Genomic DNA, 117,074 nt, shown 5'->3' with positions numbered 1-117,074 from the left:
GAAGCATTACTGTAACGCTGCTGTCAGAAGCAGTACAGAGTTCACAGCCCAAACCCTCTGACTGCCTGGAGCTTTTAAAAATTAACAGTACAGTTTTGCTAGCCTTCTCCCCAGACTTGGCTGCTCTGCAGTTCCCCCTCTCCGAACCACTCAGTCTTCACACTCCCTCCCATCACCCCCAACTGAGTCAGCAAATTCCCCAGTGCTGTCCCAGGAGGACAAATACCCCCAGCAGGAAGGGAGCTGTGGGCACTCAGCCTCCAGCACATGCTGTCCCACAGCCTTTAGTATGAGCTCCACAGTCTGGAGATGCAAACTGGGATGTCTGGTCAACTGATGTTGCATATCTATGTTAGTTGTTTAGCCAAGGGTCACTTGGAGCACCTACCTGGGGAAACAGCCCCACATTTTGGGCTCTTGATCTGACCTCAAGCACCAAAAGCATCTTTGTTCTCAGGAGACAAAGGAGCAGGGCGGGCAGGGTGTGCTGTGACCATTGCACAGCCTCTTCTGTAATGCTGTGCACTTCGATAGAGTCTGTGCAAGTTACACTCTGCTAAACAACAGCAAGGGCTGCCTTTTCCTCCACAGCCAGCAAGGAAACCCAACTGCCCACGTCAGCAAAGTCTGCTCGGAGTCACTAGGTAAGAACCAGCCAGATGGAGGGCCAGTGCGAGGTCTGGAGGGAGCAACCCTTCTGGAGTCTGAAACACATCCTGCTCTTTAATCAACAACAGCTACCAATACCTCATCCCAGTCTATTTGGGACCAATATTGTCATTATTTGCAAGGTCATACAGTGAACCAAAAACAGAATCGGGATCCTCCTCTGATGCTAGATCCTCTCTCCCAACAGAGCTGGCAATAGACTTTGGCGTGGTTGCAAGTATTTGTTCATAAAAGCAAAATATTAGCGTCACTCTAGGACTCATAACTGCCTGCTTTCAGACTTTCTGGGCTGGACAAACATGAGGAATGAGAGGAGATGCGTTTCAGTTAACCTGCTGGCAGTAAAGAGTCTCACCGGCACCGTCTGTGAGCTGTGATGGAGGAAACCACCCCAACAGCTGGGTACTAGCCCATGGCAAACTCCACGCACAGCGAGCTCCGGACAGGCAACCTCGAAGCTTCAGGCTTTGCTGGGACAGTCAGGTCAAATCCAGCTGCCTCCTGGCTCTGAAAGAGGAACCTAGAGAAGAGCTGGGGTCAGATGGGAACCATGGAGGCTGCCACCCACAGTCTACAGCTTCCAAGCACCCCCTGTTCATCCACAGCCGTGCATGGAGAGAGCTCAAAGAAACACTTCATCCCACCATCAAAGCAAATCAGTTCCCAGGTCTCTACACAGTCGTGGCTGAGTGCAGCCTGACCACAAGGGTTGTGCCGAATGGCATTAAAGAAGCTTGTTTAGACCAACAGATCCCTTTTTCCTGCTGACACTCGAGGGGAGTGTGGGAGCACACAGGCTGTTTGCTTGGCTCAGTGGGCCATTTCAGCCAGGGTTTAGCACAGCTATGGAGCCACTGGGTTCCTCAGCACCCTTTTTATGGAGCCCAAGTCCAAAACTTCCTCCTGGCAGGAACCAGCCACAGCAGCAGTAAGGGAGGAGGTATGCACTGTGCCCCCCCCAGACCCTGAGATGTCCTTGGGGGAGAACTGCTAGAACTGCTAGATTTTGGTCTTAGTTGTTTGTCTCTCTGCTCTGCATTTATAAAAAGCCCAGTTTGCCCAGCATTTAACATTCCTTAATGAGGGCTTCGACCTGGGGCTGCAGTGACCACTACTCATTTGCATTAAGGAAGTTTGGGAACAGCTTTCTATAGCGAGCACTTTTCAGTGGTGCCTCCTGCCAGTGCGCTGTGGTGGTTTTGGAGTGTTTTAGGGCAATGTTCTTGGAGCACCAAACCCAAAGCTCAGTCTGTGCCTCTGCACATTGTACCTGTCAGGGCGATGTAGCCCCCATCCACTGAGCAGCATGCCTTGTACCTCATCTTTTCCAGCACACAGCGAGCACCCAATTAATTCATCTTTCTGCCCTTGTAAAAGTTATTGGTGGGGGGATGTTGCCAGGTGATGCAAGGTGGGCTGTTCATAGCCCTCAGCCCACGAGTACAGGTGTTCCCCCTGTCTCTGGTCAACCTACTCAGTGGTATAGTGATGGGCCATGTTCTGCGGACAGGCTTTCCTCAGGGAGGTCCCATCCTCCCTTGGTAACAGCACCAGGCTGAACACAGCTAGGGTTAGTATGTGGGGGAAGGTGCCCTCCCAGTGCATGCTCATGGGGTTTTTTTTCTTACACAAAACCACTTCTTGGCATTCCCAAATCCTTGGGTTGCTCTGGCCATAATGCTCAGCCCCTGTTGGATTTAAGGGGCTCAGGATGCAACTGCTCTTCAGTTTCCATCTCCTTTTCTGTTTGGGAGGTGATGGCCCACTGCTCCCTCCTTGCATGTGCACACACTGAGCCTGGCTCAAACCCTTCTACACTCAGAGCTTTGCTTTATTGTTGGCAACGGTGCAAAACACAGAGCACCTCATATGCTTGGGTTGGAGCGTCTGTCCCCTAAGGTGGAATGGCAGTGTAGCCTTCATTATTCTGAGAGTTTTATCATCCTTATTTGCATTACAGACATTAAAGATCTAGGTGAGAATGGGACTTCACTTACTAGCAGCTGCACACTCTGTGGCTTGACAAATACGTGGTTTAAATAGACAATACAAAAAAGTACAAGCAGTAAAGCAGACTCAGAGAAGCTTTCAACATCCTTTCTTCCCCAGCCCTTACCCCAGATACAACAGGTACAGCTCTGGTACCAGGAGAGTCAGCAGGAGAGCACTGCACCTCCGGGAAGAGGGTTACTGGTGACACCCAGGTAGATGCCAGCTCTTGGGATACTGACACACCTCTTGGGATACCGACACACCAGTCCTCTGGACTGGTACCCAAACACTTGCTCTCAGTAATATTTGTAGTGCCTTTTTACCGGCGATGTACCAGACACTTGTTTCACAGTTAGGGACCGACCAAGTGGAAATTACTAGTTGCAAGAAACAGTTTTACACTCCAATCTTCAATAGAATGTCTTTGTTTTAAAGGGCAAAACAGATGGACAAAAATGCCAAATGAGACCGGTGTCCGAGCAGGGAGCAGTGTCCTGCTATTGCCACCTCGTGGGCCCTTGCAGCAATAACCAGGTAACCAATACGCGCGTTTTTAATGCCATAGGTACTCGAGCTTTCTCATCGCTGCATGCAGCACGTACAGACCAGCACTGCTGCTCTGGGCTTTCCGAAGGGAGCTGTCAGCCAGAACCGGGGAGAAGGCCCAAGACACATTTACTTCCCGTATGTGAGACATTGCTCCTTGCCCAATGCCGGCTGCCTTGGCCTGGAGACCAAAAGCACTATTTGCTGTGTGTTTTATGCTGGAACCTATGGTTCTGTCATACAGTAGGACAGAGGAGCATCCATTCCCTCAGCAGGCAGTAAAATCCTCTCTGATGTGTAAAATGGAGAAACTTGGAGGTTTCTCTGTTCTCAACAGTGTGTTACAGAGCAGGAATTTGTCTTCCTCTCACTAACATTCAGTGACAGGAGCGTGGCCCTTCCATGGCCCAGAATGAGGATGATCAGCTGCGGGCTGGCAGCTCCACTGCCTTGTGGAGCTGCTGGGACCCTGCCTCTGTCAGGATGCTGGACTAACCTCAAGCTGTGGCTAAGCTCTGATGTTTGCTTTGGATAAGTCCCTAAACGTTAAAAAAAAAAAATCATTGCCCACAAGAGATCATTGCCCATATTTGCAATCCACAGCGTAAAGACATGGCAGGGCTCGTTTATGATTTCCTTCATGTCAGCCATGTGTGCCAGGGCAGGGGAAGGGGTAAGCATGCCAGCTTCCTTCTTGCTTGGATTTAATGTAAGAACAGAATCACAACTGGGTGCAGGAAGGGAAACTACAGCATAAAAGTGGATATGGGGGGCAATTTCCAAGTTCAATAGATGCTGTGCATGCCCTGCAGTATAGTATGAGTTATAGGACAGTCCTCACTTCTGGCAAAAGGGGCTATTGCTACAGCATCCTGTTCTCTGCTCAAGTGCTATCCTTGCAGGATCCAGAGGATTTGAAGGGGAAAAAAAAGCTCCAAACATAGAAGCGCTATCGGACCTCACTGCCCCTTGCAATAGGGAAATGTATGAAACATTCTTTGGTTGCTGAATAATTCCTCCTTTAAAATAGCAAAGGAACTAGGTAGGATTTGCATAGCCTGATAAAATTTAGCACAACCTGATAAGATTTAGCACCTGCTTCCTACAGATTCTTCTCCTGAAATACTAGGACTTCTCCTGCATTGTATGCAGCCCATGACATAACCAAGAAACTTACCCATACGTGCTAATACTAGAAAGGCCTTTTAGCAGCTTTCATCTGCTCTTTGTTGTAGGAAGCAAACATGCACATCTTCTAGGAGCTCTTCTAGGATTCTTGGGGAGTCTCAGTCAGCCAGGAAAAGCACAAAACCAACATTGAGATTCAAGGGGGAGTCAGGCTTGCCCAGGAACTGGAGGTGAACCATTGCTACAGCTGCAGGTCTGCTAGCCTCCACTTGTGGCTACCCTGGCCCAGCCCCAGCTGAGTTCCTCCCTGTCCCTTCAATCGCATTCTGGGAACTTTCTAAAGGAGTGTTTCCCAGATCCTGCTGCCTTTGCTCCTGCCTTGGGAACTCATTGGCTGGGCTCAATCTAAAACCGCTGGTGCTCAGGGAAAAGGAGTTGTCCTGGCTACAGAGTTCATCTCAGAGTCCAGGCAAAGCTGGCTTCTGCTGCTTGGAAAGGGCTGATCTGCAGTATTACTGAACTACTGTCTTTTTCCTCCTCCTTCTTCTCTTGGGGCTTTTTTTCTTCCTAGCCTTGTTACTGCTTTGCTTTGTGATTCTTGGTGATGTCAGTTCTGTGTTTAAACTGTTGCTGTGTTGCCCCAACCATTTTGCTCCAGTTTCTCTGCTCCCTTTTCTCCTCTGGCTCAGCAGCACTGTCACACACTCACATGCTAAGGTGGCTGTGATAACCACAGCTCGTTGTTTGCCTCTTCCTGGAAAATTTGGCCTTGGAATGCAGGCTTTAGCATCAGCAACCCAGTCTTTGCTGGGATTTTGAACAGCACAGGAGACAGGAGGCAGACTGCTTGCTGAAAGTGAAGTTTCTGGCTTGAAAGGGGAGGGACTGCTTTCCCAGGGATGTCTTCCAAGAGATACATGCCCAGTTTGGGCAGATGCAAAGGCAGAGCTGTGTTCAGGTGAGTGTCCTGCAGACAGAAGATCTCATTTTCTGGGGAGAATTTTGCCCTGGGCTACAGGAGGAGGAAACACGGGCTATGCCCTGCTCCTGATGGCTGGACAATGCAGTGCTATGATGCCCTTATCATTTTATCTGGTCACTTGAGGTCTGGATCCAGTTCTCATCAGCATCATGGGAAAAACTACTGTGAATTTCACTGGGAATCTAATAATCTATTTCACTGCTCAACTCTAGCTTTTTTTAGACGAGCTTCTTTTGTGGTAGGAAAAATATGGACTTTTTACCACCTGAAACAACTGCCTGGGAGCTGTTTCTTCCCACCCCGGCTCAAAGCAGAGTAATATTCTATGGCTACAAGGACATGCTTCTTGCACTTCAAAGTCACTGTGGATAGGGTTTATACTTGTTATTCCACTTAATGTTTCTGACTTTGAAACGATTATGGGGTCTCCTCTGAATGCTTTATGGGGTAACAAAACTCCAGAAGAACAGGGCTCTTTCCAGCTGAATAAATAGAAGATATTTTCATAAATCTTCACACTATTGGAACATCAACAACATTATCCTACATGGATTGTTATGACTTTGTATTTGCAGAGTTGTATGTTGAAGCTTAGACCTGTGCTTTCAGCCTTGTCTTCTACTAAGCTAGAAACTTCAAGTAATCCCACAGAGGGTACTTCAGTTAAATAAACTCTCAGAGCCCTACTTGAAGTTCTCTGTAGTCAGGTAGGGTGAAGATTACATTGCTTTGATCACCTCCATTTCCTTGATTGGGAATCCCATTCTTTGACAAGGGATCAATGTCAGGGCTTTACCTCCTTTCTGCTGTTTAAGATCTTAACACACACGGATGACAGGACAGAAAGTGAAACTTTTTTGTCCTGCAGGAGTCCTAGTTTTCTGGCCAATGATTTCCCCTCTCCCCCAGTATGCCCCAGTACTTTATGAAGTTTCCCCTCTCATGTGTGACATACCAAGTAGCTTACACTTCAGTAGGCAAGCATGCTACCTTAGCAGAACATGCAAACACCTTGTTGTACACGAGTAGCAAGAAAATCTAGAGCTGCAACTGTTCACAGTAACACCCTTCCTCCCCCAAAACATGTTTCAGAGCACAAACCTACCTCTGCCTCATACCAGAGTGGGAGAGGGATTACCCTGGGCTGCTGGGTTGGTATCCACCTCTCAAGCTTTTGGTGCTGGCTGCTCTCAGGAGTGAGCGAGAACTGCTCTGACCTTGTTTGGCAGCTTCTATAAACCAAGTAGCATCATGCTGAAATATGGGGACAGAGTAAGAGAAAACACTCCCCACTAAAGAGCTGAGAAAATAGCCTTTAAATGAGTCTTTCACACCTACATCTAAGAAAAAACCTGTGTGATCAGTTGGCCAAGCCCTCTGCTGACTTTTCTTCTGATTCATGAAGCTCTGCTCAGGAAGGGTCAGCTCCCTCTCTATGACGCTGGTCACTCAGAGTGCCACCTTGCTGTCTGACACACATTGGTTACTCTCTGTCTTTAAAGCATGGGCATCAGGTAGATTTCATAAATGTCATAAGCAGAAATCCCATTCTCAGTGGGAATACAGATGTCCTGTGTGACCTTCCACAAGTCAGAGATGTTTATCCTCTTCAAGGTCCACACCTTGGGCATATAGGCAAGAAACAAAACCCTGGCTCCATATGGCACAGGCAGAGCCCAAGGGAGCCCATAAAACTGGCTGGTAAATGGGGACAGACATTTTCAGTGATTTTGAACATGACAATGAAATCAGCTCAGACATATATTCCTGGCTCATTTGCTGCTCCTTACAGAAAGGCTCCCCAGCTCTGGGGCAGCTAAGAGCCATCAAACCAGCTCTCTTAGGCGTTTTCACAACTAGGCTATGTTCTTGTTCTCAGCATGGACTTTCATTTCTGCCCACTGTTGTTCTTCAAACCCACAGCTGGGGGAAGTGCCTGTGGAGATGATGTTTTTCTTTCTAAATCAGCAAGATTTTTTTTTTTTTTATTCTTCACAGTTTGCAAGTTGTTTGTAGCCAAAACTCACATATCCCTGTTCGATTTCTTTTCCGTCTACTTTATTCTTACTCATAAGCTTAAAAAAATGAATTCAGATAATAAAACCAAAGTATTCTGCTTCAGTTCATTATTTGGGCTGAAACACCTTCCCTTATGTTTGTTTGCCCATGGGAAGAGCTGGTAAGTCAGAACCTCTGTGATCTTCCCGACTAGGGAGGCAGAAATGGAAAGAATAAGAAACATGGAATAGCCTTTCAGCTGATACAAATCAGCACAGCTCCCTTGTTTTCAGCAGAGCTTTCCTGCTTTTGCCAGCTTAAGATCCATGTCTGAGTTGTCTCAAGGGTGCTTATGCTGAGCCATTTAGGTAGTAATCCCATGGTAATCTAACTGGACAGTAGCACCTCAGTGTGTATAAACATAAGCACTCCTGGGAAAAAAAAGAATTATCTCTGTATTTGCATATTATTCTAACATTCATCAAACACATGTAACTTCATAAGCAGCCCTAATATACACAACAAAAAACAACTGAGTAAAGATACAAAAATGTGTTGGCATTCTAGAGTGAGTAGTTCCTAGTGTACATAGGACCATTTTCAAGTACTTTAGTCAAAGCATAAATCTTGAATAACTGTCCTGGTTTCAGCTGGGATAGAGTTAACTGTCTTCCTAGTAGCTGGTACAGTGCTATGTTTTGAGTTCAGAGCGAAGAATGTTGATAACACTGATGTTTTCAGTTGTTGCTCAGTAGTGTTTAGACTAATGTCAAGGATTTTTCAGCTTCTCATGCCCAGCCAGTGAGAAAGCTGGAGGGGCACAAGGAGTTGGCACAGGACACAGCCAGGGCACCTGACCCAAACTGGCCAACGGTGTATTCCATACCATGTGACGTCCCATCCAGTACAGAAACGGGGAAGTGGGGGGCAGGGATTCGCCGCTCGGGGGACTGGCTGGGTGTCGGTCGGCGGGTGGTGAGCAATTGCACTGCGTATCATTTGTACATTCCAATCCTTTCATTATTGCTGTTGTCATTTTATTAGTGTTATCATTATCATTATTAGTTTCTTCTTTTCTGTTCTATTAAACCGTTCTTATCTCAACCCACGGGTTTTGCTTCTTTTCCCAATTTTCTCCCCCATCCCACTGGGTGGGGGGGGAGTGAGTGAGCGGCTGCGTGGTGTTTAGTTGCTGGCTGGGGTTAAACCACGACAATAACACAGACGATGGATGATGCATCCATTAATTTTGCTTCCTCTCCATTCATGAACTGTCCAGGAAAAAACAAGTTCATTTACAGCAATCACTGTTACCTCTTAAGAAGGGTGTGGGTCATCCAGCCTTTTCCAGGCAAGGGAAAAACTTGGAAGAGTAAGGAATTAGCTCCTGAAGGGGCCCTCATTGGAAAGCTGAGAGGGAGTGGAAAGCAGAGAGGAGGACACTGCAAGGCGGGGAAAACAAGGGAATCCTTACATAAATACCTGTTTTTAAAAAATATTTATTTATAGTGTGTAGCATAACCGACCAGACAAATTCAGTGGCATTAAGAACAAAAAAAGATAATTATACTGAATAATACAAATTGACAAAATTAGTTCTGTGGAGTAAAGGAAATCTGTAAATCAAATCCAGAGTAGACTGGTAAGTCTATGTAGTAAACAAGAACAGAGGCAGCATATACACGGACAGGGATACCTGAAAAAAATTCAGAGAAATTAAATGGAACAGAAGAGTTTCCCCTGAGTCTAATGCACTAAGATTTCATTTTCAGTCTATAATTCCATCATAAATATTTTGGCATGTTCAAAGTGACATAGCAAAGCCAGACACAGAGTGTCAAATCACTAAACCAGGACCCATTTTGTGAAATGATAAAAGCAATGTATTAGGGTCTATCATCTGTGCTCATATACATTACCTACAATTGTTCTGCACTTGCATTTTGAGACTCTTTTCACAATAAGGTTAAAAAACATTAAGGGCATTGAATAGACTGAAAATCTTGAAGCACCATGACATTAATTTCTTTAGCACGAATTGTGTTCCCCATGGCCTCAGCTTCTTGTTTCTGAGTTTCTATCAGTAAAAAGTGGAAAATCAAACACATGTAACTTCAGGAATGACAAATCCAATGTTAACACAGAACATGAGTCCAGTCCCACTGTGACAGTCTGTTCCCACTTCTTTCTGTGCTGTGGATATTTATCCCCAGTACCTAGTAGTTTATGTTCAGAATTTTTAGGTCTCATCACTTTGGTTGGCCATGACAGTAACCCCCTGGAAGGGCCTTCCATGGCCTGCCTTCCTTCCATACCCCTAACTGCAATGTGATGTAGTTATTTGGTTGTTTACTGTGCTTAGACTTAATCTTCACCTTCAGGATGTTATTCTCTTCCATATTCTTCTCTACTTGCCCAAAATTTGCCTCAATGTTTTATGTTTGAATGTATTTATCTACCTTTTACTCTTCCTTTAAGACCCTAGTTTCACATCTGTTTGAAACAACAGGTCTTGTAATCAGATTAGAAAACTGCAATCCAAAATTTTTCCCACGCAAAACTCCAGTATGATTTAATTGGCTTCAGTGGGAGACTTGTCCGAGTAGGAAGGGCAAGATTTGGCCTCAACAAGACTATAAATTCCAGTTTAAAACTCAGTAGCTGTTCAGAGGCTCACTCCTGTGACAACATCATTCTTCATGTTTCCTTTCCTGAATTCCTTTCCTAGTCATAGCAGGAAAGATTTCTGGCACCAAAATTAAATGATAATACCCTGGCCATCTCCCAAACCCCTGTTATGTCTTGAAGAAAGCATCGTTATCTCCATTGCTCTCAAAGGGAGCGTAAAGCCTCCAAGATGTTGGGTTTCTACAATTTGGTAGGAAAGGCCAGTTCTTTTCATGTAGGCAATAAACAGGCCCTGATAGGCAATGGTGACTCTGCCAAACTCACCAGTTGCTTTAGATGATGTAATAAGTACTTACACTTCCAATAAATCCACACTGCAGTATTTAAGGTATTCTCCACAGCTACATAAGGAAGCACGCTGCTATACAACAACTACCGAGGGAATTCTGCCTGCTCAGCCTGAGCAGCACTACTGAACTACAACCACAGGTTCAGGAGTCCTGTCCTGCCACTGTACGTTTCCCATCCTTCTCAGAAGCTGTAGGCCATACTCCTTTCTTAGCATAATTCTCTTTGTGGTAAAACGTGAACATTTGGGGTATTACATGGTCCAAAATATAAGTAAAAAATTAAATTCAGCCTAGTTCAACAGACCATATATAGAAATTTTCATACTACCAGCCTCTGTAACAAAGTACTCCTACAGTTTCTTGTAACTGCACAGAAAACACTTCTTTCTTCATATCTGACATCCCAAACATTTCCCATTCTTTCAAATGCTTCAGTCACTGAATTACATCCCCCTTTGCCACGGAAACCTTGAGAAAACAAGCCAGTCACATAGTGCTTCCCGTAGGTCACCAAGTTCCTGTCTGAGCAGCCTTAAGGGGAAAAGAGCTCTTCCGAACCAAAAGCTCTGCACTGAGGCTGTTTTAGCAGCGGTCCCCCTGGTCTCTATCAAGCTACTGGATTTAGTTCACCAGATGATCTCAGCTACTGTAGAACCACATGGAGAGCCTCTCACCTCTGAAACTTATGACACAAATCATTTACGACCTTGTGAGCTAATGCATCTGGAAATGAGACTGGTACCACCCTGTTTAAAAGGCCCAAGCTCTCCTTGGAAAGCCTCGGGACTAAAAGTGCTGCTGCACTCTGCACTAGTGTTAGAACAAAAGTGCAAACTTAGGATAGAGGCACTTTTGGTAAGAGGAGCTGATAAAACATCCACTGTTCCTCCACTTCTTACAGCATAAACAACGGTATGTGGCCTAAGTCACATACATACACCCAAGTTTGGCTCTAGCCGATGTGATTCCCAATTTTCAAAAAGAGCAGAGATGGAAATACAGGTCCTGATATCCAGTGAATACACCACGCTGACGATGTGACGTTCCTTGCTAGCCCCGTGCTCCGCCAGTGCCCAGATACATGCAGTGAACACACAGGAACCACAAACCAGAATTTAGCAGACTCACTCCTGAGAAGACAGTCATCCAATGCTGCTATGTGAGACAAGCTCACAAGAAGGGAATGGATGACATTTATTTTTAATCTTCTGGGCTGTAGATGTATCAGGAGCAGGGACTGTTCAGCCAAATAAGAACTGCAACAGAACCTGTGAGAAGACCCAATTTTCATTCACTATCTTCCCTACCCACTGCACCTTCTGTTTTAACACTGGGCCAAAATGACTGAGATGAAAGACATCTGTGACACCTGGAGCTCAATGGAGAATCGGGGCTGAGTTTTTACAGTGACTTCCTTGACAGGTGAACCTTAGAACACAATATTTGAGCTATCTATCATACAGCATATTTTGGAGAAAGACTGTATTTCTGCAGCAAAGCCAGCTCTTCACAGGCAAGTAATTTGAATTCTTCCATGTTAGCTTCCACTGGCCTCCAGGAAATGAAATCTAACTCACAAAAAATAGCCATTTCAATGAGGTTTTAAACTGAAAAGTAAAGACTAAAATGCTAGTCACTCTACACCACTGTCAAATTTTTCCCACACTGCGTAATTTTGGTTCCTGATGGAGTTCACATTCTACCTACCACAAAACATCTGTGAATTAAACTGCTTGGTGAAATATATCTTATATCAGATTGAAAAACAATGTTAGAATCAATGGGACACTAAATGATCTGATGCTCTTGAGCTTTGACCTTGTTAAACACAGTCAGTCAGTGCATCCAAACATCTTTCCAAACACTTAGCAACGATTCAGAAAGTGGGTCATTAACACATTTTGTCATGTTATGCAATTTTTCCCTCTCCCCTTTAAACTGGGCTTTTTTCCAGGTCCAGTAGCCAACAATAAATCAATCACAGTCTCTCATAAGCCTTTTGACTTAAATTCTATCCTGTAGGTTGGGTTAAAAACAGAGCGGAAATCCCTGCAGGAGGTGAGGCAGGAGGGGGCTAGTGGTGACTGCTGTTTAGGAGATGTTTGCTTGACCCACAGCCATTCTTGTTGCCATTCTTTGCAGGCTCCTCTTCATTATCTGTAACAGAATCTTCCTCCTCTTCATCGCTCCTGTCATCTTTCAAGTCCTAGGGAGAAGAAAGCACTGTGAGCATACTCTATACTTGCAGTATTTACTGTCAGATAAGTTACTGGATTGCTATTAACAGTGCAGACCTTTCTAAAAGGCCTATGGATGCCAGACAAGCAAGTCTTTTGTTTTAAAGTGAACTGGGTATCTGGATCTTTGCAATGACTTTGAAAAAATAACCAATTAATTTCATTAGTCAGGTGCCCCCATTTGTAATTGCAAAACGAAAAGACGGTGTATAAAAGTTCGAGAACATGAGACATTGTCCCTTCTTGGAAGTTCCCTGTCATGCTCTGAAGACAAAAACTCCTCTCTCTTCCATTTGCCTCAGCAAAAAAAAAAAAGTGCTAAAGGGACCAAATGAAAGGGGAGCTTTAAATACACTAGACAGTATCAAAACTGCCCCCCAGAAACACCCCCTCCCTCCCAAAACAGAGGCTGACATCCAAGGACAGACCAGTTAACAACACTTTACTCTTGCAGAACCTAATGTCCTTTAGACAAAATTTCTTCCATGACCTTGGCCCAGTCATTTGACCTCTTCTTGCTTGTTTCTGCTTTCCCTTGTAAAGTGTTACTAGTAATCCCTGGGTACTGTGGGATTAATTAACAATTGTGAAGTGCAGAGAAGATGAAAAGAATATTGTATAAAAGCTAAAAACGATGAATACACTTGCCCAAACATAGGAGTTGAGAGGCTGCCTGCTTCTGACAGGTGTAAACTTAACAGTGACTAGTTGTGCCAGCATCTCCTGGTATTAACTTTCCTTAAAGAGACTTACTGACACTAAAACATTCTTCCCTGCTTGATAGTATATACATCACCTCAACATTTGCAAAGGGGAGACTGTGTCTATACGGCTATCATATACATCCTGGGTATATCATCCTGCTAAGGGAATTGCCAGGGAGGAGGGGATGGCTGCTCCATTAGCAAGGATGAAAGGGGGTCAGCGAGACAGTCTGCTCTTATGAAAATCCCTTCCCAGCTCTATAGGAACAGCTTCTAACATTTGGCAATCATGCTTCATCCCCAGACAGTCAAACATGGCACTTACTAATGAATGTTTCCACTGCACAGACAAAAGACCTTGTGTCTACCCAGTATTCCACAGCAAAGGTTAGGGAGAGGTAAGACGATTCTGTCCTATTTGTCATGGCACATAAAATATACCATTAGTCTCTTATTTCTCAACTCCTACCATAACTCAAGACCCTACAATGTGTTCAGAAGTTTGGTTCAAACAATCAAGGCTTTGGCATTAAAACCAAACACCTCTATTTCCCTTTCAGGGCAACAAGCTTAAAAGAGCAGCACCTGCCTCCCCAGAAGGATTTTCCATACCAACTGATGACCTGCTCTGCAGACTCGGGGTAGGATGCTCCAGTTAAACATGTTGTAAATCAAGTAAACACTTCCTTCTGCCTAAGCGGTGACTGAGTATGGAAATGAGATCAAAGCAGGCACCTAAGAAACTTTTTCCACCTCCAGCAGGTTGCTGTGTGATTAGCAGCCACCGCCGGTTTTCTCTTCCAGTTACTTGGAAGGTGCCTGGTAGACTTGATAACACCTGATACCCTCTAGTTCTTGTGTTGGAAGAGATGGGCAATAGTCGTTCCCTCTCTAGCATCTCATGATTTCATAGACCACCTCTCACTTAAAACCAGGAGTTTCCCCGTAGCTGAGGATCAAAACCTGGGTCCTCACACTGTGGCTGACAATTTACCCATTAGCACGAGGGTATCCAGTTTGTTAATGAGAATTCCCAAAATTTAACAGCCAGATCATCGGTGATGTCAATGTTCAAGTATTGAGGGCTGCAGGTGTCATGGTGTCTTTTTGTAATGCAGGGGTGTTTGGCCTGCAGGACTGTCTGCAGAGGGAGACCTGAGGCTTCTCAGAGTATGTGTTGTCTCCAGAGCTGTGTGCTGGAGGTGGCAGGCATCTTAGCCCTTGCTCAAACAATCTGCTCCCTATACAGTCACACCAGGGACTGCTCCATCATGGATAGATTTATTCTCCTTGTCATCTGTCTGGACCTCAACTAAACGGGCAGAGACTGCACTTTCTTCCTGCTCCTGCAGTGATGTGCCAAGGTCAGAGATGAGACGCAGAAAGGAGAAAGCAGTGTTGTTCCTGTCCATCCTGTATCTGCTCTCAGAATGAACTAACAATTTCACTTTCTTAGCCTGCTGGTCTGAGGTCTTGCTTATGCACCAAATTCATACAGAGAAAATAAATGACAGCTCAGTAATAACTCATCCAATTGCAATCTCATATCCCTTTATATATTACGCTTCTAGTAAAATGTATAGGACTAGAAAGAAAATTAAAGCCTAAACTTTGTCTCATCAGAAACTATAAACTTCCTGGAGATTTTCTTTTGCCTTTTCCCTAACACCATACAAAGGGTATCAAAACAAACAAATCTTACTGTAAATACTGTAAAACAAACTTGGCATGCCATCAGTTAGAGAAAAGGAAAGACAGCCTTTCCCACACAAACAATTTATGAGGTTCAGCTTCTTTCAGATCACCTCTCTCGCTCCTGGTAGTTTTGCGATTTGTATTTGCAGTAAAATATTGGGGGGGGGGGGGGCTTGTTACTTTTTTGCTACCAGAAATGTTTCAGAAAAAAAAATGCAAACTAAGCCTAAGTACTGTGTCTGATGCAGAATCTGCCAGACTCACTGGAAGTACTCTCATCTTCCTGAGCAGTCTCTGGCTGAGGTTGCAAATATGGGGAGTGACGGCGGGGGAGTGCTTTTGTGCTTATTGTGAATAGACTTCAGTCAGTAAAATTCATGGGTGCGTATTTCGAGTAGCTCATTACAGTCCACAGAAGTTGCTGGTCCTCAAGCATATGCTTAAGAATAGCTGGCAATCTGCTTTGCTTTGAATGATAGCTGATACGTGACTGATTCCTGTTTCCTATAGGAATGAGCTGGCATTCCCAGCATGGAACTGGAAACTCGGATAGGATTTGCTTCCCAGTTTTAATGCTGTCAAGCTGGATGCTCTGATTAAAGGCACTCTATGTAGTAATTAAAAAACATGGAAATGTTTTTTCCAGCACACTGGAAATCCCTGCATTTATGTCTTACATATTTCAAAGCAGCAGGAATTAAATTTCTTTGTATTCTGAAGCAACCACTGCAAATTTACTTAATTCTGGGAAAGAATACTACTTCTGAAGTCCTAACATTAATCAAGAAAAATGCTGCTAAATCAAACCTAAATTTTTATTGTATTTTTAATCATGAACCTGCTTCCTGTCCAAGTGCCTCTACAAATTCTTGTGTCAGAAGAGTCTGGCCATTTTTTGTCTAGCTTAAGTGACAGAACAGAACTTTAAATAGCAATAGCTTCATCTGTAACTAGAAAACCAAACAAACCTGTCTTTGCAAACTATTTAACAGACCATTATAAGATATCGTAAGTGAAGTTTGTATCTCTTAACTTTGACATTCTAAGAATAACAAAAAATGGAACATTTCTAGGATTTTCCTTGCTTTAATACCAAGATGTTTTCTCTGATTGCCTCACATCATATATTATAGTTGTGTTTTCCAACTCAAAGACTCTGCTCTTACTGTCCCTGAGCAACAACAGATGAATATACTACCAGAAACACAAGAGCTGGCAAACTGTAAATACCGCAACTGAGGCCATCATTAATACTCAATGCTTTGGTTTAATGACATCAACTGCATTTATTATACTTCAGATGGTTTAGGGTAACAGACAAAATGGATGTGTATATTTTATGTTCTGGATGACTAACCAATTTAATCTTTCTAAATGGATGAATGGTTTCAAGGTTTATGAGAAGCAACACTAATGCTATAAAGTCTGCAAGAGAGCCATTTGTAGTGAAGCCAAAGCCGCAAACTTTTATAATCTTTTTTCCTTTTGTTTAACCCTTCCACCTGCTGCTCAGTCTGCCTCTTTTAGTTAAATGAACCGTATTTGTTAAGGTAGTTTTGGCTTCTTGCATTTCACTGCTGTTAGAATGTGTATCGTTCAAGTCATTAGCACCACATCTTATTATATGAACAGTAAAGGACCTTCCCAGAGACTTCACTGAGGAAAAAAGACTCCTTGAAATTAAGAGATGAGCAAACTTCATAGGCCACTTCCCAGCATCTTGTAAGCAGAAAAACACTGGTCAAATCTCCATCTAAACTAACAGAGAATTTACTCCTAATTGTGCAAGTCTGTCTCTCAGTAAAGCACTCAGAAATCACTTCCCTCTTGACAAGCTCTTGGCTCTGCACTCTTTCTGCTACAGCTGATGAGAGCATCAGGAGAAGGACACGGCTGTGCTGGAAGACAGATGGAAGTGTGGGTTTCCTGTTCCTATGTGCTGGTGATACCATCTGAAGCTCACTGGTGGAGAAGTGGGACTGGGCAGACACCACCCTTCTCTCCTGCTGCCCTCCACTGGGCATGTGGCATCTTTGTCCATGCACATGTTGAGGTTGCAAAGCAGCCATGGCTTCATATCTGCTACACAGTAGTTAAAGCGGAAAGCGTAAAAGCAGAGGGAAAGACAGTGCCAAGCAGTATTAAAAAAAAAAAAAAAAAAAAAAGAGGCAAAAATATGTTGTAGCAATGTGGACTGATCCTATGAACAGTGAGGATGCCTTCTGCTTTCTCAGAAAGGGAAGGGCACTTGCTAAGCAAATCCATCATCACGTCAGTGTGACTTACTGCAGATTGTTGAGATATCAGCATGTAAGCTATTACTATAATGACATGCTCCGAAACAGAAATAGCCACTGAGGCATCACGGAGAAAAAGAAAAAGAATCTGGCTGAGAGATATCTGAGCAGAAGATGTTTCTGCAGTGAAGTTCAGTTGCTACAACATTTTTATCATGAATCAGCTTCCAATCCAGCTTCTCCCTGACAAAGGCACATACTTTTTAAGAGGCATGCAATAACTTCACTTGGCATTACGAGGGCAATAGTGCAGTGCCTACTTCACAACTTCATGGTGTGAGTTTGGGAGTACAGTGGTGGTGGGATGTTTGTTGGTTTGCTTTTTCAGCTAACCAGCTGAATGAAAAAGAGGAGGATACAGGCTTGCTGTGCCTTACCACAGGCAAAAGTAGCAAGATCAATCCGTATCAGTTCAAGCTCTTTCTCACCGGTATAACTGTGTCCGTGTCGGGGATGGGAGGCATACCAACCCTAACTCATCTGGTGGGATCAACACTGACTCAAGGTTTCTCAGCAGCGTAAGGCGATTTCAATTTTGCCCCTGCCTGGACAAGACTAAAACCAATTAATCTTTTAGGTTAAGCATAATTTACATCTGCACAGTTAACTGGATTTCTTCTACCAGGTACGGATATATTAAAAGCAATTCACAGCTGATTCTGGAATTCTAATTATGTGTTTTCCAATTTGGTGAAATTTAGATTTTTGGATTTTCAAACATTTACTCTTAACCTTCAGTTGGAATTTCCTGACTCTTAAATGTATCTTACATTAAAATCAGAATGTCCTAAATCTTATACCTTAATTCTACCTTAAGAATATTTTCATTTAAATATCTACAAACATATTGACTAGATCTTGATTTTTCAATGTAAAGACAATAAATTCCACAGCACCTGCACATATGGAAACAGCTTGCAGTACAAAGATGAAAGCTATTAGTCAGGTCAGCAACCACTGACTCAAATAAAAGAGATAATAAACAAGAGAGATAATAAAAAGTCAGTCCAAATAGATAGAAGGGGGTACTTTTCTAACAAATAATACTATAAAGTTGATGAATCTCTGAGTTCAACATGTTTAATTCAACATCAATAATTCAACTCAGCTGACATATGACTTAATACGTCTTTACTTTCCTGTGGAGACTAAGCAATATACATTTGGTTTCAAGCAAACTGTTCTATATTTCCAGCCTGGAAGATTTTATTGGAAAATATATTCCCTTTTTCAGCCTATACACACTAGGCAACATAAAAACCGCTGATCTTCCATGGAAGATGCGCTGTTGGACTCTGCTTTCTGCAGTTTTTAAATGAAGATGCAGACTTTCTAGATTAATTGTATTGGACATCTTGTGGCCAAAACTCCTCTTATTTAATCTCTCTCTTCTATGTAATTCCCATTCCTCAAGCTTTCCACTGGGAGTTTTCAGAGGGAACTCAAAGATGTGTGAAAAACAAATTAAAAGAAAAGTTACACTAATTCCACAAATATTGAAAAGAATAGTCTCATAAAACTGCATGTTACTGTTAGAACATGTCCCTGATTTTCATCGAAGGAATAAATTTAACCTCAAAAAAAATCACTTGTGTTGTCACTCAGCATAACACACCTGTAACTGGAGCTATAATACCCTGACTGTTCAGAAGAAATAAATCATTGTTTACAGTTAATCAGGTACTCTGTGGTTTCAATAAAGTCTGCTAGCTGTGTTATTGAAATCCACTAACTAAACCTTGCACTCAAGTGTATGTGGCTTTACGATAATGTCAAAAGCCCAGGAGGTACGGAGTGAGTCATAATGTCCCACTGCTTTTTGAATTATTCCAGTTTTAAATCCACAGTTGGCAAAGAAACAAAGAACAATATAATAGGCATTTGATGCTGTTCTCTATAGTGAACTTTTTTTTACCCTAGGACAGAACTTGCATTAAGCCAAGGAGTTCAGTGGTATGAACTTTTATCAGAACATGCACTTTTATTCCTTATAAATGCTTTTTTAGCTACAAAACAGCTGATCAGACACTTGCACTTTTCTCAGTGAGGTATGATACCGCACTTAAGATGAATGTTTTGAAACAACACAGCTGCTAAAGAATATTCTTACTGAAGCCTTATAGCACTATTAAACTAACCTGAAACCACAAAGTATACAACCATGTAAGTGATAGGCACTTCTAATGTGTCCATTAAGGTGCTCATTTCTCTATTTTCATTGTTAGGAGGCATTTCATTCCTTTTGTGATGTATCTAAAGGCTATCTCCATACTTAAACATTATCAATTCAATTTTCAAGTCACATACCTAACAAGTAATGTCTTTTCATTTGATGGTCACATCACAATACCTAAAATAATTTCAATACAGTATTTCTAAATACCCTGATATTGAGGCTGGGTATAGAATACTTTAAGCAGTACCTAAAGAACAAAGTTTCTTAAACAGCATTAGAAGTCCCTGAGACTTGTGTGCTTAAGTCACTTGGGGGGGATTTACTTCACTGAAGTTCAGCATTCTAAAAGTCAGGTATCTACTCAGAGATTTATCTGGGATGGCTCTATAACCAACAGAATGAGACACGGGTCTCCCCAGAGGGTGACCTGCCCCACCACTGCTGGGGTGACAACACTGGACACAGTGAATTGCTCACTGGAGACACCACGCTTCCTCTACTGGTTACAGAGGGATCCTTGAACTTGAGCTAGGCACAGCTTAAGTTACACAAGACAAATCCTACCCTCTCATGCTTTACACCCATCACTGTCTGATTAGACTGATAGGCTGATCAGGTTGGTTTGTTTGCTTTCTGATGATATGAACTCTGCAGTGTGCTGTGCCTGGTCAAAAGTTATTAGAATTGTGTTACGGAGGAGACTGCTCCTTTTAAGATTTCCTCCCTTCTTCGCAAGTAATAAGGATTATGGAGCACTCCTAGGTCTTCCAAGGGAAACATATTTTCTTTAAATACAAGATAGGACAATTTCCTTTCTCAATTGATACTAATCTATCATTAACTAGCTTTATTTCAAGCTTTTTTTTTTTAATCGATTCAGCAGATTGCAGTACTGTGAACCCCTCTCAAGCATGAGAATTACTCACCTCATAACAAAGTCACAATTCAAACCTCAGCAGCATGTATTAAAAATAGTAAATGAAGGCATCAAAAGTTCTGTAGAAGGCCTAGAGTTTGCTCTGTGAATTGATTTTTGGCAATTGAAAAAATAAATACATATGCACACTATTATATATATATATAGTTTTTATATAGGTGCATTTATATAAAACTAGCAACAAATGGAACATTTCATAAATAACCTGCTAGAAGATTAAAAGATATGAGCAGTTAACAAGGGAAGCTAGAAAATCTGTCAGCAAATGCCCTTTTGTGAACAGCAAGGTAAATTAATTAATTTTAAAGCAAAAACTTTACCAACATTTGTCTTTTATCTGAATTAGGAACTTTCACATAAAAAGAGTCATTTAGATCAGGGATGTACTAAAAGCAGAGTTGCCTTGTGCCAGACATACAGGCAGAAGGAGGGGCGGGGGTGCTTGCTTGGCCAGATCCATTGCTGGTAAAAACTAACACAGTCCCATTGACTTCAAGTCAAGCCATGCTCATTTATACCAGCTGAGAACCTGGCCCTGTATCAACACTGCAGACTTGTGCTGAACCGGCCAGGGCAGGAAGCTTTGCTTTCAGAATTACATATAGTTTTGATTTTCTATTCTTAGAGACAGCAGTCATCTGCAGCTCCTACTGAAGTCAAACTCAGCAACTTTGGAAACAGTAGACTTTTACTGCGGCACATAAGAGACCTGCACAGCCCTGTTTATGGCACAGCCAACGTAAGAGAGGCAAAGGGAGCATCCACACACCCAATTTGTTGGACTATGGCCGGAGGACTGAGTCTGCTCTTGCATAGTCTTCTGTGTGCATAACAGGGCTGTGGAAGTGTACTTTGTCCTCATGCTCCCACCCCAGCGTACCTTCACAAGCCCATCTATTCCAATCAAATGCTCAGAAATTATTTTCTTCAGTTTCTCATTAGTTCATTCCTCCGCAATGGTCATAACAGTCCTTAACTTAAGTTTTCTAAGCTTTACCTGATTTTTATATAATATTCAAGTGAAAGGTGTTGTGGAATTATGGGTATTCTAAACAGAGTTTATTTTAAAAAAAATTTTTTTGAAAAGTATCAAAATTCCAGCAAAGAACATTGTTGCTGTTTTGAAATCTGAGAAGTATATTTGAGCATATAGTATAGCATACCTGTCTGCAAGTCATTGCTCAGCTGCTGACCCCTTTCATAATCTGAAGTAAAAAGTAAAGATTTAAATAGCAATCTGCCTTTTAACTCACAGTGCCAGGAAAATGAACTGGTTGAGGCAAAAGAGACCAGACAGTGCTCTTGGATTGGCACATAACGTTTGTGCAGTAGAGAAGAACTGGTGGCTTTTCCTCTTTCACAGACTCTGCTGGGCTACACACTTTGACAATAATACATTACCAAGGTCAGCCTTGACTTCAGATCCCCAGTAAGGGTAGGACTCCAGAGCTCCCCAACGTGCACACACATAGCAGCTTTTCTCCTTTTTGCCTCTCATTGTAAATACCAGCCAGCAAACCTCTTACTCTCTTATGCTTTCTTCTGCCTGCCTCCCACCCCTCCTCCCTCAGAAGAATTTGGCAGCATAAAGTGAGACATGTAGCCAGGCTTTGGGCTTAACTAGATTGCCATAGCAGAATGGGAAATATGCAGATGAAAGGAAGTCATAACAGGAAGTAATTTCCCTTTACTAGGGCATGAGCCTTCATGCTGCTGACCTGGCTGGCTAGCTCCCATCATCAGGCTATTAAAAAGCTCATGTCCCAAAGGCAATAATTTGAATCAACTGGGAAGGTTCCCAGATAGACTGGGTTTCATCTCTAAGAGGGAAAACTTTCATTTGTCCTATTTTGCTCCCCTAATAAGCTATCCTCATGAGAAAATACGCTATAAATATTTATCTGTTGAGAACCAACAAATTCAACTTCTCCATAACCCATTTTCCTTTAAAAAGGGGAAAAGGCAACCCTTGCTAATGTAGTTCAATCTGTCCTGTGTTCATGCTAAACCTTCACTCAGAGAACTCAAACTCCAAAGCAGGACGTCAGCATGTGCTGGCCCTTCCCAGCCTAGAAAGCAACCACAAAATCTCCAGCGAAAGTTTTTCCACAATTTCCCTGTCCCACAGAGTCATGAAATTGTAACTAATGAGATTATCATTATCCTCTAAAATATATAACTGCTTTTAAAATGACTACTTGCAATTAAGGCAAGCACACCTCTCGGTCCAATTTATCAGCATCCTGATAGCCAGTGCAGTACAGGCTTAACAAAACACATAAGTAAAAGAAAACAAAACTTAACGTGCCGCTAGTTTAGGAAACTAAGCCCTGTCCTCTGTTTAACTCCTGTAGGATGACATTTTTCTGAAATGAATGACTTCTCACTGAATGTGTTAATTCTCATTAAATTTCATTTTCTGATTATAAATGTCCTGAAAATAGATTTTTTTACTGCTTCAGAAAGAAGAAAAAAAAATCAGCTAAAAGTCTGACTTTTTAGGAGTCCAATAAAACTGCTGTGCATGCCAAAACTGAATATACATTTCATTTCATGCTTCATTTTCACATCCCAGTAATTGCACAGTGTATGGAAGCGCAGCACTGTTGTGCATGATCAGAGTCATGTGATGACCCTTTGCAGCTCAAGTTAAAAGTCAGAGTTTATTAGCTGGGAGCAATCAGACTCAGCTCACCTATGGTGTGTCTAGTGCACACTGAACAGCACACAGCTCAAGCACGTGAACACTGGATGCAATTCCACTTGCCACAAAAGACATTTAAAATGTAATCTCTTTAAAGGCCATTCTACTTTCATGTTACATAGAGCTTTTTTCCTCTCTGTAGTTTTAAAAATAACATTTCTGTTTAGGATTAAATATCTCAAGTTATTGCACAGTTCACTGAGAAAGTCAGTGCTGCCTCAGCTGTCAGAACAGCTAAGTGTTCGCAGCCACAGCACTCCTGGGTGAAGAGAGGCTGAAGAGTGACTCTCGTTTAATAAAGGTAAAACAGTAGATTTTAACCACTGTGGATCCATGGTCTAATTCTGAAGGATATAGATCTGATTGTAACTAAGGAAAGCAAAGTGAGTGCTAGGAGCTTAAATTTGTCATACAGAAGTATTTACTTCCATGGAGAAGTGTTTAAGGACCTGCAAACCAAAAAAACCCATTGCTTTAAACAATGTGCTGTGGGCCTGTGTTTCATGAACAGAAAAATTCTCACCCAAGTTCAGCACCGAAATTCCATACTCCCAGGACCCATGTGGTTATAAAATAAATATAAGATTCAAAAGAATTACTAAAAATAAAAGTTCTGTTTGACACAACTGGATCAAGCACAAAAAAGTGAGAGGAAAACTGATAAAAGGATCCCAGGGAAGGAAAGGTCTGCAGAAGCTGAGGCAAGTCTGAATAGCCGCAGACTAAACTCAGCTAAAGGCATCTGTCAGGAGCAGGTAGTATGGCCTCTGGGAACTGTGTAACTTAATTTAAAAACTTACACAAAGGGTTATAGCAAGTCTCTAAAGAGATAAATTCACAACAAGAAAGATAGAAAGTAACATAGGCCAGCACCTCTGCAGGTGTAAAGAATCATTATTCCTCAATATAAGTAGTGAGGGCATATTTTAAAAGAGCATATTATGTCTGTGTTCCAAAGGACTTTCAGGCCTTGCCTACACATTAATACTAAAACGCATCAAGTATTCTAGTCCATGGGCACACTTTCAGGGATACAGTTTTAGTAGTATATCTTCTTTTGATACAGAAAAGGGAGCAACTGATTTAAGGAGTCTTTATATGGCTAACCACTTTTCATGGCAAGGACTCTAATGGCATCCCACTATCAGTATATGAGAAAGAATGAAGGAAAGAAAGTTAACTCAAACTGGCAGAGATTTCTCAGTACAAGAGCAATCCTCTGACAGAACAAAACGCTAAAGTAGGAGAACGATTGCTGAAGACAGCAGAAGTATCATAACAAGTATTTCACAGCTCTCATTTCAACCCCAAAATAGTATTTTCTTACTGTTTTCAGCTACCCCTACTCTGTCATTAGTCATTCTTTGAACAGTAACTCTCACTGTTCCCTTGAGAATTTGGACCAAATAAGGAATGAACAAACTATGGATGAGGATACGCCCAACCAAATTCTTTAAAAAGCCTGCTTACTGAGTACAAAATACCAAAGGAACATTGAAGATACATGGGTGGCACCGGGTAATTTTTTTAAGGAGTGACAAGTCCAAAAGCCTGCTCTATAGCGTTGCAGGGTCTTTTTTGCTTCAGAAAGAGGAAAGAACCACAGTGAATCAAATAAAACCGCAGCTGATGACTCTTAAATAATAGTGACCACTAGTAAGAAGCTCTTTGCCTTAGTTGAAGGCAGTCTGACTATGACAAAACAATTAAAAGAGAAAGAAAACATACTCCTAGTCACATTACAGTCCGTTAAAAACCTGCCATTACCCTCTGCCATTGATGGACTTTGCATCAGCCCTGAAGTATCTGAGTCATGTGGACATCATGCCCATTTCCTACAACTTACACATATTTTTCAAGGTTTAAAGCAATGTAGTCTCAAAACCTTAACTCAGTGTGTAATGGTTTTAACATATATTTTACATCTTAATTTGCCATAATAATGTGGCTATAAGCTGCTGTCATTCGCTCCCTTTTTCTGACCTTGGAAATAAAATGTTTAATCTCCATGGGATTTTCCTGGCGAGATATTTTAAATCAGTGCATATGTATATACTTCTCCATATGTTTTTTCAGTTTTCCTAAAATATTCTCATATGTGCAGACATGATGACTAGACATGTTTCAGTGGTGCTTGAAACTTGATACAAGTGGGTAATTTAACCATGTAATTGAACAATATTACAGAAACACACGGAGTTTCCTAGCAACAAAAGGCCTTGGACATCAAGATGGCAGCCAGCAGCTAACGTTGCAATTGCCTGACCTAACTTGAAAAGAAATTACACTGAAGAATGTCCTTCTTCCTCTCACAGCTGATCTAAGATACATGGCTAGAGGTCTGACCTTGAAGGGCTTTTCTTACATGCATATGCCTTACTCATATACAGGGTCACAAAATGTCTCATGAGAAAGGACATTTGGGTTCCTTTTGGGGCATTTTTGTATTTTCCAGAAGTAAGAGCAATCTTTGATTTGAAAAATGTAATACTCCTGTCCCCTCAAGTTTACACCCATAGAAAAAAAAAAAAAGCTTCTTAATGCAAAGTAGCTGAGTACAGCTTAGCTTGTCGATGCAGAACTCCCCTTGATAGGGCATTTCTGGAGGTCTGGGCCAGGGGAAAGGTGGCACAAGTCCTGTAAGCCTGGAGACCAGTGCTGCTCCGTGCTACCAGCTCCAGTGCCAGAGACTCCCATGCCTGAGAAAATAGGACACAGAGGGACAGAGCAAAATCATCTCCTTTCTTTCCTTTTTCCTCACTTTTATTCACCTCTGGCTGCAGTATTTGGAAGGAGGGAAATTGCAAGATTTTTAGTCCAAGTTCTTTTTTGCTGAAGCAAGTCAGTCGGCTGAGCAGTTATCCCAGGGGACTGAGGATAACTGTCCCCTTTATTAGTGCAGAGGTGAGGTGACATCTGAGATGAAGAGCTTCTGACCAGCCAGTCTCAGACAAAAGCCATCTCTTCCTGAGGGGCAAGAGTAAAGCACAGAAGAAGCTACCAACAAACGAGGCTGCAGTACTCAATGTAATTTCTGTATTAATTCCTGCCTTGAACAAAGCCTTCTGCCACAGTCTGAAGATAAGAGTATTGAATCGAGATCCACAGCTCTAAACGAGATGTGACACAGCTCTGTGTGACCCTTTGAATAAGAGCAAAGGGGACTCAGTGGGTATGTGACATCCTGGAGACTTGGGCCCTCCTGTTTACATTCCCCACTGAGTCCCACCTTTCACGTCTGACCCAGACAAGTCCTTTAACCTGTCCTTTGACAAGGGACAACAGCACTTCCCACTGAGAATAAATACATTCAAGCCCATTGACTTTTAGACAGTGCGATGACATGGTCCAGAAGGATACAATCAGGGGAGACACCTGCACCTGGACAGGTGCTAGGAGCTGTTAACTGCTGCATTATAGTGGTTTTCACTGGTGACCCAACAACCCAGGGTGGCTCAAGGCACAGAAGGCACTGAAAAAATTCCTTACACCCTTGCTATGCTCAGAGCTTCCTACAGTTAAACAACAACATCAGTCCCTATTCCCAGTTATATCATGACTTCATTTTTCCATCTGAAGTAGCTAACTGTTGCTTCAAGAAAAATGTCAAAAATTGCCTGTTTTCTGAATGAAAACTTAAAAGTCTTGGGCAAAGAAACAAAACCCTTCTAATACAAGGATGATGGTTTACTGGTATTTCACTAAAATAGCAACAGCTCTTTGTGTGGAGTATGCCTATAACAAATATGTTGGTATAAAAATGCTGCCTTGCAAACACCATTCTTTTCAACATTGCCTTTACAGCTTTGGAGGCACTGGCTGCTTTCACAGCCAAGTTTGCCACTGCTATGGAAAACAGGCTGCACATGCAAGCCAGCTGAAGTCATACAGACTGAAAAGGGCTAGGGCTGCTGCTGCTGCTACCACTGTAAAAATGTTATTTGGAAACCGTCTTCTCAGAGAGCTGTATAAGGAATCAAAAAATCCATAGTAGGGATGCAGGCTTGATGCTTTCCCATTTTTTAGCAATGACTAATACAAAAAAAGCTCTTATCTCAGAATAAAACATTTCTGCCACTTACAAAGGCATATAAGCAGGCAAGGCAGAATGGCCTTATATAGCTGGCCTAGCAATGTCCTCTTCACCACTGTATCTGAAGACCTGCTTGCATTGTACCCTCATAACCTCAACCAATGCGGATGGAGAACTATGCCAAAGCCTTTCTCTTCCTCAGCTGCAAGGCAGAGGGATGTCCCTCCTGATTTCACCAGAAGAGTTGTGTCAGAACAGCAGAGACCAGCCAAACCCAAAAAAGAAAACAAGAAGTAAAACACTTCAACACTCAGTAAGCCAGGCCAGAAAAAATTTTGTAATTAATCTAACAGAGGTAAGTGGCATGCAAGAAATACAAGCTTTTCAGTGTTTAAGGGAACATAGAAGCATGTTTTCAAAGCAGAACAACGCAAGCCATTTCTTCCACAGATTCGTCCCTTATGTACAGCTGTTTGCCATCTAACAAGGGTTGAGTTTGTAACTGCAGTTTTCTTCTAGGGAAGACATTGGGTCTTCCTATGATATACAGCTGTCTGTTTGCATAAGATTTGAAGGAATCCAATAATCCAATAATTATAGGATGGTTTCTGTTATCAGTCAAACAACAATTAAATACAGGTAGAAAGGATCACAGCATTAACTGCCTCAGATAAAAGGACAGAGTCAGCTCAATTAAGTATTTGCACCTTGACCCTTAAAAGAAATACCCTTTTTCAACAGCACTTTAACTTCACCTTAACCAGCAAAATATACCTGTCAATGCTTATGCCAAATCTTAAGAGACATTCTCCAAAGTCCTCTTCTAAATGCTTTTTGCTGAATGTTTTACCTACATGGCATCATGCAGCATACTTCGTGACAAGAGACTTTGTGAAAATGTTACTACGTCAGGCAATCAAACAAGACCTAAATGGCAGCAAAGTTTTCTTTATAGCTTTTTCCCACATGAGTTTTCTCTACAAGGTAAAAGCAGATTATGGCAGCACCAGACTTGCACTCTTTCTCTACTCCAGTCGAATATGACAGTATTTCACCATGTCATAATATAATACCAGATCAGCTTCACATGGTTTTCTTAATCCAAAACCAGTGTTCAGGTTAGGCTGACCTCAGATTTACACAAACCTGAAGAACTTTGACTACAAGTTTTCTGCTGTATTGAAAGATCTCATCACTCACCTCTCCTCTCCTTTTTTGCAATGTTCCTACAAAGTCCAATGAGAAAAGATTGCTTTCACTTGGAACACAGGAATTTCTAAAGAACTTAGGGCTTCAGTTTTTGGGAGAGATCATTTCTCATTTACTATCAGAGCAAAACATCAGGCACAGACAAAAAAGGGTTCTAGCTGAAGTTCTGATATTCTGATCTATGACCTTAGGTGTGACAACAAGAGGTAGAAAGCACATTTGAACATTTCTATACTTTGTAGATCCCTATCAAAAATGCTGACATGAAAGTTCAGGAAAACAGTAAGAAATTCTGAGTAAATATATTGGAGGTATTAGCATCTGTCTGATACTTCACATATCTTTCTGCAGAAGCAAAATTGCTTACCTTTAAGAAAATGAACCTTCTCAAAATCTTGAAAATTAAGTAACCCCAATATAAATGCAAGCCTTGAAGGATCAACAGCTGTCCATTGAATAAAAAATATGCTATGACAGGAGTGGTGGAGTAGTACGTAGGCTGATACAATGTGGCACGAAGTATCCTAAAAAATAAAGGACACTGTTATGGTACAAGATTTCTTCTTTATGCTATTTACAACTATTTCTGATTTCACATTCCAAACTAATTAATTATTTCCACAAAATATTAAAAAGCTCTGCAAAGATGACATTAATTAGCAAGCCCTGTCTTAACTAGATTATGCATCTCTATTGAAATATAGACTTCAGAAGATGAGAAATTTGAGTCTTGCATGAAAGTATTCTAAATAAGGTTAGAAAAAAATCCCATTTTCTAAAATCTTGAGCTCTGTGTGATCTAGATACTATGCAACTCAGAGCTTGTCTATGCCATTTTTTTAAATGCAAATTATTTCTAATCTGAAATCCACACTCCACGGAAAATCCTACAGGCTTTGCAAAAGGGCTTTTTGTTAACTAACACGTTTCATCCATCTTTAGAATTCACAACTTCTATATTATTTGAGGCTTTTTGAGTCTCTTTAATCCCATCATGTTTTTCTTCCAAACTCAAGAACTTGAAACTCAGTGAAGTAAAATGATTGGAGATCACTTGTATATTTAATAAAAAAATAACAATAAAGTAAAAGACATCAGCATTTCTGAAAAAAAATACTACAGGAAATTAAAACCTTGTGTTGATCAATGTTCAGAACTATTAATTTAACCAGGTTGAGTCTCTCAGGGGTTGTCCACATGTCCACAGGGAGGGATATGAAGGCAAACTAGAGCAAGTCAACGAAACGTGAATGTGAAACACATTAAACACTTTTTAAAAGCTAAACGTGTTAAGCATTAAGCACACTAGGCACCCGTGTGGATACTCCAAAGTAGATTAAATCATAGCACTCCAAAGTCATGCGAGTATTTAGCAAGTTATGATTTATTTGCATTGACTTCATAAATTAATTGGTTCACCTTAACTTTTCTGAATGGTCCTCACATGAGTGAGGTGAGGCATTACCAAAGAACTAGGTAGCAGAGAGGTGACTCTACAAAAAATTAACTATGATCATATAGGAATTACACTGTACTCTGACTTTGCAGCTACAGCAGGAGGGATGGAATGAAAGGGGAAATGATTTCTCCTAGTTAAGTAGTTCAATCCCCTTGAAAATGCAGGAGCTCATAGCATTTAACTACAATTTATGAAAATAAGTTAAATAATACATAAAAGCCTTTATTTAGGTTAGCATATTTTCAAGAGGCTCATTTTAAAACTATTTTTACTTAAATTAAATCTTTAAAGAAAATGACAGTTTTTGTCAACTCTTCTCACTGGCCTTCAGTAGCCAACTATAATGAAAGTTCTGCTTCTGCTCTTTAAAGTACAATCCATTTCTTTCCTTTTCCCACCACAACCAATACTAACCTCTCAGTGGAAATGGGAGTGAAATAAATGCCTGTGACTACACTAAATATTGCTTACCAGAAGGGGAACAGGATGATTCTTGTGATGAAGAATGCGATAGAAAAGATGATAAAGAGCATATTGCAGGTTTTCTCCCAGCGAGCGTAATTAAACATTTTGGCTGCCTGCATGGAATAAAACCCATCAAATATATTACCAATATTCTCTGAAATAAGTTCCTTTCTGCTTTTCCATAAACAAGGACTCATCTTCCACCTAAGCAGGAAGAAAATTTCCTCCGTTTGACATGTAAAGCAATCGTTTTACTGATACCTAATAAAGCAGCATCAAAACAGATTCTTTGTTTATATTTCTCCTTTCATCTTAAAGGAAAGGACTCTGTATCAAAGGCCTACAGAACAGCTCTCCAATCAGAATATAAAAGTATCATGAAAACACAAAGTGCTTTTGAAAACAGAGGTAATCCCTCATTCCTGTACCAGATTCAAACCGGGTTGAAATCAAAGAGAAGCTGCTGGTCACATCTGCATGCTCAGGAACAGCAGTGACCCCTTATACACAGGCATTCTGATGCATGCATGTTACTGACCCTTCTCTGTGCCTAATTCAGCTTCTGTTTTCTCCTTTTTGAGAGCTGGAGTTGGTCTTGATCCCACTAATAAAGATTATAATTACTTCTCCTCCCCTAGCTGAACTGTACAACTCTCCACGCTTCGTTTAGGAATCACCCTGGGCACTGTTGAATGAAACAGCTGTTCTCAAGTGTGAACAAAGCTTCAGGTGCCAAGCCTAAGTTTTAAACAGCAGTTTGATGAACTTCTGAGTGGCAAGGCTGAATTAAGTTATTCTGGTACCCAACTTCAGTTTCCATCCAAGTGCTGTCCCACCAGTTGTCAGTTCAACTGTTTATAAGGCCACACAGTTAATTGGACCGCAAAGCAGTTCAGGATTAGAAGTAACCCAGCAAAAACCTGTATGTATGCATTTAATTTGGACCAATCCCAACTGCATGACCCCACAATTAGTTGTTCCAATACAACGGTTAAAGTGTCAGGAGCAGAAATGAACAGTGACAGACAACAGCCTACAAGGGCTACTTACACTGGCACTGCCACCAAAAGAGGTGATGAAACTATGCTCTCAGTCTTGGTGTTATAAAACCAGGATAACTCCACTGAAGGACACACAGTGTACATTTGTCTTCCAAGAAACCCAGCAGCAAGTCTCTATGACCACAGTGCTGCGTGCAGAATAGGACACTTCTTAATCTTAAACATTTCTAAACATTGATATTTAGTTCAGGGAAGGGACTTCCTCTTCAGTCCAGGGGAAGAAACTTTTCTTCTGCTGGTAGATACCTGTGATATCTTGTTAGGGACAGCTTGAATGTCTCCAGCCAGAAGTGTATAATGTGGGTGTACTCCTTAGGTCAACACAGGGGTGTGAATGCTGACAAAATTAAGCCAGTCTGGAGAAGTAGCCAAAATTTTGGCTGCTAAATTTGCTTGAGAATTGGTATCATGACAAGCTGTTCACAGGCTAGCCAACTTGGTCTAATTTTAACAGTGAAACAAGAATAATCCAGGGAGGCAGCTGTATTTCCAGTCCCTGTTCTGTACTGAAGAACTTCTCTTCTGCTCTTTTCTCATGATTGATTCTGTAACAGAGTATCAGCTTAAGTTATCTAGAAGCTCTTTTTAATCTTACAATTTATGACTCTGTGAAGCCGTGTCTCTGTGGGGATAGGAAGGGATTGTATGGAACTTGTGGCAAAAAGATTAAAATGTCACTGAACATAACCTGGGCAACAACCAAAAAAACCCCCGCCAACCAACACCCCGTCCCGTGTCCCGCCCCCCCCCCCAAAAAAAGATGGAGGGCAAGGTTACCTCGAGCCAGAAATCTGCAGTATCGTGCACAAACATCACCAGTGTTCCAAGACGCACGTAATTGCCACACCAAGAGCCACTCATCAACCCAATGGCTGCCAAGTGATGAACGACATGAGCCAGAAAATCCTGTGAAGGAGAGAAGAAAAAAGGTAGAACCAAGCAAATACAGGAGAGCATGGATGCGTGCAGGTGTGCCAGGGATAGACTGATGCTGCCCTCATGTGGCTGCACCAAATCCAGTATCAGGACAGTGCTTTTCCTTAGAAACACTTTTCCCCCTCCCTCCCAGAAACGGAGGTTCTAACTACAAACAAACATGACGACCACTTGCCTTCCTTTTGTTGTCAATCCCAAGTGTAAATAAGAGAGACCAGTAAAAACTAATCTCAGCCATGTAGTACCAATATTGGGATGGCAGCAGAGTCTGTAACGAAGAAAACCACAGTTAACTCAGAGAACAGCAAAAAGTGAATGCCAAGTGAAATTACTTCTTTTTTCCTTTCCTCACTTTTGCTCCTCTGCTGAGTCTTGCTTAAAAAATTAAACTAAACTAAATCCCTGTTCTGGGCTTCATTAAGAAGGATGTTCTGGAAGCCAAATATTTTAACCTTTACTCAGACCAAACTCTCAGTTTCTGCAGTTCCTCCCCCACCTCTGAATTTTAGCATGCTTTTTTCTATGTTTTTGTCAGAGTGCTACACACAGAGTGCTTCTGCATTTAATTACAAACAACTGCAAATAAACGAAGCCCTCCATTTTGGTGAACAATTAACATTTTAAACATTCACACATCCCATGACTAAAGCATCAGCTATTTATGCTAAAATGCTATGCATCTGCTTAGGGCTAGATGCTGAGCTTGGCTGCTCCCTTGGTTCAATACGCTTCCCAGGTGGCAGGAAGTAGGCTTGGTTATCAGGTCCCACGAGTAAGAGAAGCTGGGAAAACTCAGCTGGGAGGCAGGATTCTTTTTATTCTTGGCCCCTGACTAGGACAGGAATAAAAGCAGTGTGATGGGCCACAGATTTATAAAAATAGGAGGGGGGGCACATAAGAACCTCTGGCAGGTGGGCAAGAAGGCAGTTTGCTTGGAGTCATCTCTTATGGCACTGTTAGTAAAATATTTTAAGAAGAAACAAGAGCCTTGGGACCCTTGGGAACAACCAGAGTATTGAGCAGAGATCCAGAGAGCAGGGACTCACATTATGCCAAACCAAATCACTGCAGCACTCCCTCCACCTGCCCTACTGAGCAATAGGGCCTAGCAGGCACACAGCACCGGCGCTGCTCAGCATAACCCTCTGCATAATGCTATTCTGCAGTGCCTTGAAGCATCGTGAGGCCTGGTGCAAGCTTAGGGGTTCTGCACTGAACCCTGTAACACAGACGGCATCTACTGTGCACAACTGGGAACCTGGGGTGAGTGGAAATAACAGTGATCTGGCTGGAGGGCTGAGTTGCAGCACAAGCAGATCACAGATAAGTCCTGCAACAGTCAGCAGGAGGTACCGAAGAAGGGCAAATGGCTTTGGTGCCGCACCTCTCTAGGTGGTGCCCACTGGGAAGTGCTTCTGTGGATTACCCCTTTCAACAGGGAAATACCTGGAATGCCTCGAGGCCAATGGCCCAATGCCAAAAAGCTCACCTGAAATGGATAGCCAACCCACGTCTGCCATATGTCATAAAACCAAGGTTTCTGGGGAAGACAGATGATTCAGAGACTGATCAGCTGAGCAACAAGTCATCTTAACTCAAAATCTTCAATACTTAAAATTTCTCTAGTGCAGCTGGCTAAGAACCTATAGTCTTGATAACTGTTCTCCACCAATTTCTAAAGGGATCTTACATCTCAGATTTATTATATTGGTCCCAGCTTTTTGGCTTCTTTTTCAGGACACCTGAAACATTCCAGGTCATCATTTCATCATCCAAAGCAGTGGGTGTGTGTTTTATTACTGCAATTACTCAAGATATGTTGCCACAGTGATTAGATTTTGCTGTGTTTACCAGCCACACACACCAGTGGTTCATAATGATAAACAGTGTTTGGGGAGAAGAGCCAGAACATACACACACTGAGAACTGTTCTGCTGCTCAGGAGAAGCATTAACGATATCCCAGGCAGTGCTCACATAGTAACAAGCAGCACTCTTTCTGTTATTCCCAACTTCTGACTCAGGAGCGACACCTCAATTAAATAGCCCTGAAATACACCATTGTTGTGACCCCCACAAGCGCTGCCAGAAAAGGTTTATGGCCTCCTTTGAGAAAAGCATAGCCATGTGATGCATTTGTAGGTGTTAACAAGGCATGTTGTAAAACCATTTGTGTGACTTCTTAAAACTTGCCTTAAAAATACTGATTACTCATAAATTACTTTATCATAGAAGTTCGAAAGATAATTTAAAAATTAAGTAAAACCTCAGTGCATATTGCAGCCTATCATCTAGATTACACACAAAGATCTGAACCCAAAGAGCCACTGAAACTAGTGAGGCTTTCAATGGGATTCAAGAAGATCTAGAAACCAGTCCTTACTTTGTTAAAAATATAATATCAATCCCTTGAAAAATTAACTTACATCATACAGAAATATAAATCCAGCAATGGAGGATGTAAGATAGAATGAAAATCGCCAGCTGTAAAATTAAAATGAAAAAATAAGAACAAAGCATTATATTTTTTATAGATATTGTCCAGAGCCAGAATTACTGCAAATCATCGTTAATCACAATCTTCATGTAAACGTGTGCTCATACTCTACATTAAGGGTTGTCACATATTAACTATATCTAAATTATTAATATTTAAATACTTAAGCTTGGACTAATTGCTAAAGTAGTAAATTATTGTACATTATCACAAACACAGATATCCTGATCGTGATTATAGCAGTAATTTTCCGGCCAGGTACGAGCTGATCAAGAGAATGGTCACAGCAAATGTAATAAATTCCCTAAAAATTAATGTTTGATAACACCAACCTTTCCCGCTACATCAATCCCTCTAGAATATTCACACTGGACTAAGAACATCTCACAGTTTCCTGACTCCAGAAGGTCTTTCAGCCATGTGGCACATACCTTCCAATCTGATCAAACACTGTCAATGCTGTGAGCACCAACAGTGACTTGTTTCAATTGCTGGGTTAATTTCTTTTCATCTCTCAACACCGATTATTGAAAACAGGGGAGCCCTATGGAACTTTAGAACAACTACTGGATTAGTTTATGTCTTCCTACAGAGGTCTGAATTAACTATAAACCTCAATCTTTGACTAGGTTTGCCAGCATTTAGCCTGATGTAAGCTTTTTGTGGCTTAAATGGATATCCATCAAGGCAGGTAAAATTTTCAGGTTTTCACTACCGATCTGCTAAGTCAGCAGAAGGAAGAAAGTTCTTGTGTATCTTAGCAAACTACGTTGTTGGTCATATATGTAAAAGCAGGATGCTGTGATGTGGAGCCCGCAATCAGCGTTGTAATGACTGGAACCTGCGTGGGAGGTATCGTTCCTGGGACTGGGTGCGGCTGGAGACTCAGAGCCAGAGCATTCCCACTCCCACCTCTACAGGTGATGGAAAACTTCCTTTCTGCTCTTCCCCTTGGCAGCAACAAGCCTGACCTTTCCCAGAGCAGCTCTTCAAGATCAGTAGGAAAACACTGCGGGACTTCACATGCTAAAAAAGGTCACAATCACAGGGACAGGCACATGGCCCCAAACCTGGTGAGAACATTTTACAGAACAAGAGGTATCCCAGAGGAGAGTAGCAAACAGCCTCCCAGAAAACCTGAATTTGCTAAAAAGGAGAGAGAGCCTCAAGAAGAACACTGTACTAATGGATTGAGAGATGTATAAAAATGAAATTGTGGTCTTTGGCAAACATTAATGAAGTGCCATACGAGAGAAGATGATGAGAACCTGTCTGGTAAAAGCAGCCCCTCCTTTCTGAGTCCTACATTACCCGGAGGCTGATATCCCAGGTGAAAGAATGAGATGTTCAAAGACTGAGCCAGCATTTTACAAGAAAAACAAACAAACAAAAGATGAAGACATGGAATGGTGGAGGCTAGACAAGATAATGTGTCTCACGCCTGTGGAAGAAGTCAAGAAAACAATTATAAAATTGCCACTTGATACACTGGTAATAAACAATCATTTTACTTTTCAACTTTAAAGCATCTTTCTTCAGGTGATATAAAAATAACACTTCAGAACACCCACTGCGCAGACAGAAAAATTCAAAGGTACATGGTGGAAATTAGGAGAGCAAATGGAAGGGGAGAGTGGAACCCACAAGTAATACCTGGCTCAGAGTTAACCAAAAGATGGTAGGAAAAACACTGTGACATGGGACAGACTTTACACAGGGGTTGATTCTACCCTCATGCCTCCTATTTCAAGCAAGGGAGGTGTGAGTAGTCCAGTGGATATAGTGGGACTGATTCTGTGTTGATTATAAAGTGTAAGCGGTTTTCTGAATCAGATCCAAAGCACAGAGCCCCTAACAAGACTGTGCCATTAGCCCAGCCCTACAAATATATATTGAATGCACTTGGCAATAAACAGTCAGTGCTTCAGATGAACTCATTATACGTGCAAGACTGCCAGCAAACTACCTCATTTTGCATTTAGCCAAGCTTCTTTATGAATTTGGTGAACAAAACCTGAAGTAAAACCCATCCAAATTCACCGAATTTTACCCAAGTGCCTTTTAAGCTCTGAACCTCGCCACCAGGGAGAGCACTGAACAACAGCTATGCAAAAGGATTTTCTGATTTAACTTCAGGAATCTTTTCTCTTGAACTGACTCTAACAAAAAAGAATTTAGTAGATGAAGTTAAAGGCTGGTAAGTCTTGTAAGGCAGGGAAAGTTTCATGCAAAGGGCTTTCCAATCCCCAGTGTTGCTTAACTGGGAGCACTAATAGGTTAAGTATGGTTTAGATCCGGCTCATCAGATTTTCCTTGTGATTCAGAAGAATGATCCTGGAGATTGCAGGCTTTCAAAAATTTCATTATACTCATAACACCGACTACTAGCGTGGAATAAGTCTGTTCCTCATTTGTTGCCTTGAGAATTATATCCAATTAAATTCACTGACAAAGAGCAGAGCAAGGCTCACAAAATTACACAAGAGAAACCTGTTTGCTTCATTTTCACTCAAGCTGCCAAGCAAGTTTTAATTTCAGTCTTTGGCTGTGTATTACTAGAGACATGCATCCATGGCATGCAGGTCTTTTATCAACAGCAGGAAATCTTACTGTCACTTGTAAAACAAAGTTAACTGATCCACAAAACAGTGGCAGAAATAAACCATGGATGTCAGTTTGCCAGGAGAGTTTACTCAACTCAGGCTTCAGAGAGACACATCTATGTCTATCAAGTGGATTTATGCCCAACAGAGAACATCATCAAATCATTATCATACTGATTCACACTGAAAATAACCTTGCTAAAGTACTCAACTTTGAGCTTCGTAGCTGTACTTTTAACCCTCATTCCTTAAGCTAAACTACACTAAGAGGTTAAATACTATAAACGTGAATTTTTGCCAATGGAATTATGCTAGTCAAAATCCAAATATGCAGGACATTAGGAAAGTGTTTTACACTGGTACAGTTAATTTCAGTATCCAAAAGGGATGAGCTATGTAAGTAAAGCCATGCCCATTTGGGAATTTGCAATTTGTATAAGATTTTGGGTAACACTAGAATAGTTAAATAGTAAAACGTTGAGGTATGGGGAAGTTCTCACGCATTTGTGAAAAATCAGACTCTTGAACACTTTCCCAGTTTTCAATCATATGCAGGAGGTTTTGAAACTTTTTACATATTCATTATTAACACTCAAAATTGCTCAATGGCCCACTCTCATCAGCATATTTGAGCTCATGTTTTGCACAGTACTCCATGTTCAAAGCTGTGACACCTATCATTTAGTTAGGGTGCCATGACTCCTGCTCTTGAACTGATTTCTGTACACATAATAGCATCCCAAAATGACAGCATGGGTACATACATAAACAAGAGTGAGTAAGCATTTTTGTTCACCTATGATTACTGGCAGACTGAAAAATATTGTCCTATTCTCTGCATGTTTTCATTAAGCACTATGTAGCAGGAGCCTACAAATAAGTCCATTATTACACAATGAAGAAAACTGTAGAATATTTTTACAGTTTTTTTTTTTCCAGAGAAACTGTTAACCTAATCTTTTAAAGTCACACCATTTGGAGAAATGCTACTAGATCCTTTCAATTTGTTTGTGTATGCACAAACCAAAACCCTCACCAGACAGACTCAGCTTTCTGGAAATGAGTCCCCCTTAAAAGGCACTTGAGGGGCCCCATCATTTTTTTCAAAAGAGTAAACCCCAATAATAATCATCAAAAGCACTGTCTTTTCTTACAAAGCTTCCTGGAATTTCCGAAGCACTGTTGGGATCTCAAGGTTTCGCCGTCTCCTAAACCACTTTTCCACCAAACGGACAGTACAGTTGCACTTTTTGGCAAGGCCTTGAATCTCTGACTGCAAAAAATGGAATAGTGTTAGCAACAAGATGCACTCCAATGTAATTTTAATTTATTTTGTAGTTCACAGATCAGCTTCCCGCTGCTGCAAGGTCTTCATTTAAAAACATTACTAATATTAACTATCTATAGGGGTTTACCTTGCAGGCTTCCTGGTTTGATTTTTGAGTGACACTCACAGAAGCCCTAGATTTTCCATACACTAATTTATATAAATAAAGCAGGTATGAAACGTACAGATCCCCAAACTGTGCTATTGTCTTTCTGGTGGCTTCTGATAGTTTCAAAGATACAACTTCTACTGCTAAGCAAGAGGTTGGGCTGGAGGGGGAAGTGCCATGTATCAACACACATGGACATTGTATCCAATATTTTACCTAATTATAATTAATTATTAGATTATATTTAAATGAGTCTCACAGGTGAGATGCAGGCCTGGAATTAAGGTGACATGAGCTCTCTTCTGAAATCCAATGTACTTCTGTGGTACAGGGCAAGTCAGTTAATCTTACTGAGCAAAATCCAGACTGCCTTTTGACACCTAGAAATAAATTACGACTAGAGCATTGCCTGAAAATGCATCTAGCCATTCAAGTACAACAGCCAGGTGTCTCTGCTTTATGTGTGCTCTGAAGGTGAAGCGGCTCTGCCATGCAGCCATGCTAGCGTGTGCTAACCACAGGGCAGCACAACACTTGCATTTCTGGGTGCCCAGTGCCCCTTGTGCAGCAGCCTGTAGAATTCCTCCCTCTCCTCCATCCCAAGGTGCAAAGGTGTGGGCTGACCTCCCCTGGGGCTGCTGCAGGAGCAGAGGTAGTGTTTGACTCATCCCTGGGGAAGCTCTTTCCCTGCAAGGCTAGTATGCAAATAGTGGGTGGCAGCAGCGCTGTCTCTACCAAGCTAAGTCCAGTTCACCTCGTCTCCCACCCTCAGAGAAAGCTCTGGTATGTGAGCAAAGGCACCTCAGCTGCCAGGGAGGGCATTAGTGCAAACGGCCTGTGTTCAGCCCATCCTCCTGGCTGGAGAGCTCTTTAATTGCCATGCAGGAATAATGACTTTGTTTTGATAGACAATGGAGCCTAGATGCCCTCAATCGCCAGCCAGACCTCTGCATGTTTTCTCAGGCACACCGGTCCCCAAACTGGACACCTAAAGGAGGCAGCCTGAATCTTTCCCACGTACTGACAAGTATAAAAATGCTGTGCTTCCTTTCAGAGATTAATTGTCAAACTGTACTTGTGCAGAAGGAAGGTATGAAACGGAGAGATCGGGATACTTGCCCAGATAGAGAAGAGCTCATATGTGAACATGAATACATCTATTCCTGATGATATCAGGCAAAAGACACAGTAAGAGAATAGCAGAGTTAGGGGTAGAAAGCAAAGTTCCACATATTAATAATTATCAATACCCCTCATTACTAGAAAGAACATATTTCTTTTCAAAAACAGTGTAGGAACACTGCAATTGTTCGGTAACTACTTAGGCAAGTGAACTTTCTGAGGCTGCATTCACAGCACAGTACCTGTTTCCCATCAACAATCAAGTTGCCTCATTTTTTGAGATGATAAACATTGGCTATTGTTTTTTTCTTGTTCAATTTTAAAAACAAACAGCAAGGTAATAGAAAGATTGCTTTTCTTTCTCACATAAGCCAGGATTAAGCATGCAGCAATATAACAGATCAAAAGGCTTCCATGCCAGCGTTCCAATACTATTGCTTACAATAAATATGATACCACTTTCCAACAACAGATGTCAGCTGATGTTTTCTCCAGGCAGAATGAGTTAAAGATGGAACACTGATGTTCACTGGAAATATTATTAACAGTCTAACCTAGAACAGCATGCCAGAAAATTAAACATCTTAAACATATTTTCTGTTTTGGATGCCATATACCCTTGTCAGCAGAACAGCAACAAAAACCCAAATAAAGTCATCCGTCAATCAGCTGGAACTCATCCCATGATGTCATTGCTGATAGCTGATTGAAATAGTAAGACTTGGGATATTCCAAAACCAAAACTAGCTTAAAAGAATGAGAATCCTTACTTGAGATGGATGTTTTGAGCACTCCCGGAAATAACTCTCTAAAACAGGATTAGGCTGTGGCTTCACACGTCTTACATTCTTTATACCTAAGGCTTTTGCTAGAGGTATAGCAACATATCTGAAAAGACATACCGTGAAAAACTTTAGAAATACAACATGGTTACAAGACCTTAGCTATTCTCACGCCAGGATATGAAGAAAATTAATCTGAAGCAACTTAATCAGCCATAGGATATGACAGTGCACTGAGAAAGAAAGGAATCTCCTTCTAGCTAATCCCAAGGAGAGAACCATAGCATATTAGCAGTTACGCAAAAAAGCAGACCCAAGGACTCAAGTTTGTGGTTGTGAAATGCTATAAAACTAAAGGGAAGATCCTGATTTTTGTGTCCTTGTGTTTTTCAGAGGCATATTGGAATTAAGCAACAGTTAAGGGAGAGTGAAACAAGAACAGATGCTCACTCCATGTGAGCTGGAAGATTGCTGCTAGGATACTTTCTCCTATCAGCAGATAGTCACTTAGTACATTGCTTCACTGGGCCACCACTGCCTAAGACACTAGATTCAGCTTGCAGCCTCTAGCTTGTGGCACACAGCAACTCCCCCAGAGACTGAAGGCTTCTCTTTCTCCTACATTTTCCGATACAAATTGCTGCAGAGCACGCCAAATGCTTTGCTCTTTACTTGGGCAGGCTTTTCTGAAAAAGCCTTCCTCACTCCTGCTGATATCAGCAACTGATTCCTGGTTACTCATAGCAGTGGTCAGTTTTCCTCATTCATGGGCAGATTCACTGCAGGCCAGATGTGTGGGCTAATTATTCACATGAGTGATTTCCAATAGCAGTGCAGTGAGACACAGTTGGGCAAGCATTTACTCAGGAGACACTGTGAATGGTTATAAACATATGATCCAAATTACTTTTGATCTCTAACATGAATGATCTTATCTCGTTCTAAGTCTGTCCAACTTACGACATTCCAAATTTCCTCATTCTATCCTGAAATAATTATAAAAACCTACTAATCACATTCTTTAGAGCAAAAAAAGGAAAGTCAAGCAAAAAAGGCACAAATAAGTAAGTCAAAGCACTGCAAATCTTAATATATTTGTAGCTTGCTTCTGTGGAGCCAACCTCTTGCCTGTCCCATAAGATTCCAGCTGCAGAAGCAATCCATCTTTCAGTGCCAAAGTGAGAAAAAAAAAAAGGTATCAGCATTACTAGATCTGCATAAAATGTTCACATGAAACTTCGAGATCCCTCCAGTCTGCCTATTTTTGCTATAGCTAGACACCTGGTATCTATCAGCCTCACACAAATGTTCTGGTGCAGGACCAAGAAAGGAGAGGTTTGGGTTGGAGGAGAAATACCTCTACCCTTCCACCAAAGGAGAAAAAGCAAAAAGGAAACACAAGTGGTTTTGCATTAATTGTATCTCTAGTGAAAGGAGATAATTAGAATTATCCAAATGTTATTCTAAAAAAGCTAGATAGAAATATTTTCCTTCTAGATTGGACCACAGCCACATGTTCCTAATAATGAAAATATTTCCCAAATTTTCACCTGCCTTATTATCGGTACTAGGATCTTACTAGCAAACCACCAACTAATCCTCCTTTATAAAAACATAAGAACATTGATCTAAAGATACCTTATTTTTCAAAATTTTTAGCATTAATGATGATTAACATTAGCATAAAATTACGTTTATGTTTCTCACCTTTCACTGAAGAATCGGACAATCAGCAATATAAAAGCATATGGTATTGTGGCATATAATTGATGTGGTTTTGGAAAGACAAGTCCATCACGGTCTACAAAATGTGCCCATGTGACATTGACAGGCATCCAGATATTCTCCCACCAGAACCAGCTGTTGAGCGTCTTTAATATGTGCGCCATGCTAAGCAAATAGAGATAATTAAAAATTATTCCTGACTTATTAAAAAGAAACAGCATGAAATAAAACATATTGAACCTTCTCGTGTAGAACGGTGGTTCCCAGCTGGCAGGACATTTCCTACAGATAAGGCACAAGCAGCAGATGAGCCTTGGGTCCCACAAGAACAAGCTGTCCTGGCCTGCATGGGTTGCACTGGTATTGCAGGTCCAACAGAGGCACTCTACAGAGAGCCTGCAGGCACTGTAGAGATGCTCAGGTGTCTCCAGACTAAATCAACAGCAGACCTAGCCAGGAGTCAGTTTTCTCAGGAAAAAAAAAAAGGGGGGGGGGGAATCAGTTAAAGGGATTTGAAACCCCCTTGATTTAAAGCATGCAGGTTGGATTATAATCCAGCAGAAGATAAAGTAACTAAAGAGCTAAATTTTGAGCTGGTTTAAAGCAATGCAGGGTCTTTGAACTCTGCAGGGGGAAATAATTTGCTGTCTCATTTCAGTCATTCACACTAGACTGCTTAGTACCTGGCCAAATCTTTTACAATAATGATTTATAATATATCATACCCATACACATACCTTCCCTAGGCTGCCTTCATAAATTAAATATAAGTGGGTGGAAGAGTGGAAAAGAAATTAGAAAGTCCAGGGGGTGACTCAGTTCCGTAATACTGAAGACATTTTGCTACTGAATTACTGCCGCTTAATATGCTAATAGCAATATACACCCTGATCCTGATTTTGCAAATACCTGTGCACAGGACCAAGCATAAAAATTACAGTGCACAGCAAGCTTTTTGGGGGGGTTGCAGGAAATTGTATGATTTAACTGCGAGTAAATCCTAGATCAGAACAAAATGTCTAAAATCAGTTCTTGAAGGAAAAAAATTTGCACTTAAAAAACCCATTTCATTCTTGTAAGTCTCATTTTTAACCTTTACATTCTACATCATATATTTAGAAATTTCTGTTATCCCTCATTTAGTTGTAAGGACTTTACAGTACAAACATGTTATATATCCTATAAAAATATTTTAAAATTGTATAAAAATAGAAGTTACTATAATGTTTTCCATAAGGCTGAAATAAGTAATTTTTCTATAATTTCTAGGAGTAATAAATTTAAATAACTTTTTCCATACTAAAGTTTCCTGCAAACCAAAAAAAACCACCCCCCCAAAACCCAACCCCCCTGATTTCACTGAACCATAGTTTTGCTGAGGAAACAGTTGAGCTGGGAGAATTTCAACCAAGTCTCCTCATAGCGCTAGATGTCCCATCAGAAGATCTCATGATATATTTCTATAGGATCAAGTGATAAGATCAAATCACGCTGAGGACAGACAGTAGTTCAGGCCCTTTCACGTTCTTCCATATCTGAGCAGGGGCCACACTACTTTAGTTTTGCCTGCAGCCACACATAGCTTCCACCCATGCTGGATCAGGACACCATGCTTAATGCACTCACACAGGCTTTCCAGATTCGGACACGGCTGGCTCTGAAGCCCACTTTGATCAACAGCTGAACGAACCATCGCTGCGATCTAGGCTGGGCTGTTTCCATAAGCTGAAGCCTTGCAGCAGGTTTGTGAAACAGTGACTTGTATCCATCAAACAGAACTGGGTTAACAGACACTGTGAATCAATTTACTGGCCAAGCACAGTAGTCAGTATTGAAATATTAATAACCCAGCCATTAAATCTTTTTAAATGCCAAAAGGGGACAGTAAAAACCTACTGAATGAATTGTGTGTGTATAACCAAATGCAAAAATAAGGGAGGGAGAAGTAACAATTGTTCCTGCACTGAGACTTTATATACCAAGTTTCAGCCTAGAGCAATTTTTTACTGCTGAATTATAAAATCCTGGAAGTAGCGATTTATAACAGGGCTGCTAACAGACCCTTAACTACAGCTAGCAGGCGCCATGATAATGAAGCGGGGCTTTGAAACATGACATTTTAGGTCAGACAGAAAGGCTTGCAGACAAACTGCCCTAGAAGACCGGGGGAAAGAGTCATTACACAGTTCTGCTTCCTAATATATCTATATTTTTAAACTAGACTGGCATTGCAAACTATCACAAATTGTAACTGTAATAAAAATAGGCCAGTCTATTATAACACAGTGGCAAGAGCACTAACAGTTGGATCATGGTGAGATGGGTTATGACTGAATATGCACCCAAAACACTTAAACCCTAGAAAAACCCAGTAGTGCATATTTTCGTATTGGATTCTTGGGATCTCACTAATTCATGCTTTCCTTCCACTCATGGGTGCTTTACCATAAGACCTTTTCAGGTCTTAAACTAGTTGATACACCTCTACTAAACTAAGCTCATAAACACATGCTTAATCTTAAAATTTAAGGGAATTCTGGGATTTGGGGTCTGATCCAGAGTCCACAGATTTCAGTAGAAATCCTTCCTCACAAACACCAGACTCATAGAAAGGTGGGTTCTCTGAAACTTTCTTCTGTAATCCCCTATATTTGTACCAGGTCTTGCCTGGCACATGGCATTAGACCATCCCTGATGAACATTGTTCAAGTAATTCTTAGAAAACTGTTGATGAGATTCCACATCTGTCTGCAGCTTATTTTTATGTTTCAGTACCCTTAAGTTGGATGTTCACCCTACATCCAACTTATGTTTTCACTGCAGCAAATCAGGCCATTCCCTGGGCAATCTTGGAGATTTCCATCTTCAGAATAGAAGCTGTTTAAGTAGTTGGGCTGTTTCCCTGTCTCCCTTCAGCATCAGTTCTCATCATGAGGTTCCTGGAGCACCTAGAAGGTGAGGAAGTCTTTCCAAACACACCTGGGCTGCAGTGACCCACTTGTCATTTAGAGTTTCTCCTTCTGCCCTCTTGCTCTTAAATAGGTGACAGCTGTGGCTGTGTGATTAAGTAGTTTTATCTCTCTTTAAATCATGGAGATCCTGAAACATACAGGAACTCCATAAATACTATTTTGTCACATACATCATATACAAGCAGGGTTCTCTTCTCCTGTACTACAAGCAAGCTGTGGTCCTTTCAGCTTGCTGAGAAACTTTCCATGAAACCCACACATGATTTGTATGTTTTTCTGTATGAAAAGGAAGCTGATACCCAACAGAAGTCTCAATCTCGGGAAACACCACTCAAGGCAAATTAACTGGGAATAGCTCAGTGCTAGCTTTATTTATCATCTCCTTCTCCACAAATACATACTTGTTACTTCCTAGAAACCTTGACTAAAATTAGTATTGGAACTCAATTACACTTTTAAAGATGAACCCATCTATTATCCCATCCCCTCTGCCAAAAAGGTTTTTTCAATGCTCCCACAGCACCACCGATACAACTGATCCAGCTCCATGGTTTACTCACCACATCTACAGCAACCACTGTCCCAAATGCTAATCCTCATTATCAGCTTTCTCCACATTATGACTTGACCTCTTCATTCTACATTATTTACTTTGAAATCCTTTTGACCCTAAACAATGGCTGTGTAAATTGTGAAAGAAGAGGCCAGAGGATGGAGAAAAGGAGACAGATAGCAAGCACACAGGCCATTTGTCTCTAGCAAGCTTTGCCTGTTAGAAAAACCATAGCTGCCATTTGCTAACCTCTCCTCCTTCCGATTACCAGCTGCCTGGGACAACTGTGGCAGAGCGACTTCTCAGAACCCTTAATCCTACATCTATGTCAATTCACCAGGCAGAGATTGAATGGCCAGAGAGCACAAACTGTGCTTTCAGACCGCATCAGGTTAAAGGCACATTGCCAGTGCCATATGAGTGAAAATTTCCCCATTATTGTTTGCATGCTACTTTTTCTGGAAAAACAATTTTGCCCCCACAACGGGTATTGTTCTGGCATATTACATGTAGACCAACCTCAAGCACTTGCATGTACTTTAAATGAACTTGTCTATACTGTTTAATTTTGGTCTTAACCCAAAGATTTTTGGCAGCTTGTTAAATCCTAACAGGTTAGGAAGGCCAGTAACTCTTTGCCCATACAATCTTACACTGAGAACGCCTCTTCCAAGTACCCATAGTGTGAGCGGGAAAGGGAAGGCATCCACCACAGGTCCTCGTGGGGAAGGGACTAATAAACAGGTAGAAGTCTTTCAGCTGTCCCTTCTGCCACCCAGGGGCTATGAACAGCGGTGGTGAGGTAGACAGGCATTTCTCACATAGTGCTGGAAATCTGGATGGGAGATGGGAGAACCCATTTCTCGTCATTTCGGTGAGTGGAGTGTTTTGCAACAGGCTCATTTTATGCCGTTGACAAATTCTTGCCTCTGAGAAGCACTATGACTGCAGTCCTTGGGACTCAGGTTTGTTTCCCTAGTACATCAGCGTAAGACTAGAGGACACTTACTTTTGTGAGGAGCTCGTTACCACACAAAAGCATGTGTTCCAGTGTAACCACAAGTGGTGGCAACCAGTTCCAGTGCCGGGATCAGGCTGTAGATACTGGATTTCAAAGGCAGCTGATCTTTATAGTTTGCATAAACTGTCACAAGTTGTTATTCTCCCCTCACACACACTGCTTCCAAACAATGGGCAGCAGATGCAAAGGCCCAGCTTGTCCCGCTTTGGGACCAGCTCTAACAAGAAACTTGAAAGCCTACCCAGCCTGAACTTCCTACTGCTAAGAGTGCTGAGCTCAGAGACTTTTTTTTTCCCTTACAGCTCATAACGGCACCAAGCAAGCAGCAAGATGTGTCAAGTGAGAAATGACAACAGCTGATTGACCCATATTCTGCCCAACCAAGGGTGAAAGAAAAAAAAAAAGAAAAACCAAACCAAAACCCCTACTTCTTCCTAGATTCCTATCCATACACCAGCACTGCCAATATTATATTCATTGACAAAACTGCAATTGTTGCCCTTGCTCTAGAAGGACCTAAAAGTCAGTCTAACAATAAAATAAAGATATTTTAGAAAACTTGAAATTTCCCCTGCATCTTGGAAATTAAATACTCCAAATAAAGAAATCTAATCACTTCCTTGCTAAGGAAGGATCTCCTCTGTAGCCTAATCTAGTTTTAAATGGGCTAGTGCAAAACAGGAAAATCAGGAATGATTACTTCAGGAATTGCATCCTTTATAATTAAAGGAAAGCCTACACAGTTGGGAAGTACCAATGTGAAGTTTCTTTCAAAGCTCTGTTCCTTGGATACTTGATATTAAAAATATTATTATCCATGAAATTAAAAACAAATCTCATATTTTTTAATGTCATTAAGCAAAAAAGGACAAATTTTGGTTTGACAAAAGCTATGTGGCTACATTTTGAAAAAGCAAATTCAGGAGCTGCTTTGAAGTGGAATTTCTGGCTGCTGCAGTCTGGGGAATGAATAAAAAGAAACAGAGCCAAAGCTTTGATTGTGCTCTCCGCACAAAGGCTCTTGCTTTAAAAACTGCATTTCCAAACAAGAACTAAGAGAAGACAATATCCAGGTCTGAAGGATGTGTTAGGAGGATTTCCTATCCTTATTTACTGAAAAAATTATAAAACCCAATGGATCACTAACACAAACACGCAAGTGAAAGAAGCCTTACTTTCCTCTAAGCATCTTATTGGACTGTCTACTCAGTGTGACTCCAGAAGCGTAGCAGGGAAAGAATGAAATCAGCAAAAAGCAAGAATAACATAATTCTCCTATTTCTCTCATCGTTTGGTAGAACCGGTAAAGCTGCTGCAGTGACTCTTGGGAAAAATCAAGTCTCCCAGATATCAAAAGAGATAGCAAAGCTGTTCCAGGCTGTTAATCATCAACATTAAACCAAAGTGGTTTAAAAGAGTAAAAAAAGATCAGATCCACCATATCAGAGGTTGTGGTTTTGCTTAAGACTAAGCAATATATGCAACAGTTAACACACAAGTTTCAGCAGCAGTTTCATGTTCTGCTAAAAATAGATAGCACATTGTTTAAAGAAACCCAACTGTGATCACCACCATGAAACAGGTGAAAAAATATGGGACCTACACTTTGTTGCTAACAGTTATGCAACCTTTCTCCTACTGAGGATAGCAGAACTACTTAAGAGATACCTTTCAAAAAAAAAAAAAACCAAAAAGGCAATACGACAGAAAAGTGAGTTTTAATAAAATAAAAAAAATCCCACATGTACAAACCCTAACTTATTAATGGTTTAGTATTCATGCAAGTGTTGACAGTTGATATTGTGCCATACAGCCTTTCAAATGTGTAACAGCTGCTTTATACATCTTCTGGACATACTTGCAGCTTGCAAGTTTAAGAAATCACAGGATGTGACACCAGATTAGCTTCTCCAATGATAATTTTTTATGCTAAAAAAATTATTAGTCCCTAAAGCAGTAAGAGCAACCCTGACCTCCACTGTTTTCTTCCACACAAACCCATTCATTCAGGCATCAGTTGTTTGTTGTAGGTATCTGCCAGTTGGAGACATTGCTTGTTCCTGTACTTCTTGGCACTGCTTTTTGCATTTGATTGAGCAGTATTTTGTGCCTAATTGATGTAAAGCATTTGAACTATCGTTTGTGGAGGAAAGAACTGAATGAAGAATATTGGATTGATGCTACCACCTCTTTACATCTTGCCTTTTTTTACCTTGTTTGTCCAAACGTGAAAACACAATTCCAGTTAAATTCTGCACAACCTGAGCCACAACGTGAATGACATCTTACCAAGCCTGCACATAGAACCAGTGGCAGCACAGAATAAAAGAGCTGTTGGACTTAGAGGTTCTTATGGTGAAACACTGAAATACTCCATACACATAAAACAGCTGAATTAAGATTGCTATGAGACCTTTAACTTCAAATTTACTCCCTAGCTTGTACAAATCTCAACTGTAAACAGTTTAAGTGCCTAGTTATAGGGCAATTAGAGTATTCTACTTATTTTACTATACTATCACATTACCTTGTAACTTGGTTACTATATTGTAGCAGGCTAAAATAGCACTTTGAATAAATCTCAATTAAGGTGACAAGTGGGTTTTATATTTTTCCCTGTTGGGGGGCAGGGGGGGGAGCAGAGAACCAGACCTGTTTGAAATAATTCATTTTCTGGGTGGAAGTTACCATGCTCTCTCTACTTAAAGGAAAGTAATTTTTGAGCAGCTAAAATGGCTTTAGCTGATCGCAGGCAGCTGAGGAAAGTGGAATACAGTTCTCGCACTGTACAGTTACAGGGCAAACTATGTCTGCTTTTAAGCTTTAAAAATCTGTACACATTGACAGAGTTGGATAAAGAGCTATGAAATAACTCAAATATCTGCAATATTTTTGAGGTACAAAAATAGTTCTTAAAAGAAAAAAAAAAAAGCAGCCCTATCCAAACTACAGGTTCTTAATAGATGCTTAGTTATAAAAAGTTTGAACAGACCTAGAGGGACATCACCAGTTGCTTCAAGAACTTATTAGTAACACTTGTCAGAAGGTAAGGAAAAATCATTTTAAAGTATGACACTTTTCTTCAAATTATTACTATTTGGGAAAGATGCAAAAATGATTATTTTTTGTAGCTTACCAAACTTTTATTTGAAATAAAAGCCTGAAGTCTAACTTAAAATGCTAAGTTATATAATGAAGATTTTACCAGAGTTATGAGCCTTCTTCGTCACTTATTTAAGATGAGGGTTAAGGGCAGAGAAGAATAGAGCAACATACAGGTACACAGTGGCCAGGATAAGCACATTATTAGAACTACAGCAGTACCACAAAACATCTGAAGACAGCCGAATAGTAAGGAACTAGAGAGAGGACCTAAGGGTGCACAGGCAATGGTTGTTGGCTTCTCCATCTGCACAATGGATGACTCAAGGTTTTAAATTAGCCCTTGGGAGGTAGGGAAAGGGACAGGGCTGGTACTTTTGCACTCTGGAAAACCGTCCTATTTGCAGCTTCCTGAAACAAGGTCTTCAGCTATCATGTACATGTAGTGGCTCAAGCTTGTACACTGCCTTTAATGATCTCTACACCACCCTGAACCAGCAATTAAACCAAGTCTGTTGTGCTCCACTGTTCTCAGTTCTCCTCCTGTTGGTTACCCCCTCCTTTGCAGTTTAACCTGCGCAGACATTCTCCACCCACAAAGCCAACTAGAGGAGGAGCCAGAACGTAACCAGTATTTCATTATTTCAGCTACTGTTTGGCATCCTTTTCATGTCCTAGCAAATGCAAGGGAGATCTTCAGCTATATGTACACCAGCATAGCCTCTTCATCAACAGTGGCACCACCCCAGGTGAAGATTTGACCCAAGCTAGGAAGCTAGCTAAAAACAGGTATACATTACAAGAAGTAGGAACAAAAAGTGAATGGAGATCCTCCATCTGAACGTTATAGCATTACTATGAAAGAACCCTTTCTGGCAGCTTCTTTAAATGTGCTACTTATTGCACTAGCTTCTTCAGGTCTTCAACAGGTAAGTCTTATAAAAAAAAACCTCTGTTAAACTGAATTTCTTACAGAACATTTTTTTCTTAGCATTTTACAGAACAAAATTAGAACTAGCTTTTTCAAGCAACTTAAATTCGAGGGGTTTTTATGCAATCACTTTTATATCATTAGCTAACATTATTTTTCCTGTTAATAAATTTTCCTCCCTTCCAGTTCAGAAAGAAACAGTCTTACAAGCACTTAATAGAATAATGATACAAGAAGTAGAAAAGCAAAAAAAAAAAGTAGAAAACCTGCACTACTTTTCTATAAAATAAAAAGCAGTTCTCACAGGCTGGAATACTTAGTGGCAACAAATAAAATCTCATTAGCACCTATTCTACTCTTTATCCGAAGACTATCATAAGAGTCACTCTACTTACAACACAGACAATGTTAGAGACCAGCACCTGCTAACGATTCAGACCATAATCTGATGGAGGAAAAAAAAAAACCAAACCCCCAAAAAACCCAAAACACCCACACACCACACCAGAACAGGAAAAAAAGGAAGAAAAAAGAAATTCCTACCTTTATGATGTTGCAGTCAAGGAGAACACAAGCACATTAGCTGGGAAGAGGCATTACACTCACTACTTTGACAAAGGTAAACACGCCCTATCTACAGAACTCTTTCAAATTCTTCAGAGACCCACCCAGCAAAGCTGCACTTCAAGATTTCTGACTGAAGGCAATCCTGATGTCATGTCTATCTACCTGGTGAAACTCAGGAGTCCTAACACCAAGTGCCTTCCCTTGTGCTTGTTTCAACATAGTAGATGAAGAAATGTATGAAGTCACATGGTATTTTGTTGCACGATGAGAATTTGTCTCAACTTATATTGCTCTATACATGCACAGGAGGATGCTGCGCCTGCTGATTGTGCCGAAAAGGAAGCCCCAAATGCATCACTTCACACTGACATTTTTAGATGCATTGTTAGATGAAGTATGGGTTTTCAAATAAAGTTGGAGAAAGGTTTCTGCTCCTATTGACCAGCCTCAGGAATACTTCCAGCCTCAATCAACTATATGTTTTACAGAAAGTGTTCCAGTTACTCAGAAGATAAAAAGTGGGATTTTTGAAATTCCTAAAGCAGAGGGAAACATACACTGACTGTATGTTTGGTTAGATATACTATACAAACATGTAAATTTTACTTAACCCTATGTGATTTTTTAATTTTTTTTTTTTTTTAATTCCATGACTAAGGAATAAGGCTGAAAGTCATTCCTCACCAGCTCTCCCCAGTTTCAAATAAGTGACAGCATTCAGAAGCGTTGGAATTACTTAGCATTCTGATGGGCAGGACACTTTAGTGTTGTTAGAGAGGTAAGAAAAAACCTCACTGACAAGCCAGGAGTGGAGAACCTCTTATTAGCCCATTCTTCCTGCTTGCAGTCAGCAAAGAGCAGCCCACAAAATAGGAACAGACATGTCAAAGTTGAACCAAAGTTTCACCTCGCCCAGCATACTGTCTCTGAAGGAAGCTAAGAGCAGATGGCTACAGAAGAGTGCAAGAACAGAATAAACACAAAATAGTAACTGATGACACCCCCAACCTTCAGTAATTTGAGGCTCTGACTTCCTAAACCACAGATGGTGTCTACATAAATAACACTGGAGAGGTTTCCCCCCGCAGCCTTAATTTCCACAACTCCTTTTGAGTATATTGAAACTTTCATCATAATCCATAAGACTGCAATAAAAGAAGATGTGACCCAGGCAATATTTGGATCCTGCTCATTTATTTCCCTCCAGAGAAAAGTTTGGTTTTGTTCATATAGCTTTTTTTTTTTTTTTTTTTCTTTTTGAGGTATTATATTTTGCAGCTATTGCAAGTCTTCAGTCCTTCCATAAAACTGGGAGCAGTACTCAGTAAACTAATGCACCAGAGAAATATTAAACATGAAGGATTATTTCAGAAAGGTAGTATTATGGCTTTGCTGTTGCTTAAATTATCTCCATGCTTTCCCACATCTGAACCACTAGCATGAACCAAGCAGAACATTTAGGAACACTTTGCCAATTAGGAAAGCCTAGAGCAAGCTGATTCACTTGGCTAATACTGTGCCAGTAATGTAATAGGTAATTGGCAGAAACATCTTTCTTATGCCTCAATCCACGATTTCTTCACTATTACACTAAATTGCAAAAAACACATTTGTTTGACTGGAGCAAATGTGGAGCTGCTACAAATAATAAAATGGAAAAAAAAATGTTTTTACATACTTTTTGAGGAGCATTTGTTAGGTAGCACTCACCACCTACATAGGACTATTACAAGATTAAAGATATCACATGGTAAATAACAAGCTAACCATACTCTCTTGATCAAAGCTGCCCACTGACCTTTCAATTATTGCTGTACTTTCACAGTACTTATCCTTCAGGTATCTTAAATTTGAATGCTGCAAAACAGAAAACCTAACAAAAAAAAAAAGCCACCACCACCTTAGTCTGTAGGACTCACTGAGGAAAAAAAAAAAACCCACCACCCTAGGTGTTACTACTCCTTACTTGCAGCATAACACCTACTCCATCATACAACAATTAAATATAACCAGATAACGGAGGTACATATTTGACCCAAATAATTATTTCACATATCACTGGAAATTATGTATAAGTTTTCAGTGAAAACAATATTAGAACAAAACAAGAAAAAAAAAATCACAAAATTAACTTCTGTTTTCCAGCCAGTTAAACGCATATATTAAATTACAGTGAATCCACACAGTGGATGTGAGCTTTCACTTGAGCTTCTAAGCAGTTACATAAGAAAGATTATAGTATTAGTTAACTTTCTCAGTAGGGAAAACCCTCTTGGCAAATCTTTGAGACTGTATCAAATCTTAAAACCTCTAGAATCAGAGCTGTTGTGTATGATGGCACCTGCAGGGGGAAGAAGAGAAAAAACCACCAACAAATCCCAAAACAAAAGGGTTTCTTTTATTTTCCTTTATACAAAAAAAATTAAAATTTGTCTGGGGAACCAACAGATAAATATTCTAAACATATTGCCTATTAGTACCTAGTAATTTTTGCTAACTGATTATCTTCTCAGTGGCAGACAGGTAATCAGATCTCAGTCACATCCATACACAGAGAAAAAGTAGGAATAAATTTGATCAATTTGATCAAATAATAATTTGGACTCAATTCTCTTTTCACCACCAGTGAAACCCATCTGCTTGCTATCTGGCATTCCTTCAAGATCAAGATTAAAAAAACCCTTGATATTCCTATACTTTCTGTTCCTCAAGAATCAATAAATATCTGAAAATGAATCATTCCATGTCACATGTTCAAGGACATCAATATCATAACTCATAATCTTGCAATCTGTAGTTTGAAAGCTAAGCTCCTCTTCTTCACATGAATTCATATCTTCTCCTAATATACCAACCTTCCCCTACATAAAAGGGATGAAGAAGTCCACTTAAAATCTCTCAAAAGCTTTCTTCTCAGGACCTTTCCTGGTCTTTGAAGTATGACCTGATTGATAATCCATACAGGGTTTTTAAGTAAGGAGAGATTCATTTCTAATTAATAATGCCATCTGTCATAACTGAAGACTAGATACCTGATTTTGAACAGAGCAAGCATTAAGGTAATAAATAGTTATCATACATGAATACCTCTGCAGGACTAAATCAGGAATACACACAAATTTGAACACATAGGCTGAAATCTTCAAAATGCTTAAATCTTTTTAAATTATTGTTTCAGAACTTGGTTCCTGTGAATTTTAATAAGAATTGGAAAACTCAATACTTTGAGAATCTGGCCCTTAATAACAAGAAGGAAGATGGCAATTGGATAAAAAGAGGATGCCAGTGGTGATACTGGAAAGATAAAGACAGTGGAGGGAAGTGAAGGAACACTAACACACTCTACTGCTGACCCAAGCCACCATCACTTCACTAAAATGCAGAGAACAGGATTATTGATAGGCTTCAAATATGCCTTAGGAAAAAGGCTCCAGGAAAAGACATTGACATTCCCTGGGGACTGCTTTCTAACCAATTTCTCTCGCACACTTAACAATTGAGGGATATAAATACCACAGTTATGATCTCTCTTTCAAGCTGTTACAAACTCTTGGCTGTATTTCATTTAAATACTGAATATACAGTGTATCAATAAGCTTCCAGGACAGCAGTTAAGAACACACTCATATCCAGAGGCACAGCACAGAGGTGTATGTGTGATTTAACGAAGAATTCATCTGGTTACAGTTTGGTCAGCATTCTTTATGCAAAATCCTAGTCTGTTTTGTCTTTAAATTATCCTTGGTGAGATTTTTTTTTTCCCCTTGATTTAGCATCAACCTGTCCATAATTGTCAAATTCACCTTTCTAATAACCAGAAACACTAGAGCAATTCAAGTATAACTGCATATCTATATAAGGTACTTTCACTACATATGTTCTAATATGTTTGAAAAGGTAAATTTAGCAAGAAGAGTAACTGGTTGCTCACATTTATAGCGAGCAGTGTGTTAAAACGTGCGTGCTACTCACAAAATCTTAGCAAGAACAACTGCATCTAAGGATTGACTTCTATAGTTCACCCTTTCCACTCCAAACACAGCACTGCTAATTCACTCAAATAATACTCCCGGTGTGCTATTACCATCTTAAATGCAGGAGACTAATACACAAAATCTTCTGGCTGCAACACTAGAGATTTAACAATTAGTCCAACCAATTCTTTCAGAGAGTTTTTTAATTAATTTCCAACAGTCCAAATAACATAGGATTAAAAAGATGCCCTGTTGATCCTTGGAGCTGGAAGCACTGGTTTAACAACTGTATGAAAATAAACCTCAACAATTTGTAACACTTGCACATAAGACAACGCTGCAAATGTTGTTTGATTACATTACTAGAAGACTATTAGAGCATCAATCTTTACCCATCCACAGAGAACACAAGTGCAAAATATGAGCATTTGCTTGGTGAAACTGAAAGGCAATCCCTTTGATGCTTCACACCCAGCAATTCCCCCCTCTGCATCAGCTCATAATTGAAAGTTACAGAAAACACTGGCATCATACTGGTCAGTATTTTTAGCTTAGGTGAAGCAGCACTCCTTTAGAGGGATCAATATTCTGTTGAAGATGATCAAGTACTAGATAATCCCTTGAAGAGATAAATAATTAAAAAAAAAAAACCACCAAAACCCATGGCTGAGTTTTACATTTGCTGCATAATGGATCTTTGCCTAATTCTCCCAGCAGCTGTAGTGGTGTCAGCAAAAAGAGAACACCATTTCATACCTGATTTTCTTGAAGAATGTAAACACTATCAAGGAACCCAAGTACTGAAGGTAAGTTTTCAGAAAGCATTAACTTTGTTTCAGTTAAATCCCTACATGAAATAGCTATAAAAGTCTGTAGTAACAAAATTATTTTAAGAGCTGACAAACTCCAAAAGATTACATTTGAAGATAAAGCTAGCAAGCAAAGGATGAACATTGTGAATGTAGAAATAAGCACACCGGATTTTGTAATTTGACAAATCTTTGTTACTTAATCAGTGCATGCTGTTTTGCCAAATAGGCTTCAAAATCTTATCCATTGTTTCCTATGCAGCTATTACTTCCTTCAAAGTAGCTATGGACATTTGGAAGCTCTTTGACACTCCACAGAAAATCTTCAAGGTTTCAACTCTCTAGCACCAGGATGAAATGAGGCAGATTCTTGGACAACTATGATTAGCAGCTAGAACTCCTAACATAGTTTCAGGATATGTACATACAAAACTCCCCTACAACCTTTTAAGGAAGCCAATATTCAGCAGTGTATTTACGTTTGAGGTTGAGTGTGCTACTTTTTCGAGCATTTCACATATTTTTCAAATCTTCCCCCTGAAAAGACACTGCTGACTGACAAAACTCATGTTTTGCAGCAGAGGTAAGTAGGAACCAGAAATAACTTAAGGATATTGCAATTCTCCATGCAAGCTTTTTACCACAAAATATATTGTTGTATTCCTTCCTTCCTTGCTGTATGAAAACCAAGCCAGCTTGTCTATTAAAGAGTGTCTCTGACAGTTATCAGCAGTAAACTCATTTAAAAAGACAATGACTTGGAAAAGCTTAAATACCTGAGATGTTTCTCAACCAAGTCCATGTCCATGCCTGCTGTTGGCCTAACAACCAAAAGACTGCCTATCATCCATTCTGACACATACAATTGGCTTCTAACAGGATTTCAGAGTGAACCAGGTAGCCTATAAGAGTTGTACAAAATACAACAAGATTTTACAAATTCATTTGGACAACCCTTTAAGGGAAAATACACAGAAGTAAAACTGTAATGACCACAGTATTTTCACTCCTACTGACACTGAAACACTGTGATAAATACTTGATACTGACATCAGACACCATCTCAGACTGACTTTGGAAAAAGTACAAACGATGCTTATCCTGCAGTGATAAACCAGGGAACAACCAAGGCTCCTTATTCCCAGCTTTAGAAGAGTATCATAAGTATAGAAATTCTCAGGGTTGACTTTTATTCTTGTATTACAGGATTAAAACTCGTATTACAAGTCTTAAAACTAGAATGGAAAGCAGTCATAAAAATATTGGAGGAAATCCAGTTTGAAGAACCACAAGCATGGAACCACCTGGATTCAGCTGTAATTGCAATCAAGCTCTACAAATATTAAAGTTCAAAACTATTCTTTTTAAAAAGCACATCCTGTAAGCAACTTCTAGTGCTAACTGCTTACCTCATTAAAGCATAATTTATTCTATTGATGTTGAAGGTAAAACTTCTCAAAACAACTGCACAGACATAAATGGAGACTGTGGACATTTCAGGATAAGTCCTCTGACAGAAAACTATTCTCCAGACAGGTCACCTGGTTTGTTCTGTGTCTTGCTTTGAAATAATACAAGAAAAGTTGTTAGATATCAATATCCAAAGGTGAGGTACATCAACCTCTTAGTAATAACTGATCTACTTCCTAAGTTCTAATTTAACATTGGTAATAGGGTCTGCAGCTGAGTTAATTCGCTCTAGCAAATAACAGCTCTGCCTAAAAATTTTAGATAGTAAAAACCGAAGCAAAAAAAAAACAAACCCCAAAACAAGCCAACCCCAACAACCCCAACTTATATACTCAGCAATGGATTAAAATACAAGTTCGTTTGCAAGGTGTTTTCTTTGTGCTAGACTTTTTGAATATAGCCATAGAACCACTAGCTACCTTCACTCCTCATACTCATTTTGTGTGCAATAAAAAAAAAAGTTGACTTACATCAGTTTTACTGTCTCAGGTCCTACAGTTCATAAACGGTAAAATATCAACACATTAAGGTATCTAGTTGCCAGATACAAACCACATTTACCCATTTTTACCACTAAAACGTTCTGAGAATTAAAACAATGGCTTTCTGAGAAGTGAAACATGTGGGAATGATCACTACTAATAACCAACTGGGCACACAATCAACTTCATGCCTGTAAGAATTAAATACAGTTGGATTGCAATTGGATTTGCTGTATTAAAAAAATCAAAAGTTATGGCTCCTACACTTCTTGCTAAATGCTACACACTGTTCTGAGATGTCTAAACTTTTACTTCAAAAAAGTTTTCACAGTTGTTGTAATCACTGTCAAACAAGAAGACTAGCACTTAACAAAACTGAAATTATCTCTCCATTCTACCTTTCCCACCCTGCCTAAAGTGTCTGAGAAGTACTGTTGTAATTTAGATACTTCCAACTAGCAAAGTATAGACCAAGAAATGCTGAACAATACTATGTTCAGTGAAAACAATGAAGTTACTCAGTTAAAATAAACTAGTCAGCAAAGGGTAGATTAAGAGTGAGGATAGTGGAAAGGATTTCACTGAAATGTAAGTACCTACCTAACTTTAAAATTGCAATATTGAGAAACTCTTGCTCAACTGCCTTGCCGAAGGCACCTCCTTTGTTTGAACCGAAAAGTTCCCAAGTTGTCTAGAGTTGCATCTTTGAACATGCCCAGAGACATTTCAGTCCTGACAGAAATGAGCAACTCAGCATCTAGAGCATAACCAAATTCAAACAGTAAAGAGGAACCAGCATTATTCTGCCCTGGACAACTCAGAGGTTAGTTTTTAACTAAAATAACTATAAGCATGAATGGAAAAGTTTCCATTCATTGACATTCTCACCCACTCCTACACACAAAAGTTCTCAGGAAGAAACCAAAGCACAACAAACACACAGACTATTCAGATCTCCTACGTGCCAGTGAAGGGGATCACTCTTTCCTATATAACTGCCAAGTGATTACAGCTGTCATCCTGAAAGAATAAGACTGAGGTTCAAACCTTCCTGTCTGAGAATTCATACCATGCAAGTGTCTCTGGAGAGCACTGTAATTTCCAGCTAAATTATCCCATAAGCTTCACCTAGGTTTCTTCCCCTCCCAATAGTGTCGACTGACCAGTTCAGAGCTCAAGACAGATCTAGAAGACAGTCACAGAGATTGGGGGTCAGTCACCTGCTCCAGAGACTGTTTGTCTTAACTCAGGATGTATTTTAACACTAAGTAGCTATTTAAAAGGAAGACAGAACTTACTTGGCTCTCAATCAGAATAGAGCACTTACCTTCAAGAGATGGATGATCCTAACAGGAAAACTGCTTCTTACAGTTCTGATGAGGTCTGAGATTTCTACAGTAGTCCCTGTCACCAGTACTCTCCCATTGCCTAACACTTGTAAGATCACTACAAGCTGCACGTTAAGTGTACCAACATTAGGTGCCTTCCTGCTAAATGCACACACTGGTTTGGATCCTGTTCTGAACTAACTTTCTCTAATAAGAATTTAAATTCACTATCCATCTCACTGCACTGCAGACACTTATTTCTACTTATCTGTTTCTGATTTAACAAATTTATTAAGTATTTATTCTATACTTACATAAAATACATAATGGATGCAAGGAATTCTGTTGGAATTTCACTTCTGCATTACCTAAGCTTGATTTTAGATATAATGCTCCACTAAAATGTTCTATAAATAAGCAATATACGCATCAGTCTCATATATACCTTTCCTTTTAATTAAAGGAATATACCATAAAATATTAAGAAAAACTAAATTCAATTTTCAGTGAAATGTTAACACTGCTGATTAAATCAGGCAAACAGTAAAAGCTAAAAAAAAGTACATCCTAGATGTCAGTTAAGCACTTCAGCAAAGAAAAGCGTGGCACGGATTATTGTGATTGTGGCAGCACATCTGAATATCCACTCAGAGCGAAGCACCGATGCAGAACACAGAGTATAAACGCCAAAACTGTCCCCGACTAAAATATTTTATTTAGCTCAACCTCTGAGCAGTCAAGCATTGCATTAACGCTGCACTGCTGTCCATAAATCACTACCAATCTGGCAATGACTTCATATATAGAATGACATTAAGTATAATTGACAATACTTTAAGTATTATATATTGTTGATATGCTTTCACATTAGTCATTTATTATCAAATTTTGAATACCTAACAATTAATCCTTATATACCATACACTGACATACATACCATGAATAAGCTTAGGACCCTAAGGTAATGGTTCATATCACTGAATTCAATTGCAGATTTTTAAGGTGTCAACCAAAAACACGTTTATCCTGTTGCAAGTTAAATACGCTGACAGGTGCAAGAGGCATGAGCTTTAGAAGTCATTAATCTTATGGAAACATTCCCTAGTGGACTAGTTAACAAAAAAATCACCGGAACACTTCTTTGGATTATTGTGGATTCATGTTCTTACTGATCTTCTCAACATGGCTCAGTAGCTTCAACAACGCAGATGGATTATATGGGAAAAGATTTCTTCTCTGCAACCTAGAAATAGCTTTTTGCAGTTCTTCCAAACATTTTGTTGATTTGTAAAGCATTGTCCTTAGGGGAATGACGTTATCCAAAGATGCTGTACAAGTCAAACAGGATAAGGTATTAGATCCCTTTTGTTTCAGAGGCAACACTTCACACTTGAGTGTATTCTGTTTATCATCTGTGTAGCTGCAAACAGTTTCCCTTATCCTCACCTCACCCTCATTATTTAAAGGCACCTGCTTTGTGTTTACCAAGCACTCTTCTCCATCTGATTCTAATTCAGAGTCTTCTGAGCTGTCATAATTAACAAGGCTTTGAAGAGAACCCAGCAGAGATGTACTATCAGTGCATATCAATGAGTTAGACTGGTTAGACTCAACAACTTCATTATCACCTTGCTCTGTTGTAAACACTGAGTAGCTGTGAGAAGCAGCCAAAGCTACCAGAGTCTGTGGTTCTGGTTCACAACAAGCATTTTGCAAACTTTCATCAGTCATACAGCTTTGTTTTTCTTGATGGGGTGGCTTGACAGAAGAAATTGATTGAAAAGTGCCATCCTTGGTATCAAAACCGTTACAGACATCTACAAACTGATGCCAGTCTTTGCTAAGAAGCTTTAAGTACCTTACCAAGTACTCTAGAAAGCAAGTTTCTGACGAAATCAGAAAATCTAGAAGTACTGTGGAATCAAATGCGATTTCTTCTAGAAAAAATAAAAAGATACAGTGAGGATTATATGCACTTGCATGTGTAAGGAAGTTCCAGGTTTTCTCCTCTTTTTGGCTTAAGTTATCAGCAGCATCATGCCGTAACCTGAAAAGTCATAAAATGGATTAAATTCAAAGGAAGTTTACAGGGTTTTTTTTAAAACAGGTATGTCCAGAAAATGGTATTCCTGCTCTGTTTTGATTTTGTCAAAAAAATAAAAACCAAAAAAGAAGTTTTTACATTAGAATGAGAAAGAACAAAGGCAGGTGGGGCTAGGAGATTGGACAGTGTAGGAAGCCAAAGCACTTAAAGCAGGCCTTCTTAAACAGCACTCCTCCTTAGGAAACATTCTGGAATAAACAATGTTACTTACAATACAGGAATTGTTATTTTAATGTTTTTGTAAACCTGAACATAGATTAACTTTCAGGATGCTAAGCACATTGGAAAAGAGCGGCCTACTTGTATTTAGGTGTCTAAGAAGAATTGTGTATATCTAAGATACTACTTGCAATATCTTCACATTGAAAGCTTGAGGGAGCTTTTATAAATTAGGATATCTTGTATGGTAATTTAAACAACAATGAAGCAGTGGATGTCCAGGACAAATTCATGAAGAACACATTTCAGTTGTTAGCAATCACAGTTTTTATCAACTAGCTAGAATTAACATGGTCCAATACTTAGGAGGGCTACTTTGCTGCAAGTTCCTGAATTCATGAATTTTAATTATAATATCTCATTCTTGCCAAACTCTCGGTGTTGAAAGAAAACAGTCTTGCTTTTTATCTGTGTCTAACCACTATTTTAAATTGTGAAGTCAATTATTCTGAATTACAGGATATGATAAAATATTTAATAGGAAACTGTTGCACAATTCCCTCATTTCAGTCCAAAAAACACTTAATCAAATTATCAGCAAAGTCAACTGCTCTTACACCACACATTACTACATTGTCCTGAGGTCTGTTTCTTGTTTTGGTTATAAAAATATTTTTTCTTTATGCAAAAGTAATCAATGGAAATGTTATGTATATCACAATAACCTCACTAAATTACAATTCTTCATAGCTCTGTCAAATAAAACGTACACTAACCTATCAAATTTTAAATAGATGAGTAATAAAGCTTTAGCAGCTTCCCACATATCATCATCTTGCTCTATGAAAATCAAGGAGACCCATTCACAGTGATGTACAACTGGGTGAAACTGTAGGGAAGCCTTCAGATGACTCCTCCAGAATTTCAACAGCTGGGACATGGAACTCTGAAAGTCTCCTGAAAAAAAGAAGTAACCATGAATTTTGTTATACATTTTTTGTTACTAAACAACATACACTTTTTATTTTTTAAATTAACAGTGTGTAACAGTTCATGAATGCATTTATCATTCTTTAGCTCAACTGCTGCAACACAGCATCAAATTTTATAGATTAGTTCTTGCTTCTTGGTACCAAAGAAATCAAGAAATATTTTGCAAAAAACCATAAGCAGTTATCTTAAATTCAACGTAAATGGCTACTCTATTATAAACTCTAAACATACTAAAGTTTAGATGCCAATGTTAACAATTATAAGTAACCTGCAGAAAATTAATTTACTCATTAGGTACCGCACCCCCACCCCCCCGACAGATAAAACTTAAAGACAAAATTTATTCATCTAAACAGCATTCTTCATTTCCTTGGAGTTCAAGGAAGAATAATCAGAGGTGACCTAGAAAGGTTTGGGTACAACAGGGTGACTCCTTTCACACCTAAGCTTGCAGACTAATGAACAAGATTACACCTCCAAATATTTGCATGTATCAGGAAACCTACAAAAATGTGACTATACTCACACAGCTGGGGTTTATACTTTCCTTTAGTTCCCCAATTAGGTAGCATCATCAGTACATCACAAACTAAAGAAAGGTGAATTATAATGAAGTCAATGCCACAGATGTAACGATCCAATATGAGCACTTTGCTGAGATTTCATGCCATACGAAATAATAATACAACTGTAATGTTTTGATAAGACTGAAGCAAACCCTCCCCAGTGTGATTCACTGTAGAAATTAACTGCAGTGATCTAAAGATGATGGGAATAAATTGTCATTTCTACAGTAAAACAAAGTATGAAGTATACTAGTAGTATACTTGTAGTATAGCCATATTCTTTATAAAATAAATTCTGCATGGATGATGTAGGTTTTCAAGTACATACAGGATAAAGGTACATTCATGACACGGTCTAAAAATCCTTGCTGGAAGGATTAATGTAAGCAGTATTTTTCCTGCAAATCTTCGTTTTTCCCCTCCCTCTAAACACTGCACTGCCATTTTAGTGCAGTAGCTTATTCGTAAAAATAACTTCGTATTCATATGACAAACTCTTCCCCTTAAGTCAAGAAACTTACCTCTTCAATACTAATTACATACTATAGTATGTACCATGTACATGTACTATGTAGTATGTATTACATAGTATGGTACTAGGTACCAGTTTTTTATGTAACAAGGCATACATTCAATGTTCAGAAAACAGAGAAAAATATAGTTACATATATCTTTACCCCAAAGGTACTCCTTAAGTAAGAACTCTAATGCTGCTGGAAGTACACTATGGCTTGAAAAGCAGAGTTGCATCATTTATATAAACAATGACTACTGCTTTTGAAAAATCTCCTGCAACATGGGAATCAATTTTACTTACCACATCATTATGTGGTTTTCCTTAACATTTGACTTTAAGATTTGCTTTTCCTCTTAGCAAATAATAGGAACAGCAAATTGTCTTTGTTATTAATAGTTACTATTCGGACTGAAATTCTTCCCTATAAATCAAAACTATCTGGAAATTACTCTCAAAATTGAAATGAATTAAAGTTAAGCCACTGTAATTCATGTTAATAAAAAAAGATAAGATCAACCAGTTTCCCGGAAGGGAAGTTAGCATATTAAAGCATTTTGGTGCTTGTTTTAACCACTTAATTTAATGTCACTAAAATAGAAGCACCATTCCTTTCACCTTGCAATTCCTCTTGACAGTTGGATCTGTATTTGAATCTAATTAAAGAACTCGTTTTTGTGTCATGAATCTGGGAAAGAAAGGAGAATTTTTTCTTTGAGAAAGAATTTTCATAGAGACAACCAAAACAGATTTAACCTACATTTCTTCTGTTCACTTGTTCTTAGACAATCTCAGTCTCTGTACATTTTTCAGATGGTGGATCATAAGTAAAATATTCTCTACAATACTTAAAAAACTCTAAGAATGCAACTGGCATCACAAATATAACATCTTCCAAAACCTGGAAAAAGTGTCAGAAGCTGTTTTACATAAGTCTGTAGCTCTTTTGCACAGTCAGATGAATTAAAAGTTGATTTTATACTTGCTACGTAAGGTAGAAATATAAAAAGTAAAATAGTATTTACATCTAGAACTTGTATTAAAATCCCTCAATAAATTTAAAATGCTATAAAATTTCATCCTTGTTTAAAGTAAAAATTTTTTACTTTTTTGCCACATCACCAATTGGCTGACAATAAGGAACACCCATTCTCACTTGTATTTGAATAGAAACACTGCTCATAACTGCCTTTCCATTTTTGCTGTAAAGCCTGTAATCCAGGGACAGCAAGCTGCTTTGATCTTAGGATTTGCACATCCACATTCACACAGCATAGCATCAGAAGATGTGCATCATGTACCTCTCAGAGGTAAAAAGGCAAGTGGGAAGATGGGATTCCAGGAGTGTGTCTCAAGCAAAAAGCCTCACCCCACCACTTCATTATAGCATAGGAGAAGACTACTAACTGGCTACCAGCGTGACACAGCAATGCATCCTCTCCCATCAGGAACACAAGTTTTACAGCATTCCCTTGCCATCCCACTGCCTGCCTTGTGGCATAGCCCTAGCACAACAACCAGATCTGCTCTTCTGCTAATCTAATTAATCTGTTCAGTGAAACAAACATAGTCAAGTAAGCAGGTATTACATGTATGCCTCACACCTACTAATTCAAAGGACTAGACCTATAAGTCAGGGTGAAAAACACAACCACTATACTCTGCCAAGTCCCATAATTTTCCTGTCGCTTACTTTATAGCTTCATTATTTTTACCTTTTCTACCACTGCTGGTTTTGCCCTATTACATTATTTGTCTGACAGTAATGCCTAGTACCTTCAACCAAAAGATCTACCTCCACATTAGAAAACAGGAAAGCGTTACCTGAGTTCCTTTCAGTTCCCCACCCTCAACAGAGTAGATGCTTGTGCTATGGGCTCTCTTCTTTTCCAACTGGAGAAGAGCCTGGTGTTCCCCAGCCAGCTCAACTATTTCAAATATTAACACATGTTCTTAACAGGAAGAGTTCTCAATCCCAAATGCAGCTGTTTCAAGCCCCCCATATTGCAGGGCTAAGGATAGGATAAAATACAACGAGACAACTAATTAGGCAGGAAACAGTGATAGCAAGTTTCCTGGGAGGGTCTTCTCTTTCTTCCCTCCCACCACCACTAATTCAGCTGAATTCTATTTACAGTCTTAATGAGCTGTGACTACAAAACCTGAAAGCTCTAGAACTCTTGCTGCTTAGCGAACAAAACTAAAAAAGACTATTACCTTTGATTTCAGCTTCTGTAGCAGAGTTCTGAAACTTGAATTCCAGTGCTTTAAGCACAACCAGACTTAAGGCTCTGAGAACAGTTTGGTCAGTACCACCTTGAGTACCATCTCCAGGAACAGCCTCACTGCCTCCAAAGTAGCTGGCCTTTTCACTGAGTGGGATCTGATTAAGCCAAGTCAAATTCACAGCCTGCAGAACAGCATTACTCAGGGCAAGCATATCCTCATATAAAGATGGGTTTTGTAAGAACAGTGATCCACTTTTAGCATGTTCTCTGGACTTGTAAAGGACACATTTTTTAAGGAGCATAATTAACTTCTTCTTGATTAAATAGTGAATTGATGAGCTAATGAGTTTCAGGATGTAAGAAACTTTCAAAAAACATACTCTCTGGCATCTGAGCGGTAGTTCTAATTCAATTCTGGAAGCCAGAAGTGCTTCAAGCAGATCTATAAAACTGATCAAATTGTTTGCAGCTTCAGAATAAGGTGAAGTATAGTGCTGACTGTCAAAATGATGGAACAGAATGGAATTATAAAATCCTTCAAGCACAGCATCAAGAGGAGCCAACAACTTCTTCAAAATACCTACAGCAACAAGAAAAACATTACGCAGTTGGAGTGTAACACAGCTAAATCGTCAAAGAAGCAGAAAACAGGTGATTGTGACTATTCTCAGTTTTTAAGCATGTTTAAACCACTACATTTTTAAGAGTACTTTGTCACCCGCTTTATAACGAAGAAAATAGGTGTTCTTTAGACAAGCTGCTCCAGATGAGATTAAAAGGAACATTCCTCCCCCTAGTGGGCACTCGTGTATCGAGAACTTCATAAAATTGCTACAGTACCTGCTTTGGGTAAAACTTCATCTTTCAGCATGTCCTTGATAATAGTTGTAAGAGTCCACAGACATTCTGCTACCTGGGTATTCACAGGGAATCCTGAAAGAGTCTTCAAACTAAAGGTGAGCCAGGTGACATTTAATGCGTTCTAAGAAAATTTGTTCAAAAAACAATCATGTATGCTTTACAATTGCTATGCACATTAAATTAAATCATAATACAATGATTGAAAATTGTACATTAAAAAGATTCAAATGTAGGCATAGACAAAACAGAGGTAGAAACGATGTATCTGTCCAGTGCCTTTTAAGTATATAGTATTTACAAACATGAAGTCACATATGCATGCAATAGAAATGACCTGTATTTTCCAGAAATGGAAAACCAAACCTCCTAATGTTATGTGACCTACCCAAAATCAGATAATACTGTAGACAGACCATATCTGAATTCATAATTCCCAGGCAACTTTGCAAGAAATATTACAAATATATTTCTGAGAAAAATCTATGTTCAGAGATGCTACTATGGAAGCTACAATATATATTCACCAAATATATAGCAAGTAAAAAAAAAACCTCAAATAACTAGAATATTCAAACACGAAAATACAGAAAAGCATTTAATTAACTTTCAAGAGGTTATTACCTATTTTTATCTACTGCATCACCTAACAGATATCAAGTAACTGTAAAAATATTGATAGTCTAGATTATTGGTTTTTTGAAATACATGTATTGCAACCTTAAAGACAATATTTCTTGCCATCTAGACACATTTTGCCCTAAAATAGTTTCATAGAATTCCAGATTTTTACATATAAAGACATTCCACCTTGCATTACAAACTTCTGCTACACATCTGATCTCCTTTCTTTCTACACTCCATGCCCCTCCTAACACACTTGAAATACTCCTGTGGAATATTTATTACATATCCACCACTTACAATCCAAAGCCCCTTAAGACACACTTTATGGGAGAACTATCACACAGTATTATCTTGTATAACCTTCATGTTGTTCCTGATACTGGAGCCAAGCATACTTCAGCAAAACCGTGTGGTGTTTTGTGGGGACTAACAAGAGTCTGTATGCTGAACATCAGCAGACTGCAGATGTGCCTTGCAGAAAGCTAGAGTAGAGTAGACACACAGGCAACAGATAGAGGAAAGGAGCAGTTCTGATGTTGCTCTGTGGGTCTACTTACGAAAGGAGCCTCTTTATGAGTACTGTAAAATCTAAAAGTACTTCTACAGTGACTGCTTTTGTGCCACAGAAACACTATAAAATCTTTGCTCTAGAGTTAAGTGGAACAACTTGAAGGCACATATTCACTAAGTCATTTTTTTAAGTTGTGAAAAGTTATGCCATACTCACCTCTTCCTTCAGCTGGAAATACACAAGAGATGCTAAACTTTTTGAAGCCATGTGAGATAACAGCTGATCATAACTACCAAGCAGACAAATCTGCAGACATGTAGAAAGAAAATGTATCTAAGGTATGTTCCTTCCCCCCCCCCTTCACAAAAATCTTTCAGACGTTTATAAAAGCTTACCAATTTTGAGTCAATTTTTGCCTCCTTCAGAAGAAGGACAAAGATCTCACAGTACTTCTGTCTCGTATTGAATTCAATTTCCTGGGACTCTGCTTTAGCAACCATCATCTTGATCAAGGTTAACTGCAGAAGCATCACTTCTCGTGGACAGAATGAGGAGTTCACATTTGCAAAGCTATTTGATGTATCGTCTGTTGTAGGGACAACTGCATTCGACATATCAGCGTCCTGATGGCTCCTAATACCACCATTAGTAGATGGCAGATGCATCCGATTACATGATTCATCTCTTCCTGGTGACTGCTCAACACACAGATTAAGTAAAGAGGTATAATGATGGCTTTCCTTTGCTAGCGGAATGCCTACCAGTACGTCCTTATACATCTGCTGCAGAAGAGAGATCTTCATTATGAGAACATTCAATATTCCAGAAAATGCCGTATGTCTTCACTGATGATTCATGGTCACCGCAAATCAGCTTTGAAGTTATTTTTATTCAGTAAGAGAAAGAGAAGCACTATTAGGCATTTCTCTTCTACATTACCTAGAAATAAATATTTTGCTATTACTGAACTTAACAAATAACTAGAAAGATACAAAAGAACACACGTTTTTAGAGTTAATACTACCATTATTAAACTTATTTTGTAAATACAAATTCACTGTTTAAAAACAGTAAGAGTGATAGTTGCACAAAACCATCCCAGTGAGACATTAAAATGATACAAGATTTACCATGCCATGAAGAAGTTTACAGTTCCAGTATTATACTACTGACAACAACACTAATTTGCTGGAACTAACAAAACCAAAGATGACTATTACTAGGGACTATTTCTGAAAGCTATGGGAACTTAGATCAAATCTTTCTCTACATTGCTAAAACTACTAAAATCTCATTTCTTTTGTGACAGATTCCTCCAAAAACAGGCACAAAGTTTCAACTGCAAATTTTCATCTGAACTGGCAATGTTCATTGCTCCACTAAGGCTGGATATGGCAACACTTCTCAAAAAAAACGGAAAGCAAAGGACAAGTCTTATCTTCCGCTGCATATAGGCTCAAGGTGAGTAGCGTGAATATACAGGAGGAGAGAACTGGGCTCTTAGTTTTGTAAGGAGGACCAAAGAATTCCCTTACATCTACATGTGCAGAACTCATTCTGATGACCTACATCTTGAAACCCAAAACAGGTTTTCAGATAATGCAAAGGACCAACAATGCCACAGGGCTGGTCAAAGGCCCAGTGACCGAGAAGTTTAAAATTACAAAATACTTAAAAAACAAAGTGTAAAACTTATTAAAAGCCAATAAAAATACCTAACCATTTTTAGGAAAGGAATAAAAAAAATATCTTTATCACCATGTCAATGGAACATATCTTTCCATTACAACACTGGAACATTCATTATAGCTTAAAAAGAAGAACTATTAAGAATTCAAATATCTCTTTAAAGTGTGAGCACCTAAGCACCCACAGTTTTCTAACCATTATGTAAAAGGCTAGACAGATATGGTATCTCCCCAGAAAACAAAAAGGATATACTTAAGAACATTACAGTTTCTTTTTCACCTATATTAAGAGAGATGCTAGTCTGTAATATTTATCTTTTTAGGACAGTTTTAACATGGTCTCTAACCAGAACTCTTTTTAATAAAAAAACCCAAACTCATTACCTTTATGTACTGTGAACTTAAGAGTGGGACTTATGTTGTTTACAGGAATTTTCTTTTTGCATGCTTTTTGGATCCCCATCTTTAAGTCTGGCGTAATCAACCAGGTAGACTTCCAGGTAGATTCCTGAAGCCATCTGTCTGTAGCTGGCTTTTATTTAAATGTTACATTTCCCCTTTCTTACCAAGGGAAGAAAAGAGCTCAGTCTTCCAACTGGTAAGAAATTCTAAGGATCTTCCCATCTATGTATCAATTATACCTGCACTTATCATGACACCAAATATTTGAAATTATTATTGCTTTTTAGCAGAATATTAGAAAACAATGGAACTATAAAATTCAGTATGTGAGGCATTTTTGGTTTAGTTTATAATCTTCACAAGTTTTTAAAACACTGTCAAACATTGAGAATTACACCTTCATTTTTAACTGCAACTGAAGTATGCATTGACAAAATGGCTTCCCAAAGGTACAAAGGATTAGAGGTAGACCAAGATATGCTACCCAGAATCCTCACTTCTTCCACCATCCGGCAGTATTTCCTTCAGAAGCGAATCTAAAGTTAGAGAATAAGAAGTTGCCTGCAGGGAGTGATCTACAATTCACTCTGGTGTGGTATTTTTAAAGACACATTCAGCAATGGCTGACCTGACAACTCCAAAATGTTATAGTATGTTCCTCACCTAACCCTCACCTGACAGAGCTAAGAACCCATCCCCCTTCCTTTCCCATATTCCACATTTTAGATGTTAAGAATAAATCTGATACTTCAGACAATAAATTCTTTCTTCATTTACAGACTCTATTTGGAATTCTACTTGAGGTGGAAATTTATGACCTGAAACCTTGTAAAATTTCTTCAGAAATCACTCTGAATGTTTTATATAGCTATTGTTCCTATCTTTGAGTTTTATTTCTTCCTAAATGAATACCTAATAAAGTAAAATTATCTCAACACATTTACTTCTGTGTTCAAGATCAACCTGAATTTTGTCCTACATGGTAAATGAACAGATCCCTCCTGCACAAATTCGTAAGTTACAACAAGGTTGTTAAGACAGAAGAGATTTAGAACTCCTCTAGGACATGCACTGTGAGATTTTACCTTCACCACATGATACTGGTTGTGCTTTCCCTGATTCTACCATAATACATTTATATTACACCATTAATTTGCAGAACACTTTCCAAAAACATCTATAAGATACGTCTCACTCACACATGACAACAGTTCATGAATAGAAGACATTAAAGGAAATGAAATGCGAGGGGGCTTATTTTGAAGAAATTTACTTCAAAGAGGGGGAGAATGTCAGACAACGACTAAATTTACTTCAGTCATGGTAAGAGAGCAGTGAAAAGCTTAAAGCTGAAAAGTAAAGAAAAGCAATCATATTCATACACAAGAAATGACAAACTCCAACCCTTACTTGTATTATTTATTTGAGTTATTCATGACAGCATCTAAAAACCAATTAAGGTAACCCCTCACAGTGCCAGACTCCTGCATAAACAATAGGAAACAGTTCTAAAAGCCTTATATATAGACTGATCAGGCAAAAGACAGAAAGGAAAACTATACAGAAAAAAAAAATAAATATTTTGTTACATATTATCTTCATGACTACTTTAGTTAGGCTTTAAAATCAGAACCAAAGTCATGCAGCGCTGCAAACGAAATGAGAGAAGAACCTTGATGGAAAAGGAAACAAAGAACTGGAGATGAAAACTCAGAAGGCAGCTGAAGCCTGTAAGGTTTAAGGACCATCATAAACCAAGCAAGTGAAGCTTAAGTGGTTGCAAATGCCTTCAGAATATCCTAAATCAGAGTTATAAAATATGTATATTTCTACAAGGTGTGATATGTAATTCAGCACAAAGTCATAGAAAGCATTGATTTCACTGCACTAACATTGTTGATATCACATTTTACTTTTTTTTTTACTAAAACAAATGGCTTATGATGACACAATTACTCAGAGATATTAGTGAAGAGGCATGATTACAGAAAGCTATTGTCAAGTCCCTATAATAGTCTTTCCCTGTTACATATACACTATTAAATATTAATTGCATGAGTAGCAACTGGGAGAAAAAAAAACTATCCAGAACACCCTATTTTCATTAAAAAATTAAATCAGATGAAGCAAAATGAAGCCACAGTCCCTGACTTTTGGGTATGACTCTGTAGGCTCTGGATCTCCTTACAATGCAATGGGTGAATCATTTAAGAAATAAAATGTCCTTTGGACTACTTGTACCTGCAATGACTTCGTAGGCTCATCTCTCAATAAAGAATATGCTTCCGCCCAGTGCTGAAATACTGTAAACATCTCTAAAATAATGTCATTTCCTCCCAGAGGTTGCAAATAACCTCTGCTGCGAGCTGTCCAATCCCTGACCATTAACTTTGACACCTAAGCATGCCAGATGCTTTATCTGCTCTTTGGCAAGCATCTTTAGCCACTAGAGACAAGACTAGACGGACCCGATCCGACCTCACTGGCCACTTATGGTACCTCTCACACTGGCCTTTCAGAAGTGCAAGCACTGGGTTGCTGGTAGCAAGACCCGCGACACTCCGCCCTGACAGGGAACGGAGGTGACAGGAGGACGTGTGTAATCACTGCCCCAAAACCAGCCGGCGCGCAGAGCCCCGCGCCGCCCCCCCCCCGGCCTGCAGGCCCCCTTCCCCCTCACTCTCCTCCAGAAGGCCCCGTCAGCTTCCACAACCCCCTCCCGCCGGCCTAAGGGCCGGCCGAGGCCTTCTGCGCCGCCCCTCCCCTCAGCGCCGCCTCCAGCCCCCTCCCGCCCCTCAACCGGTGCGGCTCCGCGCTCCTTCACCCGGCCAGGCCAGGCCAGGCCCAGCCCGAGCCCCCTCAGCCCGCCCAACCCACCCGGCAGCCCTTAGCCTGCCCGCCGCCGCCCCCTCGGCCCGACGGCCCTCAGCCCGCCCGCCGCCGCCAAGACCCCGCCCCTTCCCCCCCGCCACGCGAGACGGCTCCCTCCAGGCCCCGCCCCTCGCCCCCCCCAACCTGGAAGCCCGCGGCCCCGCTTAGTCACCCCGAGCCGCCGCGCAAACGGGCCCTCCCCGTCCCCCGCCGCTAGGCAACCGCTGCTAGGCAACCGCCGCCACTCACCCGCCCCCGAGATACAGGGCGCCGTAAGGCCCAACTGTCCTCCGTCCGAACGCCGGAACCGCCGCAGCCGCCCCTTTTCCCCTCCCCTCCCCTGTCGCAAAGCCCTCCCCCTCCCCCGCGTCTTTACGGCAAGGGGGACGAGCCATGGGCGGAGCCGCCGTCAGCCCGGCGCCCAATCAGACATAGCGGCGGCTCGCACTTGGGGGCGGTCCCAGCGCGGCGCCAGCGGATTGGCGGCGGCGGAGGTCAATCCCTGCCCGCTGACCCTGGAGCGAGCCGAGGGGGGCGGCTCGGTGCAAAGTGTCCCCACACGGCTCGGCCCCCTCCCGCGGCCGGCCCCGCCGCTCCCCCCGCCCTGCCGCCGCCGCCAGTGCGGGGGGCGGCTGCACACGGGCGCGCGCCGGCCCCCCCACCCTCAGCACCCCCCACCCCCCCCCCCCCGCTGCCGGCAGACAGGTAACGGCCGCAGGTGGCGGAGCCCCGTCTGCCCCCAGACTCTCTCATGCGGGGGGGGGGTAGAGGGGGGAGAAGGAGGAGGAGGAGGAGGAGCGGGCGGGGGGCCGCGACCCCATGGCCCTCCGCGGGGCCTTCCCCTCGCCGCTCACCGGGCAGCCCCTCCGGCGGGGCTCGCCGCCGGCCTGCTCCGCCCCGCTCCCCCCTCAGCGGGCTGTGGGGGGGGTCCCCGCCCCTTCCCCCTCGCCGCCGTTCGATCCCCCTCGGGAGCGGGTGCTGAGCTCCCCGCCGTCTCTGCCCTCCCCGGCCGCGGGGGGTAGGCAGGCAGGCTCCGGGCTACCCCGCCCGGCGCCGGGCCCGCCGCCGCCGCCGCCGTGCTCCCGGGTCTGCCTGCGGAAGGAGGGGGGGGTGTCCCCGGGCGGTGAGGGCGGAGGGGAGCCGCGGGCCCCTCCGGAGCGCGTCCCCCGCTTCCCCAGTCCCCGGCGGTGCCCTGGCTTGCCTTCCCCGCCGCCGGGCCTTGAAACTCTGCTCCGGGGCTCGGTCGGCTTGCTTTTTTTTTTTTTTTTTTTTTTTGTGTGTGTGTGTCTGTTCGCGCTTGACGGTTCCTGAAGCATGAACTCCTGCAAGGGAGTGATTTTAATTTCCCAGCAGCTCTGCTTTCTGGGTTACTTCCTGTCCCATTCTTTAGTACTTATCTTTTACTTCAATTCCCTGGAGGAGCTGGCTTGACAGGGTAGCGGTCCTGCCGTTATTGTCCCTCCAACTCTTTAGTGTCCCGAGAGAGTGCCCTTCCTTTCGAGTTGAGATGCCGATATAGGTAAATAACCCTTTCCTTCCTAATTTTTGAAGGCTCTTCCTATTTCGACCTGCTGTTGCTTTGGTATTAACCGTTTTTGTTCTCCATTTCTCTCTTTTATGTCATTGTGTGGCTCAGTTCTACTTTTATTTTGTAGGTTTAAGCTGCCTTAAAGGAGAATTAAAAATTGTGACTCCAAAGAACAAAATAACACAGAAGAAAGAAAACAGCACTCAGAAAAAACCCAGAAAGGTGATAATTCATGTAGACTCTCAGAATCATCCTAGACACAGGGTTTGGCTGGGATTGGGGCCTCTTGTTGTGTTTTTGATGGATTTGAATAGGTAGCATTAGATTTCTTTGTTCTCTTAAAACCTGCTTGCTATTGAGCTTTAAAAGTTTGAAAGCTCTGTAGCCCATTTGAAGTGTGGTTCCTCTTTCTTCTTGTAACGCTTTGTCGTTTTCTCAATTTAAGCTGCAAACATTATTTTGATTATGAATTGCTACTTAATGGTTTTTTGTGTCTCCTCATTTCAGGAATGTCACTTAAAATTACTTCACTCTGGGTAGTTAAAAGGGTCTTTTCTTAAAGCCTTTTCACAAATTTATTGGTGCAACACTGGATTTGTTTCTGCTCTGATTCTAAAATCTTTATTGGAGGAGGTCATGGTAATTGCATTATGTTGGTTTAGTCGTACCTAACTTTTGCCTGAGTAATTTTTTTTTTGTATTGTATTGTAATGCGGCTGCAAAAATTTAAATTCATTTAATTGCACGGTGTTTGTTTACAAGTACTTATTTTGGGGGTTGAGATCACAGAAGAAGATAATGCTGTTAGCTGCTTAAGGGAAAAAATGAAAGGAGTCATCAAAAACTGAATCCTGCTGGTAGGAGGAAGGTTTGATTTCGGGGGAGAGCAGTTCGTGGAGAGAATTGCTTGTTTCACGTGGTAAGATGAAGAGATGGGTTCTAGAAGGAGGGGGGGGTGTGAATGATGTCAGTCAGCCTTTTTCTGTATCCTACTGTTAGTGTGCTCCAAATAATGGGAGTTTCTGCGTCTTCTTTTAATGCAGCGTCTGTCTTGAGTCCATTCTAATCTGTTTCAAATGTAGATGAGTTTGTGTTATTTTGGCATATATATCCTCTGTATAGGTCCCTCTGGTCTTTGTTGTGTTTTCAGAGGTGTCATTGACTGTACCAGGAGGTTCTTTGTTGTCAGCAATAAATTATTTTTTAACAGTAGTTGCAGGGGAAAGAGCAGTACCTGTTGCCAACAGTCTTGGTCAAGGATGGATAATTTTTCTGATACAGGTGTCTTTAGCATATGATAAAAAGTAGCTGCTGCATGTCAAAGACTAAGTAGAAAATCCCGCAGTAACACAAGTGCAACAAATTCTGAGATGCATTTTGAAAGTACAGGGAAGAAATATTCCATGTTATTTTGACAGCATACTGCAACACCACAAGTAGTAGTGGAACACGTGGACATGCCCAGTGTGATTGCAGGAGGGATTTTTATGCTAATAGGCGAGACAAATGTGCATGAGTATAAACTTACCAGTGCAGTTATGGCACACCTGTTTCATCCAAAGTTGGTTTATTATAACACCTTCTTTACAACCCATCCGGTGCATCTAACATCGGGGCTTGCGTTAATGTAGCTACTCCAACAGGACACCTCTTGGTGCCGATAAGTCGTAAGATCTTTAGGATTTATTCATGGGCGGAAATGTAAGTTTTTATTTAATTTGTCAAGCTCGTTCATAATGTGAAATGCCAGTGCAGCAAAGTTTGATTCAGATGCAGAGACTGGAACTGAGTTCACAGGAATCAGGGAATTAGCTTCTGGCAGAAATTTGCACATGGTCAAAACAAGGAATAGAGATAAATGATATGCTGAAGTCCTGCTCTTGATCTCTGGAAGAAATGCAGCATATTGCAAGTATAGCTAGCCCCTTAGATAAAGTTGCACTTTTTTTTTTTTTTTTTTTTTAATCTTGAGGCTATATACTTATTTTTGTTTTGCCTTATTGTGAATTCTAAACCCTTAAAGGAAATGTGCTGAGAGGCTGTTTTCCGTTGCTCCAGCATTTGCTTACACAATGATACTATCGCAGTGAAAAACGTGCTTTATCCACTGAAGTCATCCAACAAATTTTGTCCACTTGGACTCTTTTAGGCTATATTAAAAAGAAATACAGAGCAAATACAAGTCTTCCAGAGATTGTTGAATGACATAAACTCTGTAAGAGGCACTCATTTTGTTCATCAGCTGTGCTACGAGTATTTGGGCTGAAGTGACTGCTTTAATGTGGTTAGAACTAGCCATTGTTTTCTGCTTCTGTCACTCTATGAAATATTGGTGTTTGGATTCTTTAAGGACAGCAAGCCATGTTAAAATACATAAATCTTATACATTAACACTTGCTGTGAATTATTACTTACTTTTAAGGCTAAGCTTTCATCTGACTTTTACTGTTTCAAACTTAGTAACAACACCACTGTTAAGTTAGAAGAGAGATTGTATTTTATGCATGGTACAAGAGGATCTCCAAGCATGCTGCAGAGCCCAGGCTCCCTGCAGTTTGTCAGCACACATCTTGAGGGAGGAGAGTTGTGGCTGTGTGAACCTGATGTAGCATTCTCTACTGAAAAAGATCTGTAAGGCCTTGCTTTAGCACTAGCATTGAGGTCCTTGATTTGGAAGGATTTGCAGTATTTTCTTCACTGGGCTCTGCTTGTGGTTAAGGCTGCCAATGTATGGGTGGGAGTTCTGAGGACGGTTAATAGCTGATGCCTTACCGGTGCTTTCTGAAGGTGAGGTTTCTTCTTTTGCTCTCCAGTTTGCAGACCTGAAGTTACTTGAGCTGGGTGATTTCACTAATTCTCCGTCAGGCCCAAAAGTCAGACCTCACAACCTCTCTGTGAAATGGATAATAGTTGGTAAAATGATATCTCTGTACTTCAGTTTCAGCCACCTGCAGAATGTAACACCACAACAGCTGCTTATTAGTATATAACAATGCCAGTCAGCATCGTGCAGTACTATAAACACCTGAAGTTGACGGAGGACTTTTAGATTAACTCTTTTCGTTATTTTAAATGTAGTATGTCCAAGCTATGAGATGGCATTACAGAAGCTCTGACGAGAAATGTGTAACTTCTAATGACCCCTTCTGAAGAGTGAAGGCTTCTTTCCTTTGAAGTAGCAGTTTCTCTGTGATGTTTTGGATTCATGCGCTGTTAACTCATTGCTTTCAGACTCAGCAATTCGCATGTGTTGCTTGGTGATTGTCATCTTGGCCACATGGATACCTCAGTTGATGTCTGTCTGGGATCTAGCATAGAACATCTAGCAGAAAATGTATTCAGGTTTATAAGGCTGTGTGAAATTTTAATATTTCGCATGTTATTTGCAAGCTTTACGATTGTGGTATGAGAACACAAATAATAACATGATTGTTTGTCTTACTCTTTTGTCCGAAGAGCTCCTGAAATAGGAGGCTGAGTGACATATGAAGATGATAGTCACATTTAGTTTCTTTGTCAAACACATATTGACCATTTTTAAAATGCCATTTGAGTGAGAACACATTTAGCTTGTTCGAGTTTCAAAATGGGTGGGAGAAGTGGGTTGTGAGAATAATGAATGCTAATGTGATTATCCTTATTCCATAGGGCTTTCTTTTTTTGTTGTTGTTGTTTATTTGATTAAATGTCTCGGAATACTTCAACCACAGACAACTAGGATCTACACTGATTAGGTCTGTGCTAGATATTAAATGTTGTGTCAAGGTACACTTTCCTTGTTGTATAGAGTTAGGCTAACACCAGTAAATTATGGTCCTTATTCTGCTCTTGGATGTGTAATCTTAGGGCTTAGGAATCAGGTCTATCTGTTAGCTCATCTGAATAAGCAAAATACTGTATTTATTGTAAGGTCTTGCTTTTAGTACCAACCTTGAACTTTCTTTAAAGTAGGTATAGACATATGTCAGAATTAATTTCCCACATGATGTTTGCAATAACTTTAATAAGGTGACACATTGATGTAGAAAAGTCTAAGATCTCTTTGACAGGATGAGACATTATCAATAGATAATGATTTGTCTTTTTTTTATTTAGTGTGCTACTTCTACTACAATTATTAGTATTTTAAGCAAACTTTGTGAAGTCATTGAGTAAGTGAGCTTTACTTTCACTAGATATGACTTCTTTTTATTAAAGTTGCAGATCTTACTCTTGCCATATGCAGCTAATTTTCCTTTGGGGGGAAAAAGCTTGTTACTTTTTTAGTGGAGCAATCTGTTACCTTGTCTGTAGTCTGTGAAGTCAGTGCAATTCTAATTTGCATCAGCTAATAAAAAATGTGTGGGCTTTAAAGTGAAAATCATGCAAAAATTTAAAAAAAAAAAGGTGAACTAACGACTGATCATCTATGCAAAAAAACAAGGCTAGAAATGTGATCAAATTAGGTCATGGCAGTGCAATTTTGTGCAGGGCTGTAAGCGTATCTGCAGACCTTGTATGTTTTATCTTGGGAAGCAAAGCTTTTGGAAAATGCGTAAGAGGGATGAAGAGAGCTTTTTTTCACCCTCCTTTTCTGAGCTATCATCAGGAAAGCAAGATTTTATGTTGCATTAAGTGACAGAAATTTTAACTTAAGCTAAAAGCTGCACAGTTCATATAATTGTTCTGATGCAACTCATTTGCAGAAGAAACAAGTCACGGTTTTGTGTGATCTGCTGTACAATGAAGTAATTAATGCTTTTATTATTTATTATATTATTGCAGTGCTCACACATGATAAGGGGTCCTGTTGTGAGAAGCTTGCAGCCAAAGTGAACAAAAGGTCAGATAGAGGTGTACAAAGAATTAATGAAATAGCATTGATGAGCATGGGCTCTCAACAGTGCTGTGAGAAATGGTGAAACGTTGGGACTGATCCTGTTAACTGCAGATGACAAGGAAGGAGGATAAGGAGGGCTAGTCAGAAGGAGGAAACTGGATAGGGTTTGTAACTGGCGTTCAGTAAAATTTGATACTAAAAGGATAGTTTTTATATATGAAGAAAAGGGTGAAGATTAAGGTGGTGGTATTGCTTGTATTGTGAAGGTATCTTTACCTGTTTGTGAAACACAGCGTGTTAGTCTGATCCATCATGTGAGGAAGAGATGACTATCTGGTGGTGCTAGAAGTCCAGTTGAAGGACAGACAAGTCAATGCTCTTATGTTGTCAGGCTTTATCCTTTAGATAGGGAAGCATAGATGGGATCGAGATTTTAAAAAAAACCCTACACCACCACCAACAAAACCCCACAAAAATGGGTTGGGAGGAACTAAATGGATCCTGAAGGTTTTTCCTGGCATCTGACTCCCACAGGGAGATGTTGAGCAGTCAGGCAGAAATACCTACTGTAACCTTTGCATCCATTCTTGTTCCATGGCAGGAGCAGATACACATAATCCTTAGAGAAAAGTTTAGACCATTTCTTCAAGGCTTACTCCAGAGAGAAAGCACATCTCTAGTTTCTCTTGTCTTCCTTAAAATATTCTCTGTAGCCTTTTTCTCACCTGGCAGAAGCAAACTCCCCACCCCAACCTCTGGAGGACTGTCTGATAATGAAAGAAAACACACTTCAGGGCCTTTTCTGGCATAACTGCATTAAAATATAGCATTCTAGCACAGGTACAAAGTAAAAGTAAGTAAACCTCTGGCTTCTACTCCTTGCAACTAATAAGAAATATCTTTTTTTTTTTTTTAAGGGGTAGCAGGTTGTTTGGCGCACATGGGCACACAAGATTATGACTAGGGAAGACAATGAAGAGTGGGACATCCATCAAAGAGTAACAACCTCTTATAAGGTAATTCAGGAGCACGTTGAATTTATCCTGTTGTACTTGCAAAATCAATTAAGTAGTTGTTGTCCTCCATTTTCATGGCACTATACAATCATTATAACCAAGAATGTATAGGTATGTTTTTTCCCCCCTCTGGTTCATTTAATTTTTTACTTGCACAGAGAAAGCCAGTATGTAGCAATCCAAGTGCATACTGTGTTCTGAATGAGATTGATTACAGTTGCAAAACATTAAATATTAAATGCCAAATGGCTAATGACTTCCAGTAGTCCTCCCTTCCTTCTCCAAAGATTGATGCTGTAAATGGAGATTTGCAAACAGAGGAATTTTAAATGATCTGTGGAACAGAACTGAAAATGTTTTTGAAGCTGGTGTGTACCTAGAACTGTCCTGAAACCTTTAATGTTACGGTTAAGTATTCTTGTCATTTGAATTTCATTGCTCGCCATAGGCGTGAGATAGAAGAGTAGATATTTACAGAAACTGCGCAAGTGATAAAAGGAGCTGCTTATGCCTGACTTTGTCTTCTGCTTTGTATGTTTTAGTACTTATGTACTTTAGTACTAGCTAATTTGAATAAGCTCTGCTAGTCACATGCAACATATGGGGCCAGTGCCAACTTTTTATAATGCTGCATTAGAAATATACCCACCAGCTGAGAAGTGTGATATCAAGAGCTTTGCTTTTTTTTAACCAACTGTCTTCATAGATAGTTGCAGGGGGGATACTGCTGGCCCCTTAAATGAGAAATCCCATTTTGCTTCTTCTGTTTAGTCATCCTATCTCTTTCTGTAGCATTTTGAGCAACTAGTTTGACCTTAATTTTCAGGATCAGATGAGATCTTGCAAGTATTAGTCCTTTACAAGAAGGGACTGTAAAATGGCAGTAGAAAGTTTGTTTATATTAACTTTTGATCAGATATTCTCAGTTTGAGAGAAGAGTTTTCATATCTTGTTTTTGTACATGTTCAGAAAGTAGGGCTAAAGGGGCACACTGGATTTTTTTTGTTTGGGTTTTTTTTTTTTGAAGGATCTCCCCCTGACTCATTATCAGTTAGATTCTACTATCAGTTTTCACCTGTAAATCCAAAGAAAGATTTTGTTCTTGTGGTTGGAATTCCATTAACAGTACTATTAGTGGTGTGATCCAGAATGAAGTCAAGCTCACTGTCTTATAGGTGAGCATGTTCTGAAGTGCTAATTGGAGTTTAGAAAAGAGCTTAGCAAAAGCTTATTAGAGTCAACAAAAATACTTCCATTGTCATCAGATTAACCAAGTTTGATTTTTGGAATATGCTGCAAAAGCTGAACTATTGAGTTAGCAGTTGCTGGTTTGTAAATCCCCTCTTACTCCAGTGTCAGATAATGGAGTTCATACTATAAAACAAAACAAAGCCAGTATCTAAGCCATGTATAACCTACAGAGCTAAAAAGTCTTCTTTCATAACCCTATGCTGAAATAGTGATTGTTGCCATACATGGTAAGTTGAAGCATTTATAAATGTCGCAGACAGGCATTTACTGTATGTAATTTCCATATTTGCAATGTAAGTAGGGTTGTTGTAGCTACCTGTTAATTATGAGTTTATATCCGTCCAAGAAGCAGATAAATAACTTCTTTGCAATGGGCACAACTAGGTTATAAAAGACTGAAGAGATAGCTATGCCTTTATCTGGAAAGATGGCAGTGATTGATGTTTTCACTTTTCTCTTGTCTGTGTGTATATCTGGATCACAAGAACCCAAGCGCCCTGTGGGATATGGGGAGTTGATTGCAATGTCTTTTGGACAACCTATGAATCATGAGGATCTGGAAATCCTTATGATATTTACGTAAAAGAAGGTTCAGGTGATGATGTGGGTTGATGTCCTAACAAAACAAAGTTGCTGTAAATTTTAAATTTTGCTTAAAATTCATTTTCGTCTTTAGAATTTTTCCTTGTACTTTAATCTTGATTAAGTTTACAGGAGTTTATACTTTTCTTTATCTTTTTTATCTTCTAGTTCTATGTTAATATCCATTGCAACAGTTTTTTAATGTTTTCTGAGACTCCTATTGCTCAGCATTATCTTTCTTATACCCTGCTTTTATTCTCTTTCTTCTGATACTCCTTTCCATTCTAGGAATACCTGTTAATGGGATATGATACACAACGTATGTGAAAATGTAAACAGTTAACAGACTTTGTGTACCGTGGAAGAATCCCTAAGTACCTGTATTTTTTTTTCTTGTCCCCAGCTGGGTAGCAAGTAGAACTACAGATGAGTACTTTTCAAACAGAGCATGGAGTATAGTCATTCGTTCTTTCCCAATGTGTGATTGTATCTAGGCTCTTTTACAATGGCTATTTTAGATAGCCTTTTGGCTCAGCTCTCTCATACACTGTATCAAGGTAATTATAAATTGAATTGTTCTGGTATATGTTCTCACGGTGTTTGACAGGACTACATTAACTGCACTTAAATGTTTTCAGGTCTTGTATATTATCATCTTTGTGTCTGATTTTTGGAATATAGAAGGTCTTTGCAGTCTTTGTGTACTAATAAAGAGGTCCACAAGCCAAAATACAGACAGTAGACTCTAATTTAAAAAAAAAAATAGGAAGGGAGAAAAAGAAAATTAAAGTTTTCAGTCTGAACATTAGTGTTACTAATATTCACATGCAGTAGGTCACACGAAAAGATTACATTAGTAAGATGAAAATATCTTCACTGAAGCTTAGAGGTGATACATTTCTAGGAAAAAAAAAAAGAATATCATAGTTCAGTTGCTGTAGCAATGCGCTGCTGTTTCATGCAACAGTTTAGATCATCTATTTAACCAGTATCTCTGGCGATAGTGATATTAACCATGTTGTGATTTTTAAATGTTTACTATTTATAATTTGTAAGTGTCCTTTTCTTCTGCAGTTCAGTGATGTGAACCATGTACTATGACTTTGCTAGCAACAGTGAGACTGGTTTTTATCCTATATATAAGATCACTTTGCTCTGCATACCGAGAGTAAATCTTACCATTGCTTTTCATTAGTACTGACTTTTTTCTAGATGTCTCTTTCCTGGTCCCAATCCTAATTTATTCATGCTTTATATTGATTCAAGGTGACTAGTATGACCTCATGACGCTTCTGTAAAAGCCAGATTCAGCTAGGATGTTACACCATCACTGTCGGAGAAACCCTGAACTACAGGAAGAGTTGCAGATTCAGGCTGCAGTTGCTGCTGGCGATGTTCACACCGTGCGCAAGATGCTGGAGCAAGGATATTCTCCAAATGGTCGAGATGCCAATGGCTGGACCTTGCTTCATTTCTCTGCAGCAAGAGGGAAAGAGAGATGTGTCCGTGTTTTTCTTGAACATGGAGGTGAGTTGCCTAGAGAGAAAAATCTTGATACCCGTCTCACAGCTTTCTATCCCAATTTGCATTGTAGGGCTTTCCAGCACTGGGTAGGTATCAGGACTACTACTGGGGTTTTTTTTATTTTTCTTTTCTTTCCTCTGAGTAGTACTTCATCTCTGTTTACTTCTGGTGCATACTCTGTGAAGGAGGTAATAGATTAGCTTTATATCTTAATACCTTAGTACTTCACCCCCCCCCGAATTGCCTAAGAATTGTTAAAAGAATATTCATAGGGCAGAAGGACTGATTATAAAATTAAATGCACTCACAGCACTCCCTATAGGCTTTTCTTCTCTGTTAGGGGGTATTATTAGAGGAAGGCGGGTCCTTGAATTGAAATCCTAGTGAAGTTTGTTTCATAATTCTCAAGCAAGTTAATAAGTTGCATTAAAGACTAAGTTTCTGTGTAGGCTTTCACAGAGTCTGCTAAACTTTATGAAAACAGTACTCTTTGTGCAAGGACTTTGGTGTCAGCTAGTCCAGTTGAGTGTGCACCTCTCCTGCATCCATCTGTAGTGAAGCTTTATTTAAGGAACTGATTGAGTTTTCTTGGTTTAAGTGATGTACTCACTTGGGTGATAATTATTACCAGTCAAATGGTACGGTCAGAATTTCTTTTTGCTATATTGTCTTTCAAGGCCACCTAAAGTTTTAGAAATGGATAGTCTTAATCTTTTAATGTGATACTGGAGAGGAAAAATAAAAATCAGTAGATGCTCTCCACATTCTGATTAGTGCTCTTAAAGAACAGCATTCTCTATTCTAGCGCTGTTCTTATCAAATGAATTAGAACCAAGGTGTTTTCAGTCCCAAGGAAACTGGAATTATCTTTTTGATGCGTTACATATCTGAGGCCATATGGGCCCCTTATGTATGTTGCAGTATTTGTCAGATGTATGGATCACCCTTAAAATGAAATGGCATTAATAGGCTGTGGTATTTGCACGATTAGTGGTATGTTCCTTAAGAGCAGTAGTGAAATACAGCCTAAACAACTGGACCCTGTTGATATACCTACTACAGATTCTAACCACATAATATTGGCAAACCCTCATGTCCTTATTGGAAGGGGGGGGAAAGCTACTAAATTGCTCTAATAAATAAATTCTACTTTTTAAATGTGATATATGTGGGTAATCTCAAGCCTTCAGTTTGATAATTCAAAATTTTTAGGCTGTAAGTCTCGAAATATGTTGGTTTTAGCTCTGTAAACTTGAAGATGATCTGAAGAAAAAAACCCTTATGTATTCCTATGTATTTTCATTGTATAGGTTTTGATATTGAATAGATGCTGATGCAGTGTTCCGTTTTTATTTTTGTTGTTACCCTTTCCTATACGAAGTACCAGCTGAATCTGATGCCTCATGAAAACTGCCTGTAATGAAACACCCTTGTTCTGGAAGCAGTATAGCGTTTAATCACCAAGACTAGAAAGTTGAGTAACAAATAGTGTGAGGGTTAGTCATCTACGGCAGCTTTCCTGTAGCTGAGCCTCCCTTCAGAAAATTGGCACTGTTTTGTGCCTTCCCTTGTTTTCCCTCAAAACAGAGGCATAAAAGATAATGAGTATTTAAAACATAATAATGTCACAAATGAGCTATTAAGCAGTGAATGAGCTGACTCTTAAAAGCCAAGTTAATCGTGCCTGCCTCATTAGTGAGAGGTTTGTGTCTACCTTTCTTCACATAGTCTCCACCTTTCTCCCTCTCAAGAAGTGAATTATTTTGAGGTTGGCTCTTAATCCCTGTGGACTAAAAAGATACTTGGGGTGAAGGAAAAAGTCAGTTTCTGGTGTGAATCTTATGGTAAACAGAGTATTGAACTGACTGTATATATTAGTAATAAAGAAGGTAGTGAGGGAGTGGATGGAGTTCTGGAGGAAAGAGGCAACTGAGATGTTAGTGGGAAGGAAGGGGCAACTGGTGATATTTGTGGCTGTCTATAAGGGTGATGAAGCTCAGCAGAGCTGGAAATATTTTCATAGTACAGGAATGAGCAAACCACACTGGGCTGTTGCTGAGGATAGGTGCTGTGCCTCAGATCTGAGATGCCAGAAGACTACTATTGTAGTCTTGCATGGTAGTGGGATGGAGATGGATTTTGGCTAATGGAGGCTCAGAAGGAATCTGGTCGCTGACCTGGAAATAAAAGGTAGCTTCTTATGGGAGTCATGACCTGGCTGCCTCCTGCTTTTTGCTTTTTTCTTCTCTTCCATCTTTGCTTACCAGCAAAGAAAAGAGCCAGAGGACAGTGTTGTGCATACAGATTGGCTGATTTGAGTGGAGGTGGTGGAACAGGAGGAAGGTTTTTATTATCTGCTGAGCAAGGAGACACAGATAGATGGGGGAAATGCATAAAAAAACCAACAGTCCAGACTAAGGGATGAAGCCAGCAGAAGTACCAACTAGATGCAGAGGTAATAGGTCAGATAATAAATATTCTTTAGCAAGTGATGAAATGCAGGAAGTTGATCAGAACCATGGAGAATCTTAGTTTTCATGAAAAATAATGAATTTGACTTTGTTAGTGTATTTGTCTCATGTTAATAAAGTGAAGATGCTATGAACCCAGCTCTTTCCATCCATAGAAACAATGTAGAGTCACAAAGCTCAACAGGAAAGCAACACAAAAATAGGGAGTGTAGTTTTCAGTAATCTTGGATTTTTGCATAACAAGCTTTTTTTTTCCCTTTAGTGTACTTTTTTTTAATTTTCAAAATGACATATAGAGACAGTTCAACACTGGACAAGAACTATGTTTTATTAATCTCCAACTACCACTGTTAACATTGCAACAAGCTAAAGTCTTGAAAGTGTGTAGTTGTTAACTGTCCCTTGGCAGTATCTTCTCAATACTAATTGAGTGGGACGTTTTCTGGTTACTTGTATTAAAGTGAAGAAATGATTCACTAAAGCTCCTAGAAATTGAAGAGTAACAGAAAAAAGTAGCCAAACAGAAGTATTTATTTGTTTTTAATCTTGGTTGCAAGGTATCTAAATTTTAGTAAGGTCACGCAGAATCTGGGAGAAACTAGAGAATGCCAAATGCTCATCTCCCTAAACCAGCTCATAAAGTGTTTCTGTGTCTGCACAGGAAAGCTTTCCTGGAGGTCTTTTGTATTAATGTTGTCCTAGAAAATTCAAAACAGAAGCTATATGTAGCCATGTTTCTAAACGTTGTGGTCAGAATTAAGCCCTAGTTGGGGGAAGTAAGCTTGAAATAAAAGTACTTTATGAAGCCAGAAGCATTGCTTTCTTGGCTTCCCAAATTAGACTGTGGTAGAGTGACCTAATGAAGGTGTCAAGAAAGTAGGGAAACTGTCCCACTGAGTTGTGAATTGAAACTGTAAAATATTAGACTCTTGGGAATCTATATATCCTCTAGATTACAGTATTAGAAAAGAGTTTCATTAGTAGAGTTTAAATGACTAGCTTAGGTGCCCAACTTTAACATGAAATAAAATAACTGAATATCATTGTGTTGCAAATTTTCAATCTCAAGTGAGCTCGATTGCGGTAATTTGTTACCCTTGATCAGCACTTCAGGGTTTATGCCATTGTATTCTGCTTTATATTTACGAACACTAGAAGTGACCAAATGCAGCTGTTCATGTTTCTAGATTCTGCTCTCCCCAAATTAATGGGAAGCTTGAAAAGAAATAATTTTTTGACAGTCAGGATGGGGACAAGATAAATTCTGGCAAGTGCTGGCTTCATCCATTCCTAGTTAAATACGCTTGTACTAGGTACTCTTTTTTTTTTTTTTCTTTTTTTTACACCTCTGCAGATTCTGAAAGGTAAGCTGAGAATAATTCCCAGTTAATTTCTACCTTGCTTGTGTTCCAGAGGGAGAGAGTTACTTTACAGCATGATACCAATACTGAAACCTTTTAAAAAGCAAACAAAAAACCCCACAACAACCCAAGTTCTTAAGGCAACATCAGCTTTGTAGCATTACTTTTACTAACACGGGCTGAATGGATGGAAATTGTGTGCAACATAATGCAGGTCCCACTTCTGCTAAAAGCCCTTGTGAAGTTCAAATGTTTTCCAGGAGATGGCAGCAAAACATTGACTGAATAGCAACAGACGTTTTGGTCTTGTTAAAATTGTTTCCCTAATCAAGGGGGGAGACTGGTGCTATTAGTTCACTAAAAGCCCGTAATCTTAATGGGAATTACAATATTTTTATCATGAGGTTTTGATACCGGGTTTACTTTTGGAAGGTTAGTTGTTTGTGTTGCTTGGTTGCCCAACTGAGAAGCTTTTTTTCCTATTCTTGTTGAGACACTTCTCTTACATGACTTAGTATTTTTTTGGTTCACTTTAGTGGTCAAAAGCAATGAAATTTTGGGATTAGGGAAAGCATGGAAAGGTACTTAAAACCATAGGTAAGGGGCATCCTTATGTTGCAAGTAAATTGTTGGGTTTGGATTACAACAACTTGTATAAAAATGCATATACATGCACACACAAAAGTTGGGGCATATCTGATTGAATTTGGAAATAGCATAGACTAAACAGGCTAGTGGCAGTATCCTGCACCTCAGCTGGGGGGTAGAAATGATTGACTTGCATGCCCTATGCAGCATGGAAGAGAGAAGGCACAGCGTGAAATTTTTTTTTTTTTAAACATTTTTGTGGAAAATGGACCTGGCTGCTGCTGTCTTCTTTCCATTATGTCCATCTTTCTCCCAGATTCTGCCTCTCAGACTGTGTCATCCCCCGGCATCTTAATTCTCATGCTTATGCTACTCACTTTATTTATCGCCAGTCAGGAGATAATCTAGAATAGTCTGAGCAGTGTGAAGAAAGAGACTCTGGGAGCAGCAAACATCATTTTGAAATAGTATCTTTGTCTTTAATGACTTTGTGGGTTGTACTGATTCTTTGCTATATTTTGGACATCATCATAGTGCAGGTTAGGAACCCCCTATTCAGTCACTAACTTTTATTTTCCTGCCAACCTATGGACGCTTTGTCAATTACTTTAACTCAGGTTAGTGTAACTTTACAAAGCACTGAAACTTACGTTTTTCACAGAAGACTAGGAAGGCTGTCACTACTAAGGGACTAAACTTTCCTTAATTTTTCTCTTGTTATTTCTATGTTCCTTTTCTATACACTAGAGGCAGTTCTCGCATTTTATTTCTCTGTGTAGTCAGGCTGCATTAGTTTGTATGTTGGAGTTTGTTTGTTTGTTTATTTTCCTCCCCTCAGTCTTCACATTTTTAAAAATCCTTAAAGTTGTTGAATCACCTTTGTAGCTGTATTCTGTGCTCTTCCATATTGGGAAGCTTATTTCTGTTGTTTTGTGTTAGCACCTTTGTGTGTTCAGATGTGTTCAGACTAAACTAGCTTGTAATTTATATCTTATTGTGAACTTAACTTACAGCAGGTCTGAATTTTGAGTTGCAAACTGGCATCTCCCACCCTCTTCCCCTCTCCTGTTTGAGTGTGATGGCAACCGAGCAGAAAACTCTGCCCTCTCTATGCGGTACAGGAGAGCAAGTGCTCCTCTTGAGCAATGTCTATGAGCAGTGGGTGTTAATAGCCTTCAGCCAAGTTTGTTATAAACCTGCGTGGTCACAATGTCCTGTTCTTACCATCCCCCTCCCCCCCTCCCCACTACTTTTCTTCTAAATACAGTATGTATAGATGAGGAAATTACGAAGAATTCAATGTGCCAGGATGCAAGGACAGGGCTGTCAAGGTTGTAGAAGGTGGACAGACACCCCTAGGCTTGTCTGCTCTTATAGATGATGTGCTTTGTGCACAAATGTTGTACGATTACAGAGCAGACAACACCACAAGCAACTGTGAAGGACAGACCCCAGCAGTTGTTTGGATAGATACACAGGAGTGTTGAAAACATGTCAACTTAAGGCCAGTATCTTGTGCAGATAGTCTCTCTGGTTACCAGCTAGGACACTTAGGTTAGGAAGGATCCTCAAATTTCCAAGCTGTAGTTTATACCTTTTAGCATCCATGGAAGGTGGAAGGAGAAACCTCACAGCCTGGCTTGTTCTGTAGCTGAGAAATGGTAACGAGGCAGACACCTTTCCTTCGGTAATTAATTTGGTATACAGGAATAGTCACTTGCTTTACAAGTTTGGGTGTCCTGGGGAAATTAAGTAAATTGATTTGATTATTTTAATTTTTAAATTCATAAATCAGACTGAGTTTTTGTGCTGTGTTTGGGGGGGGGGGGGGGAGAATCTGTGTAAGCACTTGTATTCTGCACTAACGTTTTTCCTGACTCCTTCTATAAGTGGATGCTTACATTCGTGTAAAATCTTAAATTTTTGTAAAACTATAAATTCAGAACAGATTCATCATCTATAAAAAAAAAGATTTTATCAAGATAATCTAAAATAACATATATCCTACATGCTTTGGAAATCCTGCAGACCACAGAGAAACATTTTACCTAATACAGTATTACACCCTAAAAACAATACAATGTTGCCAGACCACAAAACATCCGCAATTTGGGACAGCAGATGTTTCTACACATGCTTCTTTTTAAGACCAAGAAGCAACACAAGGGAAAATAAAAAAGTTGAACATTGAGAAAGAAATGTAACATTGTAGAGCTGGAGGAAAACTGGATGGACAGAGAGATTTGAGTAATTAGCCTAAGAGTGCTAGGAAGATGTGGAAAACTATTTGTCAGATGGAAACATATGTATATGAAAGAAAAAGTGGGGTTTTGTGTAACTCTTTCTTAAATACAATTTAACTTTTTCTTAAAAATAGCATGTTCATGAAAGCAAGAATTAGTTTGAAGTACAAAAAAAATCCTGTCTTGCTATGCCTGAGAAGACTAACATTCAACCGTTTGATTATTTTTTTGCAGCACCAGATTACTGTAATGCCTTCTAATTATTTTTTAATTTTATTTTAACTTCAGCTGATCCCACAGTTAAGGACTTAATTGGAGGCTTCACTGCTCTGCATTATGCAGCCATGCATGGCCGAGCGAGGATTGCACGCTTGATGTTGGAGTCTGAATATAGAAGTGACATTATTAATGCAAAAAGCAACGATGGTTGGACTCCCCTCCATGTAGCAGCCCACTATGGCAGAGACTCATTTGTCAGACTCCTGTTGGAGTTCAAGGCTGAGGTTGATCCGCTCAGTGATAAAGGTACTACACCGCTTCAGCTGGCCATTATCCGAGAGAGGTCAAGCTGTGTGAAAATCCTTCTGGATCACAATGCCAACATCGACATTCAAAATGGTTTCCTGTTACGATACGCTGTGATCAAAAGCAATCACTCTTACTGCCGAATGTTCCTTCAGAGAGGGGCGGATACAAACTTGGGTCGATTGGAAGATGGACAGACACCCTTACACTTGTCTGCTCTTAGAGATGATGTGCTTTGTGCACAAATGTTGTATAATTACGGAGCAGACACTAACACAAGGAACTATGAAGGACAGACCCCACTGGCTGTTTCAATAAGTATTTCTGGAAGTAGCCGACCCTGTCTGGATTTCTTACAAGAAGTGACAAGTATGTATGTAAGAGCAGTTAATCACAGGACACAATGTCCTCTAAAAGCCTTCTTTGAATTTAGCCCCAGAAAAAAATGCTTCCTCTCTGCCCCTTGATGCTATTTAAATGCACTAGAAAATTTCTGGGAAGGTGAAGGGATTGTGATACTGGGAATCTCTTACTCAGCAAAGGTGCTAATGTTAAGTATATTTCATTTAAATTAGTTTTGTTTAAGTATCTACAGGAAGCATTCATTTTAAAAAAGTGAACTGTAAAATCTCATTTTTATTAATGGCCTTAGCACATAAGATGTTTGGGGTTTTGGGTTTTGTTTTGTTGTTTTAGTTTTTTTAGTGTCTTTTGCTTTTTTGTTAATTGCCATGCAAATACACTGCAGTTGACAGCTTTTTCATCTGGCACTATGACTAGGGCAGAAAAGAGCTTTTGCTGCTTTCTGCTCTCCCGCATTCTTTCTCCTTCTCTTCACTACACCAGACAACAAAATGACATAGTTCATTCGTGCAACTTAAAGGGGTTTCATGTGCTGTGTAGCTTTGATTTGATTTTGTTTATGTCTTTGAAATATGAAAGAGATTTTAACTCATCGTGACTTTTGATATTTAAAAAGACTATTAGGCTCCTAATATTCTGGTCACTTGTACACCAAAAACTGATAATCAAAAGATTTACTGAAAGTTTTCTCTTCCTCTCTCATTGAACATGGAATGCTATAATAGTGTTTTGTAATTATAGTATTGTCTAAAGCATTTAGGAATTGCTGATTAGCAATTAGCAGGAGTTTGCCAATTCAAACATGTTAAGATGGCCTGAGAAATTATCATCCAACTAGGATGATCTTTGCACTACAGAGGATGGGGTAGTTCATATATGCTTTCTTCGCCCTACAGTTCCTTTTATTTTTTTGGATGTGATATTTTTTAATGAGAATTAAGCAACCTATATACTCTGCAAAGAAACTGAAATTTAGTGTGGGCTGGGGGTGAATCAGCTGAGATCTGTTGTCAGTCGCTGACACAAATAAGCATTTGGAATTTCATTTTTGTCTTCATGATTTGTGTTGTTATTTTTGCTCATGTCTGAAATCCAGAGAATTTTTGGAAAGGTAGAAGTGGATAATAAGAAATATAAGCAACAAATAGTTTTTGTTTTAATTTGTCTGCCCCTTCTCATTCAAACGCATTTCTTTCTGGTTTCCTTTTTGGGAGTCTCTCACTATATAGGAGCACTGTCAGGGTTATTAGTAGATGATATAATATCCAGACTTACAATCTTTCACAGTCCTAGGATGTATCGGTAAACATGAAGGCTTAGACTGCTTCATTGTTTCCTCAATGTCTAAAGACTAATTCAGAAAGTTGGAAACCAGTACTGTAACTTACTTTTAGTTTGCAGATTCCATACCTTAAGGGTTTAATGTTAAGGGAGAAGTAAATTCTGCTGCAAAAAAAAGTAGCTTAAATTTGTGGCCAATGTAACAGTGTTGGAACTGTCCCAGATTTGTGATGATGGAGAACTGGGAAAGCAGGGAGGACTAGTGCTGACAAAAACACTTCAGCTTTGTGCTTCTGAGCATAATTATTATGCATATATGTTTACAAACAGCTATAAACAGACTCTGCTGCCATTATTATAAGTACCCAAACACTGTCTTCCACAGTTTTCACTTTAATAAGGTGGTGTAGGAGAGATGAAATGGATAAAGAGTGAGCTGGGATTTTGGTAGCGGAGTTCCCAATTAGATCAGACTGTGTACAGGGAATTGTTGAGATCTCATGCTGTAGCACTTTGCAGAAGAATTGTTTCCGAGTCTATTGCAATATGTATTTACTAGAAGAAAAATTTACAAAATTTTTAGAGAATTCTTCTAGTGGAAGTAAGTCTTCCTGAAATTATCTCTTGTGTTTGGTAACAGTGCATTGGTCGTAGGGCTTAATGGGAATTTCTAGTTTGTTTATGTGAACATTATACTAAGTGCTTAATACAGAAATCCATAGCTGTAAGTTTTATATGTGCATCTGAAGTTTTGAAGAGTATATTGGATAGTAAAACAGGAATTAGTTTTTACTTTTGCAGTAGATTAAAATTTTTAAGTTTAAAGATTAATATATGTGAATTATGAAAATTATCGAACCGATCTGTGTCTTCAAGTGAAAGTGGTTGCATGCTTCATATAAATAGGATACTATTTAGCAGTCTACATGTAAGATGTAAGTAGCTATTTTTTTTTTTTATACTCTGAAAACATATTTGTACAGTTTCAGTTCCTCAGAAAACATAATATGTGAATTTCTTTTTGTTTTGGTAGATGTTGTAATCAGTAATAATTGCAGCCTTTAGCGCAGGTCCCCGGTTGTGAATAACAGGCAAGAAACCAGGCTCTCAGAAATACTCGGTATTGGCCCTGAGAGTCTGCAAGAAGATATTGGATTTTCGGTTTTGACTCTGAAGGTCTGATATTCTTCCTGGTTACAGGTAGATTCCTTTGCTCCTAGAATAATTCCAAGAAGAAGGAAGTTGAATGGGATTTGAGAATATTAAAACTTATAAAGAGAATGCTGGAGGTAGGGAAAAGTTCAAGTACTAGAAAATTACTTAAAGGTTTAAATAAACTTTAAGATACTAGAAATTCAATTATGATCTCAAAAAGGGGAATAAAAAAGGCTTGAACCCTTCCCCCTCCCCATAGCTCTCATTTAATTTAATCACTGTTCAGTTAACGCAGCAGACAAGAGAGTCTATGACTAGCTGTGCAAGTTGCTTGTCTGTGTTGAGGCAAATAGCTAAGTAAATGGATATGGCCACATAGTGTAATATGGCATGTATGTTAACAGGTATCAAAGAACTAATTTGAGATCTGGAACAAGATCTAAAGGTCACCAAATGAATTAAACTACAAATATTTCATCTGCCTTCCTTTTTTTATAATTTTTCAAAGGGCAAATCTTTGGCTTTGACTAGACAGTGTAATTTTGTCTTTAGATTTATATAGCACTGTAAACGTGCAGAACAACTTAGGCAAAAGTCCTGTTAAGGAAATCCTTATACATTCTTTGTGTCTATCCCTTTGCTAAATAAAGATAAGTTTTCACTAGGATTTTTTTTTTTTTTCCTGGAAGAACATTTTAAAAAGGATCTCTGCATAGTTTAAACTTTTATGAATACAGAAGTGTCATAGTGAATTAAGTAGATTTCTGCATATTTTATTACGTGGATAATTGCAAAGGAAAGAGTATCTTCGTGTTTGTTATAACATAAAAGAACTTTACTGGAATTGCAGGCTTTGACTGCTTGCTTCCTTGGGTGCTGCTGGAAATCTTGCACTAATGAATGGTCTGCTTTGTCATCCAGAGTTACGCAGGGAACTAGGGTAAGAGGGTTATTTTATGGTTTTCATTTTAGCTGGATCAGTGATAAATACTGTCTGAATCATGATTGCTTTCTGCATATTACAGGTACCTATTTGTTAAAAACCAGTATAGTTTTTGATACCTTTATAAAGACAGCCCAATTTTTTTTCTTTCTAGAAAGAGGGAATGTACCTTTCAAATAATTGTTTAACTCTCAACTCTGAATTGCCTAGTGTGATACTGAAAAACGTAGCTCCTAACTCGGAGTGCAGTTGACTCTTTATATTATGCAGTTGAATCGCTTTTGTATAGCTATATACAGATGTATACTTTGGAAGAGTTTTTTGAAGAGGCCTATGTAAAAAAAAAAATTAAAAAAAATTTAAAACTACATATTTTTACATGTGGCATGTAAGGTACAGCCACCTCCCCGCTGCCATTTGCACACCTATGCTGTACTCTGTTACAGTGTAAAAATAGTGTAACAATGCATCTTAAGCCTGTCTTTGTGTTCAGAGCACTTTACTTACTCTCTCCTAAAAATAGATAAACATTATGGTATTGAAATTCTTACCTGAATTTCCATAGCAATTTCAGTAAGACTGAATTTATAGAAATGTCACAAAATATTAAAAAAAAAAAAAATCTTATACAAGCATATTCAAATCTGAATTTCATTGCGAAGTACACCAAAAAGCAATGAAAACAATCTTCAAGGTCAAGTATTCTAACAGAGCCATACTGAACACAAAATTAAACTAGAACTTTTAAAGTAACTTGTATGATATCCAGTTAAAAAGAATTAAAAGCTCTGTCTTTGAGCTGTTGAGCTAGATACTGGTTCAAGGAGTTTGTTCACTTTCTCAGTGAACACTCTAATAATTCTCTTTCTCTCTAAATTCAGCCCTGCATGTCTTATATTAATATATTTCAGACCTATAGGCCCTTGATACTAGATTTTTCTGGCATTTTGAATGTTGGAAAACCAAACATCCTCTCTAGTTATTCTGCTGCTGTTTTTTGCAGAGTACAAGACAATGCATTTCCTAAACTGTTAGACCTACTCCTATTGCAGTGAGCAGCTGAATTCCTGTTCAGCTCAGCAACAGCCATTTACTAGGTGATTGCAGCCTTTCAGTATGATCCTGTTTGTGCATCTTCATCAGTGTGTTTCTTGGCTGGTGGGTGAGACTTTCCAGCTGATAAGTTAATTTATCTTTTTTAATCCATCCCCCCCCCCCCCCCCCAAAAAAAGCCAACAGAATCGTAACTAAATTTGATTGCTGGCCGTAGCTGAGTTCCTTCATAGTTGTGAATTAAGGGATGGATTTGATAACTAACTACGGATATAAATACTTACTCTGATAATCTAGAGGAACTGAGCTGCTGCCAGCCATACGTCAGCCTGGTTTCAACTTTTTTTTTTTTTTCATGTTTCACAAAACTTATTTTTAATTTTCCTTTGTAGCTAAAAAGAAACTACCAAATGGTTCCTTGCTACTGTTTTCAGTCTTTCACAATTCCTAGGGGAGTCAGAGGCTCAGTTTGAGAAATACCACTGTAAGCTTTTTCCTACAGGAATGTAGTAATATTGCAGAGAAAACTGTGGGCGGCTTCTGAAATATGTCACAGATGTTATTTTTCATTTTTTGACTTCTTCAGAAACTGCCAACTGCTTCAAACCAATGACACTGATTGTTTCCTTTTAAAAGTACTTTTTTTTTTTCTTGTAGATAGAACAATATATCAGAGAGGATCTTCTTGCAGCCTACAATCATATTAATTTTAGTTACTCCTAAGTTTTCTCTTGGGTAACAGAACAGGTTAAGGTCAATTCATGATTTTTTTGCTTTGCGCAGGTGTTCTTTTATCTTCAGTGGAGGAGACTGGTAGGAATTCGTCCTTTCCACCTTTACAACACTTTTGTTTAAAACTGGGTGAGAGTCCCTAAAAATCAGTGTTGTCAGAGGTAGTAGGTCTAATATTACACCTTAATGATCCTTAAATATAGACCTGTTAGGCGAGTTAGTGTTTTATTTCTTGGAGAGCATGGTCTGCATAGGAAAAACAGGCAGACACAGGTCTAAATGCATAAGCTGTGGAGCAGTTGTAATGATGACATACAGTTCTTTGTATAGCTAGTAAATCCTAAATGTAAGTTTTGCCTGTCTCTGGGCTAGAACAGCAAAATCCCAGATAGAATAGCAGAAAAATCTTGAAACTGCAGAACGGAAAGGAATGGAGTATTGAGTGGAAATTCAGGATTAATTGTAATAATTTCTTGCTGTTAAAACATGCATTTTTTCCCCTTGCTTTACCAGAGAAGGCCAATCTATTAATTGAAAAGGCTTATTTCATTATTTAAGTAAAACAATTATTAATTATTTAAGGAGGGAAAAAAAAAGCTCAGGAACTTTAACTTTGTTAGCAGTTGAAGTACCGAGTTAGGAAAATGTTTAAATTTTATACATACCGAAGTCTGCTGCCTCCAGAGAGAAAAAAAATCAAAAAGCAATTCCTCTTTATTTTATAACCCTATGTTATACATTTCTTCTGTTTGGAAGAAACTTTTCTGTCATGTTTGGGAAACTACACACAAGAATTGCATTGGTGGGGATTTCTGCTTTCCATTACAGCACATAGCACAAGCTGTGGAAGACAAAAGGTGAACTAATATATTTTTCCTGTAATTAATTCTTCTAATTTATTTGATTATCGCTACAAAGCTTGCAAAATAAATCAACTGAAGTATCTAACTTGTTCCTGTGAACACGTTAGCAAACCTTCAGCTCTACAACAGTGGCAGGTGTTTGCTACCCTGATGGTAACTTGGGTTGTATAACAGCCTAACAGTAACCCGGCTGCTCCAGAATAACAGCACTGCCATCATCAAGGTGTCCCTTTGAGACCGGATCAGGGATGTGTTGGGTTTTTTCTTTTAAGGTGATCAGTAGTTTTTTGTCACTGTTTTGCATGATAGTGGTAATTAGGTCAATCTTACATTTTATGTTTGTGGGGTTTTTTTGTTTCTTTCTTTTTTAATTCTCTTCCTTTCTAGCTTATTTGCCTAAATAACTTTCTAAACTTGTGATGCAGGATATAACTAAAGTTGCTACTTCCTAATCATTTTTAAACAGAACTTTATTCATCATTTAACTTGTCTTACTTTGCCAAATTACTAATAACATTTTTCATTTGCCAAACCAAGGTTCACTGACATCAGTCTGTAATCCTTTATTTTTTTCTTTTTCATTCAGATGCAACCAAGAATGAGTAAGTGTTCTAGACACCGTTTCTAATAAATCACAAATGCATTAATAACCCTGGAATTTGCAAGGCGTGACCTAAGACACTAACAGCCACTAGATGTAGCAACTGGTGCTTAACACTGGAAATGTCCATTGTTAACACATTCCCAGGAAATATTTTTAGGCTTATCAGGGGAAAATGTCATACATTTGATAATCAGGTCTTTTTTAATTAACTGATGACCAGTTTCTTCTGGGTATTTTGTCTGTTCCATTTTGTTCTCAAAAAACCCGTAGGATGTTAATTAAAAGGCATTCATTTCTGAAACCAGAAATCAGTGTCTCATAGCTGTATTATTGTGTACTCTACTACAGAAAATACACATGTAGATCTGTAGTCCTCTATATCCTCTAACGCTGCTGTTTGCAGTTAACTTTTGAAAAGGTGCATCCTTTCTGAACTGTGTTTTCATTCACATTTAAAGCATTAGAACTATTTCTTTATCACCATAAAGATTCCTCTGCTTGGTTTCTTACCAAAAGTAACTTTCTTTCCCTGAAGCTTGAGCATTCAGCTGTTGTCCAAGTTGTATAAATTCATTCCTTCAGGTAGAAAACAAAAAAATATTGCTAAGAAGAAACCACCAGTGGACAAAGTAACTAATGATCTGTATTCTGAGTCATGGCTGAAGGATTTAATTAAAAATAAATTGACATTTAGATACTGTGGTGATAAGTATAATAAAAGTATTTTAAACTTATATGAAGGAAACTCAAAAGTTCCTGTTCTTTAATTTCAGATCTAATTTCTTTAAAACTGTTTTCATGCATTACTTCTGCTAGCTTACCTCGTATAATTTTAGTGCTTAAGATAAATCCCAGTGTATACCTGTCTGTCAGCCCATTTCTATAGAAAAACCCACGCAGAGGGGAGAAAAGGAGCAACTCGCTATAAAGGGTAACTGATACCATGTACAAAATGCCCAAAGTAGAAAACACAAAATAGTTTCATAATCTCTTTACTCTGTGCTTACCAGGAAAGTCTAATAAACTCATAATGTCAATGTCTGTTTAGCTGATAGAAGGTTTGTTGCTGAACTAGGAGGAGGATGGAAGAAGGGATGGGCTCCGGAGCCAGCTCTGGGGCTAGCTTGGGCAAGAAAAACCCTCCTGTCTCCTCTGAACAGGTTTGTGCCCGGTGAGCTGAGAGCATCCTACTGTCCACCGTAAAGCCTGCCTGCGTCGAGCCCCATACAGAAGGCATTTCCTCTTTCAAAAATGTCCTGCTTAATTGGTGGCAGCTCAGGAAAGCTAATTGGAAATGTCCATCTAAGTTATTTAAAGTCGCTTTTGTTGTTTTGTACTGCTTTTTAAAGAAATGATTGATTCAAGCAGTCAGCTCAATAAAATCACCATGCCTTTCTTTGCAAAAGCAAGCACTGTCTTTTAGCATTAACGATTATACAGATAATAAAAGACTGTAGTAAGTTGCTCTGTTGGTGACAGATTATCTTGATACTGGCACAAGCACCTACATTGTTCATGGTGCCGAGTATTTTGACTCAGACAGTCATCGGGTGCCATAACTGTGTAAACCTTTTTTTTTCTTTTTTTTTCTTTTTTTTTTTTTTTTCCAGGCCATGACACAGTTAAGTCAATGATCAGAATATTGATTAGCACAGCTTCAATGTATTATTGGGATAATTTCAAAAAAGATAGAGCAGAATGAGGAAAAAGCACCAAGGCAGGCAGCTAGTTTGGTCAGAGTTTTGGAGTAGTTCTTGTGGTGGGAGGTTATTAAATAGAGTCTTCAGCTTTGGAAAAAGGTACCGAGCATAAGTGGAGGACGGAGATTAATATAAAGGTATGTAAAATCATGACTGGCATGAGAACAACTATTTATTATTTTTTTGGTAACTCAAAGAATGGTAGGCATGCAATGAAGCGACCAGGAAGCAGATCTAAAATAAATAAAAACACTTTGTAGTTTTCCAGCCAACGCCTAATTATATTGTGAAATTTGTTGCCACAGGATGTTTTGGATACTGAAAGTATGAATGGGTTCAAAAAACATTAGACAGATTTACAAAGGGCAGGCCATTCACAGCTATTAAAGACCTAGATCTGTGTGCAATCTCTGGTTTAGGAAGGCCCAAAGGCACCAGTGCTGAAAGCTAGGGTATATTGGGACAGGATTTCTCAATGTCTGTTGTTCTGCTCTTTTTCTCTCTCTTCCTTGGGATCCATTGCTGGGTCCATTCAGATACAGGGCTAGATTAACCTTTCTTATGTTATGTTGCATGGGGGACTGTTCTTCAAGGTGTTTAACTTCAAATAGTTTCCTGTTAAGAATGAGTTTGAAAGGGAACCGATTATTTTGGAAAATCCTTGCCAGAAATTGTGAAGTTCATGTGATGTCAGCAAATCTTTTCCTCAGCGGACAGTAGTTAACTCATATTTTCATCTCTTTCTGTTTGACGAGGTTGTGACTGCATGCAAAGCCTAAAGGCTTAGTCTTTTCATTAGAAGGGAAAAAACAATCTTTAACTCTGCCACACGATCCTAGAATAACTTTTATAAAAGCCTTACTCTCTAAGGAAACTGCCTAGTCCTTTACAGTTGAACGTAGAAGTTTTTGTCTTAACATTTGAAAAGTGAGACTGAGGGGGTTTTTTCCCCAGGTGTTACAAGGATAGAAAAAAATCCACAAAAAGTGAAATGGAGGAGTTATGCTGTTCTACAATGCTTAAACGTGTTGCCACCTCGTGGGAATCCTCACATGGATAATGTCACTTTACACTGGCATCAGTAAAATTATGTGTATGTAAAAATATTTTTAGGATTCATCCTTTGATTTCATGGAATTCTTGTTCATTAGAAAGGTATTAACTTCTACCCTTTTTCTCTTGTAATTTTTCCCTTCCCTCTGCCTCTTAGAAAACAGCAGACATCTGTGATTTTACTGAGTAAATTATCTCTTAAAGTATGTTTAAAATGTGATCATTTTACTTTTATGTGTTCCTTTTGTCTTTTCAGGACAGCCCAGAAACTTGCAAGATCTATGCCGAATTAAAATCCGTCAGTGTATAGGCCTTCAAAACCTAAAACTACTTGATGAACTACCCATTGCCAAGGTCATGAAAGACTACTTAAAACACAAATTTGATGATATCTGATATCCATGAAGAGAAGAACTTTGAGCAAGATTAGTTATATTCCAGATACTGAAGAGGCTTGTTGCCTTGCACAAAGTATATCCTATGCAAATTCTGATTTTTTCTGTGAAGTCAGAAGGCAGATATACACTTCCTTGGGTTTTTTATACCACACGCTAGAAGGTCTTAATTTTTGGTTTCTTGGTCCAAGTTTACAAGGTCCAAGCTTTCTATACAATATTACATTTTAAAAATTGCTGTTGGTTTTTTGTTTGTTTGTTTTCACATTAAGTGTGCAGACTTGCAGTGGAGATGGAAGGTAGCCTCTCAAGGGAAGCGGTTGGTTTGAATTGGCATGCTGAGCAATTATTCAAGAAAATAAAGTTTGGAAATCAAGGCACCAGTCCTGCAAAAGGATACCAATAGAAAGACCTTCAGAGTCCTGTTGTCTGTTGGGACTCTTGTCTCTGCCAGGGCGTATGTTTTTGCAGGATAGAGGGAAGAGTTGATAATCAACATGTCTTAGGGTACTGTATGAATATAATTTGGAAATTAAAGAAAAAATGCAGTTACCCTATTCAATTTGAGGGTCTATACATTGGCTCTTTTTATATTATTCTTTTCCTAATTACTGTAGTTGGGATGCCCATAAAATTCAGGCCCTCTTCTTTCCTGACATTCCCTGTTAAATGGGCGGCTGTTTGTAAGTCTATTTTTAACAGTGACAGTACACTACAAAGAGGCATAGCCTCTGTATTTTTTACATTAACTTAAGAGTAAACAAATTTAGATTTTTTTTTTTAAGCCAATGTATTCTGTTTCTCATACAGTGCCTCCTGTGCAATAATCTTTCTGATGTATTTTCCCTTTATGTGTGATTCCCCCCCACACTATTCCTCATTTAGTCTCAGTGCATTATTTGTGAGAATAGGAACTGCTGCCTTGCTGTGGTGTTGACGTGACATTACGAAAGTAATGCGGCAGTTGCTATTCATTATTACTCCCTGAATTTCATGAATGTATAACCTGCTTTATTTCACTTTCAGTTGAAATTTTATCTACGGGTTCTCAGCCAAATTGTGTCCACTTTAAAAAAAAAAAAAAAAAAAGAAATTGGCCAAACCCTTTTGTTTTAAAAGCAGTGATGGATTTTTTTTTTTTGATTGCTCTAAAATTCAGTTTGTTTCAGGTTAGAGAGTGGGAAGTGCACATAAGTTATCAAGACACATTTTATATGTGCTCAAACAAGAATAGCCCCATTCATATTGAAAGTTTAAATTTTGCAATTAATCTGAAAGGAGCAACTGAAAGGAATACTGAAATTCGGCTACTGAATGTGTTTTTCATACTAGGTGTTAAAAAGATCTGTTAAAGAGTTTTGTTTCTGATCATAAAAAAAAAAGAGTTCTTGCTATCAAAAAAAGATTGGGCCAAAATGTGCAGTTGTTTCACTCTCTTTATTTTCAAGGGATTATGGAGTCATCATAAGGTTCTTGCCAGTGTCCTCTACTTTTTCTTTTGCCATCCTACTGGCTCTGGAAGAGCCTCTCTAATATCAGGAGTACTTTTGTACCAATTATACCAATGGAAGTGGGGAGATGAAAGGAACAGTGGTGGCTTTTAACACTGTCACTTTCAAAATATTTAACATTAAAAATATGAAAAGCAAGGTGAAGCAGGTATAGTCATATTATTTAACTGTGCTAGTTCCTTTTAATGTCTTATAACCCTGGACTGCAATTCCTTGAGCACGAACCTTATCGCTGCTAATGGATGCACCAGAACTACAGCAAGCAAGGAGGATTATCTCTCCCTCTTGTGCCTGGCATTGCATCAGGTTTCCAAACAATAAGTGATTTTGGAGATTCATGGCTCAGAGGATTGGTAATGGGATGTTGAACCTTTTTATCTCCAACATGTATTGGTTCAAGTCCAGCCTGCTTGAGCAGTGACCAAAAGTTCATGTCTCAGCAGTGTGAGCGAGCAAGTGTGTCCGACCTTAACACCATGCAGCGGTCACCTCGAGGCAGTAGAGCTTTATAGTGCTTCCTCCAGGTTGTATGTAGTGGTGCTGGCATTGTAGCAGGGACAACCTGAGGGGTGGGGGGGGGGGGGGCTGAGCTTGTGTGCGTGATGGTGTCTGTTGGCTCCCATTGAAGCGAGAAAGATCAGCTGTTACAATCTTTAAGCTCTCCAGTAGTCAGACAGGACAGATGTTAAGAATTGACTGGCAGGTTTTAAGCATGAATCTTCAGTTTTGTGACATGAGATCAGAACCTTAACATTGCTTTCTTTTTTAAAAAAAATATTTAGTATTGTTCACTACATTTGTAAGTTGGTCTAAACCAATGTCCTTCCCCACTGAATTTTTACAGTAATATTTTCTAAGGTAATCTAGAATATATTTTAGTTGCAATCTATATTAAGGCAAATTATTTGTTCCGTCTGTTGCTGTGACTGAAGAAAATTATGGAAGATTTTGTTGGTAACAAGAATGCTATTTAATGAAGAAATGTGTAATTCCATTATTTATTCTTTGAGGTTTGTTTTTTGGTTATTTCTTTTAAGTACCTGACATCTAAAGGGAACACACATACAGTTCAGGCCAGTAGAAAAGCCTTTCTTTTAAATTAATTTTCATCCTATCCTCTCTCCCCTCCCCAAGGTGGAGGGAAGCCCTTGCCCTTTCTTACAATTCTAAGCCATTGCTCGTAGCTGGTTTCTCTGACCTTGATTCTGCAAAGCGCCGCAGCACATGTGTGTTTCAACCTACTAATAGTCCCATTCACTATCTTAAGTTATACATGTGCTCGACTGCGAGTGAAGTATGATCATTCATTGATAATCCTATCCAAATTTCAATAATGGGGAATTTGGTCTTTTTTATTATTTTAAATATTGTGCACAAATACTTTGAAGAACAAACCGAACTTTGTTTTTCATTCGGACTAGAATGTGGAAGGAGAAGTGCATAATATAGACTTGTTATGTAGCCTAGTTCCATTACCTTAAAATTCACAGCTGAACACTTTTTTTAATAAACCTTAAAAAAATTGGCAAATACACCAAAGAATCAACATGAGTAAAAGACTCTGATCGTTAACAAACTGCAAACCTCATCCTTTAAAACAAAGCAGAAAGTTTTTGTAAATATTTATGTTTATAAATGTACAGCAGAGTAAGAGTGTTTTTTAGATTATTTAATTACCATATTTCTAAACTATTTACATTATAGACAATACTTGTTAGTTTGAAAAGCTCTTGAGTGGTTTTTTTGTTTTGTTTTGGTTTGGTTTTTTTTAAATTCATTGTCACTCATACTTGGAATAACTCTGGCTTCCTCGGGATAGCGTGGAAAATTCAGTTTTCTGGCTGTAGTTGGCAACCGTAAGAGAACACATCTGGACAAATTCATCAGATAAATACCCAGAGGCAAAAGAGGGTATGTAGCATGTTTACCAGGGTGGACCTGGGCTAGATGAAAAAAATTGGATCCTAACTTTCTCAGTTAAATCTGTTGAGAGTCACCAATGACATGGCAACCTGCCCACAAGTCTAGCTTCCATGCAACACTGTTACCAATATCATAATGTATTTTGTTCTTCCTTTGCGATGTAAGGTTTTGCCTTGGTTCAACTCAAATTTAAAAGAAAAAAAGTTAAACCTGGTTCAACCCTTTTTTTTGTTTGTTTGTTTATGTTCTATTTATTTCTAATGTAATGTTTTAATAACATAATACCACTTTACACATTTTCTCTCAATGTTTGTTTGTCTCTTCTACTCCTTTTCCTTTCTCCGGTGCACATGATTCTGGTAATGTGTTTGATACTCAAATTTGCCCCCACAAATAGGAGTACAGATGTCTCATGAATTGTAACATTTTTACCAGTAAATACGAGCATAAAACTCACTCTGGAGCTGGACTTCAGAAGAGGGAACAAACTGATCTTTAGCTATGAGTAGTTGGGTTTTCCCTGCTTACATTCCAGTACAGCCACTTCAGGGTTTTCTGAAAGTTTCACCTTTCCTCGTCAAGTTCATGTACTGACTAAGATACAAAAGTGAACCAAATAGAGGTTATATTTTGCAGTTGAATCTGTTTGGTGTCCATTTACTACTAATAAAAGTCGAATAAGAGGGATGTATATGAATATTCCTGGCACACAAGTGGTAACTGGAAGCATTTGGTTTCAGTCATGAGAGTAACGTGCAACCAAAAGTTGTAGTAAGGTTTTGGACCCTAAAAATCTGGAGGGGAATAGATTTAAAGACACTACTGCTAAAGGGTAGTAGGGAAAAAAAATTATGTTTTCTACTGCTCAGTAGCAAACTATACAAACATCACTGGGAGTGCATATGCTGTACAACCAACAGTTGTGTTTAAAACTGTTGATGACGGTTACTAACAGACTGGTCAGACTTTGACTGGTGTATTTACTGAATGCTGTGTTAAAGACTGTTCCTGTCTATGTATCATATTTCCTGTTTGAGTGTTCACTTGTTAAGTTTAAAACAATTGATAACTAATGCTACTACTTAAAAAAACCTGATTTACAAGCTGTTGACAAATTACGTGTTTAGAATATACCATCTTTCCATATATTGGTATAAGTGTGCGATAAGGAAGTGTACTTATTTTATATGGCAAAACACTTTTTTTTTACCATAGTGTATAACAAAACTTTTGTACCTTTGAAAGCAAACGTAATGGATCTGATGAAAACAAGCGAACAGGCTCTGCCGTGTCTTTCCCCAAACAGCCTGGACTGAAGCATTTAGATTCTCTTTGCTCTAGTCTCTCCCCTCTGCTTTGGTTGGGGCTACCACCACCTCAGAGGTTTTATACTGTTCTTTGAAACTGGAATAGTATTGAAAGGCTAAAGTTTGTTCTTTTCCTATATCCCTGGCATACTGAATCTCTTCTGTATGATTCCACTTCTTGACTTATGTTATTAGCCAAAGTAAAGCTCAACGTGCGATTTAATCCCATGATAATAAGAAACGAATCAGATATATACATTGCTTTATGGAACCATGCTACCAGGAATTACTCAGCCAGTGCACTCCCCAGGGATCCACAACGTGCAGCTGGAACAGCAAAAAGTTGGGATCGAAAGCTGCGTTGACTTTTATTGGGAAATCTCCAGCTGTCTAGTGAAGAAATCGGAACTCCAGCTGTTTCCTCCACATCTGGGATCTCTAGTGCTGCTGACTGCTGTTTGTGAGGTCCCAGGTAAGTTTTGAATGCTGTTGAGGCTCGTCTTCATGTTTGCAAGAAGGATGTTTGACACATCTACAGAGGGTGCTTGTAAAGAGTCTGAAAGCATTTCTATGCCTTCTCTAAACTTGCCAGGTTTTTCTGTGCAGTGCAGTTTGTGTAGTCTTATAGCAAGAGTGTTTGAGAGCAATGGGTGCTACAGAGAGAGAGAGAGAGAATTTCCCAGACTTTGGCTTGATCTGTTGCAGTGTTTTGCAGACACCTCAGCATCCATGAAATACTCCTAAAATGTTCTGGGAACAGTGAATGAAAAGCAAGCTTATAGGCAGTAGGCTATACAAGGATAATTGCTTTTAAGAGAAAATTTAAGTCTGTAAACAACTGACGTGCAGCAAGGAACGTCTAGTCTTTTTTAAAGACCACAAAATTGGCCATAACTCTCCTGTTCTGACTTGGCAAAATAGTTTATTTGCAGTCTTGGTACTCTCCAAATATATCAGAAGATCATCTCCTGTTCTGTCTCAAGTAACTAAGAGTTAATGGAATTATTATACTGAATTCTGTCCTCATTTCTGACTTACACCATTGTAACTCCGCTGAAGGTGGTGGTTACTCAACATTTAATCTAGTGTGAACGAGCAAATAATTGATTTGGATGGCCAGCTTGCAGTCCTGCTCCTTGCTTTATGGCCTAATGAAGAGAGCATTTTTGGAAAGTATTTGCAAAACGCTTTGTGAAGGAGTGCTAAGAGAGATTCTGTTCTTGGGGCCAAATTTATAAGCAACCAGTAGACAATTTTTTTTTTCCTCTAAAAACATCAGCTGTTTTGATAGAGTTGCTTAAATAGTTTGATATCTACTCCTGAGTTGGTGAGAGACATTTCAGTTTGATTGTCCATTTTATATCTTGAGAAACTTAACGTATCTGCTTATTCGGTAATACAGCAGATTAGTTCAAGTAGATCTGCAATGAAATGTAAACTCATTTTATTTTAAAGGCTTAATTAATTTTAAAGCCATTACAGATTAAATTTTATATATGTCAGTGTAACAGCAGGTTCTTCTGTTCTTTGCTGAATGCATGCTTGCTTGCAGCCAGCAGTTTGCATTCACAATGTGTTTAAAATACTAGGTTGTGAATTTGAGTAGCATATTGTTGGCTGAAACTGTTAGAGCTGCCCTTGTCACTGCTATGTCTACACCTAAACTGAGGCTGGGAAAAGTTACATGTCTACGTCCTGTTCAGCTACAAGCCAATTCTGTGTGATTTTTAGGTTCTCCTCTGTTACTACCTGACTATAGCATTTGCAAGGGATAATAGAAATTTAGATTCAGCCTCATCTAGTGCTTGATTTTTAAATCTCAGAGAGTGCCTAGCTGCGGGATATGGGTTATTGAAATGTGGCTTCTAAGCAGTGCCTGTCTCAAGCAGCTCAACTTGAGATCTATACCCTAGCTATCTGGATATTGCTCATCTTGTAATGGGTTTTAATATAGCTGTTAGGAAGCAAACCCGAGTAATTTTTAGAGAGCAGTCAGTCTGAAAATAAAGTGACCAGGATGTTTGTTAGGAGGATGAAGTTGAGATGTGGGATTGTGTGTGAGGGAGAGCAGAAAATGTGGCTTTTGATCTTACAGAAATGTTTGGTATGTGGGTTGTTTGGCTCAGAAGTTTGAATGTCCTTAATATAAAATAATCTGCATGAGTATTTGAGTCTGTTCCTTTTCTACTTTGTGTGAGCTGTTTAATGGTTAGTGAGCCAGAAAAAATTACTGTGTTTTCTGATGGTTCAGGCACCCTCCTGGTGAGTGGAAGACTTTAACTGAAGTTCCCACTCTGAACCAGGCAAAGCAATTAAAGGATGGGATTTGCACTCATGTTCCCACCTTTTAGTGCTGTGATTACAGGTTTGTAAAATTGTGCCACAGAGAGAGAGCATAACAAAACTGTTACACAACCTCTGAGGTTGACCCTGAAAAGTCATTCAAAGCAGATATACAACTGGATGGAGCTTACCCTTATGTCTTTTGCATGTGTGAACAAATGACTGATGCTCGTGAGGGTTTTTTTGTCCCTACATGTCTGAATTCTACCTGGAAGAAATAATTCAGACCTCTTCTGATTCCCTGAGCACCTTACCTTGAGGTCGAATGGTGTTAGTATTTATGGGCACCCGCCTGCTTCCAGCTCTAGTCTTTGCTATCAGTGCTGACCTTGTCTTCCTCTTCACAACCTGTCCTCCACACCAGGTCACCGAGGACAGTAGGGAATGAGACCTTCCTCGCTCTGAAGGAGACCGCCCTAGCGGGTGGATTGAATGGTAGGATTTCAGGCATCATGTAGCGGGGGTGTTCGCCAGTCTCAAATCTAGTGCTTGGCAGTGCTCAGAACCACCAAGGAGTGGATGGAGTGATCTCTGCAGGCATCTGAAAGAGGGAAGGAGTCTGGGTCAAGTGTATGGAAGGATATTTAGGCTGAATCCAAAAAGAATGAATACATATTGAATTGTATAAGTTGAGTAAGTAGGGTGAGCAGCTGAGCTGGCAGCCAGGAGCAAGGACCTGATTGTGTGGTTAGGAAAATGGGATGCTGTGGAGGCAGATACAAAGCAAACACTCATTGAGATGTATAGAGCGGGACTGAGAAGGGGAGGTAGGATATTGTCTGAAATATATTTGCTGTCATCATTTTGAAATGTCTAGCAGCTTACACCTCCTGTTCTTCCATCAGAGGAACGTGCCATGGCCACAGCTTTGGGATATTGAGGATGTAGTGTGTCAGTCTTGATGCTGTCCCCTCTGTCCTTTGCCTCTCTCAGGGGCATTAGTTTCCTACCATGCCAGCCTCTTCTGTACCATTTACTCACCGTATGAAGGCAGAGTAGCTTGAAAAGGAAGGGTGGTGAAGAAGAGGAGACTGGGGATGATAATTCAGGTGGCAGTGATAATTGTAATGTGTGCCTCAAATGGTTGTTGGGTGGAAAGATCACACCTTTGTTGCAGGGTAGCTGAGCTTGCTATTGACCTGTTGTTAATCTAAGTGAAAAATCTAATGTGGTGCTAGTTTTTGTGATACTGCTCAGGACTTCTATATGGTTTGTTTTTATTCTATTTTAATCTGCTTGCTTGGCTAAAGAATCAATATTTTTCTTTTTTTTTTTTTTTTTTAAACCCAAAATATCTTACCCTGCATTTTCATTTACTTCGGTTCTAATGTTTCATCCCAGATCACTGATTTATCTTGTGGTGTTGTTTAAAGACTCAAAGCTTAGCAAACTTCTCTCTCATCACAACCAGTTACTATTTTAATGGATCAAACTAACTAAGGGCACAACAAAATCTTGTAGTGACATATCTGCAGTATTAGTACTATATCCTGTAACTCTGCTTTTAATTTGTTCATGTCCAAGTAAACTAAATTAAGTGGCTTTCTGTAAGAGTCTCATCAGTTGTTATCAACCAATATTAGAAAACACTTTAAACGATTCCGAGTAAGACTTCTTTGAAAGATGATCCAGATATGGGCAATTTCAATCTTATCTGGTAAATAGCTTCAGATAACCTCTGCTGCTAATTGAGTCTTGTGGTTTGTATTTTCTTCTTCCCAACCTTGGGTACAACACTGATTATTTTTCTACTCAAGAAGTTTTGCCAAAATTTTTGAGATCTACCATTTTGAGCATAGAAAAACTTTGCTGAACTTGAATTGCTTTCGCAATTCATTGGCCTTCCTTCTGCCTTCATAAGAGAACAGCTTTTAATGAGAGCAGACCCCTTGTTTTAAAGGGCATTTTTAATGGCTTCTACATTTTGCCAGATGTTCAGGGTCTTATCTAGTACTTTGTTAATTTGTAGTTATCTTGTCAATAAAGTGGCTTTTTATCAGATACATGTAGTATGACAGTTACTGGTTATAGTCGTATATACAGCTGAACTTGCTGGCTTTGAGTATTTCCTGTGCTTCATAAATACTTACATAATCTGTTGTGCAGGCTCAGCTGTTCTTAATTCTAATGTGATTCATATTGTGCTTAGAAATCTGACATTCTTGGCTTGTCAGAAGTATTAATATGTTAGTGCCATATCTGTTGAAAATTGACATGTTTTTTGCAGTGCTTTAATTTTCACTTCTTTATATTGCAGCATTCCATATTGAGCAAGATGGCATTGCTTGCTTTTAAATTTCCCTCTCACCTTCAGTCCTGAGAAACCAGAAATAATTAGATTATATCTTTCTCTTGGCTTGCATAGTTGTCACTTGTAGTGAATTATGCCATGCAAAACTATTCCTCCAGTGAGAATTTGGTTGTCATTGTTATGAGCTACATCTGGACTGTATAATACTTTGTACTTTGCACTACAAAGACTCTTTGCCTGTGGCTCGGAGTCAGAAACTGTACCTTGCCAGCAAGTAGGAATAGCTCTTTCCTCTAGCGAAAGTGCCATGCTTAGTCTCCCCAGGCCTTTCTGCTGTGGATGGAGCTGTTGTACAGACAAGAACACTGCTGCTCTAAAGCTCCATAGGTGGTATGACCTCGAATCTTAATAGATAGCCAAAAGTATTACGGGAATGTTGACCTCCATGTGGACAGGTCCCATTTCTTCAATGGGTTGTGGGAGACCAGAAGGGAAATTCGATTTCCATCTACTTGAGCCAAATAATCTATCCCGATAACTGGATGAAAGTTTATCTTCGGGAAAGAAGTTTGAATGCACCTTCAAGGTCCATGTGAAGGCAAACGAAAAGCCTTTACTGTTCAGCCACTTCTGTATTTAATTACCCTACTGCTGAGGAGCTTGAAACTTTTGTTTCCAGGTTGTGTCTTTCTGATTTCAGCTGGGAAGTAAGGAATGTTGCTGTCTCTCTGTACAGTCTTTTGTCTTGCTGATGGTAACATTTTCTTGTATAATCATGGGGGTAGTAAATGATTACTGTTCAGGCTTCCTCTTTAAAATGAGACTTAAAAGACTTTGTGTCTCTCACTCCCCACATTGTTTTTGTTGCTGTCAGCTCTTACACCATGCTCTTTATTGAATGTTTGCATGGTATAGACCCACCAGTTCTTTACTGAGGCTGTTTGATTCTGACAAGGCACTATAAAACCAAACCTTTTTTGGAGGATTCTCTTTGTGAAATGATGAAGAAGCAATGCCACTTGGTTGCCCAGAGAAGAATATTGAAAGTGTATGGACTTTGGGTTTGCGTGTTTAGTGGTGTTTTTTTTTCCCTCCAGCCTATCTATTAGGTCAAGAGAACATCAAGTGCTCCAAGCAAAAGTGCCCCTGTAGGCAGAAACCTTGGAGGTTGCTCTAATTGCTCACCCATAAAGTTTTTCCTTGCGTAAGAGCCATACTCAGAGCTGGTGCTGGAAGAAACACACTCATTGAAGCATAAAGCTGTTTGGATCTTGAATTGAGATAGCATTTAAGTGCTATGTTTTTCTGTCCATGCAGAAGAAAATGCACAGCTCATTTTTGAAGCCTCATCTCTTGTTTCCTGTCCTCATCCGTGTCCTCTCCCATCTCTTTTTCCCAAATATGTTGTAGCATCAGCAAAGTAAACTATTCTGCAACAAAGAATCTACTTTGAATCGAAACTCTAAATACCTGTTTTGTATACTATTAAGAAACTTAGGTTTTTATTATAGAGTGTAAATGAAGTCCTGATACGGCTCCACAACTTGCTATTGATCTCTGTGTAGTGTGATCCCTTGCAAAGACAGGAGATGAGCTGATGCTCAGTGAAGTTCCCTTGACTCAGCTGTCTTACCAGAACATACTGCAGCGTAGATGCGTCATGTTTTTTAAGCAGCATTTATTTGCAAAGTAGCTAGTTACAGCTGCCTTTTATTCCTGCAGTGCACAGACACAAGGTTACAGTACAGTTCTTCCCCCAGAATGATGTATTGCTATCGTGACCTTGACTTCTGCTCTTATGGAGGTTCATGGCCATAAAAATCACTTTGTTCAAGAGCAGTGGCTGTAACAAATAAGCTTAGCTAAACCATCGCTTTTTTACTTTTACTGATTTCACTCTTCTGATTTATGACAGAGGTTAATACAGAGAATTAGATTTCAGTGACATTGTTTAAACCTCTTTATCCTTGTCTAATTAAACTGAATACTTTAAAGATGATTCATATTGCTTGACACCCTTGCATCTAAATACTCTTTCTTTTAGATGGAAAGTAAAGGAAATGTGCAGAATAGAAATTCAAAACGGCCTTCCTTTCAGTTACTGAGAAAAGGCATTTTGGGGGTTTTAGGTATTTTTTTTAAACTTTCACTAGAAAGCACTATACTTTTCCAATATCTGGTGTGATGATAGCCAGCTCCCAGATGGGCAAATTCCCAGAAAATATTTCTTAAATGGAAGAGTTCAAAAGCCATGAAGATAACCCCTGTTTCAGTGCAGAGCAGCAGCATCACCTGTTTCAGAGGGGCACCAACAAGTTCTGGAGGTTGCAACTTCACCCGAGCTGCACGCCGATGGTACGTTGGTAGGACCCAGGAGTAGGTACAACCTTCCCTCAACCCCACCACCCATCTCCCCATGCATCCAACTTTCTTGTCTTGGGAGCTACGGTGTACCCCACTGAAGAAGTTTATGGGAGGGGGAGCAGGACTGTTTTATGTCCCATGTAATGTTCCTCCCACCATAGGACAGCTGTGGTCTTGTGGCAGATTCTTTCAGGTTTTGTCAGCTCAGTCAACAAGGACACACTGAAATGAAAGTTTTCTGCCTTATAATGAATACTTCTTCCTAAGCTACCAGGAATCACTTGGTTTTGCGTAATGTTTTGTGTACTGTCCCTTCCAGAAGGCATGGTGTAAGTAACAAAGGCTGGGTCAAAAGATACTGTGGTTTCCCTTCCTCCTTATTGCAGGACTTAATGATATAAAGAGCACAGTATTTCATTGATGTTTGTTGATGTTTCTGCTTGTGGGCTTTTCACAATACTGTGGTCAGGAAGATGACAAGATCAAGGATGACTAGTGTAGATCTGCTCCCTCTTTTAGAATAGGAATAACCCCCTTTTCGGATTATATTTTCTCTCCCCTTCCTTGGAAAAGATGACTCAGAAATCCATCACAAAGGAAAGAAGTTCATTTGAATTTCTATTGAACCTTGAAAAGCCACTTTATAAAGTCTTATTTGGAGTCTTTCAACAGTGGGCCTTTGACAAGAGCAGAAGGCAAACCTGAAACTCCTGGTCCAAATACTCTGGTGTCAGTGGCTTGCCCTTGGCTCTTGTGCTGTATCGCAGATGGAAGATGACACCATTACTCATTCATGGGTGTATGCTGTGTGATCTGAGTCCTCGATAGCTGTAATAGTAAGAATCTCTACCATACAAGGAAAAATTACTGTTAGCTAATTGGGAAAAAAAAGAAAAAAAAAAAATCCCAGCAGAAATCTTCATTACTCTATTTGGAGGTGAGAGAAGGAGGAGCCAGCTGAATGCGATGACTTATTTCCCTGTGCCTTTACAAAATTTCTGATGTTCTTCTAAGTAAGAATTTGTACATTCAGCCTTCATTTTTGATAGCGTGTTGAATGGTGATCATATATAGTCAGAAGAAAGACACTTCTTTTTTTTTCCCTTTTTTTCTTTGAGACAGCATAACTCAGAAGAACAAAAGTCTCAAACAGATACAGAGATGAAAATGTGTCTGCTCCCAGTCCCATGCTGCGCGTGTTTCGGGAGCAAAATGGTTGTTCTCTGTTCTCAGCATCACATGAGAGAGGTGCGTGGTGCTGAAAACAAGAGCAGCAGTTTTATAGCTACGTTAGGAATATAGAATAGGTGCATCTGCATGGATAAAACTGTCATTGATTGCATCTTTGGGCTTTTTATGCCAAAAGAAGCTATGGTTGCCCTTGTCAAAAGTTAATATTTAAGTTACTGTCAGATTTGCAAACATTGTTCTGAATTCAGTGTAAATCATAGATATGTGGTCTTGCTCCAAAGAAGCTACGTGGTCTACACTCAGTTATCAGAACTTTTTCTTACTGTGCAAGTGAAGAGAAGTTGTAGAGCAAAGATACTGGTTCCTTCAGCTGAAAAAACTTTGTTTTCCTTAATGTAAGACTTTAAATCCAACCAGATTTTTTTTTCCCCAAAGTTGCTCAGTAAGCTACGCAAAAAGCACCCGTCAGCATGTGCAGAGGGAAGCAATAATTAAGATGGAGATGAGATTAGGAGTAGGCTTGGGCTGTGCTTACTCTTGGAGGAGTGATTTGGTGCAGAAGAAAACAATTGGCACACTGTCATTTTAGTTGAGCAAGATACAATTTTTAAATAAATAACCTTTCCTTGGTTAACTGTGGTACTGAGCTGCTTATTTCAGTGCTGGTGTTTGTGTGCTGCTGTCACACAGGACAGGCTGCCCAACTCTTTATGGATTGCACAGGTTATTCAAACTTTGTTCTCCATAACTCATTCTGCTGAACTATAGCTGATACCCACAGTTTTTCTTTAAGTAACTCAGGATGATGTGGCAAGCCTTTATTTTTTCCCTTTTGATTGATTGTCTTGTCTTGAAAGAGAAGTTTTAAAGAGCAACCTAATGTGTCTATAGAAGATGTCTACCTGGTTTTGGACATGAGTTATAGAGGGCTGAGACCCAATGGTCAACAGTAAGGTAGTTCTCTGAAGTTTGGAAAAATCTCTCTGAGTTCAGGCTGTCAAGTTATTTTAGTAAATCGAAGTTTCTGTACACTGGACTAACTGTATGTTTTCAAAAGACATTTTTTGGTAGTAGAGAAGTAATGTCATGTATGATAGGTCTGCTTTTATATAACATGTGGTTATGTGTTTAAACAGTTATCTGTATTTAAACAGTTCTCAAAATAACAGGTGGCGATAGGAGGGCAAATAATGGGAGTAATATGAGGCCATGACTTGAGAAATACTTTTTTCTTACATCAACATTTGAGTTTATTTCTCAAGGGTTAAAATCTGACAAGTCACTTCTGTACTTGTCCCTAATTATATACCAGTCTGCATCCATGAAACTCAGCACTCAGTCTCTATAGCTTGTTTATCTGGCCCAAACCCTGACATTTCTACTATTGAAAATACTTTTTTCATTAAAAATACAAGGAGTGGGGGAGATTTTGCAGATAATTCTTAGACAAGGTCACTTCTGGAATTTTTTGAGCGAGTTGTTTTTGCAGCTCTCATACCACTCAGTAGAATGAGGAGCCCCGTCGGAGGCCTGGGAATTGGTGCTAGACTGCTGCTGGCAGCCGCTTGCGCGGTCCTCGGCCATGCTGGGGACGGGGCACGGTGTCATTTGGCCCTGCCATGGCTGCTCCTTTCTCATGGCTCTCCCACAAAGGCTGACCCTGAATTTTCTAGACTAAACAGAAGAGATGTGAAATGGCCGTTAGGGTCAGGAAAGACAAGAAACGAATGGGTTCAGGCTGTGAGTTTTTTACTGTAGCTTGCTAGTTTGTGCATGGAGATGAAAACGTGCATGCCTAGTAAGAATCTTTAAAGATGTATAATCTCTATAATGAAGCCTGCTCTTAATTAGCAGTCTGTTTTAATTTGCATTCTGAATTCTGCCTTCCAGCTCCTGTAACTCAGGGCCATGTATTTACAACAGCTGCTTGAATCCTAAGGGTTTTCCCCTAAACCCACCATTTCTTATTGAGGGTTTCTAACTTTTTTTTTTTTTTTTAATATAGGCACAGTGGTTAATGGATTCTTCCCTGCTTGAGTTCACTTCCAGCAGTTATTTGCATCCACTCTTTTTGTAGAATTAAAGGGTGTGTTAAAAAGACTTAGGAGCAGCAAATATCTTTAATATTGTTATCAATGATCTAGATGAGGGGATTGAGTGCACCCTCAGTAACTTTTCAGATGACACCAAGTTGGGAGGGAGGGCTGATCTGCTCAAGGGTAGGAAGGCTCTACAGAGGGATCTGGACAGGCTGGATCGACGGGCTGAGGCCAATCGTATGAGGTTCAACAAGGCTCAGTGCTGGGTCCTGCACTTCGGTCACAACAACCCCACGCAACACTACAGGCTTGGGGAGGAGTGGCTGGAGAGCTGCCCGGCAGAGAAAGACCTGGGCGTGCTGGTTGACAGCCGGCTGAATATGAGCCGGCAGTGTGCCCAGGGGGCCAAGAAGACCAACGGCATCCTGGCCTGTATCAGAAACAGTGTGGCCAGCAGAAGCAGGGAGGTGGTTGTTCCCCTGTACTGGGCACTGGTGAGGCCGCACGTGGAGTACTGTGTTCAGTTTTGGGCCCCTCACTACAGGAAAGACATTGAGGTGCTGGAATGTGTCCAGAGAAGGGCAACAAAGCTGGTGAGGGGCCTGGAGCACAAGCCTTATGAGGAGTGGCTGAGGGAGCTGGGACTGTTTAGTCTGGAGAAAAGGAGGCTGAGGGGAGACCTTATCATTCTCTACAACTACCTGAAAGGGAGTTGTAGTGAGGTGGGTGCTGGTCTCTTCTATCAAGTAACTAGTGATAGGACAAGAGGAAATGGCCTCAAGTTACAGCAGGGGAGGTTTAGATTGGATATTAGGAAAAATCTCTTTACTGAAAGGTAAAAAGGTTGTCAGGTATTGGAACAGGCTGCCCAGGGAAGTGGTTGAGTCACCATCCCTGGAGGTATTCAGAAAGCATGTAGACGAGGTACTCCAGAACATGGTTTAGTGGGCATGGAAGATGGTTGGATTTGATGATCTTGAAGGTCTTTTCCAACC

At 39.6% G+C, this 117,074-nt stretch overlaps 3 protein-coding genes across 24 annotated transcripts; 1 reads left to right on the top strand and 2 right to left on the bottom strand.

Annotated features, from left to right (window-relative positions):
- Positions 1-8,797: 8,797 nt before the first annotated feature.
- Positions 8,798-60,139, bottom strand: CERS3 (ceramide synthase 3). 5 transcript variants are annotated; one of them, XM_052806922.1, is made up of 12 exons: positions 58,852-60,139; positions 57,709-57,860; positions 42,353-42,535; positions 40,634-40,751; positions 38,460-38,578; positions 34,632-34,689; positions 33,696-33,746; positions 32,382-32,474; positions 32,048-32,176; positions 30,216-30,322; positions 28,653-28,809; positions 8,798-12,499 (listed from the first exon to the last, which is right to left on the bottom strand). In XM_052806922.1, exons 2-12 carry the CDS (start codon positions 57,792-57,794, stop codon positions 12,368-12,370), a joined length of 1,233 nt encoding a protein of 410 aa, XP_052662882.1. In that variant the 5' UTR covers positions 57,795-57,860; positions 58,852-60,139; the 3' UTR covers positions 8,798-12,367. The 5 variants fall into 5 exon arrangements, with proteins under 5 accessions (XP_052662882.1, XP_052662883.1, XP_052662886.1 ...); XM_052806923.1 differs by having other exon boundaries at positions 57,709-57,856; XM_052806926.1 differs by lacking the exon at positions 57,709-57,860.
- Positions 60,140-60,269: 130 nt separating this feature from the next.
- On the bottom strand, positions 60,270-73,419 carry LINS1 (lines homolog 1). 10 transcript variants are annotated; one of them, XM_052806915.1, is made up of 9 exons: positions 72,471-72,925; positions 71,640-71,713; positions 70,222-70,765; positions 68,535-69,078; positions 68,356-68,445; positions 66,984-67,125; positions 66,133-66,723; positions 62,619-62,799; positions 60,270-61,626 (listed from the first exon to the last, which is right to left on the bottom strand). In XM_052806915.1, exons 4-9 carry the CDS (start codon positions 68,940-68,942, stop codon positions 60,726-60,728), a joined length of 2,313 nt encoding a protein of 770 aa, XP_052662875.1. In that variant the 5' UTR covers positions 68,943-69,078; positions 70,222-70,765; positions 71,640-71,713; positions 72,471-72,925; the 3' UTR covers positions 60,270-60,725. The 10 variants fall into 10 exon arrangements, with proteins under 10 accessions (XP_052662875.1, XP_052662877.1, XP_052662874.1 ...); XM_052806917.1 differs by lacking the exons at positions 71,640-71,713; positions 72,471-72,925 and adding an exon at positions 73,350-73,410; XM_052806914.1 differs by having other exon boundaries at positions 70,714-70,765; positions 71,640-72,925.
- Positions 73,420-73,691: 272 nt separating this feature from the next.
- Positions 73,692-104,808, top strand: ASB7 (ankyrin repeat and SOCS box containing 7). 9 transcript variants are annotated; one of them, XR_008238243.1, is made up of 7 exons: positions 73,692-73,805; positions 74,756-74,850; positions 80,365-80,463; positions 83,563-83,823; positions 90,772-91,377; positions 99,613-99,839; positions 101,012-101,142. XR_008238243.1 is itself a non-coding variant. In XM_052807759.1 (7 exons), the coding sequence occupies exons 4-6, from the start codon at positions 83,613-83,615 to the stop codon at positions 100,785-100,787; spliced, it is 948 nt and encodes a 315-aa protein (XP_052663719.1). In that variant the 5' UTR covers positions 73,692-73,805; positions 74,756-74,850; positions 80,365-80,463; positions 83,563-83,612; the 3' UTR covers positions 100,788-100,795; positions 101,012-101,094. The 9 variants fall into 9 exon arrangements, 5 of the variants coding, with proteins under 5 accessions (XP_052663719.1, XP_052663720.1, XP_052663721.1 ...); XR_008238242.1 differs by lacking the exon at positions 99,613-99,839 and adding an exon at positions 100,657-100,857 and having other exon boundaries at positions 101,012-101,117; XR_008238244.1 differs by lacking the exon at positions 101,012-101,142 and adding an exon at positions 100,657-100,731.
- The last annotated feature ends 12,266 nt before the right edge of the window (positions 104,809-117,074 follow it).

Source organism: Harpia harpyja, chromosome 14 (genome assembly GCF_026419915.1).
Source record: "Harpia harpyja isolate bHarHar1 chromosome 14, bHarHar1 primary haplotype, whole genome shotgun sequence".
Taxonomy (NCBI): Eukaryota; Metazoa; Chordata; class Aves; order Accipitriformes; family Accipitridae; genus Harpia; species Harpia harpyja.
Note: the sequence above shows the minus strand (reverse complement) of the source record. Positions and strands in the feature narration are given on the sequence as shown.

Coding starts and splice junctions, on each gene's coding strand:
- LINS1 (XM_052806916.1), bottom strand. CDS start 68,942: ATGAAGATCTCTCTTCTGCAGCAGATGTATAAGGACGTACTGGTAGGC. Junction 62,800..66,132: donor TACAGAAGCTGAAATCAAAG/GTAATAGTCTTT, acceptor TCTTTTTTTCAG/GAGACTTTCAGAGTTCCATG. Junction 61,627..62,618: donor ATCTATTTAAAATTTGATAG/GTTAGTGTACGT, acceptor ATGACTTTTCAG/GTTACGGCATGATGCTGCTG.
- CERS3 (XM_052806922.1), bottom strand. CDS start 57,794: ATGTCCACAGTCTCCATTTATGTCTGTGCAGTTGTTTTGAGAAGTTTT. Junction 32,177..32,381: donor GGATTGACAACAAAAGGAAG/GCAAGTGGTCGT, acceptor TCTCCTTCACAG/GATTTTCTGGCTCATGTCGT. Junction 30,323..32,047: donor CTGCAGATTTCTGGCTCGAG/GTAACCTTGCCC, acceptor TATTCCATGCAG/GCAGCCAAAATGTTTAATTA.
- ASB7 (XM_052807758.1), top strand. CDS start 83,613: ATGTTACACCATCACTGTCGGAGAAACCCTGAACTACAGGAAGAGTTG. Junction 83,824..90,771: donor TGTTTTTCTTGAACATGGAG/GTGAGTTGCCTA, acceptor TTTTAACTTCAG/CTGATCCCACAGTTAAGGAC. Junction 91,378..101,011: donor TTTCTTACAAGAAGTGACAA/GTATGTATGTAA, acceptor TTGTCTTTTCAG/GACAGCCCAGAAACTTGCAA.